Source organism: Mus musculus, chromosome 6 (assembly GCF_000001635.26).
Source record: "Mus musculus strain C57BL/6J chromosome 6, GRCm38.p6 C57BL/6J".
Classification (NCBI taxonomy): domain Eukaryota; kingdom Metazoa; phylum Chordata; class Mammalia; order Rodentia; family Muridae; genus Mus; species Mus musculus.
In genome coordinates, this window is record NC_000072.6 from 137,967,166 (window position 1) to 138,111,344 (window position 144,179).

At 42.8% G+C, this 144,179-nt stretch overlaps 1 protein-coding gene across 3 annotated transcripts; it reads right to left on the reverse strand.

The window, feature by feature from the left end:
- Nucleotides 1-16,420: 16,420 nt before the first annotated feature.
- Slc15a5 (solute carrier family 15, member 5) lies at nt 16,421-112,751 on the reverse strand. 3 transcript variants are annotated; one of them, NM_177787.4, is made up of 9 exons: nt 112,412-112,751; nt 105,688-105,910; nt 88,457-88,626; nt 76,215-76,435; nt 69,730-69,916; nt 50,757-50,939; nt 44,910-45,029; nt 20,208-20,316; nt 16,425-17,332 (listed from the first exon to the last, which is right to left on the reverse strand). In NM_177787.4, the coding sequence occupies exons 1-9, from the start codon at nt 112,749-112,751 to the stop codon at nt 17,185-17,187; spliced, it is 1,701 nt and encodes a 566-aa protein (NP_808455.2). In that variant the 3' UTR covers nt 16,425-17,184. The 3 variants fall into 3 exon arrangements, with proteins under 3 accessions (XP_017177096.1, NP_808455.2, XP_017177097.1); XM_017321607.1 differs by lacking the exon at nt 112,412-112,751 and having other exon boundaries at nt 16,421-17,301; nt 105,688-106,037; XM_017321608.1 differs by lacking the exons at nt 16,425-17,332; nt 20,208-20,316; nt 44,910-45,029; nt 112,412-112,751 and adding an exon at nt 50,220-50,555 and having other exon boundaries at nt 105,688-106,035.
- Nucleotides 112,752-144,179: the final 31,428 nt, after the last annotated feature.

The window sequence follows — 144,179 nt, forward strand, 5'->3', positions numbered from 1 at the left end:
GTTGCCCTCCAGGAGAGTCCAGTTCTGGAAGAGCGCATACTAGGTACCCAAGCTTGCTCTAACAGCAAGTCTTGTGATCAAAAGAATGTTAAACACACAATGGTGTCCATTATATTGATCCGATTCCCATGGACATCTCCTCAGGACCTGAGAGCACCTGGCGACCTGGCTTTGTTGTTTGCATGGCGAATTAGAGCACACAATGAGAGGACAGGAAAGGTTGGTTTCAGTGAACCCAGAGATTCAGAACACAGAATCCCAAAGGTTCTGGCAGTGTCACAGTGTCTGAGGAAGTCGAGATACAGAGGGGTTCCTCACAAGAGTATTTGATGGTGGTGGATTTGTGTTTTTTGGGGGAGCTATAGGAAGCGTGGCAGCTGTGGTTTATGATAGAGTTCCAGGTACTTGCTGTCATTGTGCTCAGCGGGATCCTCCTGGGGAGAGCTTTAGGGAGTGTTATGAGTGCATTCCACATAGAATGGAAAAGATGACTCTGACTGAGTGAGGGATCACAGTGTGAGAGGTCGAATAGTGGAGCTTTCTGTGTCCAACCCAAGACCGCAAAACGAGATAGAGGAGAGATTGCACACAGGACGTCTGAGTACAACCGAGGTGAGCCAGTGACAGGGGAAGTACTGCAGTGGCTGAATCCACTCTTATATAAAAGACAGAAATGGAAGTGGTCTGTGTGTGGTGGGGGAGGATGAGTTGGTGGTAAGCTCTGGATGACAAGAACCAAGGAACAGGGAGAATGCCCTCCCATGCTTCCTAGTAGAGTATCTTGGGGCAAAACTACTGCATAGACTGTAACTTCCTGGAAAAGAGCCAGGGCATCATCAGGTGAGCTCTACCTATTCAGTGGCCTAATCTGAAATGGAAAAATCACCAACCTGAGACCTATGACTTTCCAGCTCCCACTAGGACCTTGGAAGTGATTTAAAACAGTTATTTGATTTTCGTCCTCATCTACTCCACTTTTGGTAACTGTATGTCAACATTTCCCTGGAGGACTCTTTAGTCCCAGATTTCTATTTCTGTCTAAAGTTCCCATGGAGTTGGCCAGCTTTAGAGGTGTAGAGTATCACACAGTTAGATAATGTGGCTAATTAGAAAACTACTTTGCTTTGACCACAGCATTTTTTTCCCTCAGAAATGAGCACACACATTATTTGAAGAGATGCATAGAGTCACTTGTTGGAATTTCTTCAAAAGATGTTCCACCCAGCTACTTCTTCTTGCTGGTTTTATGTAGTCATCCATTGATCATGAAGGAGAACCAAGGCAACATGAAGGAAGGAAAGGTGCTGATCCTGAAGTTGTTGTAAGCTTACCATAGTGTCCAATCATGGAGCAGGATTGGTTTTGTGCAGTTTCACAAAATCCTATCAACACAAGGGTATATGGTTTTGCTATTTCTGTCATGCTTGAAATCTTATTTTTTTTTTGGAATTGTATTTTTTTAAAGAGAATTTCACAGGAAAGTGGAACACACGTTTATACAGGAGTGCATCCAGTATGAAAGTTTGCCAACCCTCACCACCATTTGTATATGGCTTTCAGGATGATCTACGGGCAGAGTTCTCTAGTGAAGCCCACAGAGTGTCCACACAGAGTGTTCACTGTGAGTAAAAAGGAAATCAGTTGTGTCTATGGCTGCCCCAGCCTGGCTGCCCCAGGGTCAGGCTTTTTTTCTGAACCAGAACTTTCTCTGAATGAAGAAAGAAGGTGGTGACCTTCCAAGAAACATAAACATAGTGAACTCTGGTCCTTTGTGTTATTCCTCTGTATTAGTCAGTTTTCAGTCAACTCAAAACGATGCCCCAGAAGGAAAGAGAAGGGGCCGTCCATACTTGCTGTTATTTTTAGTTCCCCCTTATCAGTATATCTGGGTTGGAGTGTTGGTAAAAAGTGCATGTATTGTGAGTGACAGTAAAAACAGCTGGGCAACTGTCTTGTAAGGGTTCCATTGTTTGCACAGTAATGATACACACACACACACACACACACACACACACACACACACACAGTGCACAGTGGCTTAAGCAATAGAAACTTATTTTTGAAAGCATTGGAAATGAGACAGCCCAAGACTAAGGTGCTGGCATGGTTGGTTTCCTCTGCAGCCCCTTCGCTTGGTATGAAGATGGATAGCCTCTTACTGTCTCTCACCCAGTTGTTCTGCTCTGTGTGTGGGTCCTTGACAAGCTCTTTGTGTGCCCATGATTCCTTTTCTTCAGGGAAGGGAGAAACTTGTATAAGGTGCCACTGTAGCCTCTTGCTTTTACCTGTCTAAGGGGTTACAGAGCATGGACGAATAGTGCTCAGGCAGCTGCATTCTGAAAGGCTCACCTCAGCATGGACAGTGGCTTAAACCCCACTGTGTCACTGGAGTTTTCTCGAACAACTTCCAGGCAGTTCCACCAATTGTTTATTGCTTATATCACTTCCGGGAGTAGCCTTGTGAGTCTTACGAGCCAAGAGAGAGAGCATGAAGAAGTCATGGCATAACACCTGCATAATTATTTTGTGCTCAGTATATCATTGTACATTTACAATGAAAGGCCTGTCTCACCCCACAAGTATTATGACATAGCAGCAATTCATTCTCACAGATAAGGCTCCTTCTGTTCGACAAGCAGGAGGATAGCTTATACAATGTGGATGCGTTGGGAAAATGAGTGCTCTATCCTGGGGCAGATGAAATGGCCGGCAGTCTTGTCGCACTACTCAAGAGAGCGCCCAGGTGAAAACTTACCAGCTGTTTATTTCCATGATGTTTCCACTTAAAAAGTTTTGGGCCATGGTTGAACACAGGTAACTGAAATCATGATAAAATGGCATAAGGGTTGAGGAAAGAATTTGTATAAATGTTAGAAGGGATGGGACGCAGCCTGTATTAGTGCTTTGCGGTGGCATAAGCCACAGATCCCATTAATTCAGAGACACTGGATGACTCCCCTAAATTCATGGGGCCATCAAGTGACATGGCTGTGCTGTGGGCACTCCATTACATTCTATGTCCCCATTAGGCTGGCTTAGGGATTTCCTCATGTAGACAGAGAGCACTGTCAGTGCGGTTTCTTAGGATCGACTCTGGCATCGCACCACTGATGGGCAGAATAGCTGGAAAAACTATCTTTACACATCATCTATGAGACCCAGAAAGAATGAGTGTTACCGGAGAATCAGGTATCCACCCTTTCATTTTCACAGAGAGAGCAACAAGGGCTTGGGGGAGTCAGGAATAAACAACTAGAAGCCATAGCTACCAGAGCACAAACACACTCTTTTCTCCTCTACTTTTTTTCCCTACTCACCTCGATTCCTCATAGGACAGAGATGAAGGGTAGAGTTTTGAGTCTTGGGTTGGTTTGCCTGTTTGATTAAAACATCTTCTCTTGGGCTGCCTTTGTGTATTTTTAAAACAAAGAATCATTTGAATAAAATATGCACCAGTATATCAAGGTGCCTGGCTAAGTCCAAGCTAGCAAAGTAAGTGCCGTAGAGGAATTTTTTTTTTCTGGTTAAGAACTTTTAAAAGATGTAACTGATGCAAATAAATTCATTTCTCATTCAGAGGGGGAAAAAAAAAGAAGTCACAAATGCTACAATCTAAACTAAGATCTTGGAGATGTGACTTCAATTACAGTACGTTTGAGGTAATCAATAATTACACAAGGCAACTTCTCTAAGGCAATGATGGGCCTCAGAATCAGATCGGGATCTGAAATTCAGAATACCCCCACCCATCCCCGGAGTTAATTCCATATGCAGGGCATAGAATTTCGTCTAGAGAACTAACAGACGGCAGAAATAACACAATTTCACTTGTGCGATTTTCTAAGCAGGAATCACATACTGAGTGGATGGATATTTTTTATTTATTGAATGTTCTCGGCATTTCTCATTGGTGTCTCCAAGCAGCAGAACTAAGATCAATAGGAAGGCGTATGGTCGCAAGACAAGAATGAAAAATGAGATTAAGAGTAATGCTTGTGAAAATGCAAAGATACAAGTTTGGGAGACAGGCTGTAAGACCCAGGCTCTCTCATGTTCTCTTCTCTTCTTGGGTGAGAGTACTAATGTTGCAACCCCTTTGACAAGACCTGCTGGGGTCTGAAGATGGCTCAGTGGTACAGGGCTAGCTATGTAAACATGAGGACCAGAGTTCATGTTCCCAGCTTCTACATAAGATGGGTATTGTAGCACAAGTCTGAAACTGCAGTGTAGAGTGAGGGGGCAGAGACAGACAGATGCTAGGGCTCACTGGCCAGCCAGCTGAGCTGGTAAACAGAACCTCGTAAATCTACAAGAAACCCTGTTTCAAAACCATAAGACTTGAAGGCTCAGGTGTTAAGGATACTATAGCTTCCATTTTGGAGGATTGAGGCTGTTTCCAACATCCGTGTTGGGCGTCTTATAGCCAACTCTAGGGGCTCTGATGCCTTCTTCTGGTCTCTGTGGGTATCCACATGTGCACATAAATGCACAAGTGCACATTCACACAGGCACACACACACACACTCACTTACTTACACATATACATGCAGATATACAAACAACTGATGAAAATAAATCATTAAAAATAATAAGTTAAGTGATAGGAGACACCTGGGATCAACCTCTGGTGTCCACATATGCATACATAGGCAAATATATCCCCAACATATGTGCACATGTATGTATACTATGCATACACACACATACACACATACAGAGACAGAGAGGGAGAGAGAGAGAGACTTGTTCCAGTACTTGGGAAATATGGCCAGTGAGATGGCTTGGCAGATAAGGGGGTTTGTTGTGCCAGCCTGAGAACCTGAGTTTGATCCTGGAGCCTGCATCAGTTCTTTAAGTAGTGGCTCACATCAGTTATCCCAGCTACACTGGAAGTGGAGATAGGAGAATTGCCCGAATGCCCAAGGGCCAGATAGCTTGGACCCTGTCTTAAAATAAGGTGGAACGAGAGATCCCATCCCTGAGAGCTGTCCTTTCACTTCCACAAGCTCATGGTGGCCTGCACACACATACACACACACACACATACACGCATACGCACACACACACACATGCACGCACACACACATACATACACACACACACACACGCACACACACACATGCACGCACACACACACACACCACTACATTAAAATATGATAAATAAAATGATTAAATAAGTAAATAAATAAATAAATACAACAAAGGGGAGAAACACAAGGCACTATGGGACTGTGGGAGACAGAGACAGTGAGAACCTGAATCTCCACAGGAAAGGAGTTAACTCAGACATGAAGCAGGAGTAATGCTCTGGCTAGAAAGTCATGTGGCTATGTTGTGTTTTAATTTCCTATGGTATATTAATAAAGTCAACTAAACATAGTCTTTTAGAATCATCACTTCAGCAATATATGTATTACAATACAACAACAGTTGCTTTGAATTGTGCTTGTGTGTGTGTGTGTGTGTGTGTGTGTATTCTAATTCTTGGAGATAATGAATGTCTGTGTGTTAAACGTTGGAAACTACTAGACACTGGCAAGTACCCATTTTAGCAGATAAAGCCACAATTCAGGTGAATCTTTCCCTTTCCCCTTCTCTTCTCCATCTTCCCTCCCTCCCTCTCTCATAAATGCTGTCATTTAAACGAAGATGTTTATGATGTGACTTCAGTTACAGAATATTCAGGCAATCAATAACTACCAAAGATTGCGTGTCTAAGGCACAGTCTTGGGCTACAGAGATCCACTGTCCGCCCCTCTCCTCATCCCTTCCTCCCTTTCTCATCTCTCTCCCTTCCTTAAATTCCCTTGTTTCTTTCTTCCCTCCCATCTATCTCCCCCCCTCGACTTCTCTTCCTGATCGCTATAATTAGTGATCAAAAGTAGAAGTCCAGATATAAATTAATGTAATCTCTTCTTTTTTTAATGTGGTCTGTAAAACTGGTGGATATTGGAGGCTCAAGAAGATCTGAATGATGACAACCTTGCAAGCAGCTTTCCAATGTCGGGGAGGGCAGAGAACCAGAGGGACATTTGTATGTGTGTGTGTGTCTGATACGGGGTTGCAATATATCTTGCTTGTATACGACATGTAACCTCATTTAATACAATTCAACTTAACTCACACCCAGAGGTGCCTTTTCCTATACCTATGAATGACAGTTGAAGTCAGTCTGGTTTATTTTTTTTTCCTATTTCTAAACCTAATCAGCTCACAGTTTCTCCTTCTCTGGGGGCTGGTGCAAAGCTTGAGATTTTCACAGTCTCAAGGGAATAGAATAGCCCAGATGGTGGCCAACGCCTGGTCCTTACACGTACTGCCCTGCTTCCTGAGATGTCTGTCTGCCACTGGTTCTTCCGAGCTGCTTCCAGCTGTTGCACCTGACGACCACACCTAGGCGGGGCTGACTGTCCTCTTCCCTTGTTCTTCCTTGGTTCTCATCCTCAGCCTTCTCTTTCAGAGGATTATGATGACCAACTTGACATCATTTATATAGCCCAAAAGGCAGGGAGGCAACCTAATTTTTAAATGGCACATACGTTTTTCAGTTAGTTTCTTAAAAACTTTTTTTTTTTTTTTGCACACATTTAAGTTCCTGGGAGAGTGCTTTGAGATGACCTGAGAGGCAATCAGGTTGATCATCATATGTAAATTTCAAGTTATATAACTAACAACCCACTGCTCACAGTGCAGATTCCTCAGTGACCATTCCACCATGCTTATGTGGAAGCCAGAGGTTATTATTTTTAATGATTTATTTTTTTCAGTTGTTTGTGTATCTGCATGTATATGTGTAAGTGAGTGAGTGCGTGTGTGAGTGTGACTTGGAAAGGAAGAGAGCGCCTCACTCACCACTGCAGGAAAGTCTCCAGTGCACACTCAGCACAGTGAAGACTAGGAATGGCTGAGAAGCCTCTAATGTCCAGCTGGGTCCATTTTTCATGGCTTTCTGAGAACAGCCATACCAAACTTTCAGGACGGAAGTGTTCTGCGTTCTGATGAATTCTCTCCCTCTCTTCTCTCTGCCTTCTGTAATTCTCTACTTCTTTCTTTTAACATTCTCTTCTTAGCTAGAATTGCTTCAATCCAAATACTAGATTAATACAGAAATTATGTAATTTTTTTCACAATTGGCAACTAAGAAATGAGTGAACTCCTTATTCCTAGTTGTTCAAACATTCTTATCCATTTCAGCTAATTCAGTACATAGTGGAGATTTCTCTTTTGTCTCTATTCCTTCCTTCCTTCCTTCCTTCCTTCCTTCCTTCCTTCCTTCCTCTCTCTCTCCTTCTCTCTTTCTCCTTTCTTTCTTCCTTTCTTTCTTTCTTTCTTTCTTTCTTTCTTTCTTTCTTTCTTTCTTTCTTTCTTTCTTTCTTTCTTTCTTTCTTTCTTTCTTTCCTTCCTTCCTTCCTTCCTTCCTTCCTTCCTTCCTTCCTTCCTTCCTTCCTTCTTTCTTTCTTTCTTTCTTTCTTTCTTTCTTTCTTTCTTTCTTTCTCTCTTTTCTTTGTTTCTTTCTTTGTGGTTTTATTTCATCTTTTTTTTATTTTTTGAAATTTTCATACATGCATAAAATGTGTTTTATCAACTGCATCTCCTATTCCTCCCTCTGCCATCTTTCTCTCTAAATTTAGTGCGTCCTTTTTCTAAACACACTGAGCCTACTCAGTGCTGCCAATATGTGTCTGAGAACAGGATCATCTATTGGAGCATGGTAGCCTCTCAGGGACCACATCCCTGAAGAAAATGTTGTCTCTTCTTCCCCCACAGAGTCATCATTACCAATAGTTCCTTAGTTGAGGGTGGACTTGATGATCTCTTGCCCATTTGTGCTAAGATTTTGCCTGGCTTGGTCTTATGTCGGTCTTTCGTATGATGTCATAGCACTGTGAGTTCGTGCAGCTGCACCTGCTCCGTTGTGTCAAGAAAAGTTTTTCCGTTTCTCCGCTGCTTTTGATTCTTCCATCTTAGCTCCCCCTCTCGCGGTGACCCTCGAACCTTGTGAACACAGGGTGTGATACAGTTTTATTTAACAGCAAGTGCTCTGCAGTCACTTGTTTTCTGGATGCTGACCAGTTGTGGGTCTCTGTATCCTCGTATACTGCAAAAAGAAGCATCCCTAACAGGGACTGGGGGGAATTGCTCGTCTTTGAGAAGAACAAACCATTAGAAGTAAATTTTAAATGATGCGTACTTAGCAGAGTAGTAGTAGCAGTTTCTCTTCTAAGGTCTATGATCTCTGCAGCTGTAGGTTCTTGGCCCTGTTAACACTGTCAGACTTGAGATTCACCACTTGGAGTAGGCCTTAAACACACACAGATAGTGGTTACTCCTGTAACATTTGTGCCACTATTGCCACAGTGGGCGTATCTTGCCAGGCCATGTATTTTTGTGTGTGTCTGATTTCTTGGGATTAGCTCTTGACATTAGATCTTCCAGATAGATGCTAAAATTGAATTATGGAGAAGTACTTGTTTTGAACAAAAAACCTGCATATGTTACTAGCACAATGATACCATTTGTAGCACATTAAAGTCAATTTTATTTGGCTAGGACATTGCTTACCCGCTAAAGTGCTGGCCACACAAGCTTGTGGTGTCTTTCTCAGTATTCTCCATCTTGATTTTTGAGACAGTGTCACTCACTGAACCTGGCATTCACTGACTGGTTAAACTGACCAGTCAGCGAGTTTCCAGGAGTGTCCCCCTCTCTGCCTCTTCAGCACTGGGACTAAAGTTGGGCCTTAGCAGACTGTTAAGTTAAAATAGCTGAACTGTTGTTGTTCAGCTCTTTATCGAGCTCCTCTCTCCAGCCAAACTAGAACAGCTCAAAACTATTAGAATTCCTGACAAACAAACAGATCTCAGTTTACTTTTAAAAACTGTTGTTCAGGAGGACAAATGAATCTAACAACTGCTGTTCATTACAGAAGGAAACATGTGAGGTCTTTGAATGCTCTCATTGTTTTAATGAAGAATTCATAGAAGTGTTCAACAGACAATCAAGACCTCACTTGATTCATTGCGTCATGTGAATGGTGTCTTATGGTGAGTGTCTGTGGGATGCTTAACTCCATGCATAATCTAATTATCTGTAGGAAGGCAGGGAAGACCTGTTAATTGTGTATCTGGAGACAATGCAAACTCCATGGGGCTAAGAAATGCTATGATGAACCTACGGAGACTTCGTGTTCTGATAAATGAGGTTTCTGCATCTTTATTTCTTCCAGCCTGAGGATTGGTTGCATTTCTGATATCGAGGCGATTGTTATTTGTGGATGAACTTCTGTTAGGATTAGCATAAATGGGAAAAGCAGGTACTTTTAGTTTTGCTGATTTAATAAGCAAAATAATAATTGATGCATACCCACAAATTACTTGGGAGCAGAGATGATTTCCAGTAAACATTTGCTGGCTGGTGGGGAAGGAAAATAACTACCGGCTAATTTGCATTGAATAGCCTAGTGTCTGGGGGTCTTTGGTGCATGCTAGTATATCTTCCAAGGCTCCAAATAATGTAGAATCTATCCCTCCTGTTTTGCAGATGTGGAGACTGCATCTCTATGATGATAAATAGTTCATCAAAGGTTGCTCAGAGACTACCAGCTGGGGACTTAGTTTACACCCAGTCTTGTCTGAGTTTTAAGCTGAGGTCAGTTTTGATGTCTCAGCACATGTTAGGGGTCTGTGAAAAAGATCAGTGCTTCTCCTCTGAAGGTATAAGGCTCTGAGTATGTGTCTCGTGCTGTACTATACATGTAACAAAGCTTTTCACAATCCCTTTAGAAATCAAACTAAATTAAAAAAAGTAAATCAACCAGACTGTTGACTCTTTCTTCTTCCCTGATGACTTTTGGACATACTTCTTTCACTGGGTTACACTGATTTTCGGAGGTGTTTGAAGTTTACCAGGAAAATACTTGGTGTTTAACTGTGGGAAAAATCCTTAGATTTAGATTTCTTCACTTATAAAATTAAAAAACCTGTTCAGATGTCCCTTAACATTCTCTTGAAATATACATTCTTAATGACTGAAGGTTTTCTATAAACAAAGCTTTGGATATATAACTGTTGGGGCATAGGGCATCGCTTGCTTTCCTAGGGACACATCCAGTTCATTGTGTGAACTCCCTCTCCTGTAACGCTCAGCTCTTTACCCTCCTGTGTTTATCTAGTTAGGCAGCACTGATATCACTCAGCCTCCTAAGGCTGGAGACGCTCCTTGACTTCCCTCCCTGTGTCACCCACACATTCGAGCAGTGCAGCCTCATGAGTAAGTGTGCCCTCTTTCAGCGTTCACCCCGTGAGATGTGGCTGTCCTTGGGAAAGTAACAACGTCTTTGTGTCTCAAGGTTTCAGGTATATAATATGTGGTTAAGAACAATTCCAAGGTGAAAGAGTTATTGTAAAAGTTGTAACGAACAATTTTGCTTGTTTGCTTTTCAACTTTGAATTCCTAGTTTGTGTCTCTCCTTGTCTCCACGCTAGGCATCATCACCGTTAACCAGGTCCTTGGTGGCCCAGGCTTATATTGCCAGTGATTACCTAACTAGGCTCTCTAATGGCTGCGTAGTTTCTATCCGAGTCTCCATTACATTTCTGACCAAGTGATTGCTTTGAAACAGAAGTGTCTCCTACTACTCTGGTCTGGAGAGCTGTGATCTGGGCTCAGCGTATGAGCTGCCATGTTCACGGGAAGCTGTGACCTCTGCTTCCCACCTGTGTGTTCTGATCTTGCTGCTTCCTAAGTTTACCTGGAATGTGTCTGCCCCCAGCCTTTTGCTCATCTAGGTCTGGGGTGCTGTGCCAACTATTGGCTTCTTTGGGCCACACTGGGTGATGAAGAATCATCTCTGGGCATACATCATTCTAGCAGATACTTAACCTGAAGCCTAAAATCCCATAGCAGTGGTTTTTTTTTCATTTTTTATTAGGTATTTAGCTCATTTACATTTCCAATGCTATACCAAAAGTCCCCCATACCCACCCACCCCCACTCCCCTACCCACCCACTCCCCCTTTTTGGCCCTGGCATTCCCCTGTACTGGGGCATATAAAGTTTGCAAGTCCAATGGGCCTCTCTTTCCAGTGATGGCCGACTAGGCCATCTTTTGATACATATGCAGCTAGAGTCAAGAGCTCTGGGGTACTGGTTAGTTCATAATGTTGTTCCACCTATAGGGTTGCAGATCCCTTTAGCTCCTTGGGTACTTTCTCTAGCTCCTCCATTGGGAGCCCAGTGATCCATCCATGTGTGAGCATCCACTTCTATGTTTGCTAGGCCCCAGCATAGTCTCCCATGAGACAGCTATATCTGGGTCCTTTCAGCAAAATCTTGCTAGTGTATGCAATGGTGTCAGCGTTTGGAAGCTGATTATGGGGTGGATCCCTGGATATGGCAGTCTCTACATGGTCCATTCTTTCATCTCAGCTCCAAACTTTGTCTCTGTAACTCCTTCCAAGGATGTTTTGTTCCCACTTCTAAGGGGGGGCATAGTGTCCACACTTCAGTCTTCATTTTTCTTGAGTTTCATGTGTTTAGGAAATTGTATCTTATATCTTGGGTATCCTAGGTTTTGGGCTAATATCCACTTATCTGTGAGTACATATTGTGTGAGTTCCTTTGTGAATGTGTTACCTCACTCAGGATGATGCCCTCCAGGTCCATCCATTTGGCTAGGAATTTCATAAATCATAGCAGTGGTTTTATTCCAATGAAGCATTTTAGAATCTTGCTATTTCAGGAAGAGGAAGAGTTTGTTGTCTTTCTTTGAATTGAGGTGGAATCCCATGACTGTCCTAAGCGGAATACAGTGTAGGAATGCTGTGTGGCCTTAGGGCACAAGCAAACTGGGTTTTCTATCTGGTATATTTCTTTCTTGAGATGGTTGTAGATCTCAGGTCATAAGCTCTCATAAAACTTGAAATTGTACATATTGTGTATATGGACAAGATGAAGAGTCTCACTGGCAGAGTGTCCTAGCGATATCCAGTGTCAACTGTTGGTTGAGATTCATTCATTTGGTCTATCTGCTATCTATCTATCTATCTATCCATCTATCTATCTATCTATCTATCTATCTATCTATCTATCTATCTATCTATCTACATCATCTAGCATCTATTAATCTAATATCTATCATCTATATATAATCATCTATGTGTAATCTATGTATGTATTTATCATCTATCATCTACTATATATCTATTATCTACCTATAATCTATCATCTATCTATCTATCTATCTATCTATCTATCTATCTATCTATCCACTTACCTACCTATTATCTATTTATCTACCTGCTTACCTACTAACATTTATCTATTATCTACCTATCTTCATGTTTCTCCGTTACTATCTCTAACTCTATATATGTTCACAACCATCTCTGCCTTAATGGACCGCATATCTTCTGTGGTCTCAAGGTCACATGTGCAGCCTGAAGGCACTACAATGGACAATTTGTCTCTGCTCATGAAGAAGAGAGCCTTTGGGAAACTCTCCCCTTGATAAATTCATTAAAGTGAAGATAAACCTATTATTTAGCTTGAATTAGAAGAGGAAGCTTGGTGAAGAGAATCCCTTTGAGTTTTTCCACTGGCTTGTGAACTTCCTGGCCAGTTAAATCCCAAATGTCTTTGTTCTTCTAAACCTGGCCTCTGCGTTGCATATGGCAATCTGGGCCAGCCGTCTGGGATGTGACTCTGGTTTCAAGAACAGTGTTCAAGCTTCTAGCACTCGCTGTCATTGTGGGAAGCAGACTGTTGTCGGAGTGTTATTATTAATGAGAATTACTGCTGGACAGCTTGAACTGGAAGATAATTTATTCCCCGCGAACTTCTAATTGCGGCAAAGTGGTTCATTCACCGCCACGGCACTTGTTCCTGCCTCTCACGGCAGTGAAATCAGGCAGAGCCCAGGCTGCGGGTGAAACAAAAGGCTGGTTTCTGGAGACACAGTGAATTGGGTCAAGAAGGTTTAATTAATGTAAGAGACGCTTGAGGAATGAAGCAAAGCCATCTGGTGTGCACAGGGAACTGCCATAAATTCATAACAATCAAGGTGCCTACTATGTGCAGGGCACACTACCAAAACTGAAATGCCTGCTTCTGAGTGATCATCCCCTGCCCTCGAGTTTGAAGCCTGTCTTCTCCTCTCTGGCATTTCAGGGAGAGATGTGCTTCCCTGGTGTCTTAAATTCAGGTGTTTTCTTATTCTAGGCTTTACTTTACTATGGATCCTGTTTGGGACACGAAACTGTCATGATGATATGTGTGTTTCTTGTGTACTCTATTGGATGGTAAAAGGTGGCCTTGCTTTAGCCAAATCCTTACCTCCCGTGGACTCCATTACAGAATTGTTGCCTTGCCTTTCGCTTAAGTGCCATTAAATGGGTTCCTGATTTGCCGTTACCATGGTAATAGACGCTTGTCATAGGCTGTGGACTCACTGCTGTGTTTATGTAAGTTTGGCCACTTGTGGTTTCGTAAGCCTGAGAACAGCCTGAGTTCCATCCGAGAGATGGAATAGCAGCCAAGAGGTGGGTTCCAATGCAGCAGTGATGGCTGCTAGATGTGTATTGGGGGCTGGAGGCTCAGCAATTAAGAATGTACATCCTGCTCCTAGAGAGCCGGTTAGTTCCTTGCACCCAGGTGAGACAGCTCACAGTCTCTTGTTGGAAGACTTCCCTGAGACTATCTAAAAGCCTAGGGTCACTCTGATTGCTAAGTAAGCAAACATACTAAGAAATGGGACAGCACTGTGCAAGTCTCACCAGAATCTTCACAATTACCCATCATTCAAAGTGCCTTTCTTTAAGGCTGTTCAGAACCAGCGTAGTACTAACATCCAGATGGTTTTAATGACAGAGCTGAAAGGACACTTCTGAGTGAGGTCCCTGCTCCCACTGTGGTCCCAAGAATCTTTCAGTGGGGTGCACCTGACTATAGGGTCCACACGAGGGCAGTGTAAGGATCCATAGTACGTTCTGACAGAGGAAAATGTTTTGTCACAATCTCTGCCCCTGATGTGATTATTCTTCTCCTTCTTGTTCGAATTTGACAGTGGAGAGTGCTTCACCCACGTGGGCTGAGCTAATGTTGGTGATATCAAGTGTTGTTTGTGAAGGCAGCCCCTGCCACCCTTAAGAACAACAGTATAGTTGTCTGCGGAAATGACTGTTTCTGAAACTCTGCTCAAAATTTGTTTTTATTTATTCATTTATATGTATGTGTGTATGTATGTATGTATGCATATGTGATATTTGTTTGTGTGTGTGTGTCTGTGTGGTGTGCATGTACACTTGTGTACTCTGTTAAATAATAAAAATACTTTAAAAGTTAATGCGGGTGGTATACGCTTGTGTTTGTGTCTGCGCATGCCCATGCACACAGAGCAAGAGGAGGAGGATGCTGGAAGTCTTGTCTTATCATTCTCCCATGTATTCCCTTGAGACAGAGTCTCTCACTGAAGCTGAAGCTTACCTACCTAGTCAGCTATGCTGGCGGGACAAGCAGGGAACACCCTGATCTGCTTGTCTCCGCCCATCAACGCTGAGCATGTGTGGTCAGGCCAAACGTTTTTCTTTTGGGTTCTGGGAGTCATACTCATATTCTCACAGTATGTGCTCTTACCTATTGATCATTCTCCAGAGTTCCACAAAGTGCTGGGAATTCCAGGTTGGTAATGATGGGATGAATGCCAGAATTCAGAGTATCAAAGTGGGGATACTACAGACAAGGAAGTCAGCCAAGTAGAGAGATATAATAAGGGGAAATGGCCAAAGAGCCTGGGAGAAAAATCTACCCTCTTCCAGATCCTAGTTATTATTTTTTTTTCTTCAGACACTGTGGTTGTTGTTTTCCTGTTAAGAAACAAGGCAATATGTTGGGAAAACTTTATTGTTAAACTTGTATAATGAAAACACATGTAAAGATTGTTTGTGTATAGGCACAATGTCTGAATTAGGGCTTCACCGAATTCTTGTCAGGGAAAAAGAGAAAGATGTCTCTGTCATTAGCTGACAGAACCAGCTGGGGTCAGACCTGTGGGCTCATGGGTCACAGAAAACATTTTCCAAGCCCTCCATTCAAGTTTCAGTCTTGAACAGAAATCCAGCGTAAGGGGGCTTTTTAGGGAAGACTGGCTTCTGTCCGCCGCCTTTCAGCCGCTTTGTGAGCTGGAGAGAGTGAGCGGCTGGGAGAGGCCCTCGGAGGAAGCGGCTGGAACCTATGATATGCTGCAGGGACACAGGACTTCGCTGCCAGTGAGCACATTATGAGAGAAATACAGTACGGAACGCAGCGGGTTTCTGCAAACAAGGCATCCCTTTAAGTTAATTGGTGTTATATAGAAGCTGAAACGCTCCGCTTATTTACAAAGCTCCAGATTTATGTAAAGCAAAACCAATTACACTTAATGCCTAAACTACTCCAGGTGCTCAGAGATAATGTCGCCAGGCACTAGAGAAGAAACTGCCGTGTGAATGCACCCTGTTCCCAACCGAAGCGTCTGTAGTTACTGCAATTTAGCTAATCACAAGTGTCAACGCCAACCTGCGAGTTCTCAGCTCTTCTGCTGCTTGCTTTGGGTCAATTTTATAATTTCTGATGTTCTTTCATCGCAAAGGAAGAGCGAGAGTGTAATGAACACCTTTTTTTTCCCTCCCCATTACAATGTAGAAATTAAGGAGATGAAGGGACATTTGGGGAAGGGCCAAAGTCGTCCCGGTCCTTTTCTAACAGCCAGAGCACGCTGTGGCTTTTCATTTACACCAAGATGAGGCGTTTGGAACTTTCTTGATCTTCGGGATGTTCATTATGAGACCAATGCGCTAGATACTGCATTAATGAGGCTCCTTTGGGGTGTTCATTAAGCCCAAAACTGCAAGCTTGGCATTTAACCTTTCACAGCGAGGAAAGTTGTAAGAGCAGCAGGCTCAGCCCCACTGTTTTGCCAGGGAATTGTGCAAAACAACGAATAAGTTGTGGGGAAGAATTTCTGCCTATAGAGCTGACTTTATAAACTTGTCCTCCAAACAAAGGAACACATAGCAAGTAGCTGGAATAAGAAAAACGCCTGGGGTTTGACTGCGCTTAGAGCATTTAAAAATGCACATTGTAACCTAATCAAGTTACAATTGGCTACATTTCTTACTCCATGGCTCTAAACATTGGACAGATCAGCAAGAGAGGCATTCAATCACAGTCTCTTGGAATGAACAGTTAAAAAAAATGCTCTTGCCCAATCTAGCCTGGTTCTGGAGAGGAAGTCAAGGAAGGGTGCTGGGAGAACCTTTAAAGTCTGGGCGGCAGTATGGAAGAACTTAGGGTAGCGTCAACAAGACATGCAGTTTGGGGAGAAGACAGAGTCGCCTAAAATAGGAGGCTGAAAACCAAACTTTGTCACATACTGAGGCAAATTGTGATAAAGAGATGACAGGACATTAACTTTATTCAATAATAATAATAATAATAACAACAACAACAATAATAATAATAATAATAATTGTATGGCCTAGAGAGGCATCTGTCTGTATTTCCACTTCTTTGATCATCCTCTGCTACATAGTTAAGTTTGAGGGCAGCCTGGGCTCTATGAGATCTTGTCCCAAACCTGATAAGACCAAATAAAACCAAACCAAACGACCTCTATTTTAGTAACATTGCTTTTAAATTCTGAAGAAAGTTTCTTAATCAAGATATATTTTAGTAGAATGCCAAGGTCAAATATAGCAGAATTCTATACACATTTATTATCTAAACATCATATTACTTATGGTTTATAATACCTAGAATGCAATAAAGCCTTAGTGAATATACAGAAAGAAGAAGTAGAAGCATATTGTTTCTTAGCTTCTAATGACATTAAAATTATAAATAAATCTTTCATATCACCTTCAACTGCTGAACCACTGTAATGATTATACAATATGATTGACACGCTAACATGGAAAATGATTGTTTCCGGTCACAGAGTAATCACCAAGACTTTAAAATCGCTTTATTAGTTCAAGAGCATAATATATCATTAAAAGTCATCATAGTTTATTGGAAGGATCATAATTATTCATTGTAAATAAAGTACACTCTTCTTTATGTTGACTTTCCCAGTGAAACGTATGAAGTATTCGATTGAAGAAGAAAATAGTGGATAACGGGTCTCACAAGAGAATCAAATCCAGTTTCAGAGGGCTGTCTCCCAAAGATCAATACTTGAAGATGCTCCCTGTGTACTGCCATAAAACTTCAGAGACTTCTCAGTGAGGAGAAGAGTTTCTTCACAACGATTTCCACGGATGCGCTGGGCATTAAAATGATTTAGATTACAATATCTGAGAGAGAGAGAGAGAGAGAGAGAGAGAGAGAGAGAGAGAGAGAGAGAGAAAGAAAGCTTTCCTTAGGAGCAGATGTAGATGACTTGATAAATCACGGGCTTCCCTCCCTTGCTTGCCTACCTTTTATGATGGGATCGTAGATACTGGCACCGGAGAGATGATTATTTAAGAGGCTCACCCGGGCAGTCTTTGTACAAGGACAGGAGAGTGCTACCTAGGGCAGAGTAAGGCTCCCCTAAGGCCCTTTAGATGGTGCTCTCTTATTAAGACGAGGTCGTGCCGTGTGGCCCAAGCTCTCTCAGGACTCGATATGTAGTCTAGGCTTGTTTGAACTGGGGGGGATTCTCTGGTTCTAGCCTCTTAATTGATGGGCTTGTAGGATAAGTACACACCATCACGGCCAGCAGGATGGTGCTCTCCTATGAACACCGGTGAGTCTGTTCTGTACTGTCAGCGAAAGAAACCCGGAAATTGTATTGGCTGTGGATCCCATGGCTGCTTGGACCGTGATTTATCTGATAAAAGCTTATCAGATGTGTTATCAATAGTACTGTACTATACTGTATCAGACATCCCATGATGTTGGTGCTAAGATCATTGTTAAAGAGAGAATACTTGGCCACATTTTAAAAATGTTTACCCATTAAAAAATGTCTACTCCAATGTCTTCTCAGACCATGCTACCCTGAGAGGGAGGGATTGTTCCCGTTTTACAGACTAGAAAACTAAAGTTCGAATGTAAATCAATGTCCTTATGGCATACAAAGGACTCAGACAGTACTAGACCTTCTTCCAAACCAAACCTGCTCTGGTGCTTAGTCCCTTGACTTTGCTTGCTCTCACCCCTGTTGTGGTCATTTTTATTCTTGACCACTTCCTTTCCACCCACCCTAAGCTCTTGCTCAATAACCGCAGATCTTCGACTATTTTAGATTGGACACTGATCTTGAATCCCTTTGTACTAATGAAGTTCCTTGGTTCAGTTCGTCTCTTTGGTGCCTGGAACGGTGCTTAACAGGTTGGCTGACTGCATGCATGCATAAGGAGCTGATGAATTTGGATTCCAAGTAAGACTTACTTGAACTCAATCATACTTATAGTCCACTAGACCTAGTCTTGACATAAGTATAAGAGAAGAATAAAGCAGAAGAGAGTGGGTGTGTAAGGCCAAATTGGTAGGCACATTTAGTATTGCTAGTATTCTTGTGTATTTACTCAACTTCAAGCAACCTTGGGATACAGTAAGAGATGAAGACACCAACGCCTAGCTAGGTTAAGGGGTGTGCTTGTGCTTATACTGTCTACTTATACATGATGGAACAGAGCTCGCCAGCTTGGACTCTGAAGATAGCCTTTGTGAAGGACATAGGCTAATTCTTACAGAAAGATCATAACGTAATAACTGGAGAGCTTATAGCAAGGCGGTGGTGCCGCACACATTTAATTCCAGCACTTGGGAAGCAGAGGCAGGCAGATCTCTGTGAGTTCGAGGCCAGCCTGATCAGAGTGAGTTCCAGGACAGCCACAGCCACAGCCACAGAGAAAAAACAAAATGAAACAAAACATTTTCTTTACCAAAAAAAGAGAGACAGACTGTACAGGGGCTTTGGGGAAAAGAGTCAGGGGCTGGAAGGAAAAGAGCACACGTCTTCAACTTCTGTTTTCATGGCTGAATCTGTTTGCTACAAAGCTGAGGAAATCCCCGTTGGACATCCTGAAAGACTCTCTGATTTTCTAGTTTCATTCACAATCTAAGGGCCTGGCATTTAGAGAGATTACAGATTGTTGGAGAGACGCAGGATTTGTATGCTGCTAAGGGTAAGAGAGACTCATATTGAAGGGACTACTTGAGTTTTAGGTCTGGTACTTATCCATTCCTACTTTCTGAGATTCAGTATTTCCCATAATGGTGCAGCAGCTCATAGATATCAGGGCCATAGGATAACACTGAGCACAAGTTAAGTTCTGACTCAACAAGCTTTGGGTTTGCCACACCCATCTGTCACCTGGATGCTGACCCAAAAGACAGAAGCATACAAGACTGGTTTGGGCAAGGGAGAGGTGGCAGTGAGTGGGTCGATCTGTGGGTAAACGCATTGGGTAAATGGAGCCAGGTGAGGGCAATAAAACTAATTCCTGTGATGTAGCTCACATGGAGAGTCGATCTTTCAGAGTTCCATCCCTTAAAACCAGCTGTTGATACACTGTTGTGATTGACATGCACAAAGACTGTGACAGTTAGACAGTTTGCTCTCCGCATATAGCTAGTGTAGGTCAGAAAGAGAGAAGAGAAAGGCAAGGCGATGGTACACAAGCACCCGACTCATGGAGCTTCTCTGGCAAACAGGCATTGAGTGAATGAAAACCGTTTCCATGATCAGAGTCTTTTGCACTGGCAAATTGTAAGACACGTGAGGTTGTGCACAAGGAAGATGACATTACATTATTTTGACAACTTAGGTCAGTGTCCAAGGGATTGTCATCTATTGACCTTGAAATGGCCACTGCTGATGTAAAGGATTGAATGGGACCCAAATCTCTTTGGGTCATTAAAGTCTCAGCCGTTTGTTTAATGATACCTGTTGTTAATGGTACTGACTTATCCTGTAACTCTAAGGTAGTATTATAATAGACAAAGAATACCACTTTGGCATCATAGCATGCTTTAGAATGGAATAAAGCACTCATTTGGTGTGAGAATAGGTGGAAAAGGGCAGTCTAAGGTGAAGTTTTTGTTCAGAATAATCCATTACATTTCTGCAGGATGCTAGTTTGTCTCATCATGGCGAATGGGATTGTGTTTGCTCACTCACGAGTGAGTCTCAGACCTGTATTTCAGAGTCAGAAGTCGTTCCTCTTCCCACACACTCACCTCCATGAAGCCCTCCAGAGTCCCAGGATGTTGAGCAGCATCAAGGATGCCAGCACGAAGAAGAAGTTCTCTAGATTGCCTTTGTCTAATGTGTTTGGAAACCAATTGCCTGTTTGGAGCAAAGGTGCGATTGTCACTCAGCTGCAGAGTCGCAAGTTTCTGTGAGTATTTTATTATCCCGCAGGTCTTAGAACATTGTGCACCTTGGTAATGTTACCAGTGTGAGGAAGCTCATTATCTATCATTCGGGAATTAATGGAAAAATGATAAGCAACACACCCCAACACGGCAGGCTTAAAAAGTAACAAAACATTTCCCTGGGTTGGAAGGGTAATCTTGATCGTGGCAGTAATTCATCTCATCTGTTCTGGTCTCATTTATTCTTGGGGCTCTGTGTTTAGTTCTGTGCGTAGCATATGGAGTAAATACTTATTGACGACTGAACACTGTTTTCTATGAGATTGTCTTCTGCATATTCTAATCGTAAGACCTGTGTACACGAAGCCTATTACCCATTTTAACAAATGAAGTGAATCTAGGGATCTCTTAAGATCCTGTCACTGAATCTGTTGGAAAGATAACACTATTTTTTTTAATTGATGCGGAGATCTCTTTGAACCTGATAAATAACTATTACAGTAGCACAAATACCCAATAGAGAGTCTTTATTTTCTTATATTGCCAATCTGAGTATTTATGATGGTACACAGGATTCTAGGTAATTAATTTGCTGCTAGGTTTTGACTTTGTTTGTGGTCTTTGCTATTTTTTCCTCTTTCTATCTCCAAGTCAGTCTATTCACTGTAAGCCTTTTGCATGTGTGTTTATGTGCGTACATTACTGTGTGTTGAGTATAAACATATGCATGCAGAGCACCTGTGATATGGTCATGGGACAACATTGAGAGTCAGTCTTTAGGTCCCTTCCAGCCTTATTCAAAAGAGGATCTTATTGGCCTGGAACTCTGCCATGTGGGCTAGCCTAGCCTAAGAGCTTCTAAGGAGTCTGCTTGTCTCGTCCTGCCATCTCACTGTTTCTGGGATAATTGGCATATACTGCCACCATGTCTGCCTTCTGGTATGAGCCCTAGAACCCCAAACTTCAAGTCCTCACAGTTCCAGGGCAAGCATTTCACCAGCTGAGCCATCTACCCAGCCCTCCTCAATGGATTTTGACACATTGCTATTCAGCATACTATATAAATACAATATACATGTTATATATATGTTATATATATGTTACAATAAATGTAACACCCAATTTTACCAGGTGATTCTTTAAAACCAGGAATAAAGTCTAGTATGGTGGAATTAAAGGGAAATCTATTTTTGCAGGAAAATCTATGCAACCACAGTTCTGAGTGGCTAGAAAGCTGATACTGTTTGGAGTTAGAGAATAGGAGCCCAGCCTCATGAAGGTTGGAATGCCAGGGTGTGGACATTTCTCTGTCCCCTTAGGGACATGGCATCTAAGGTGTTAGTGAGGACAGTCTGGGATTCCAGCAATCCATCTCTGTGCTGAAAACCTTGATGATCAGCACTGGGCTCTGCACATAGTCTAGGATGCTTCTGGAACTAGAAGGTATCTCCTGGCCTTTTCCTGGTGAGTATATGCTTTCAAGTTAGATTTGAATCAAGCTTTCTGCTTTAGGCTGACATCCTAGGTAAGGTGGTTAGGATTAGTTGTATCACTTTCCCCCCCTCTCTCCCCCCTCTCTCCTTTATTTCCTCTCTTACTCTCCCTCTCTCTTACTCTCCTCTCTCTTCTTTTCCCTCTCTCTCTTTCACTCCTTTCTAACAGAGACTCTCTTACAAAAAATATCCTGGTTGTTTGCTTGTTTGTATGTTTGTTTTTGTTTTCTGGTTTTCTTTGGCTCTTACAATCCTTTTTACCCTCTCTTTTCACAATGTTTCCTGAGGCTTAGGTGTAAGGGTTATGTTATAAATTTATTAATTAGGTCTGGGATCCCCACAGTTGGCTCTTTGCATTTTGACCAGCTGTGGCTTTCAGTTTTCTGAAAAAAAAAAACCAAACAAACAAATAAACAGGGGAGGGAGGGAGGACATATAGCTGAGAGCTGGGGAGGAGGGGATGGACCTGGGAAGAGTTTCAGGAAGGAAAGAGGGGTGGATATGGCCAAAATGTGATGTGTGAGATTCTCAAAAAATTAGTACAAATAAATGTAAAACGATAAACCACCACAGAGGGGTTTGATCACTAATACAATTGATAGAAAAAAAAAACAATAAAGCTGTCCCCCTATGCTCGTGTCCCAATCACAGAATTAGCTTGTGTCTATTACCTTCTCAAACCCCATGAGTAAAAGTTGATGTTGATAGGGTGCACACCTGAAGTCCAAGTACTTATGGGGCAGAGGCAGCAGGCTCACCGGGAGTCTGAGTTAAGTCTGTACTACAGTGAAAGGTGCTGTCTTAAAAGAAAAACAAAAAAAAACAAAAAACAAAAAACAAAAACTTCATTGAGTTTAGAGCTGTTTTACAGGTTCTGTCTTCTGATTTCATTAAATAATTCTTCTTCCTCTTCTTCTCCTCCTTCTCCTTCTTCATCTGCTTCTCCTTCTTCTTCATCATCATCTAGATTGTGTGTATGTGTGGGTGTTTTGCATATATGTGTATCTGAGTGCCTTGTGCATGCAGTACTCTAGAATGCCAGAAGAGGGCATTGGAACCCCTGGAACTGGAGTTAGAAACAGTTGTGAGCTACTCTGTGGGTTTTGGAATCAAAGCTGGATCCTCTGGAGGAGCAGCCAGTGCTATTAACCACTGAGACATCTCTCCAGTCTTTCTCCAACTTATTAATTTATGTGCCATTATAAAGGAAATGCCTGATTCCATTGCTGTTCTGACATGATAATGCCTTCATATGACTATGAGAGGTTGCACTGAGCACTTTCCCGTGTGTCTAGGAATGAGTACTATAGCCCAATTTCTCTCTTTTCAGTATTTCTGTGCCTGTGCCTGTGTCTGTGTCTGTCTGTGCCTGTGCCTGTGCCTGTGCCTGTGCCTGTGTGTCTGTGTCTGTCTTCCTATGTTCCCCAGCTTCTCTAATTCTGTCTCTCTGTTTCTCTGTATCTCTGCCTGTCTCCATCTCTGTTTCTCTGTCTCTGTCTGTCTTGTCTTGGTCTATCTCTGTCCTTGTCTGTCTGTCTGTCTGTCTGTCTATCTGTCTGTCTCTGTCTCTCTCTCTCTCCATGTATAGGGCCTAAATACTCAGCTGTACTTAAGTGGTGGACTTGGAGTGTAGGTCAAGAAAAGGTGAGCTAACATCTCACTGATTTTCAGAAGACCTAAGCTACCCCACTAAGCCCATTCAAATAGTGCCATTTTCTTTTTCTCTTGAATTAATATCCCAATCATATTTCCATCCTTTCCATTTCACCCCGGCACTTCATGTGTCGTGCCATTATACCATTCTATCATCAGTTTGCTCTGGCTGGAGGAGTGCACGGAGCACATGAAGCCTGAGAATTAACATGACATTTAATTCCTCTTGGAGCATGAATTTCGGCCCATAATAAGTAATTGAAAAGACTATCTTTATATTATAACAAAGTCAAATGAGGGAGAAGAATATAAATTTTGAAATATCTTTAGAGGTAAAACATCATATTTCTAAGAGATTTTGCAATTACAGCAAATACCAGCCGTTCAGGAGACAGAACCAAGTCTCCTGGGCAGGGCAACACACTTCTACCTGTCACTGGGGACACAGCGGGCATGGATGGAAATCACTGCGGGACAGTATATAGGAATGTGGGGGACACAGAAGAGAGGACACATTACCAAGATGTCAGAGGAAATAAGTGGAGATGTCAAGCCATTCCATAAACCTGTAAATGGGGTTCACTTAAAAAATACCAGGTTGCTGCACTGCTTATTCTAATTCCTAATTATTTTCTATCTACCTATCTATCTGTCTGTCTGTCTATCTATCTATCTATCTATCTATCTATCTATCTATCTATCTATCTATCAATTTTGAGGTTCTCACAAAGTTTCTGGGCTAGCCTTGAACTCACTGTGCAGCCCACACAGTCCTTGAATGCGTAGTCCTGCCTTGTCCTCCTTGAGTAGCTGGCTCTAGAAACTTGCATCCTCAGGCCTTGTTCTGTATTTTCTGCTTACATGTTTTAAGCACCTGTCTTTTAAAAATAATGCTGAGCTACACACGAGCCCCACCTACGGGTTCTGATTTAACACTCCGGATAAAGGTGACTTTTGTGGTTAGCACCACCATAAACAGAACCCTTGCCTGGATTGGCAGTTTGCGACAGAATCAAGCCTCAGGTTGGACCATCTTCCTAAGAGCTACAGGTCGGTTTATTAATGCTTGTTTTTCAATAGTGGGGGTGAGGCACATTGGATGTAGAAAAGTGTACAAAGTGCCTGGATTTAAGGCAGACTTTTGAAGTCAAATATCATGTATTATTGAATACCATTTGTGATTGAGCAAACACGTGGAAGGCTTAAGCTTCAATTCCTCCACTCGAGAACAATGACAGCAATACCTCCCTCAGTGCGCTCTGACAAGAATCAAAGAGCCAATGGGTAGAAAGAATTGGGTACTAAAAGGCCCTCCTTCCATAAGTATCAGGCTGTCACCTCCCCGCCCCCTTGAGGAGAGAACTCTCAGACAGAAGCCAGGTACCTTGCACTAGATTTGGGCCTCGTTTCCTGTCAGTTATTTCTTCATGTTCTGTGTGCCCTATTTTTTTTTTTTATCATTATCTCAGGACCCGCTGTAAAATGTTCCATTTACCATCGCCAGTTGACTCAGCTCTTAGCACTATAACTTTATTTTAGTAGCTTATAAACTTTTATTGTTGTAATTCACATTTGGGCCATTTTTCATCTGCCATTTCTAGGGGCTGATTGAAGTCAGGGGCATCCTCGTCAAGGGAGACAAAGTGAAGACTTTAGGAGGGCGCTGAGGAAATGTCTCAGGCATGCAGCGTAGGAGAGCGGGAAGTGAACAGGAAGAAGACTGCCACAGGACTCTGGGGGCTTCTCATAACGTGGTACTCGGGAATGCTCACAGAGAACCTCGGTACTTGCTTTAGTAACATGTCAAGTTGGTCAGTAGGGACCGTTCCACTCCTGAGCTAAGAGGATTTTCAAATCATTTGTTGGCATTGTTCAGCATCTCCCTAAAGAACACTTGCTAACCTCAGTTTATTTGTTCATTGAAACCAATTTTAGAGAAAATTTGGGGTACCAGGAAGCAGTCACTCCAAGTTGCTTGCGCACGCCTGTAACCCCAGCACTTGGGAGGCAGAGGCAGGCGGATTTCTGAGTTTGAGGCCAACCTAGTCTACAGAGTGAGTTCCAGGACTGCACAGAGAAACCCTGCCTCAAAAAACCAAGAGAGAGGGGGGGGAGGGGGGAGGGGGAGGTGGAGAGGGAGAGAGAGGTTTCTAAATTAGTGAAGAAAATGGCAGCTATTCTGGAGTATTAGACTTCCTATGTACTTGTTACAATGTTGCTATTTTTCTGAAGTTATCACCTTACTTTCAGAGACAAAGAGACTACAGACTCCTGCAGACAGTTCCTCTGCAGGATGATTTCTGGAGGCTCTGGGCAGGAAAGAGACCCACCACACAGCAGACAGCTCCCATTCTGTGCTTACAGAGTACATCATTGGTAGTCCTTGTAGATGTCAGATGCAGCTACTACCATTAGCACTAAGCACGGGGCTTGAAGAGAGCTGCAATGGCTGCGTTGGAAATAACTTGCTTCAGATTCTCCTCCAAGCACCTCATTGGAAAAAGGCCCCTCCCCAAATTCTGGGACTAATTTTCAAGGCAAACGAGGTTCTTGGAATAATTCTCAGCAAAAATGAAGCTTGGAAATTTGAATGAGAAGCATGTAGGTTGACATACTTGGCACTCCAAACAGCAACACTACTCATAAGACAAAAACAAAACTATTCCTCTCGAGTCACAGGCTCTGCATCATAAGAACCAACATGTCCTCTTCTGCCTTGTCTTTGGGTTTCAAAGGCTCCAAAGGCTGACCCACACATTTTCTGGCTCTTGTTAGACATCTGCACCCACAGGGAAAGCATAAACACTCACACGACTGGCTTTCTGATGAGACAAACGAGCTACATTCTGCCATAGCCTCATCCCAACAGACTTCACATTCCCGCCAAAGATCAAGGCGACTCCAAGAAACCAACCTTATCCACCACTGTATCCAACCCAGAGGTCACCATGCCTATTTGCTGCCACTAATCCTCACCCACAGTCTTAGCTGGTTTAAGCTATTTCAGAGCACAACTCCTACCTCCACATGGTCTTGCTGTATCTGACAAGTTGTGTCCCCTCTCCCAGGTTGAGAGAACAAGAAAACAAATCATTGCTGCTGTTACCCACAGGCTCAGTGTCAAGTGCTTGTTTTAGCCATGCATTCTATTTTGGGAACAGTGGGAAGTCGCTTCAACAATGGGATAAGTAGAAGGTATAGAGTGAACTTCAACTGCAGCGATCAAGGCCACTTTGATATATATGTTATTCTCTCACATAAGTATTGAATTATCAGTGCCCCCTTCCCCTCCCTCCCTCCCTCCCTCCCTCCCTCCCTCCCTCCCTCCCTCCCTCCGTCCCTTCTCCCTTCCTTCCTTCTTCTCTGTGCTGGTTGATTTCTGCCAACTTGATACAAACTAGATTCACCTGTCTAGAGGGAAAGTCAACTGAGGAACTGTTTCTTGTGGGTTTGGTTCACTACTTTCTTAATCACTAATGGTTGTAAGAGGACCCAGCCCACTGGTGACATCTTTGGACTGCTTGTCCTGGACTGTATAGGAAAAGTACAGAGCAAACCATGGCAAGTCAGTAAGCATAGCGCCTCCATACTCCCTGCTTCAGTGCCTGTGCCCAGGTCCTGCTATGGCTTTATCTCATCAATGGAGGTTGGCCTGAGAGCAGAGGTAAACCCCTCCCTCCCATAAGCTGTGTTTGGTCACTGGTTTGTCTCAGCAATGGCGAAGGAAACTAAGATTCTTCCCTTTCTTCCTCTCCCCCCTCCTCTTCCTTCTTATTTTTGGAACAAGGAGTTGTCCTCATGGATAGACCACAACTGTGCTAGTCAGTACTGAGTTGTCTTTTTCTGAGCTACACTGGGAAGACCAAACCCGTGATCCACAGAACAAGAATGAATGGAGCACATAAAGGGTATATGACATCCAGGAAGTGCCACACCCTGAAGTATGAGTTCTTGCTTGCCCAGATCTCCATACATGCTTCAATCTACAGACTACAGCCCCCCTTCTGATCAGGATGGGGTCTGGGAACTCATGAATGGTGCATATAAGGTCTTCCTTCATCTTAGCATCCACATTCTTGGAGTAGCTTGGGTTTTAATGGGGTTGCTTTAACTGTAGATTCGAGCAAAAATGTTCTTACATATGCTCAGCTGGCAAAATGCCTGTCTTTATAAATCTCTTCTTTTGAGTATGAGTAAATAGGAATAAAAAAAAAAGGAGGGCCAATATGGGTATCAGAAACATGGCTACAATACGTATATGACTGTTGCTTGCTAGAGACAGAAGGCAAGAGCTTAAAATGAAAATAATGGGAGTAAAAAGAGGAAGCCATTACAAAACAAACAAACAAACAAACAAACAAACAACAACAAAGCCCCCAAAACAAAAACAAAAACAAAAACAAAAAAAAACAAAGAAGAAAAACTGATGGGAGGTAAAGGATGAATTCAAAGTGAAAAAAATCACACAGAGGGACCTGGAGAGGATTATTTACACTGATTAATAAAAAGAGGATTATTTACACTAATAAAAAGCACAGTGTGGGCTGGGAGAAGAGTCAGGGGGTAAAACACTTGCAGGGTAAGCACCGTAACGACAGTGCCCAGCACCCATGTAAAGCTGGGTGTCACCAAACAAAGGAACCAACCATGCAAGATTAACATTGGGGAATGAAGAGAACAACACGAAGAAGCTAGAAGGGGTTTGATGAAGGTTAGAACAAGAAGCTGATGTGGAAAAATATGTGGGTTTAATAGTTCTAAAAGCTGATGACTGATGAATGAGAACACAGCAAGCTCGAGAAGACTGGCAACCCTGGCAGGACCTGAAACAGGGATACAGAAAGCAGAGGGATGCTCAGCGGTACCCAAGGGTCCTCTGTTGATGTCAGAACTCGTGTGGAGACAAGACGATGACTTTAGAAAATCTTATTTGCCAAAATTGAATCAAGAGGAAATGAGGATTGTTAATGGCCAACAGGAATGAGACAGTCACAAAGAACAATATTCAAGAGAGACACTAGAATCTACATCAAAATTTCAATGATGTTTCTCACAAAGATGGGGAAAAATAATGTCCTAAAATTAGCATGGAATGACAGAAGACCTCCAGTAGCTAATCCGATCGTGAGTGCAAAGAAGGCTGCATTCATTACAACACCTGATTCAAAGCATGCTACAAAGCTATAGTAAGCAAAACAGAATGGCACCGCCCTGTAAGGAGATACAGAAGCTGCAAGACCAGTGGAACAGAATGGAGGAAGAAATAAATCTACACATTTACAATCAAAGAGGTTAAATCAGGTCAAGAAGTTAAACAGTAGTTATAAATTGAATAGATGAAAATATAGAAGAGAAACTCCACGAAACACTTAACAACAAAAATAAACATTTTGCTTGTTTTACTTTAACAAAATGAAGTGAAAATATGCAAACTAGAAGAACAAAACTCCAAATAATATATCAGATAAGGAACTGATATTCAGAATATATAAGAAACTAAAACTATCAACTAAAGAGAAAATAGCATGTTTGAAAACAAAGGACCCAAGGAAACATTTTTCCCTAAAGACACAACAGCCAACAGATATTTACTAATTACTAATTACAACAGTAATTTCCTAAATTAATAATTACCAGAGAAGTAAATATTAAAGGCAAAATTGTGTGTCGCTTCTCATCCACAAGAAAGACTGGATGAAAAACAAGGGTGATCACACATGCTGGTGGGACCCAAGGAATGAGGACTCGCACACTATGGGTGGGAATGTAAGTTACTGAAATGGACAGCACCATGAAGCTCATTGAAACGCACATATTACCATTCCTGTGTGCCAACTAGGAACTGAAATCAGTATGTTGAAGAGATGTCTGCATTCTCCTGTTCCTATACTAATCCAAACAGTGATTATGATTTCTAAGACATAAAATTCACCAAATTATGCATAATGTATGAAAGAGCTAGGAAATGGATCCCCGATGAAGTATCATTCAGCCTTTAAAAAAGGAGAAAACTCCATTATTTGCACCAATCGGGGTGAATCTGAAGGGCACTGTACCAAGTACAATAAGCAAAGGACCACGAGATACATAGTGGACAAACTCACTTACAGATAAAAGCCTACCATGCAAAATCAAGTTGTCAAGGGAGAGCGTCAAGAACAACATGGTGGTTAGCAAAGGTTTGGGGGGAAAGGGAAGGCAGGGAAAGGGAAGATGTTGGTCACGAGGGAAGGATTCCAGTTTGGAAGGGTAAGTCACAGAGACGATTGATTGCATGGCTTGATGCTGTAGTTAATAGTAATGGATTCTATGGTTCGAAATTATTCACTGTGTAGATTTGCACTGCTCTGGCCCAAAGATAGAAGCACATCAGAGATTGGGCCTGTTGACTGGCTTGACTTGAACTTCCTACCATGTCAGCGTGTCATAGAGCCTCATCCTACTCCACAGGCGTACACGTTATTCACTGCCAATCTGAGGCGGGCATTAGCGTCCTCATGCGCGTCCTCCCTGTGGTGGGAGAACTCAAGCTTTTCCCTGGACTCATCCGGAACACCACAGGAGGGTCATGGTGCTGTCAAGTGCTGTTTACTCTATGTTGTTTACGTGTGATTTCATGCTGGAGGTTTATTAATTAGGTGTGTAACAGTGATGGATCATAAGGTGATAGCAAGAGCTGCTCAGGAATTATTGAACACAATTTAATGTGTTTTGTATAAATGCTGGAAGAAAGATTATGTAGGACGACACTTACAACTTTATAAGCTCACAAGCACACTTAAGAGGAAAATGTGACAGATCCGTATTTATAGCGAGGCAAAGTGTGAAAGTCTTCTGGTGGCTTTGTTACTCTGGAAAAATGACATAAAATAAAAATGTGAAAACGGGAAATAGGGACAAAACATTTTATCTACCCAGGGGCTAGGGAGATGGCTCCGTGTCAAAGCTCGTACGGCGGAATCCTGGTGGTCAATAGTGAACCAGGCAAAAAGATGAAGATGGTGGTGCACAATGGTTATCCCTGCATTTCCAGAGACCAGAGGCAGAGACAGGAGAAGCAGCTGGAAGCTCCCAGGTCAGATAGCCTGGAGTACGTATGCTGCACTGCGGTAGAAAAGCACAAGAGGCTCTGTCTCAACAAGGTGGAAGGCTTGGACCACCTCCGAGCAGTTGTCTTCTGACCTCTGTGAGCCCATGCATCATGAGCCACCGTGCGCAGCCGCAAACTGTCACGTGCCCCACCCCGCCAGCCACCACCTGCACCTCTGCACTCATCTGTCTCTTTTCCCATTGCACACTGTTCTAAAATTGTAAAACATCACATTTGTTTGAAGATGGGATTATTCTCGCTGCAAAGCTAGTTGGCGATTGATTGACATACCTTAAACTTACTAAGAAAATTTGAGAAATTTTGAACAGATGTGAACAAAAGCCATCTCTGTGTGGATCGGTAGCCATCTTTCAGCAAGGTTGTAATGAGAGAGAATGAGTTTATGGCAAGAAAAAAGAAAAAAAAAGTTCTTATAGTTTATTTAACGTGAAATGTTTAGTGCACATATAAAGTAAACAAAATATTGCTAAAGGGAATTAACAAATGTTGAACAGACTAAAATGTTCCAAGAGCCAAGGGTTTATCTTAATGGTACAGTGCCGGCCCAGCATTCTATAAGGCCCTGCATTTGGTCCTCAGTGACTCAACAGATTTCTTTTAAAAGTAGCTTTATTCCACGTTAGTGGAACATATTTTTCCTAAAGTTTAACTGTACTTATTTTGTTTAAGTAAAAGGGTCTGGGTAAAAGATGAAGAATGGCTGACTGGGGAAAATAGATAAGATAATTCTAAAATTTATCTCTAAGTAAAATCACAAAGCACATAGAACCAATAAATCAAGAATAACAATAAATCAAAGATGATTAGAAACATTGGACATGAAATCTATGTTATAACATCCCAACAACTAAAAGAAAAGTTCTGGGAAGCTCAGAATGAGAGGTGGCCACGAGAAGCCAGACCACCGATACCCTGAAGCAGCTCCTAACATCACCTAGGAAGTGAGTGGCCACACTGTATCACATGTAATTTAATTAAATTAATGTGTCTTAGAGTGGTGGGATTGCTTAACCAGCTTTTCCTAACATATATTGAATAACACAGTAAATGTTGGTTATTTTAAGCAAATTACATATTTCCTTAGAAATGCAAATGTCGCTCATGTGGGTGAGAACGTTAAAAGTAATGTTCAACCACAGGAGTGCGAGATGGCTCAGAGGGTAAATGTTCCAACGTGCGAGTCTGGCCACCAGAATGCTAGCGTTCCAGCTGAGAAGCCCATGTAAAAAACCCATGTATGTTGCTGTACATCTACAATCCTGGCTCTACCACAGGTGAGGATGGAGACCAAGGCAGGAGAGTCTCCTGGAGGTTGGTAGGCTGTCTAGCTTGGCGTGTGTAACAGGACAGGCAGAGAGACACTGTCCCGAACAGCGTGGAAGGTGAGAAGGGCATAGAAGGTGATGGCCTCCACATGCACTTGTGTACACTAAGAAGAAAGCGTTCAGCCGTGAAAATTCCACAGGCAAAGACGAATGCAGCAATAATAATTGTCATGGAAAGTGCTCAATGGCTATGAGCATGTAGGTCAGTGGACCAGCGAAACAAACATCTCCGAAAGCGAAACATGCAGTTGAAACTAGAAAAACCTTAGTGACGAATATGACTGAAGGATCATATGCATAAGTAATATAAAGAAAAGAGTTATGCTTCTCTTTGTAGTTATCTCAGGAGAGCAGCAGAAAATGAAAGAGGAAAAATGAACAAAGAACCTGACTCAAAGCTTTGTGACAAAGAAATACAGTATTGATGCTCCAAGGATATTAAAGCTTTCAACCGCACAACCCAAAGAGTATGAAGAAACAATGGAGATCAATCTTTTGCTAGTTGCATAGGCAAAAGTAAGAATATGATGCCCAAGTGAGATTAATAGCGAGAGGCAAGTTCTAGGTTTGGGATTTAAGTGGAACACCTATGTGGATTGCTATGAAGAGATTTATTAAAAGACTTATTAATGCCATCGAGGGAAAGACAGACATCAACAAGACGAGGCCTCTGAGGAGGGACCGGGTGCACAGGGCAGAGGAGGTATCCCTCTCTATGTGGTTTACGGGAAGGGGAATTCTGTGCCCTTTGATTGGTAGCTGGTTCTCAATACCTACTTGTGCTCGGGCTGTCTGCTGGCCTGGGGCCTGGGTCAGAGTCAGCTCTGAGGTTGGAGAGAACAAGAACCTGCCTGGACCGAGAAGTCAATAGAAAAACTTTACAAGATGGTGTGGCCCTAGGTGAGAATGGGGGTCTTCCCATGCCATCAAGATCAATCGACACAGCCGTTTGAGGCTGTCTCACGTCTGTGAAGTCTAAGACCTTCAGCCTCACTCATGAATACTTCCACTTCTAGGAGTCCATTCTTATGAGATAGTAAGAGATGTTGTTAAGGCACACACAAACAAGCTCACCTTGGTGACATTTGTGACACTGAAAACCCAGTGCCGGTCTAAGCATTCTGCAAGAAAGGAAAGGTATGCACACCACACACCATGAATCCCACCCTAACAGTTGTTAAATACGGGCTTTTAAAATATTTTCTTTCATTTTTTTGCAACTGCAACTGCCAATAACACAAACACTCGCAGTTTTATTTACGGGAAAGAGAAAAGAAAGGACTGGACATGCCTGTGTTGTGATTTATAGCGAGTCTCTAGAATCCTATTCTCCAACTATCTATACACACATAATCTTCAGGACCTACTCATGTGCACAAGTAGGAAACTATTAGAAGAAAATTCATGTGAATAATTTGTCCATCAACTTTAGATTTGAAAATTACGCTTAATGTGTGTGGGGGGAGGAGACCCTCAGAGACCAGAAGATGTTGTCAGATCCTCTGGAGCTGGAGTCATAGGCAGTCAGGACATGGGTGTTGGGAATTAAAGTCAGGACTTCTGGAAGAGTAGCAAGTGTGCTTACCCACTGAGCCATCCTGGCCGCTTTGCTGTACACCATCTTCTCAAACCCAGCTGCCTACCTACATTATAAGTGGACTTAGTTATTCATATACTATGTTTACAGCGGAACACTGGAAAAATTGAACTTGACAAAACCACTTGTGATTAATCAAATGATCTAGTGCTGGGTTTTTGCCACCTGCACCTCTGCATTGGCAGGTCATTAGCAGACTTGAAGCTGCACCTTGAAACGTGTATGTGAATTATAAAACTGCCCTGTTGTTTATAACCTGTAGTAGCCCCGGTATCCCCTCCCAAGCCATGAAGAGAACAAGATGGATCCAAGGTCTACAGTACCTAGCTCCAGTGAGGCATAACTCCAAGGGAACCACAAAATACCTCAAAGGTACATGGTGAAATTTTTATATGCGACCTCCTATTCCTTTAGATTGTAAACCCATCTCTGTCCTTTCTGGGGACATTGCTATGATCCCCCTTGTATTAGTTCCTAGTTCATTTGGAAGGCAAAAGAACTGAAAGTTTTGATGGACATCTTTCGGAATGTCTTCAAAAGGCAGTTGGATCCTGACCGATTATTTCTTTTAGACTTCATTATTATTTTTAAAAAGTTATTTGATAGGACTGGAGAGTGAGCAGGTGTCTATGACTGTTGAGATAAGTTGAAATGGGTGTATACCCTGATGTATTTTAGGTACACTTTCCCCTTCCACTCACCCCCCCATGTGTGTGTGTGTGTGTGTGTGTGTGTGTGTGTGTTTAAGAAGCACACAGTTAAAGAGATGCACAATCCATTCTCCAAGGTGTACCAGCTTCTGCACCCTGGGAAATAAACCCAGGGCAGAGAAGAGAGCTTTGGAACTGGTAGTCCCCCCATGGCTATACGATCCTGGTAACTCATGTGTTTTCTGAGCTCATTTTCTTCTTATATATGTGGGGGCTACAAATATCTGCCCCCAAAGGCTTGTGTAGATTTAGTGAAATAATATCTTTGTGGAATGCATACAGCAAGGCCTGCCTATAACTGACACTTAATAAATGTTAATTTCTTTCCTTTCTCCTTTCAGTAACCTGATTTAAATGCTTCATTTGAGATTCATAGCTCGCCTACCTGAGTTAATTTTTAAAACACATTAATTTTCATGATACCTGAAGGAAATAATACCTAACAACTGTATTCTAACTTTGACTTTTCTATCATTTTTTTCATACTTATCTAATAGAAACTCAAATTATTATTTCCTTTAATTTACTGACAAGGAAACAGAGGCACAGAAGGGCTGAGCTGTTTGCCTAAAGTCAAATAAAGGAGACAGAATCAATATTTGTTGAGTGAACAGATGAGCTGAAATCGGCCTCAGACCCATGCTCGGCTCAACCCCGCTCTCTACTCGCCCTGCATTTCGGCTTCAATTTGCATTTCCAGTTCTTGGGAATTGTGGATTAAAATGAAGTCGAGTTGCTGTTTCTGGGAAGGGACACCGCGTCTTTGAGAACGGTTAGAGAAATCATGACGCATTGTTCACCTGAACAGGCAAGGAGAAGGGCCTGGATGGTGTTTGACATAACTTGCTCTCTTATAAGGGCGGGTTCATTCTTATGAAGAGCGTCGGGAGGGAAAACCCATCAAGATAGTGTGTTCTCTTGATGATTTCAATGAATTATCATGGAAATGAGTTTCAGAAGAGAGGTAATGCTTTGTGATAATAGCCCGATAATGCCATTAGCTATGAACTGTAATTGTAATAGCATTAGTCAAATGAATATATCTGATATTAATTTGAGTGTCATATATTTCTGTAAGGTTCTTCTTGTTAATTAAACAGCCTGGGCATTATTAATTCACCATCTATCCAGTCCCTGCACACAGTAGGCACCCAATATGTATTTGCAGAGTGAATTCATAAATCAATCCTTAAGTGGAGTTACTAAAAATAATAAAATGCTAAATTTAAGTGCTTTCACGGGTAGAACAAAATTTAATTTTTAAAGATTTCTTTATATTATTTTTAATTACGTGTCTGTATATGGGTATTTGCCCATGAATGCAGAGCCATCAGATACCCGAAGACTGGAGTTATATTCAGTTGCCAGCAACCTGATCTCACAGTTGGGATTGAACCTTGGTCCCCTGTAAGAGCAGTACATGTTCTTAGCCTCTGAGCCATTTTCCTCCTTTGTTCCAGATGATGAGTTTGCTTTGTCTAGTGGATGCTCATTTGGTTTGTCTAGCAGATGCTCATTTGTGAAGTCTTTCCTTCCTTCACAACTAAAGTCACTGAGAGTATTCTTTACAATTTTTAAATGTTTCCAAGAAAGGTCTTTCTCCTCTTTCAAATATTTAGAAGCAAAACTATTTCTTCACATTAATAGGAGTATAGAGAGTCTGCCCTTTCAGCCCGTGCCTGCTGTCGGTGGCTTGCTGCACATTTCATAAAGAAGATGGGGTGGTGCCTGCTGGCATTCTTGCCTGCCTTCTCCATCCTTTCCTGAGCCTTCTTTGTGGGAAGAAGTCCAGCTCTAGGTGTTGGGGCCTGGCTGGGTCTCCGTTCCCTCCTCCTTGGAGCTTCAGCGCCGTTGAATCCCTCCTTTCTCCTGTAACGTTTTCCTTCTCTGCCTACATTGGCTGTTCTCAGCAGTCACACACAGTCAAAGAGTGAAAGCAGCAAGAGCTGGTACGTAAGACTCCCTCAGAAACAAGGACTTCTCAGTTGAGCTTTGGGACTGGGAGTCTTCTACTTTAGGGTAAGTATGTCTTCAATTTTGTATGGATCACGCTTTGCATATTTATGTCCCCAGTAGTGTACGGGGACATACACTAAACAATTTATTCACTTTGTATCTGAGATTAAAATTTAATTGCACACTCGGTGTTTTGATTTGCTGAGTCTGACAACCTCGCCCACACACCCTTCCAGCTGTCACTCATCTTCCAAATCGTCTCAGCCCGAAGTCCTTCAAAAGAGCACCTTTGTGTCCATGCTTACCTAGGCACGCTGCAGCCCTCTTCAGTCTGGTTCTCACCCCCATCCTGAGACGGCTCCTACGGGTGCTATGAGAGACCTTAGTGTAGCCCCGGAATGTCAAGTTCTTAGGCAGCTTTTCATCCTGCTAGCTTTCACACTAGCATTTGAAGACATGACACACTTGAAATAACCTCTTAGGTTTAGTGAAAGGAATATACATATATCCACACATGTCCACGTTCACCACATACCTATCTATATCATACACATACACGTACACACATATAGATGCATACTTAGGTGTTCATGTGCACATATATGCACACACATGCACATGCACACATACACACACACATGCATACATACATGCACACACACATGCACATGCACAATGCTACCCCTAGCACACTAACACACCAGGGAGGGCTGTTTATCCTCTGCTTTCTTCCACAGACTCCCTTATCTCATCGCCTTCTTGAATACTTCAAATCTAAACTCCGAGCCTCAGGATTCTTCCCCCCTCATTTTTAATATTCACACTTGGTAATTTCATTCAGTCTTATGGCTTGAAATTTTATTTTTGTGCCAAACATTTTTGTATTTCCATACCTAGTCAAAGTCTTTCTGTTTTAAGTGTTGGCTGTTTCTATCTAGATGACATTCCACTACACCAAACGTAATGTGTTAAGTGTTGCAGCATATTTTTCTTCCAAGTCTTTCCCATTTAGTAAACAGTCTTTTCCCATCCAGTGAGTTCTCAGGCAGCTGGTGTTTCCGTAATTCCATCGCCTTCCTCCTGTATCTACTGATTTTCAAAACCATCCCAAAGCGGTGTTGGTTCCATCTCAGAAGCAGGGCTGCATCTCAGGCCTATTTCTCTGCTTCGTTAATATCCTTATTTGCCTGGATTATTTTGTATCCTTTTCCTTCTGAATGTATCTTTTTTTTCTCCGGTTCAAAATCATACTACACCCACAGAAGTCTTTAAATACCAGTAGAGGTGTCATTCACCCAGTGTCTTTTGATGTAGTACATTTAGGCTGTCAGTCAAAGGTCCCAAATGATTGGACCTCTGTATCACTCCACAATGTTATGTCAGTCTCTCCATTGCTGCATATTTTCAGCTTTCTGGAATCTTATGGGCTCCTTTCATGCAGCCAATGATTCTCTAGTCCTAGGCCCTGCTATAGGAACTGTTTACCAGGACTAGATCAGGGCTTCACTCACCAAGAAGAAAACTGCGTGCTCTTCTAGTCTTGGCTTTAGAACCATTTCCAGGCTCTCTTCCCTGAAGATTCACATTTCTCTGACTCTACCCTGCTCTGTGTATTTGCCTTGCCGAAGAGGTGTCATCTCTGATATGAATCCAAGTCACCTGGGTGACTAAAGTGACTGCTTCATGTCACCTTATTCACAGCAGCATCTGAGACTCAGGTAGAATGTGAGAACTGAGTTTTTGCATCATGGATGCTTTCTTTCCTAAAGAATTATTGAAATACTCTAGCAAATGGCAAGTAACATACACCTCACTCACCTGGAAAACTTTGGAACCTCGTTCCAACTACAGCAATCTTAATGACAGAAGTCATTATCTTTGTTTGTATACAACACGTGTGTCTGCTACTTGGGAATCATGTTACTGTTTTCCTAGAGTTCTCACAAAAGTCTTGGAAGGAAAGTCATTTTAAAGCAATGGCTCAAGCTCAGAAAAAAAAAAAAGAAAAAAAAAAGAAAAAAAGAAAGAAAAGGAAGAAAAAATAAAGCAAAAGTTAAGCCCATAGAGATGACTCAGTGGTAAGAACTTGTCGTACAAGCGTGAGGCCCTGAGTTTGAATCTCAAGAACACACTGAAAATCCAGGCACAGCCGAACTTGTCTGTTTCCCCAGGGCACTTACGCGGCGATGGGACTTGGAGACAGAACTGCAGGAAACTAACATGGTAAACACAGCAGGGATCAACAAAGGGACCCTGCTCCACCCAAACACGATGGAAGATGAGGACTGGCGCCTGAGGTTGTCCTTGGACTTCTATATGCATGCACACCCCCCACCCCCCCCCCACACCATGACACAAAATAAAACAACAAAAAAAGCATATTATACTCCCTTATATTCCCTTTCCTATATTTTGTGAGCCAATAGCAGTGGTTGGTGACTGTCTATGCCAGTTGGGTAATTTGGGCTCCTCCTTGGTACTGCTATGAACTCAAACATCCCTGGGTAGCATGATGGATTTGGGTGGGATCTAAGGTTGAGAGTGGAGAGCCAATTGCACCCGAATTTCCTAACATTGTCCTATCGGGAGGACCCTGTGCCTCCTTTTGACTGAGGAGCAGAAGGCTTGACCACTCAGACATGGGCCTGACCACAGATGGCTTCGGGAGCAGCAGGCTATGTGTTCTCCACTTTGGGGTCTATGAATCTATGATCTTAAAACACATACATAATCAAAAGCCCAGTTATAGACCTGAATTGGAAGAAACACATTTCTAAGAAAAAGACACGGACCCAGGAAATTCGGCTGAATACTTTTCCACCCAGAAAAAGTCTTTTCTCCTTTCAAGCTCCCTGTAACTGCAAATCCCTCTTTCCAGAGCGACTCCGTGATTCATGGTGACATGGCTGTCAGTGCCCTCAATTCTTGTAGATATTTAAATGAGAATTTAAAAAGATCTCATTTTTAATTTAAAATGGTCTTGATTTGAATTAAACAGCCAAATTCTTTGTACTTTTCCTTGAAACTGGAGGAGGTGAGAGCGAGGGGACAGGGGGACTCAGCTTGACCTCTTCATCTTGCCCAATTTCTCCATTTCTTTCGGGCATTTTCCATCACCTGTAACTCATCTGTAACTGAGATGTCATTTCCTCCTGAATTTCTATTTTGTTATTTTTGTCAAAAGGTGAGTTTGGAGTCAGGAGTTTGAGGAAATTGATCTTGCTCCTAATGGGATGGAGTTGACATAGGCGGTTTGACTGACTTTCCACTGCCTTACATTAGCATCGCTGCTTTTAGAGAAACCTTTCCTGAAGTGATTAGTGTAGGAGGACGGGTTTAGTCTCGTCTTCTCCTTTAAAACGCTCTGAGTGAGCGATCCCAGAAGGATCAGATTTCTCACTTGTACTGGAAATGTCACTCTAACAGCTATCTCGCTGCACAGTTGCGTTTTGAGAAACCCTTTGAATTTACCGCGTTCACACCATTTCTCCACCACTGTGCTAAAAATGACTAATGTAGCTCGGAGCCAGGAGACTATGATAGCTGATCTACCCCGCCCTCCCCGCCCCCCCCAGCCCTCACGACTGATAGGGATTCCATAAGGTTGAGAATGCCGTAAATGGCCCTGTGGAACCGGAGGCAGTGTCAGCTCTCTAACGCGGATCACCACGTTATTCTGGTCAATCTCATCCCACAAAGCCATCTGAGCACGAGACTGACTTGGCTTACCTAGTGTTCAGAGAACGCACTGTTACAGCGTGTGACGGTTTTGTATTTGAAACTAAACCCTGGCGTTGGAATTTCGAAATGCTTCATTTAATTTTATCCTATAGCCATCTCTGAGGAAAGCGAAAAGCATTGCCCATTTTTAATTAAGAGGGAACAGTCTTTCGAGGGATAATGATTTACCTAAAGTGATATTTGTGGTCAAAGAGCCATTTCCTTTGGGGGACACTAATTAGTCACTGTAAGCCAGCATAGGATCACAACACCATATCACTTAAACGAAACTCATTTCCTTTCTTGAATTATATCATGATGGGTAAGGGGGTTGTCACAAACAGGAATGTAAAACATGACAAGACCTCCATTTGATGTCATTTAGAGAGGGAAGGGGACGTGGGTGGGATGAGCATAATTAGGTGAACTGGGAAATGATTAGACCCACAAGGGGAGGATTGAGTTGGTTGTCATTAACTTGCCATGAAGTTTGTGGGAATTATCCACGAGGCTCTATTTTCAGGTCTGTCCAATTCAACAATTGTATCAATTACCTGGGAGAAGTCGAGGGACTTGCTTACTAAACCCACAGACAACACAGGAAAGATCAGCCATTCACCATTCACTGGGTGACAGACTCGAGTTCCAAAAATGTCTATTTTTCAGTATGATGGGTTGACACTTATTAAAAAGAAGGATAACATCCTATATTTAATTAGGGGGAAAAACCCAGATGAGTGGAGCTTAATGGAGAGCAACTGCCAAAACAAGGAAAAAGAGTGTTAGGCTTTAATTGACCAGTAGTGTGATGTAAATGTGGGGAACTCAACACATGCTCTATGTGCCGGTGGACATAGGCAGACAGAGAAGACAGATGAACGTCCTGCGTGTGTCTCGTTTGATGTTGTGCTTAAATTTGAAAAGGGAGTTTTAAAGATATTGACAAATGGTTGTTTAACAGATGCTGAGTGACAGGGGAGGAACAGGTGCTATGGATCGGGAGAGAAGAGGAGGAGATGGCTTTTCTATACCACAGAAGGGGATGGTGACTGAAATGTTTACTGAGCAGTAGCTGTGGGTATTAGTGACTCACTATCAGAACAACATAATGAATTGTTTGTTATGATGGCGATGACGACAATGATGATGACGATAGATACAGGACAGGAAAAATGCCTCTCTCTATTCAGATGGAGGCGGTCTGACCAGTCCTTCAGCGTATCATGGTTTCTCTGAATACTCATCAACATACATGATAAGAAGTCAGGTTTAGTCTGTGAAATATACTTATCAACAGAAGGCAAGCAGAGTTCATCTCCACGGAGAGATGTCTCCTGAATACGAAGGGGGTGACTCAGTTTCTGGTTTTGGCACAAGGTTAGACTCTATGCTATGCGAGGCATCTCCCAACTGAAAGATTCTAATTCTTGGGATGTGATTTGATGCTATACAGTTTTATCGTGAGCAGAAAAGGAGAGCTTTGGAAAGAAGAAAGTGAGTTAGCTAATTGCCATTTTAAACAGTATGTGTTTAGAGAGGGTCTGACCTCAGAGCCCAATTTGGAAAGTGTCACTGGTAACCTATCTTTTAAGGTCACCAAAACCTTGCCCATTATATAAACGGTGCTTTCCCATTTTTTACTCTGTCTAGGATGGGATGAATATTATCTCATGTTCACACTGACAGACAGAGGTTACATAGTAGGAATTAAAGATGTCATTATAAAGTCTTTATGCTTGGGGACTTCCTTCTACATTGCTTAGTATGGTAAATGATTTGGGCATGCTGAGGGAATCAGGTCTCTTTCAGATACAAGCTGAGATGCCTGGAGCACTTTTTTTCTACTTTAATTATAGTATTTAAAAAACAAGGATAATGCTACAGCCTACATGGAAGTTTTGTAATAAATCTGACAATGAAAATAAAAACTTCTACTATACTACGCAGACTATCAATGACAATTTAGATTTTCAATGAAATCTTTCTGCAGGGAAAAAGACATTAAATGAACAAAAGGGCAGCTTACAGCCTGGGAGGAGGTCTTTGGCTGCTATGCATCTGACAGAGGGTTAATATTGAGAATGTGTGAAGAATTAAAAAAGAAAAAACTAAACGGGAAGACAATTCAATTAAAACTGGCCTAATGAAATGAACAGTTTGCAAAAGATGAATTACACATGACTGAGAGACACGTGAAGAGACATTTAACCTCAGCAGCCACTGGAGAAGTACAAACTTAAACTATGCTGAGAGTCCATCTGTCACCCTCATCAGAAACCAACCATGTAGATTGTATGCTTGGGGATGTGGCTGTCTTAGTTACTGTTTTATTGCTGTGAAGAGACACAAGGACCAAGGCAAGCCTTGGGAGAGGGGTAAGGGGGGAAGAGAGAGAGAGAGAGAGAGAGAGAGAGAGAGATAGCACCACTCCCTGATGACTAGTAATTCAAATACATGAGTCTACGGGTGCCATGCTTATTCAAGCCACTAGAGTGAGCAACAAGAACTCCTGTACACTGCTAGTGGGAAGATAAATGGTCCCACTTACAGTGGAGATCAGTATGGAGGTTTCTCAAAAAAAAAAAAAAAAAAAAAGAAATAGATCAACCATGTGACCTAGGTATATCACCCCTGCGTATTTGCCCAAAGGACCCCAAGCCATCACGCCACAGAGACACTTGCTCATCAATGTTTATGTAGTCTCACAATAACTAAACTATGTAAACAAGCTAGGTGTGCAACAGGGGATTGCATAGTTCTGCATACAGTGGTATGCTCCCCAGCCATACAGAAGAATGGAGCTATGCCACCTGCATGGAAATGTTTGCAGCTGATGAACATCATATTAAGCAAATCAAGATTACTAAACAAATAATATCCCTTCGAATGCCCAAAGGGGAAGGGGAATGGGCAAGAAAGGCAGTGTAGGGGCACCAGGGCTGGCAGAGTGCTTGCCTGGTGGGCAGGAGGCCATGGGCTCAGTCCCTGATACTACCTAACTTGGGCATGGTGCTGAACAGCTGCAATCTCAGTGCACAGGATGCTGAAGAAGGCTTCTCCTGGTTAGTCTGACAACGTTAGTTTGGCTGCATGGGAGCACTCATCGGCTCCAATGGAGTTCACTGCTCTGTTAAGGTAGTCTTTTGTGATGCTGCTCTGTGAGGCTCCGTTTGGCTGGCTTGTGAAGATTGTTTGGGTTTTGTTTGTTTGTTTGTTTGTTTGTTTTGGTTTTGTTGTTTTTATTGATTTTTTTCTTCTATGTCCCACCTTCTGTTCACTGAGTCTCCTTTGATAGCAGTGATTAAATGAACTTGAGTTTAGTGCTATCTCCAAAGATGTGGATAAAATGCAGGAATTTGGAGGACAATATAGGAAGTTTGATCTAACTCTGGATAAGACGCCTAATGCAGCAAAGACAGTTTCAATTTATATAAGACATGGGCTGCTTAATATTTGACTTTGTAGTTCTTCTAGCGTATGTCAGATGAGATCTGATTATAGTCACTCTCTTTGTGCATTAATCTAGATATTTACTTATCCTGTGTGTCTGTCTTAGTGCCACGTTGAGACTGTTCCATTCTCACCCTCTGACGGATGCGATCCAGGGTCGGAATTTTGGTTGCCAGGGTTGGCAGCAAGCCCCTTCACCCACAGGGCCATCTCAACACCCTTGTAGAAATCTTTTAAACTTTCAGAATTATTTTCAATAAGTAACATAAAATAAGGAAACATATTTAGCACTCGAAGTGTTTTAGTTTGCAGGTTTAGGTGAGACTTAAGGTCATTTATAAAATCTTGACAAGACATACTTTATCATGGGGAAACGGACCATCAGAGGGTAAACACTGTACCTTCTGGAGTTAAATGCTATTGGTTTGGATTTGAGTTTCTTGGGAATCACAACACTGTACACCATTCTTTGTGACATGGGTCTTGAGACATAGTTAGTGTCCCATACAGGCTTTTGCTCAACTTTCTCAGATATTTAAAGGGTGTCCTTGTCACCCAAACAAGTAAAACTAGTAGATTTTTCTAAACCTACTATATGTATTGTTCTTCATGACAGTGTCTCCCTGAATTACTGGGAATTTTCTAGAATCTTGGGGAGTGCTTATTTTGCTGGTGCTGGTACCCCAATACTCCATAGAGTGCTTGGAACACTTAAGTGTTTGAATGGAGACTGTGTTTGAACTCGTCATTGAGGGGGTTATTTTCTGTATAGTTCAAAAGCAGGTACATTGAATCTGTCTGTTTAAGAGATCACACAAATCATTCCTTCCTTTACATTATTTGAAGGGTCCAACCAAAAACGTGTTTGAAAGTAGAAAAGAGTAAGTGCATGGCATTTTCCTTAAAGTAAGAAAACGCCCATTAAGACAAACTCTAAGGAATATCGACATTTTAAGCTAATATTTTAAGATTGGCAGACTTAAAAATGGTAAAGGCACTTCTCTGTTACCATTAACTACGACTTCCATGTTGCCCGCTCTTTCCACTCACAGGCCAACTTAAAACTAGAGTATTTTAACATTTGCATCCGAATTTTCCATATTTTAGCTACCTCATGATTTCTCCTCAGTTGTATGGAAAACATTTGGGGTCAATCAAGAGCCAAGTCGGCCATGGGGGTGCCCTGCAACCCTACAGATATGCAGGTGCTAACTCTTTACTACATTGTCTGCAAAAGCTACCAGCCATTGTTGAATATGGCCTCACTGTGAAATCTAATGCAAATGTGATGACCCGTTAGCTTCAAAATGCACTTTCAAAGACAGCCAACACTGTCTCATGGGAAGTGACATTCTGTAATTACCTCCTCCTATCAAAAGAAAAACAATTCCCAGAAATTAATGAATATAGCAAGAGTCTACTTCATATCTTAATTCTATCTTAATTGCCAAAGTGGATCAATTAAAAATAAAAAGACTTTATGGTTTTGCCTCCTAGCTCTCTGGTCTTCAGCTCAATGTATATAAGCATAGGATGAGAGGGCACTTACCTTCCGAGATGAGATAAAGCAACTTAATCAGCATTGCCCCTGCGAAACAGGCAGATCCATGGGACAGTGTCAAAAAAGCCATGGAAGCGCCTGGGATGACTCTGTGAGTTACCATGGAGACTGGGAGAACAAGAGGCCAGAATTTAGGACTTCACGTAAATCGCTTTTATAGACCATGTCCCAATGCATAATACAGACCATGCATCAAATTTACCAATGAGCAAAATCCCCGGGTTGGACATTTTTAAGGTTAGTGCACAGTCAGGTTATGATGTAATTCACAGGTAATGTCAGAGAATAAAACAGGAGAGGAGGAAGCCCCATGGAGCCACCAGGATTGCTTGGTAGTTGAGCGCTGTTAGGTCATCACCGACTTTCAGCCATATTTGAATACTTCTGACACATTTGTATCATCAAGGTGCTACTTGTTCTGGGTATCACCCCTGTCATGAAATCTCTGCCTGGGACTCCATGGCCTGTAGAAAACTTGAATTTATTGTAGGATATTTGCACAAGGGTTCTGGAGTTAAGTAAGAGTGCTCTAAGACCTTGATGTGTTGGCCCCGTGAACATATACAAGTTAATTGATCAGCATCTTCCTCTTTGAAGTGGGAATATTCCCACTACTCATGCACAGGGAGATGTGGTGGTACCTGACGGGCTACCTTTAAAGTGATGAGTTTAATGCCGACTTGCATGTATTAAGTAAGCCTAATTACCTTCATTTTTCCTTTTTAATATTTTTATTAATTGTACGAGAATTTCGTATAATGCATAACTCCTTCCAGATACACACCACTTACTTACCCGCCCACTCCTCCAACTTCATATTTTCCTTTTTTTGTTTTTTAGTAACTTGTGGATTCCAGTTTGTGTTCTCCACATACCCCTGCATGTAGTGCCATCCGTCGGAACATGGTTTTTCCACCCAGAACCACACCTTTAAAGAAGACTGATTCTCCATTTCCCAGAAGCCATCCTCTGTTAGGGTTGGGGACTTAGACCTATGAATTCCTTCCCATTCCATGCTAGAATGTTGACATATTCGATCATGAGCAGGTTTTGTGCAGGCTGCCATAGCTGCCGTGAGTTCACGGGAGCAGGGGTCCTGTCGCATCTAGAAGATTCTTCCTCTCTGGCCCTCCTCAACTTCCGGCTCCTACAGTCTTTCCACCTCCTCCTTAGCAGTGGTCCCTGAGCCCTGGGAAGGATGTGAGGTCGATGTTTCATCCGTGGCAGAGCGCCCCCACTGGTTGATGCTCCTTTCTGCACTTTGACCAGTTGTGAGCTTTTGTGTTAAGGTTATCTTTTTTTTGTTTTTTTTTATTACATATTTTCCTCAATTACATTTCCAATGCTATCGCAATGGAAGGAGTTACAGAGACAAAGTTTGGAGCTGAGACGAAAGGATAGACTATCTAGAGACTGCCATATCCAGGGATCTACCCCATAATCAGCTTCCAAACGCTGACACCATTGAATACACTAGCAAGATTTTATCGAAAGGACCCAGATGTAGCTGTCTCTTGTGAGACTATGCCGGGGCCTAGCAAACACAGAAGTGGATGCTCACAGTCAGCTATTGGATGGATCACAGGGCTCCCAATGGAGGAGCTAGAGAAAGTACCCAAGGAGCTAAAGGGATATGCAACCCTATAGGTGGAACAACATTATGAACTAACCAGTACTCCGGGGCTCTTGACTTTAGCTGCATATGTATCAAAAGATGGCCTAGTCGGCCATCACTGGAAAGAGAGGCCTATTGGACTCGCAAACTGTATATGCCCCAGTACAGGGGAACGCCAGGGCCAAAAAAAATGGGAATGGGTGGGTAGGGAAGTGGTGGGGAGGTTATGGGGGACTTTTGGGATAGCATTGGAAATGTAATTGAGGAAAATATGTAATAAAAAAGGTTATCTTTTAAATATGTAAACATATTTATAAAGATCATAAACAATATTTATCCTTCCGTGCGAGGCACTGTAGAAAACCACTTATATACATTGCCCATGTCTTGGTTAGCCTACATTGTCAATATACCACAGGCTAAAGTCATCTGTGAGGAGGGGCCTCAACTGAGGAATTACCTAAACCAGATTGGCCAGTAAGGGATACTTGATTTTTTTTTTGTACTTTCCTTAGAAAAGCTCTGTATTTGTCCAGCACAGCACCCCACACCCCCAATGACGTTATCATGATTAATGTGTGTCAGTGGGCACGGGCGCCACAGCACCCAGGTTCAGCTCAGAGGACAGCTTTCTGGGCTGAGTTCGTTCCTCTTCACTTTAGCTTCCAGAGGTTGAGCTCAGGGTTGACAAGGCGTGTTCACCTGCAGAGTCACCCTCCAGCTCTGGTCCAGCCCTTCAGATGAACTTACCAATAGACAATACACACCAATCAATGCTCTTTCCCACAACTGCACAACATTTCTGGATTATTTTCTATGTGTCTCCCACGTGTCTTTATTTCTTCATCCAATAAACAATTAGGGGAGTCCCTATCTACGCTCCAAGAAAGCAACTGGAAGGTGGGCATGAGATGGGAAATGGTGTCCCTTCCTTCTCTGATTTAAGCTCCAGAAGGGGGACCAGCAGAATGTGCAGAGTTACACACACCCTCACCTGAGCAAACACTGGCTGGGGATGAAGACAGTGTGGGTAAATAACATATTGCAAAGAAGGGCAGCTAATATTGGTGGCCAGGCTCTCCAGATGTTCTGTACAGCACAAGTCACCAACAGGATCCTGCTGCCAAGCCTTCTAGGACTTTCAGGAAGGTTCGCATGTGTGTATGAAGCTCTGGAAAGAATTGATTTCAGTTGCCATGGATTTGTCTTCTGCCTCCTGCTCACCATCAATACTGGGAGACAAATCCTGGAAGGATAAGTGGGCTGAGTCCTTTCCCTGGGAAGAAGCAGGACGCAGGAGACCATGATTACTCGGCTACTTAATTATTAATCCGGTGCTTTTCTCTTGCTAGAGCTTCTGGTGCAGTGTATAATTCATGAGTGCACTTTGCCAGCTCTCTGCCTGCTGGTTAATCTTTCTTTGGTGTCGTTTTAGTCATTTTTTTGAAAGCCTCCAGTTCCCTTTTATAGGACTTAGCTTCCCAAGCCTTCAGATCTCCAAATCTCCGGTGCCTCATCGCCTGTTCTCATCCTGTTCAACTTTAGTGCTCATCGACTTACGCTTTCAGGCTCCAAGATGCTTCTTGTAGCCCGTGATGGTGCAGATACAATCAACAAGTCGGCCACTACTCTAAAATAACCACTATGCTAGGGAGACCCAGTAAACGAAATATTCAAAGTGTGTACAGAAACTGGTCTTTTTTGCCAACATGAGCTAAAATTGTGCCTCTGGAGAGCAGCAGGCTATGGTTTGCGATGAAACTTGCAGCATGTGTGGGCTCCGTAGCATATGGAGACATAACCACCTTCCTGAGGCACCTGCGACTGGGAAGTCATCACCGGAATTCTTCATTTTTCACTCCAGCTTTTCTGGAGCAGTTGAAAACGTGTTTGTTGTGTTTGATGAGAAGCAGTTTAGAACTTATGAAAGACCACAACCCCCAAAATGGAGCTTACTCCATTAGGCCTGTAGAGCATCAGCCTGTCCTTATCCCTGAAGTCTTCATCCCAGAATCTCATGATATCACATTATCCTAGACTTCTCTTGAATGTTGTCACCTGTCAGTCATGTTCTTTATCCTCTAAATTGACAGACTCTTCTCTCCCTCATGGTCTCCAGGACCACTTGCATTAGCCTTTGGCTGCTTTACGATTATATAGATCATCCTTTGATCCACCCAAATCTTGGTTTCTTTGTCCATTTCCCAATGATGTCTTTCATGAACTATTAATGTCCAATTTATTTACATCATAGTCACCATCTAGGGACAGGAGAGCTGCGGTGGCAAAGTGTCCAGGCCAGCACCCATGTACACCAAGTTGTATTAAAGCATGAAGTATCCTTCATGATACATTGGCTATGGCTTGGTGTCTACCACAATAAGTAGTTGAACAACTAACACAGAGACTGGACTGCAAACTCTATCTATTGGCCACTTTACAAAAGGTTTCCTGACCATGGCCTGACTTAGTAACTGTGGCTGCCCTCTAATCTCCTCTGTGCTCCTCCCACCTTCTGTCTTTCCTGCTTTCTTTCCAGTCCTCAACAACAAAAAAGCTGTAAGTTCCACAATTACACTGTCTTGATAGGTTTCTGTCTTGACTTCTTTTTTGTGCTTCTGTTGTTGTTGGTGACTGGAAAGTTTCTAGGAGGATAAGTCAGCTGGAGAAGATACTGCTACCATTAAAACCAGGTTTGAAAGTTTTCATCTCGTTGAGCTGGCTAGGAATTTTTGCCATGTAGTCATTCACTGCTTTCTTGGATTTCATCTATTTTCAAGGACTTGTCTCTAGAGACAACATTGGGCTGACCACAGATGCCAATTTGGCCACGTTGATTCAAGTGTCTTGTGTATTCTTAGCTGGACTGCACAATGGTATTCCCCTCACAAAACCTACTAAATGGTTAATATAGAGTAAGTAAATGAAATTTTTTTTACAGAATGGAAAAGAACTGTGAATATGTTTCATGGCTATGATTAGATAAATTCCATTAATTTACTTAAATTTTTGAGTTAACTGCTCTGGTTTCATATATGTGCATAGTGTGTGTGTGTGTGTGTGCGCGCGTGTGTGTATACATTTATTAAATATATACATAGAGAAGTTTGGAATAACACAGAGTATAGTAGACTTGTTAAAGGTTTTAGGCAAAAATGAATTAATTAGAATTTTAATTTAGGATATTTGTGCATAAAATTGTGGGAAACAGGTAACATTGGATATGTGAAGGTAGTTACAGGGACTGGAGAGATGGCCCAGTGGTTAAGAGCACTAGTAGTTCTCTAGAGGACCCAGGTTTGATTCCTGTACCTCATGGTGGCTCACAGCTATTTGTAACCTTGGTTCTAAGGGATCAGATGCCCTCTTCTGGCACCCAAAGGCACTGCATGCACAGTGCATATATGTAAGCAAACATACATGAAAATCATAATACATATATTTTCTTTAGTTAAAACATGTGAAAATATTCTCAGTAAAGTGTAATGAAGATTGACTTGCATGTAGCTATCACTTTGTGAGGAGCCATGAGGAAGACCAAGACTCAAGATGAGCTTCCCAGGTCATGTTGGTCAGTGCTCAGACACACAAACACATGCATGCCTACATTGCTGGAAGTTCTCAAAATATTGTGGTGCAGTATAAAGCAGCTAGTCTAATCAATGTAAGCAATTGAGATAATCTAGAAACTTCTGATATTTAATAAACATAATTTGAACACGTCTTATGATAGATGGGTGATTACACTTAATCTAGGGTAATTTAATTTGAAGACATCGAGTTATTAGGTAAATTACATCAAATTCTCATCTCATTTGCATGTTTATATACTCTCAAAGTCCATGAACCACATCTGGGTGGGCGCATTTGTGAGTGTGCCTGAGTTAGAGGCAGGGAGGGATTGTGGAGGGTGAATTTTCACAAAGCGGGCTGTAGTTCATGGTCTTCCAGATTCATTTCTGTCTACTTCTCTCTGACCCAAAGGTCTTGGCTTTAATCAGGTTAGCGAGTTCCTTTTCCTATATCCAGACAGAATTAATAGTTGGTTATAGATAGAAGAACAAAGACAATTGAGACATTGTTTTAAGTGAGGAGGAGGACAGATTTCTTGGGCATCTTTGGGAATGCAGGCCAGGGGTAGTGCTCCAGGGGTAGTGCTCCTTGGGTAGTGCTCCTTGGGTAGTGCTAACCTCGAATTATTCACTGATAGCAATACTCACCAGCAGGGTTTACCAGGACTTCAGATACTCCAAGCAGCACATACTGTGGAACCAGACAGACACAGGCCATGGAGGAAACAGAGAAAAGTTTGCCTGAAGGAGACTGCTCCCGGGCAAGTTTTCTGTATATTTCTAGGAAGCCAGCCATTGCCACAGAGGATGCTGCACAAATGTTACCAGCAACTGCAGGAGAAAACAAAAGGAAAAGAGAGCTTGGACACACAGAGACGCACCCTAACGCAGTTTAACACATGCTAACACACACCAGGTAGACACAAACATTCCTTATACCTCGACCTCCTGGTTGTTTCTTGAACTGAAGGGCTGAGGTCACTCTGTTCAATCCACTCCTTCCTGGGCCTTATGCTTGCTGCTTAAGCTTATTGTCATTTTCCTGAGCTATAAGGCCCAGGAATCATGCTAGCTTTGTAGGGAAGTTGTGAGGTTTACATAAACTATTGTCCTGTTAGCATTATAAAGACTCCTGGTCACAAATAGTGAAGATTTCAGTAGACACTGCAATATATTTTAACTTTAAATCCACACATAAAATTCGAGTTAAAAGTAACTTCCCACTATTTATTATGAAACAAGGTTTCGTACTGTATCCCATGCTGGCATCAAATTTGTGGAAACTCCGGCCTCAGTATCCAGGAATGCAGAACCATAGATCAGTTTCAAAGGATGTTTCTTACCTTTGTACCTAAGAGGGAACTGAAGGGAAACTGCTAATGCAAAAGGTAGAGAAGAGGTGGGAGGGTGGCTTAGCAGTGGCCATGAACATGATGGCCCCAGGATCCCATGAAAAGCAGAACGTGTGTAAGTGGGTCTCTGTTTTTAACCACAAAGGACAGGTGATGAGGGACTGGAGATGACTCTATATTTACATAAGGTGACCTTGGACTTAGGGTGGAGGGATGAGAATGAAAATTAAGATTCTGGACAGCAAGCCCCTCCATCACTCATGCCTTACTGTGGACAGCAAGCCCCTCCATCACTCATGCCTTACTCCGAGTATTAGGGGTTTGCTGAACGCAAGACATAGAATGAGTTTTCTCTCCATAGTAGGATACACCCTCCACTCTCCATCCCCTGTTTTTTTTGGGGGGTGAAGATTCCCACAATTCAATGAAATTTAATAAGTCTCATCTGTGTATATACACACTTTATCCACAGTACTGTGTGCCAGTAGTTTTACTCCACTCAGTCATAAATTCTAAATGATTAGGTCAAAAACCAGAAGGTAAAGGAGCAATGGAAGAAACAAAACTCAACCAATCAACCATGAGCCAAGCAAATGACCAACTAACCAACCAACCAACCAACCAACCAACCAACCAACCAACCAACCAACCAACCAACCAACCAACCAATTAGCCAACCAGTTTCCTAAGCACATAGCCAACTAAGCAATCCATCAACTGACCAACCAACCAAGTAGACAAAAAAATGTCAAGATTATAGACATTTGAAGAAAGATTTTTGAGATACATACTGAATTGTTTTAGGAATGTTTAACATCTGGTCAACAGGAATTCAAAAATGAAATATGGAAAAAATAGAAATATGAGGTTTTGTTTTGTTTTTGTTTTTGTTTGTTTTGTTTTTGGTTTTGTTTTGTTTTTTGTTTGTTTTTTGTTTTTTCGGTTTTTTAAATAGACACAAGCTAGTTTTTTTTTTTTTTTCAGAAAGTGGTAGACCTGGGAATAGTCAGCGCTAAACAGGGCATCTCTATCAGCCCCCTAGCCCTAAGGGATCTGTAAACTCTGAGACAGAAAGGATGTATGGGCCAGAGGAATCCCGGGGTTCGGGGGGGGGGGAGCACAGGGAAACAAAGCCTTCGACAGCAACATGATCAAAGCCCCTATGATCTCACAGAGATGGAGGTAGCACGCACAAGCCCCACACGGGTCTGCACAGGGTGTGTATATTATGGCTTCTAGTTTAGTGTTTTTATGATATTCCTGAGTGTGTGAATGAGTAGATCTTTGATTTTTTTTGTGCCTTCTCTTTGGCTCTTTTCTTCTGTTTTTTTGTCTTGTCTGGTGTGATGGATTTTACCATATTATATTTTATTTTGTTTTATTTTATTATTGTCCCTTAGAAGCCTGGTATTTTTTTCTTTCTAATAAAATCCAGAAAGGGGAATGGATCCAGACAGAAGGAGAGATGGAGAGAGCTTGGGAGGAGTAGGGAAGACCACAATCAAGATAGATTATGTGAGAAAAAAACCACTCTATTTTTAATAAAAGAAAAAAGAAGTGATAATAGACTTTTTTTTTTTTAAATTTCGATTGAATTTGCCTGGATCTACCGCACAACGGTTGAAAAGTGCTTTACCAAGATGCAATAATATGTAATTGTTAAGACATCTTAGAAATGAATGTAGACCTAATTTCTCATTGTAATTTGCAGTTTGAAGACATTGCTCAGTGGTAGAATACATGCTTAGTATGTATGTGGTCCTCATTCAGACACATCACAGAGAGGTGCTTGTTGGGATGGGTTCTAATGTTATTTGTGTTAATTTGGCTCCTGACATCACATGGAACCCGCAAGTCTGCGCTGAGGGTCCCTGCCTCCAGTTGGCTCTGACTGGGAAATAGAGTTGCCAGCAGCCAATGGCTGGACAGGAAAACAGAGGCGAGACGTTTAGGATTCCTAGGGCAAGAAAAGCAGGAGAGAGGGAATAAAGATTCTGCCATGAGGAGGGCGTAAGAGATGGACCACTGAGGGAAGGTGCGGGAGGAATAGATGGCTGAAATGTAGGTTTCAGAGGGGAAAGTGACTCTCGCAGGGTCCAGGGCAGCAAAGATTAAATATAGATATAGTAATGGAATCATCCAGAGATATCGGAGGGGAGCGTGTGTTAGCCACGGGGAGGTTTGGAAGTACCCAGGCACTGCATTGCTTAGGCATATTTAAAAAAAGCTGGCGTAAGAATTGAGAATCCAGAGCTCTTGGGCAGGTGTAGAGGAGGCACATGCACCTGCTGGGAGCATAGAGAGGGCTTAATGATACCTCTACAGGTGGTTGTTCTAGAATTTGACTTCTAGGAGTGTCTTCTGGGATACCTTTCATGTTCAGGAATCTAGACAAAAATCACATAACTAGCTACTGAGTATCCCTTGGTCTGTAGGCGTACCACCCAGACCTCACCTCATGTTAGAGGCTCAGCAGGGTTGTTATTCCTTGGGTGGGAGACCACCACTTGTTCTGTCAAAAGGTTTGCAATTTCTCTGAGAAAGTTTGTAGTGTGTCTGCCAGTTTGTTAGACCAGGTCTGCGGTTTGGGTTTTCTGTAATGGCCAGTAATAAACACACACTTCCTGCAAGCCAAAAGGCAAAATTGAGAAAACTCAAGCATGTGTGTAACAAGCAGGGGGAAAAATATTTTTACAATCTTTTAATGAATCATATTCAAAGTAAAAATCTGTGAGGGAATTGTGTAGCTTCACTCAGCTGGGGCTCAAAGTTAACATTTCTTATGATCAAATAACTTCAAATGTTCATGTGCACAAGTATCTCTCAGCTTCCACGTATAAAGGCAGATGTGGGACCAGATGTGGCCCAGGGCTACAGTGAGTTGCTTGCTTGGCAGTTAGTGTTTGCTGGTTTTGGGTTTTTATTTTTGGCTTGATAACAAATGATGGGTTTTCATCAGGACAAGTCTACTGCTACACAGATCTGCATGGAATCTTAGAAAGCCGCCCTGGACCCTCCTCTGCCCTTGGCTGCCTGTACTGTTGATGTCACTGAGAGCTTGTTAGCTATGGAGCCCCGCAGGCACACACCTAACAACAGAAGCAGAACTGCACTAAAACCATACCCTCAGATGGTGCCTGTCCACCGTAAACCCTGAGGCGCTCCTCATTAGCATAGAACAATACCCGATTGATCTGGCTCAATCCAACCAAGGGTCCTGTTCCAGACAAATTTGGGCAAAAGACACATATAATTCAATATCATATAATGTTTTGAATGGTCTACTTTTCAGAAGCAAAATGCCTGTGATAAGATCATTTATAAAGAGTGGGGATTTATTTTCTCAGTCTTACAGGTTAGGAAGTCCACCATCATGGATCAGCAAGCCCACTTGCTTGGTGCGGGCTCCTGTTTGGTCCAAGGTGGTGCCTCAAATGTTAATTACATCCTCTGAAGAGGATGTATTCTGTGATGTCACAGAATATAAGTCAGAGGGCAAACGGGACAAAGTTCTTCCATTAGGTCCTTTTATTTTATTGGATATTTTCTTTATTTACATTTCAAATGTTATCCTCTTTCCCGCCCCCTCAAGTCCCCATCCCATCCCCCTCTTCCTGCTTCTGTGAGGGTGTTTACCCACCCACTCCTGCCTCCCTGTCCTCGAATTCCCCTACACTGGGGCATCGAGCCTTCACAGGACCAAGGGCTTCTCCTCCCATTGATGCCCAACAAGGCCATCTTCTGCTAATTATGGAGCTGGAGCCATGGGTTCCTCTATGTGTACTCTCTAGTTGGTGGTTTAGTCCCTGGGAGCTCTGGGGGATCTGGTTTGTTGATATTGTTGTTCTTCTTGGGGTTGCCAACCCATTCAGTCCTCAAATCCTTTCCCTAAGCCCTCCCTGGGGACCCCACTGGGTCCTTTTTTTAAGGGCATGGAATTCCATTCATGTCCCAGTTACTGCTCACCATCCAAACATCCCAATACTGTCCCATTGGGGATTAAATGTCATTGTGACTTGCAGGGAGGATGAGCCCATTTGAACTATAACACATGTTACGTAGATGATCTGGGACAGAGTTGATTGTCCATGAAGGATCTAAAAGCCTGTGTTTGCTGCTTCAGCCTCAGCCAGTGAAAACAATGACTTTAAAAATTCAAAGCTTGATTCCAATCTGAGTTTGATCTACTCCACTAAATTTTGTTTTTTTAAAAACCTGGGCGAGATCACAACATAACCAGAGCCCAGTGCCATTGATCAGAACGCGCACGCTTTATAGTTCCTGTAGATCTATATTTACAAGATTGAGCACAGGGTTTCGGAGGAGATAGCAGATAATATATATTTTAATATTGCTTGTGTGACTGTGGACAAACCTATAAGCATATCAAAGTTCTCATAATTTATGTTATTATCTCACCAGGTGGCACTTTCAGAATTAGGGCACAATGAAATAAAAGAAAGTTGGAATTCATTCCAGAACGAATCCTTCATTTAATGTCATATATTGAAGCAAAAATCTAATAATAAATTATGGACATATTAATATTAAGGTATTGGTTAATAAACTTATCCACTAGGAAGACTATAAAGTGTCCGTGGGTAGTTTAATGTGTGTGTCTGATGTTACGTGCTCTTCCATAGCTGTAAAATTCTCTTGGAAGGTTAGTACATTTTCCTCAGATCCTTCACTTAGCAGGTTTCCAGAACAGAATAGGAACTTGGCAATGACGCCATTATCATGTGCTTGCTGCCTTTCGGGAACAGACTTCCCACTGTTAAAACAGTGTGTTCTGGGGCTAGAGAGACTGCTCAGCACTTTGCCGTGTTCCTGGATCTTACAGATGAACAGGGTTTGATTCCCAGCACCGACATGGTGGCACACAGCCATCCATTCCAGGGCATCTGATATCCTCTTCTGACCTCCAAGGGTGTTGTTGCATGCATGTGATATACAAAATTAAACTCTCAAACCGTTGCTTGTGCTTTTATACTTTGATTGGCTTTACTCTCGCTTGCTTCTGTGTTTGCGTGGCACCGCCCTCCACTGCGTGGGTTCGCTTCGTGGCACCGCCCTCTGCTGCGTGGGTTATCCTTAGACCACCGATCTCGTTCCAGAAAATGGTCCTCTGTCTCTTTGAATTTCTGAACGTGAAGCATACCACTTATTTAACAAGATCAGGCCCCAGCTTGATCTCTATGAAATATGAACTATCGCTTCAGATGGTCCTTCTACTTCACCCCACACTTAATGCTGATTTTATGTTAGCATTAAGACCTGAGGGTATTAAAGTGCCTTTGATAAACAAATGAACAACCAAGAAGACAATTAACCACTGCAGATAACTATAAAAGACTCCTTTACCTGCTGGCACAGTTTGTTCTATTATTTATTTTCAGAGAGCATATCGTATTTTCCTTGTGAGAAATTGTCGGTTTGAAAACCTCATGGAGGAACTTGAGACTGCGGTACATAGGGAAGCAGGCTACCCGGGCTTGATCTGGGGCACAAACCCCTTCCACTCCACTCGAGCCCCGGGCTACCTTGCCAGCTGAGTCGCCTGACACCCGCAAGGGCCCACACGGGACTCCCCACGGGACCCTAAGACCTCTGGTGAGTGGACCACAGTGCCTGCCCCAATCCAATCGCGCGGAACTCGAGACTGCGGTACATAGGGAAGCAGGCTACCCGGGCCTGATCTGGGGCACAAGCCCCTTCAGCTCCACTCGAGCCCCGGGCTACCTTGCCAGCAGAGTCTTGCCCAACACCCGCAAGGGCCCACACGGGACTCCCCACGGGACCCTAAGACCTCTGGTGAGTGGACCACAGTGCCTGCCCCAATCCAATCGCGCGGAACTCGAGACTGCGGTACATAGGGAAGCAGGCTACCCGGGCCTGATCTGGGGCACAAGTCCCTTCCGCTCGACTCGAGACTCGAGCCCCGGGCTACCTTGCCAGCAGAGTCTTGCCCAACACCCGCAAGGGCCCACACGGGACTCCCCACGGGACCCTAAGACCTCTAGTGAGTGGACCACAGTGCCTGCCCCAATCCAATCGCGCGGAACTTGAGACTGCGGTACATAGGGAAGCAGGCTACCCGGGCCTGATCTAGGGCACAAGTCCCTTCCGCTCGACTCGAGATTCGAGCCCCGGGCTACCTTGCCAGCAGAGTCTTGCCCAACACCCGCAAGGGCCCACACAGGATTCCACACGTGATCCTAAGACCTCTAGTGAGTGGAACACAACTTCTGCCAGGAGTCTGGTTCGAACACCAGATATCTGGGTACCTGCCTTGCAAGAAGAGAGCTTGCCTGCAGAGAATACTCTGCCCACTGAAACTAAGGAGAGTGCTACCCTCCAGGTCTGCTCATAGAGGCTAACAGAGTCACCTGAAGAACAAGCTCTTAACAGTGACAACTAAAACAGCTAGCTTCAGAGATTACCAGATGGCGAAAGGCAAACGTAAGAATCCTACTAACAGAAATCAAGACCACTCACCATCATCAGAACGCAGCACTCCCACCCCACCTAGTCCTGGGCACCCCAACACAACCGAAAATCTAGACCCAGATTTAAAAACATTTCTCATGATGATGATAGAGGACATCAAGAAGGACTTTCATAAGTCACTTAAAGAATTACAGGAGAGCACTGCTAAAGAGTTACAGGCTCTTAAAGAAAAGCAGGAAAACACAGCCAAACAGGTGATGGAAATGAACAAAACCATACTAGAACTAAAAGGGGAAGTAGACACAATAAAGAAAACCCAAAGCGAGGCAACGCTGGAGATAGAAACCCTAGGAAAGAGATCTGGAACCATAGATGCGAGCATCAGCAACAGAATACAAGAAATGGAAGAGAGAATCTCAGGTGCAGAAGATTCCATAGAGAACATCGACACAACAGTCAAAGAAAATACAAAATGCAAAAGGATCCTAACTCAAAACATCCAGGTAATCCAGGACACAATGAGAAGACCAAACCTACGGATAATAGGAATTGATGAGAATGAAGATTTTCAACTTAAAGGGCCAGCTAATATCTTCAACAAAATAATAGAAGAAAACTTCCCAAACATAAAAAAAGAGATGCCCATGATCATACAAGAAGCATACAGAACTCCAAATAGACTGGACCAGAAAAGAAATTCCTCCCGACACATAATAATCAGAACAACAAATGCACTAAATAAAGATAGAATATTAAAAGCAGTAAGGGAGAAAGGTCAAGTAACATATAAAGGCAGGCCTATCAGAATTACACCAGACTTTTCACCAGAGACTATGAAAGCCAGAAGAGCCTGGACAGATGTTATACAGACACTAAGAGAACACAAATGCCAGCCCAGGCTACTATACCCGGCCAAACTCTCAATTACCATAGATGGAGAAACCAAAGTATTCCATGACAAAACCAAGTTCACACAATATCTTTCCACGAATCCAGCCCTTCAAAGAATAATAACAGAAAAGAAGCAATACAAGGACGGAAATCACGCCCTAGAACAACCAAGAAAGTAATCATTCAACAAACCAAAAAGAAGACAGCCACAAGAACAGAATGCCAACTCTAACAACAAAAATAAAAGGGAGCAACAATTACTTTTCCTTAATATCTCTTAATATCAATGGACTCAATTCCCCAATAAAAAGACATAGACTAACAGACTGGCTACACAAACAGGACCCAACATTCTGCTGCTTACAGGAAACCCATCTCAGGGAAAAAGACAGACACTACCTCAGAGTGAAAGGCTGGAAAACAATTTTCCAAGCAAATGGACTGAAGAAACAAGCTGGAGTAGCCATTTTAATATCGGATAAAATCGACTTCCAACCCAAAGTTATCAAAAAAAACAAGGAGGGACACTTCATACTCATCAAAGGTAAAATCCTCCAAGAGGAACTCTCAATTCTGAATATCTACGCACCAAATGCAAGGGCAGCCACATTCATTAGAGACACTTTAGTAAAGCTCAAAGCACACATTGCACCTCACACAATAATAGTGGGAGACTTCAACACACCACTTTCTTCAAAGGACAGATCGTGGAAACAGAAACTAAACAGGGACACAGTGAAACTAACAGAAGTTATGAAACAAATGGACCTGACAGATATCTACAGAACATTTTATCCTAAAACAAAAGGATATACCTTCTTCTCAGCACCTCACGGGACCTTCTCCAAAATTGACCATATAATTGGTCACAAAACAGGCCTCAATAGATACAAAAATATTGAAATTGTCCCATGTATCCTATCAGACCACCATGGCCTAAGACTGATCTTCAATAACAACATAAATAATGGAAAGCCAACATTCACGTGGAAACTGAATAACACTCTTCTCAATGATACCTTGGTCAAGGAAGGAATAAAGAAAGAAATTAAAGACTTTTTAGAGTTTAATGAAAATGAAGCCACAACGTACCCAAACCTATGGGACACAATGAAAGCATTTCTAAGAGGGAAACTCATAGCGCTGAGTGCCTCCAAGAAGAAACGGGAGACAGCACATACTAGCAGCTTGACAACACATCTAAAAGCCCTAGAAAAAAAGGAAGCAAATTCACCCAAGAGGAGTAGACGGCAGGAAATAATCAAACTCAGGGGTGAAATCAACCAAGTGGAAACAAGAAGAACTATTCAAAGAATTAACCAAACGAGGAGTTGGTTCTTTGAGAAAATCAACAAGATAGATAAACCCTTAGCTAGACTCACTAAAGGGCACAGGGACAAAATCCTAATTAACAAAATCAGAAATGAAAAGGGAGACATAACAACAGATCCTGAAGAAATCCAAAACACCATCAGATCCTTCTACAAAAGGCTATACTCAACAAAACTGGAAAACCTGGACGAAATGGACAAATTTTTGGACAGATACCAGGTACCAAAGTTGAATCAGGATCAAGTTGACCATCTAAACAGTCCCATATCACCTAAAGAAATAGAAGCAGTTATTAATAGTCTCCCAACCAAAAAAAGCCCAGGACCAGATGGGTTTAGTGCAGAGTTCTACCAGACCTTCAAAGAAGAACTAATTCCAATTCTGCATAAACTATTTCACAAAATAGAAGTAGAAGGTACTCTACCCAACTCATTTTATGAAGCCACTATTACTCTGATACCTAAACCACAGAAAGACCCAACAAAGATAGAGAACTTCAGACCAATTTCTCTTATGAATATCGATGCAAAAATCCTCAATAAAATTCTCGCTAACCGAATCCAAGAACACATTAAAGCAATCATCCATCCTGACCAAGTAGGTTTTATTCCAGGGATGCAGGGATGGTTTAATATACGAAAATCCATCAATGTAATCCATTATATAAACAAACTCAAAGACAAAAACCACATGATCATCTCGTTAGATGCAGAAAAAGCATTTGACAAGATCCAACACCCATTCATGATAAAAGTTTTGGAAAGATCAGGAATTCAAGGCCCATACCTAAACATGATAAAAGCAATCTACAGCAAACCAGTAGCCAACATCAAAGTAAATGGAGAGAAGCTGGAAGCAATCCCACTAAAATCAGGGACTAGACAAGGCTGCCCACTTTCTCCCTACCTTTTCAACATAGTACTTGAAGTATTAGCCAGAGCAATTCGACAACAAAAGGAGATCAAGGGGATACAAATTGGAAAAGAGGAAGTCAAAATATCACTTTTTGCAGATGATATGATAGTATATATAAGTGACCCTAAAAATTCTACCAGAGAACTCCTAAACCTGATAAACAGCTTCGGTGAAGTAGCTGGATATAAAATAAACTCAAACAAGTCAATGGCCTTTCTCTATACAAAGAATAAACAGGCTGAGAAAGAAATTAGGGAAACAACACCCTTCTCAATAGTCACAAATAATATAAAATATCTTGGCGTGACTCTAACTAAGGAAGTGAAAGATCTGTATGATAAAAACTTCAAATCTCTGAAGAAAGAAATTAAGGAAGATCTCAGAAGATGGAAAGATCTCCCATGCTCATGGATTGGCAGGATCAACATTGTAAAAATGGCTATCTTGCCAAAAGCAATCTACAGATTCAATGCAATCCCCATCAAAATTCCAACTCAATTCTTCAACGAATTGGAAGGAGCAATTTGCAAATTTGTCTGGAATAACAAAAAACCTAGGATAGCAAAAAGTCTTCTCAAGGATAAAAGAACTTCTGGCGGAATCACCATGCCAGACCTAAAGCTTTACTACAGAGCAATTGTGATAAAAACTGCATGGTACTGGTATAGAGACAGACAAGTAGACCAATGGAATAGAATTGAAGACCCAGAAATGAACCCACACACCTATGGTCACTTGATCTTCGACAAGGGAGCTAAAACCATCCAGTGGAAGAAAGACAGCATTTTCAACAATTGGTGCTGGCACAACTGGTTGTTATCGTGTAGAAGAATGCGAATCGATCCATACTTATCTCCTTGTACTAAGGTCAAATCTAAGTGGATCAAGGAACTTCACATAAAACCAGAGACACTGAAACTTATAGAGGAGAAAGTGGGGAAAAGCCTTGAAGATATGGGCACAGGGGAAAAATTCCTGAACAGAACAGCAATGGCTTGTGCTGTAAGATCGAGAATTGACAAATGGGACCTAATGAAACTCCAAAGTTTCTGCAAGGCAAAAGACACCGTCAATAAGACAAAAAGACCACCAACAGATTGGGAAAGGATCTTTACCTATCCTAAATCAGATAGGGGACTAATATCCAACATATATAAAGAACTCAAGAAGGTGGACTTCAGAAAATCAAATAACCCCATTAAAAAATGGGGCTCAGAACTGAACAAAGAATTCTCACCTGAGCAATACCGAATGGCAGAGAAGCACTTGAAAAAATGTTCAACATCCTTAATCATCAGGGAAATGCAAATCAAAACAACCCTGAGATTCCACCTCACACCAGTCAGAATGGCTAAGATCAAAAATTCAGGTGACAGCAGATGCTGGCGAGGATGTGGAGAAAGAGGAACACTCCTCCATTGTTGGTGGGAGTGCAGGCTTGTACAACCACTCTGGAAATCAGTCTGGCGGTTCCTCAGAAAACTGGACATCGTACTACCGGAGGATCCAGCAATACCTCTCCTGGGCATATATCCAGAAGATGCCCCAACAGGTAAGAAGGACACATGCTCCACTATGTTCATAGCAGCCTTATTTATAATAGCCAGAAGCTGGAAAGAACCTAGATGCCCCTCAACAGAGGAATGGATACAGAAAATGTGGTACATCTACACAATGGAGTACTACTCAGCTATTAAAAAGAATGAATTTATGAAATTCCTAGCCAAATGGATGGACCTGGAGGGCATCATCCTGAGTGAGGTAACACATTCACAAAGAAACTCACACAATATGTATTCACTGATAAGTGGATATTAGCCCCAAACCTAGGATACCCAAGATATAAGATATAATTTGCTAAACACATGAAACTCAAGAAGAATGAAGACTGAAGTGTGGACACTATGCCCCTCCTTAGATTTGGGAACAAAACATCCATGGAAGGAGTTACAGAGACGGAGTTTGGAGCTGAGATGAAAGGATGGACCATGTAGAGACTGCCATATCCAGGGATCCACCCCATAATCAGCATCCAAACGCTGACACCATTGCATACACTAGCAAGATTTTATTGAAAGGACGCAGATGTAGCTGTCTCTTGTGAGACTATGCCGGGGCCCAGCAAACACAGAAGTGGATGCTCACAGTCAGCTAATGGATGGATCATAGGGCTCCCAATGGAGGAGCTAGAGAAAGTAGCCAAGGAGCTAAAGGGATCTGCAACCCTATAGGTGGAACAACATTATGAGCTAACCAGTACCCCGGAGCTCTTGACTCTAGCTGCATATATATCAAAAGATGGCCTAGTCGGCCATCACTGGAAAGAGAGGCCCATTGGACTTGCAAACTTTATATGCCCCAGTACAGGGGAACACCAGGGCCAAAAAGGGGGAGTGGGTGGGCAGGGGAGTGGGGGTGGGTGGATATGGGGGACTTTTGGTATAGCATTGGAAATGTAAATGAGTTAAATACCTAATAAAAAATGGAAAAAAAGAAAAAAAATAAATATGGCTGTTATGAAAAAAAAAAAAAAAAAAAAAAAAAAAAAAAAAAAAAGAATTCTCACCTGAGGAATACCGAATGGCAGAGAAGCACTTGAAAAAATGTTCAACATCCTTAATCATCAGGGAAATGCAAATCAAAACAACCCTGAGATTCCACCTCACACCAGTCAGAATGGCTAAGATCAAAAATTCAGGTGACAGCAGATGCTGGCGAGGATGTGGAGAAAGAGGAACACTCCTCCATTGTTGGTGGGAGTGCAGGCTTGTACAACCACTCTGGAAATCAGTCTGGCGGTTCCTCAGAAAACTGGACATAGTACTACCGGAGGATCCAGCAATACCTCTCCTGGGCATATATCCAGAAGATGCCCCAACAGGTAAGAAGGACACATGCTCCACTATGTTCATAGCAGCCTTATTTATAATAGCCAGAAGCTGGAAAGAACCTAGATGCCCCTCAACAGAGGAATGGATACAGAAAATGTGGTACATCTACACAATGGAGTACTACTCAGCTATTAAAAAGAATGAATTTATGAAATTCCTAGCCAAATGGATGGACCTGGAGGGCATCATCCTGAGTGAGGTAACACATTCACAAAGAAACTCACACAATATGTATTCACTGATAAGTGGATATTAGCCCCAAACCTAGGATACCCAAGATATAAGATATAATTTGCTAAACACATGAAACTCAAGAAGAATGAAGACTGAAGTGTGGACACTATGCCCCTTCTTAGATTTGGGAACAAAACACCCATGGAAGGAGTTACAGAGACGGAGTTTGGAGCTGAGATGAAAGGATGGACCATGTAGAGACTGCCATATCCAGGGATCCACCCCATAATCAGCATCCAAACGCTGACACCATTGCATACACTAGCAAGATTTTATTGAAAGGACGCAGATGTAGCTGTCTCTTGTGAGACTATGCCGGGGCCCAGCAAACACAGAAGTGGATGCTCACAGTCAGCTAATGGATGGATCATAGGGCTCCCAATGGAGGAGCTAGAGAAAGTAGCCAAGGAGCTAAAGGGATCTGCAACCCTATAGGTGGAACAACATTATGAGCTAACCAGTACCCCGGAGCTCTTGACTCTAGCTGCATATATATCAAAAGATGGCCTAGTCGGCCATCACTGGAAAGAGAGGCCCATTGGACTTGCAAACTTTATATGCCCCAGTACAGGGAAACACCAGGGCCAAAAAGGGGGAGTGGGTGGGCAGGGGAGTGGGGGTGGGTGGATATGGGGGACTTTTGGTATAGCATTGGAAATGTAAATGAGTTAAATACCTAATAAAAAATGGAAAAAAAAAAAAGAAAACCTCATGGAAAACAGTAATCCCAACCAGGCATAGCCTCCCTTGCTTGTATTCCCAGTGGTCGTGGTTGAGGCAGGAGGACTGTCATAAGTCACAAGTTCAAGGACATTCAGGACTATAATAGCATGTACTTGTTTAAAAGTGGAAGAGAGAAAGGACGGGGGTAAAGCAATCTTGTCAGAGCTAACCCTATTTCAGTTAAAGTGGCTGGAGCCAGGACTTTGATTTTAGGTTGACCATACTTCCCTTTCCAACCCAATGGGATCATCATGTGACAACCACTTACCAGACTACTGGAAGGCACTACTAATGCATAAAGGGACCAATGCTTTGCTGAACTGTATTACAACCAACTCTCGGTATAGTCAGAATTTTCAGGTTTATTTTAAAGTAGATCTTACTTTATCATTTGAATATATTTTTGTCTGACTACATTTTAACTTAAATGGTGCCTCAGCGCCAAGAGAATTCCATGGTCAGGCTTTGTATGGGACTTGTCAGTAATGCTAATTAAGCTCATTTTAATCAGATGAATACTAGGATGTGTCAGCCCTTGCTACTGAATGGAGCAGGTTTCAGAAACGGAATCTATGTAATCGGTGCAAGGGAAAGAAATACTCATAGTGTGACCAACTTCGCATCGTGAAAGTCTGAGTCAAAAGTATCACTAGGTATGACAGGTGGTATTTATTACCAGCTTTAGAATTTTGGTAAAGTAAGGTTGATGTTTAAATAGATGCATCTATGCATATAGAATATTAGGGAATTTAACCTAGAAATACTATGAGCATGTCAAGGCTTTGTCTGGCATAGCTCTGGGAGGTGTAGAGGTGTTTTATTTCTTATTTGTTTGTTTGCCTGTTTGTTTTCCTGCTGCTGTTGTTTGTTTGTCTTGATGGTGTCTCATGTATCCCCAAGTTGGCCTCAAGCTCACTCTGTAGCTGAAGATGACCTTGAACTATTCATCTTCCTTACACCCTTTGAGTGCTAGGACTGTCAGCACGTAGAAGCATGCCTGGCTCATAATGTGCTTAGGACCAACACAGGGGCTTTGTGCATGCCAGACAAGCTCTCTACCCACTGAGCCACATCCCCAACCACAAGAAATATTTTTAATGACTGACATACTTTGTGATTTTATTCCATGATGAATTCAACAGTTTATATCGCAAACTGAAAAGCCTTCTCATTGCAATGTTTGTGTGCTAGATAACGCAAACGGTTTATTAAATTTCAAGTTTGACCAGTTAGGTGAGATCTCCCCATCTCTCAGGAGTCCGAGCTGTGATTCTGCCTCTCAGACACTGTCATTGTCTTAGCCACGCACTTGGATTGAATGTGACAGTTCCTAAAGGGGAAGCAACTTAGTATTGTCAGTCGAGGGACACTGTAAGAAACAGCTACCTACTACTGCAGCGAGAGGAGCCATTGGATAATGTTCACTGTCAACTCTACATCTGGAATCTTATTGGAAACGGATCTCTGGGCATGACTGAGAGGGAAATCCTAGAGCCAGCCTATTCTAGTTCCGTTATGTTGCTGTGAAAAACAACATACCAAAGCAACTGGGTGGAGGGAAGGGCTCACACGGCTGACGTGCCACGTCACAGGTTTTCACTGTGGGAGGTTGGAACCTGAAGCAGAAATCTTGGGGACATGGTGCTTGCTGATTCAGCCTAAGGGAGGTTCTGCCCACAGTTGACTGCACTTTCCTGCATCAATCAGTAGTCAAGACAAAACTCCCTTATAGACATGCCAGAAGGCAGATGTGACCAGGCAATTCCTCAACAGAGCCTTCTCTTGTATGGTTCAAGCTGTGCCATGATGGCAGTTGGAGCTAACTAGGGCACACTCCTCCACCGTGGGCTGGAGCCCCAGGCTGAGTAAGAAGAAAGTAAGCTGAGTGCCAGCATCGAGAGAGTTTCACCAGGACATGAAAGCCAAATCAAGGGTACTTTCTGATAGCAATTTGCATAATTGAGTGCATCTAATACTAAAATTTCCTCTCCCGGTTACTGTGTGATGCAGAGTGACTCTCCTGTACCCTCCTGTCACTGAACCGTCTTCCTTCCAGTGGTCTGCATCCCTCCAGATGTGGGCCTAAGTAATCCTTTCTTCCTATGAACTGCTTTGGTCAGATATTTTGTCACACACTCAAGGAACTTCACTAGTACAGGAACATTTCATCTACTTTCCTCTGCTAATTGAAAACAGTAGTGAAGATTCCAAATTAATGCAGATAATTTAACATCTACAATGTGACAGCCACATATAGCTGAACAATGGAATAATATTAATAATTGTAATGATCACAATAATAATAATAATGGTATAATGACCACCGAATTAGAACACCTGAATTCAGATGACACTATTGTGATGAGCTTTGAAGTATTAAATTATGGTTTATTATGCATCTAAATGTATTATATACATGATGATACCATGATCAAACTAGGAATTCATAAATACATGCCCATTCATAATTTATATACCTGTATACTTCACTCATATATTTGGGCATTTGAGCCTTTAAAGGGAAAGGAAATTTTATTATTAGATGCACTCAATTATGCAAATTGCTATCAGAAAGTACTCTTGGTTTGGCTTTCATGTCCTGGTGAAACTTGTTAATCTTCCATAATCATAACCAGAATATGGAAACCCACCCAAATATCTAGTTTAAAAGATGCATATTATTATATGTTTATATTCCCATAGCGAAACATTATGCAAATAAATGAAAAAGTATGCAAATGAATGAATGAATGGAGTCTGGCTTAGAAACAACTAAATTCACTATTCTGTACCCAGTGGGGCAAAGCTTCATTTCCTTTGAAGTGAGTCTAGCTTTCTTTTCTCCTGCCCACTAGGTCTTGTTACTCATGTGGCAGGGGAATAATTTAGTTCATCAACAACATCAAATAATGTGCTAGATAACCATGCCACCTCCATCTATGAGCGCATACCTTGCGGAATGGCCATGATTTCAATTACGTCATAGAGAAAGTTGCGCAAATTTATCCTGAACTTAATTAAGAGACTTTATTCTAAGGAAGGATTTCTGATTAAGCTGTTGTAGCTGGGTTGTTTGTCTGTTTCCCTACAGGACAGATTTAGAATTTTTATGCATAAATTTAGTACCTCTGCCTTGGAAGTTTCATGGTACTTGCATAAAACTGCTAAGTTTTTTTTTTTTTTTGACATTTTGTAACATAATGGATCCATGCCAGAGGCTCTTGATTCTGTTTCAATAGTGATCCCGCAAAAGTCAAACGTACAAAGTCCTATGCGCTTTTATTTGTGTCTTCAAAGTTCAGAGGAGAATCCAGAACAACCTCTAAATAATACTTAGACTTCTGCAATAGAAGACCTAGGAAGCATGTTAACGTTCATAGATTGTAAAAAAAAAATTATCAGGATTTGTATTTTGCTAAATGCTATTACAATACTAACATGCCTACCTGTTGCGAAATAAGTTCTGGAAACTTGTGAACTGTAAGTCTCTGTCAGCGAGGATGGCCATAGAAACTATGATGATGTTAGTCACCTTGAGTTCTAACCAAGACCAAACACCTTGGTGTGACAGAATTGTGCCCATGGGTTTGAAGAAACACACAGGAAGTTGTGCTTCCTATACAGAAAACATCAGGAAGCTTGTGTGGCCAGAAGACCGCAGCCTCTGATCTTTAAGGAGAGACACAACAGGTCAACTAGCCAGAAAAGATCATGTCTCAGCTATCACCTGTGATCTTCTTTGTTTGCCTTGTGTGATGTTTCCCCAGAGTTTCCAGTTCGGATCATTCATTCATTCATTCATTCATTCATTCATTCATTCATTCATTCATTCATTTATTTGCCGATCGGTGGACAGTGGTGTGCCTTGCAAATGGCCCATGATCACTAACATCTCCGCGAGGCTTCCACTGAGTATCAGTGCTTTGTTCTGAGGCACCTGTGTTTTTCTGCTGCATGCTTTCAAGTCTTATATAACAAGGTGCTATTCTTCTCAAAGAAACCCAAAACCAGCAAAGTGCAGACAGGAGAGCTCAGGGGTGTGTGTTTCAAAGCCACGCGGTAGCACTTGAGTGGCCAAGAATGCCCAGGCTACCTTCTCTGCTGCACTGGCCCTGTGGTTCCCTGACAGTGCCTTACTAAATGTGGCTGGGAGCGCAGACCCATCAGAATGGACTATGCCACCTTTTCTCCATTAACCAGATGATTTTATTTTATGGCTTAATGCCCGTGTCCTAAGGAAGCTATCTTAAATTGTTTCACTTTGAAAAACCTTTGAAAATCATCACTATATTCCTTACCATCTGAAGAATTGCTATACAGGGCCTGTGAATTAGAGAATTAATTTTTCCCTTTCAGAGTCAGAGACAGAACCCGAGGCTTTATTCATGTTCGGCAAGTGCTTTAGGGTCATATCTCCATGCTCACACTACTAATTTTTAATAAATTTTGTTACTGGTTCAGAAATTAAGACTATTAATTCTTGAGACTCACTAAGTATCTTCTTGGTTTAAGAACACGTTAGGGACAAATTGAGGAGTGAGGCCTGCCCTCCAGAAGGAAAGTCCATTTAGTGGTGCTTGGAGCTTCACTGACTTCTGAAGAGGCCGAAAAGGACGGATTAAAGAGATCATGTCGATGCTTGATTCAGGGACCTGGATGCTACCACTCATAAATATATCTTTTTTTGAAAATTGGAAACATGCATTCCTACTTAGGAGCATGTAGTTAGTTTAACAGTCTTTGTGTGTGTGTGTGTGTGCATGTGTGTGTGTGTGTGTATGTGCATGTGTGCTGTTTTTAAGTTGCAAACAATTCCCTCAGAGTCCTACTTACTCATGCACGCTGACAGGAATGGTCCATCTCTCTTAGAGGGAAGTAGACAGTTGCTGAAGTAATCCATAAAGGGAGGGAGAATTAATAACGGCAGAAGGCTGATGGCGTTCATTAGCGCAATCGGCAGAGAAAATCCACCCCAGTTCCGGTTGGAATTCATGGTCTGAAGATAATATCCTGAAGGAATCTGCATGTGAGGAAGAGGGGAGTTAGACACTGGGGCAGCGGCTTAACTTTAAAGGGACTGTGCACTGTCAGATGCCGCCCCACTCCTGCACACTCTGTGACAGGCGACACAGATATCATTTGCTTTTTCAAGACCCAACTATGAGCTGACAGAGGACCTGTGGCCGCAGACACACTGCTCAGGCCACCGCCACTGTCACCGATTCAGAGCACTTGGTTCTGACTTCAATTCACATTCATACGTTTCTCAGAATTTGTTGTCAGAGCCACAGGTACAGAGTCAAGTTGCTTAAATCCATAAGACGCAAACTGACAATGCTCGCATGCACATTCAAGCAAAAACAACCAGAGCATAGGAAGGTTGTCTGTTTTCACTCCAATGATGCAAACAGGAGGGGCTCGCCTAGAATTTCTAGGTGACAACTAGTTTGATGACAAAGCAGTTTTTTTTTGTTTTTGTTTTTTGTTTTGGTTTGTTTTGGTTTTTTTGAGGAGGGACTGATAGAGAGACAGGTTACTTGCTGAGGGAAGTCTCCAGGAGCTTCCCACATGGGTTTTGTTTCTAACCTCAACTAAGCAACAAGAAGAAAAACAAGACCAAAATTTCAGTGTTTGTGGCTCGCTTTTAACTGTTTTTATTTAACCCTTTATTTTATGTGTATGGGTTTTATGTGCATGCAGTACCCATGGGGGCCAGCAGAGGGCATAGGATCCCTCTGGATTCTGGTTGTGACGCACCACGCTGGTGCTAGAAGTTTTACCTAGGTCCCCTGCAAGAGCAGCCAGCGCTCTTTACAGCCGAAGCATCTCTTTTCAGCCCTATGGCTTACTTTTAAGCTGACTCTGGTGTGCTAATAGTTGTTTCCATGCAAAAATGTCCTGTCCCCTAAAGAGTATGTGCTTGGATACTTGGTCCCAGAACGTGGTATTGTTTGGGAGGTTGTGACCCCCTGAAAAGTGGGACCCTAACTGGAAAGAGTAGGGGAACACTTTGAGGTTTGGCATTCTGTCTTTATTTCCTGTTTGCTCTAAGTGTTCTGACTACAGATGCAATGTGACCAACTGCTTCATGTCTTCTATGTCATAACTCTATGGAACTTCTTGAACTGGGAGCCAAAATTAACCCTTCTCCTTTAAGTGGTTTGTGTTGGGTAGTTTGTTACATCGATGGGAAAGGTGGCTGATACACTAGCCAACCTCTACAGAACCTGTGGGGAACAGGTCTCTATATTAACTCAAAGGATGACAGAATTTTAAGATTTCCTTTGTTCCATCTCACAGTCTCAATGGGATTTTTTTTTCAACACAAGGACTTTTTCATATTTAAGGAAATCTTTATGCTAACTAAATCCACAACACTAACTTCTGGTCTCTTCCTGTATGGCAAGCCTCTGGTGGGTCAACATATCAGAACCAAGACAGGCATATCACACAGGACAGGGACATTGCTTCATGCGTCTAAATGCCCTTAGTGGTACATAAGATGTCTTTGAGCCCCAGGAGACAACAAAACCACAGAGCCAAGACCCACATGTCTCTTGCTTGAGGAATGCATTTTACAAACTGCTTTTCGTACCATACTAAAGTCGAAGTGGGAGCCCTGCATCCCCATCATCCCGGGAGAGCCACTTTGCTCCAGCACCCATCATGGCTGCTCACCGACTGCTTCTCTCCAGTTAGGAGGTTGCAAGGTATGACAACAGAGTCTGCAGCTGTTAACAGCTGTTAATGATAAAAGGCATTTCTTGCCATGTCATCTGCTCAGACATAGGGCTGAACCACGTTTTCATATAGCCCCTCTTGTCTACATAGAACACATCCTGCTGATCGTTTATCTCCAAGTCTTTTATGTAATACCTTGGATAATGAACAAGGGTTGCTTTGATGGAGAACAGAGGGCAAGAGTGAAGGGTGAGTTAGCTATTTCTGCTCTGCTTCCACAAAATTATCACACACACACACACACAGACACACACCCCACACACACCCCAGAGGGAAAATGAACAATGGATCGGGTGTTTAAAAAGTGCTGGCAGTTGAATAAGTTCAAGTGTGAGCCCAGCATCAGAGCAGGTTTCCGGTACCAATTTCAAATGAGAATTATTGTTAATCGGAATAAAGTTATGATCGGCATGAATCATAGACACTGAAACCTGTTAACTTAATAATGTTGCAAATGTGTCATTAATCTTTAGCGAAGCAATATTAATATATCGCCTGATCCAGGGAAGGGCCGTGGCGCCTTGAAAGCTTGAAGTCAGTCCTGCTTCTGCCTCAAGTTCTGAAATCCTCCCTGCTTTAAAACTTTAAATCCTTTTATTTCACGCAGGCCTCTGAGTATTCGGCAGTAATTGCTGTCAATAGAGATTCATTTTCACCTTTGAGAGGCCCTAATGTCAAACGGCAACCTTGTCGGCCTTAATATCAACATATTTTAAATATATGGCCCAGACCTGAAGGTCAATTATTGCTACTAAATCTAAAACGTGGAATTCTGGGATGTTTTATTCCTGGCACGTTGATTTCCTTTTGTATTAATGATTATTTCATCTGGCAGCAAAAATCTAGCCTCAACCTGTCCTGGAGGGGATTTCCTTGGTCAACCTGGAGAAGTATGCTCTAACGTTCTCTTTTAATTTCCAGCAAAACACCACTTATATAATTTTGGTCCCTATGGAGTTTATATCAAGGATATTTAGTCAAGTGTGTGTGCGTGTGGGTGGGGGTGGGGTTGTGGACAATGGCGAAGAGTTTTGGTATCGGCCTTGAGTGTGGGCAGCCATGCTAATCAGTTCACAGTTACTTAATCTTCTATTCACTGGGACGTTAGACATATATTTATTTTAAAGACAAGGTCTCAAAGTACAGCCAGGTATCCAGGCTAGCCTTGAGCTCACTCTGCAGCCCAGAGTGGCCCTGAACTCACCATAATCCTCCTGCTTCAGTCTCCCTAATGCACTGTGGTTATACACATGTGTCATTGCACTCAGGTTCTGAGCCTCTGACTTGTGACAATCACAGTGGCTGTGCACTCTTTCTGTGAGGATTTGAGTAGCTATTCAGAAGCCAAGTTGGTGAGCTGGCTCAGCTGAAGCCTACATGGTGGCAAGGGACAACTGACTCCTGTGTGGTGTCTTTGACCTCCAAACACAGCCATCTCCCCGCATCAGATAAATGTAGATATTTGGAAGTCATCTTTAAGAAGCAATGGTGAACAATAGATACTCAATAAATACTTAGGGTTTTTTTTTTCCATTAAACTGGGCAAGTATTCCCTTAGAACTTAGCTTACCAACTTTTTCCTTTCTTGTGCAGCCCATTCATTTCCTGAAAATAACATCTCACCCATGGAAAAGATAGCTAACTGGCACATGTGTACGTGTGTGTGTGTGTGTGTGTGTGTGTGTGTGTGTGTGTGTGAGTATGTGTGTGTATGTGTGAGTATGTGTGAGTATGTGCGTGTGTGTGTGAGTATGTGTGTGCATGTGGTGTGTGTATGTATATGTCTGTGTATGTATATATGGGTGTGTAAGAGTGTGTATATATGTGTGTGTATGTGTGTGGTGTGCATCTGTGTGTATATATGTCTTTGGTGTGTGTGTATATATGGGTGTGTGAGAATGTGTGTATATGTATGTGTGTGTGAGTATGTGTCTGTGTGTGGTTTGTGTGTATATATGTGTGTGTGTGGGGGTGTCTGTGTCTGTCTGTGAGTGTGTATATGGGTGTGTAAGAATGTGTGTATGTGTGGGGTGTGTGTGTGTGTGGAGAGAGAGAGAGAGAGAGAGAGAGAGAGAGAGAGAGAGAGAAAGAGAAAGAGTAAGAGAAAGAAAGAAAAGGAGATGAGCAGTCGATGGGAAGATGGGAGGGCTCAGAGGCAGATGGGAGGGAACAAGAGCAGGGAATGTGAGGTCTGACTGTATATATAATTAATATATAATATATAATAAATATATTCACAGAAAAAGTTCACACTGAGTGGAGAGAAATCACTTCACCAGAAAGACAAGGAATTTATAATGTGCTCTCTTAGCACACAACGGTTTAAGAGTAGCTATGGATTGATTAGTAACTTGGTCTATAGCTACTAATTTGATCATCATTATTTTCTCAGACCTAGGGGCCTTTCTAACAATGCCCACGACAATGGAGAAGGCTCTGCTGAGTCTTGTTTTGGGGCCTGCTCCTATGTGGTCAGGAGGACTCCCGATCTGCATAGATTTCACGCATTGTTGGGACCAGGAGGTAGGAAACCTTTCTGTAAGGGATCAAGTGATGAGGATGTCCATACAGGGGTTCCTTGATAGCTTTTCAGTTCTTCCACCTTTAAATATGAGCAGCCACAGTCACGAAAAACCAACAGGCATGGCAGTGTTCTGATAAAACTTTACTTGTGGACAGAAAATTTTAGCTTCCATATAATCTTTAAGCAGCACAAACTACTCTTGTTTTTCCTCCAATGGTGCAAAATATTAAAACCTGAACTTGCTCTACACACCAAGATGAAAATAGAACCAAGAAATGTCTGAGGATAGAGGCACTTGCCACACAAATCTAGTGACCTGGGTTCAATCCCTAGAGCCCAGATAAAGGTGGAAGAAGAAAACTGACTTCCGCTGTCCTCTGACTTCAGTAAGAGTACCAAGCAGTGTTGTATCCCTTCCCACACCATGCACTTGTGCACATGCAATAATAATACATATTTTAAAGATAGCTCATGGACTGAGCCTGAGCCTGGCTTAGAGGCAGCAGTTTGCTGGGTCTTTATTATTATTATTATTATTATTATTATTATTATTATTATTATTATTTAATTTTTTACTTTTCTCTTGCTGTAGTGAGACACCAGGAGCAGAAGTTATTTTAGACAGAAAAGGTTTACTTTAACTTAGGACTCTGGGGGCACTGTCTGTAACAGTGGGCAAGGGCTAAGAATCCTGGCATGGCGACAGGAGCAGGAAGCTGGCTGACCACAGTTCACCCACACACAGGAAACATGGAGAACAAACAGAATGGAGTAAGGCTTTGAACCCTCAAAACCTGCCTCCAGTGATGTAATTCTTCCAGCAAGGCTCTGACTCTGCAGACACTGTCACCTCCCGTGGACCAAATGATCGAACACATGAGGGACTTTTCTTCTTCACCTCTTCAGCCGGGGTTTACAGGAGCAGGCATGGCCTGTTTTGAGAGCCACAGGTCTCTTGCATTTTCTCTCTCATGGATGTTTGCTGACAGGTCACCTTAGCCTCCCATCTCTAAGTCATTTAACTTTCTGCGCACATCTCTTCTTTAGCACACGAAGCTGGGGTTAGGCAAACTCATTTTCTCCACCTCCATCACTCTGTGATCAAGGCGCACAACTCACTCATTAGCTTTCTAAGTAATAAGTTGCGGTTGGGGTAGCCATCAAGAAAGTCCTAAGTTTGTTCAAAGACTTTTATAACCGTCTCCTTCGGCTCCATAAATAACTTAGTCTTTGAGCATAGTTACATTAATTTGTTTAAAACCACATATATCTACAAAAGACACTCTGGGCTTAGTGTTTTCTCTTTGATTTCCTCCCGGCGTAAGGACTGAATCCCGGAAGACTAGTATGTGAGCAGGAAGAGAATCATGTCCTCTTTAGTACTCGCACTTGAAGAGTTACTGAAGGTGGACTCGCACTTGGCTCCTTAGGGATGCTTTCTAAAGGTTTAATGAAGGGGGGAGGTGAAATCTGTCCCTTGGGGATTGCCTCTGGGTCTGGGATTGTCATGAAGACTCTAAACCTTAGGGCTGTGTTCTCTGAGACACTTGCCCACATCTTTAGCCAGCCTTGGACAGTCCTGCAGAACTGGTCCTGTCAGGGGTCCCTGAGACTCCGCTGAGCTCTTAAAACCAGGGGCTGCATTGCTCAAAAGGTACTGCAAAGGTGGTTGGAAGTGCCTGCTGGATGGCTGTGGTTTGAGTGTGGAATGTCTCCTCCAAACCCTCCTCTGTTGGGACACTTCGTCTCCAGGTGGAGGCGCTGTTGGGGCAGGTTGTGGAATCTTAACAGGTAGAGCCTTGATGGCACACATGGGTTTCCCAGAGCCAGCCTTACTTCCTTTCTGTGGACAGTGCAGGACCATGTCCCTCAGGCTGTTGCTCCTTTCATACTTCCACAGACCGTATCCCCTCAAACTGTAAGCCCAAACAGACCTCTCTTCCTCAAGTCGCTTTTGTCTGGTATTTTATGCCGGTAAAAAAATGACTACTACAAAATGAAAATACACAAAGTTGCCATGCCGTTGTTGGTGTGTGTTGGCCGTCATCCTTACCTGCAGGAGGCACGTTCTGTACAGGATCTGGAAGCTGAAGAGAGGCAAAAGGGCAGAGATGTTTCTTGTGTCTTCCTCTTGGAGTTCACTGTGGTGTCCACCTTGTTTTTCCATGGCATGGTCTAACCAACTCGATCCATCTCGCCCAAAGTGGCAGTATGGCAGGCAGCGTGTTTTCAGGGCCCTAACAAACGCCCTGGCGATCGTCAGGAGGGAGCAACCTGCAAAGCATTGGAGATAGCATATGTTAGCACAGAAATGGCTTTTCAGCCCTCTTAGACATGAAGCAAGAACTGGCTCCCAAGGACAAAGGTAGTAAAAGCGGCTTAGAAGGCTTCCGCTCCTGAGGGGTTGGATTAAAAGGAGCTGCTGACAGGATAGCTCCAGATGACCAGCCCAGGGTGGCGCCTGACAGCTGATGTAAAAAAAAAGAAAAAGGTAAGATCAATGGTGACACGTTAGAAACGGAGATGTGTGACAAAATACGGCACCCGCGCAGAGAATTTCAGAGTCTCTTAGAAGTCTCTAACTTCGCTCATTAATGAATAAGAGAACCTTGCCTTTCTTTCACATCTTTTACTCAGGAACCAGAGCTATTCTGTAAAATATAAATAATCCTCGTTTTACTTGTCAGGTAGCAGTTGGGTTTTTTATTTTGACACTGAGATAAAGGCAAACGTGTTCTTTTCTTTGATTTCACGCCTGAATTTCAGACTAAAATCAAATGTCGAACTCTTTATAAACATCTTTATGAATGTTGACAATGTTACTAAAACTTTGGGCTGTATGAGTTGGCTTTTCCAGGAGTTTCCTCCTGGTGGACATAGAGGACATCACAGAAATGTTGTGTTGGCTCAGATGTAAGCATCTGCCCAGTCATAGTTATGTGAACATCACCTGTGCCTCTTCTAGGTTTAGACTAGACATTTTCTTTGTCTCTCTTAGGCGTTCCTGCACCTGTGAGAAGGACGACACCCTTGGTGTGTAGCCCAGCTACGCAGTCTTGATTGGGACACTTTTTCATAGTACTCCCTTTGACCAGACAAATCCTTCCACAAATTACAGACACCGAGTTTGGTACGATACACATGAAAACATTTGAGTTTCTCTCAGGAAGTCATCTAGAGACACTTCAAATAACAATGAGTGTCATTTTATTGTGCCTAAATTTTCCATAAGAAAATTCTAGATAGGATGAATGCTAGGCAAAAAAAAAATATCATTTAAATGTGACCAGTTATTGATTGTTATATTTAAATAAGGAGTACTTATCAACATTTCTTTCTATGGTTATAAAGTCGGTGCTATTGATTCCCTCTGATCTTTTCCGTAAGAGTTGTAATAGGCTGATTATGTCAGCCTTTGATTAATTGAGGAGCTGGGGGCCTGGTAATTGAATATGCACCCTTTCACCTCAGGTCACTGAATCAAATCCAGCCTGAATTGGTAGTGACCAAGAATGATTATACTTGTGGCTCTCTGGTGGCCTCTGTGAAGTATCTTTAGGTCATGTGCAGGGGATAATTGCTGAGGGGCTCAGATCCGTCTCAACTCTTGCTGTTCCCAAGCACTGAGGAAGGTCCATGATTGGTGAAGCTGAGAAGACAGAAGCACGTGGTGGCCACCCTTGTGTTCCTTAGAGAAGGAGTGATAGAGAAAGGGTTTCATTACCATAGCAGGAGCTGTGCAGTCACGAGGCATTCCTAGCTACTTTTGTGAGTTACCTGGTTTAAGTCAAACAAGAACTGGATGTGTGATGATGAAGTCTAGAAGTTGGACATAGGCAGGCCTGGGCTAGGTGATGTAACCTTGACATATTCTTATATTCTTGTTTGTGTTGCTCTTCAGCTCAGACTCTGTCTGCTTGTGCTGGCTGGTTTTGTGTCAACCTGAAACAGGCTAGAGTCATCTGGCAAGAAGAAACCTCAACTGAGCTAATGCCCCTAACAGACTGACATGTGGAACATTTCTTGATTGAAGGATGTGGGAGGGTCCAGTTTGCTGTGGGTGGTATCACCCCTGGGCTTGTCATCCCAAGTGCTATAAGAAAACAAGCTAAGAAAAGCACCGGGAGCAAGCTAGAAAGCAGCACTCCTCCATGGTTGGTCTTTTCTCCATTTCCTACCTCCAGGTTCCTGCCTCCTGAGTTCTCTCAGCAATGGAGTGTTATGACAACCTGGAAGCCAAGGCAAACCACTTCCTCCTCATTTTGCTGTTGGCGATGGTGTTATTTCACAAGAATAGGGACTGTAACTACAACACTGTTCAACTCTTGGAGGAAAAACAGTGCTATGTAGATAGCAGAGTTATGATTTACTCTGATCCAAATCACTCTGGGTTTATCATTAAACAGCAATTATTTATAGGAGACTTAGTCAGTAGTTCCTAAAGGTACTTCCTTTACTTTATTTCATATTTAAAATTCAGGGTCTTGTATTAATATCTGCATTAAACACACTATGGCTTTACTATAAACCAGACATGTTTTGTTAAGAGAGAAAAGTTGAATTTGCTTCTAATACATGCTACACACTTGCACTCTTCATAGACAATTAAGTATTACTACAATGTTATTCCTAAAGAAAATTAGCTTAGATTGGTGCTTATTAAACTGTTAAAAATCATTTTGGTCATGGAGGAGAGATGGCTTTGTGGTTATGAGCAATCACTGTTTTTCCAGAGGGCCTGAGTTAGGTTTACAGCACTCACAGGTGACTCAGAACTGCCTGTGACTCCCATTCCAGAGAATTTGATGCCCTCTTTAGCCTCTGAGGGCACCTGCACACATGTGCATATATCCTGTCCCTACACATATATAGACAAAATTAAAAATAAATTAATCTTTAACAAGTCAGTTAAAAAAAAATCCACCCAGACGCCCATAATTCCAGGCACTTCAAAGGTAGAAGCAGGATTATGAGACCCTATTTTAGAAAACAGAGGAAAAACTCAAGTATGATTGTCAACATGTTTGTGAAATACACTAAAAAAATTAAATATAAAAAGACATAAAAAAGGTATATCCTGGTAGCTTATTATTAGTTCTATGAGACATCAAATGTAACTTTTCATAATTTTCTACACATGCCTTCTTATGTACCCATTTTATTGTACAGCAGTAATAATCCTCAGGCCAGCTGCACTGTTCTGTGGGCCAGGTTGTAAGGTATTTGGGAAAATAAGTTCAGTGGAAAAAAAACTGTATCTGACACAGTGAAACAAACTAAGAAAACCAAGTGGCCAAAACCACAGCAAATGAACAAATGACAGTGATTTCTAAACATCCTACTGACACAGGAAAGTGTTCAGTGCATGCCCAAGTCGTGAGGATATGATCACAGATTCAACATATTGGTTGTGAGCCAGGGGCTGTCTTTGTATCCGGCATCACCAGCATCATGACAGGGGGCAAGGCTTACAAATCCTCAAGCCCTCTTTGCGGTCTTGGAGGCACCGTAGGCAGGACAGTCCCTGCTGATGTATCTGCGATGAGAATGCAGTGGAGAGAACGCGCTTCACTGCTACTGCGGGTGGTGTGCTGAGGTTCCCCGAGGTGTACACGCTGACGAATGATGGCTGGGAGTCACTAACACGACCTGGAGGACACAGGCCAGGCAGAGCATGAAGTAGATGTGAGCTGGGATGGCATGAGCAGCAGTGAGGGCTCTGAGGTAGGAGGAACTGACGAGAAGAAGCTGGTGAGAAGGTAAGGACCAAGGTTTTGCTAGAGACCAGACTACACAGAGCATGGGAGCCGTGTACAGTCCCTCCAGGAGTGTTGGGAGCCACCAAGAGGTTGTAAGCAGACGAGAGATCGCATACAGTGTATGTTAACGGGAAGCTACTCTAGAACCTTAGAACATGCAGCCCTGAAAGGGATGTGTTCATCAGATCCCTCCCTCCCGAGCTCAGGGAGATGGAAGAGACAGAGCAGATGGAGAACACCAGGCAAACAGGCCCTTTAAGTCAAACTGAGCGAGAGACTCATGGACCCACAGAGACTGGGGCAGCATGCACCTGGCTTGCCTGGGGTGGCAGCCATCCTCTAGGCTTCTATTATGGCTTCTGTGTGTGTGCGCACAGAAGTGGATCTCTGATTTGTAGGATCTCTGATTTGTAGGCCTTCCTTTGGGCATTAATTAATTTAGTCTTCTCTGGTGTCAATGTGATAGCTTTCATTTTATCTTATTATATTTTATTTTGTTATATTAAAAAAATGAATGAATTGGGAAGAAAAGGCTACTCTGGGGCCTGTTTGTGACTAAGTCAGAAAAGGCTCACTCACCTGATGTGTATGAGGATTTGAGTTTGGTTCTTAGAACTGAAGAATAAACAGAAAAATGAACAGTAACCCATGAACCCAATGGCTGATTGACTTCAGAGGATGTGATAGGAAACTGGGAGCTGGACAGTAGAGAGTGGTGTTGCAGTCAGGACTGTGGCAGCAGCAAAGAGACACAGATAAAATGGACTATGTTCTCAACAATCAGCAGAATATTCTGATGTCTGAAGGGAAGGCACGGGAGAAGAGAGTAGACTGGAAGGTGGGCACATTTCCTTTTAAACAGCTGCGTGTTGGTGATGTCACGAAGGAGAGAAGAGATTGTCATGAGCTGGGCATGGTGGTGCATGCCTTTCATTCCAGCACTGAGAGGCACATCGAGCTGAATCTCTGTGAGTTCAAGACCACTCTAGTAGATATAGTGAGTTCCAGGTCAGCCAAGGCTACATGAGATGAGAGAGTAAGAGACAGAGAAAGACAGAGACACAAAGAAAGACTAGAGAGAGAGAGAGAGAGAGAGAGAGAGAGAGAGAGAGAGAGAGAGGGAGGAAGGGAGAGGTACATTTATAGCTCAGGGAACTGGGAGTTGAGCTGGGGTCACATTTGACACATGCTGGGTAACTAAGTCCAAAAGTTAAATGAAAAGTGACAATGTGCTTTTTAAGGCTGGGAGAGAGGCCTATGTGTACCACTCACGTCACGGGCCTGGGAATGCTGGAAGAGAGAGACAGGCATCAAGAAGAGACATAGTTCTTGAAAGGAATCCTGAGTTTCTGTTATCATCAGGTTATCACAGTGGGGAAACGATTAGGAGGATTGAAGAGGAGAACCAAAGGCAGGGTGTGCTGTAGATATAAGACAGGGTGTGATGTATGTATAAAACAGGGATATCCTGTAGATATAAGACAGGGTGTACTGTAGATATAAGACAGGGTGTGCTGTAGATATAAAACAGGGTGTAATGTATGTATAAAAGAGGGATGTACTGTAGATATAAGACAGGGTGTGCTGTAGATATAAGACAGGGATGTACTGTAGATATAAGACAGGGTGTGCTGTAGGTATAAGATAGAAAAGTATTGTAGATATAAGACAGGATGTGCTATATGTATAAGACATGGATTTACTCTAGATATAAGACATGGATATGCTGTAGGTATAAGACAGAGATGTACTGTAAGAATAGGACAGGGATGTACTATAGATATAAGACAGGGTGTGCTGTAGATATAAAACAAGGTGTGCTGTAGATATAAGACAGGGTGTGTTGTAGATATAAGACAGGGTATAATGTAGGCATAAGGCAGGGTGTGCAGTAGGTAGGAATAGAGCAAGACAGAGCCCTAAACCAATGGGCTGGGCCACCTCAAGAGGCCATTCTGTAAAAGAAGCCATGAGACATGTGCCTGCCAGGGCCATGGCAGCTGACCCCATCACTGTGTTTCTCCCTGTTGAAATCACCTGCACATACATGCTATACCATCTTTATGGATGAATCCATTAGGCTTAAAAAAAAAAGCTTTCATCTACTCTCCAAATAATTGTGTGTTGTGGAGACTCAGTCTTTAAAGAAAATTCCACTGACATTATAAGTCTCAGATTATTTTTGCGCACCCAGAGGAGAAAGGGGATATTGAGGCAGGGGGTGGGGGACAAGACACACTCATACAACACACACACACACACACACACACACACACACACACACACACATACACACACACACACACACACCAGTTCACAATGAAAATTCAGCTGAGATGTAGAGTTCTGGCTCAAAGGCTCAGGACACACACAGCAGGCATTCACTTCTAAAATAAAACAGATGAGCCATTTTAAATGTTTTATTGCAAAATCCAAGGATTGCAGCTATTACTATTGAAAAAAACCTTTTAGGAAGCCATTTTTCTATTCTTTGTACCTCTAAGTCCTTGGCTCTGATGTTCTGCTCCTCTGACCTTGATCTAATCATGAATATCTATGGTACTTAATTATAATAATAAAAAATCCGCCTACATTGCACTCTCCATGGTAGAGGCATATTTTTTTTCTCCTTTGGTCACCTGCCAGTTCTCAAAATTATAGCAGTGGGAAGAAATGCAAATGAAGGGCGTGCTTGACAGCTAAACATAATGGAATGCATGGTCTACATTTGAAAAGTTACCTTAAGATAAAAGGTAGCATAGAGAAAAAAAATCCCTTCTTTAAGGTCACCTATGGCTTTGAATTATAGCTTAGAGAGATTTCCAATTTAGTCATCAGAGAGGAAGAAGCCAAAATAAGGATTATATCCTTTGCTGGGGGGAAAAGATAGAGCTTCACTTCACAATCATTGGGTGATCCAGCAAAGCAGAAACCACAAACAAAACCATCAAATGAAGAAACAAAGCGCCCACTCCCATGCAGCCATGGTGTGGAGCGACATTCATGAAAAACCACAGAGTATCTTCTAGGCTAATTGTATTCTTGCAGCTTATAAGTTTGTTTTCTTATTAATAATAAGCAAAAGGAATCACCTTGACATAGGATAAAATATGAAAATTTCGGGCTCCATCAAGAATTGCAGTTGATGCTATGGGTCTATAAGACTTGAAGGAAAGTATTTCATTATTCAGATAAACATGTTTTTCAAATAGGGTGGTGGTAAGTTACTGGACATATGCTGAATTGTTCTGAAAATGTTTAACTAAGCCGTTGGATATATGTGTACTTGTTTGAGTTAGAATCATCCTGTAAACAGGCTGGCCAAGAATTTGAAATCTTGGGATAGCAAATATGTTCCATGTTAGTGTCTGTCTGTCTATCTATCTATCTATCTATCTATCTATCTATCTATCTATCTATCTATCTACCTACCTACCTACCTACCTACCTACCTACCTACCTACCTACCTATCTATCTACCTATCTATCTATCTATCTATCTATCTATCTATCTATCTATCTATCTATCTATCTATCTATTTACCTACCTACCTACCTACCTACCTATCATTTATCTATCTATCTCTTCTCTCTCTCTCTCTCTCTCTCTCTCTCTCTCTCTCTCTCTGTCATAGTGCATGAAGGTTGAACCCAGGGTCCGGTATATTGAGAGTGCTTGCTACTCTTGCATAGGATATGCATTCTGTTCCTAGCCATGGTTAGCCCAGCAGCATCTCTAACTTCAGCTACAGAGGATCCGATGCCCTCATCCAACCTCTGTTGGTGTCTGCACACATGTGTGCACACACTCACATTGACCAAAACACGAATGTGAACTTGGATACTGTACTGGCTGGTTTTGTGTGTCAACTTGACACAAGCTGGAGTTATCACAGAGAAAAGAGCCTCCCTTGAGGAAATGCCTCCATGAGATCCAGCTGTAAGGCATTTTCTCAATTAGTGATCAAGGGGAAGGGCCCACTCTGGGTGGTGCCGTCCCTGGGATGGTAGTCTCAGGTTCTATAAGAAAGCAAGCTGAGCAAGCCAGGGGAAGCAAGCCAGTAAGTAACATCCCTCCATGGCCTCTGCATCAGCTCCTGCTTCCTGACCTGCTTGAGTTCCAGTCCTGACTTCTTTTGGTGATGAACATCAATATGAAGTATAAGCTGAATAAACCCTATTCTCCCTAACTTGCTTCTTGGTCATGATGTTTGTGCAGGAATACAAACCTTGACTAAGTTAAGGAGGCAGTAGTAGGCACCACAGCACAGTCAAAAATGATACATATTGAGAAATAAATTTGCCCAAGCAGGTGAAAGTGAAGTTTACTAGAAAATGCAAAAAATTTTTTAAAAAAATCGATGGAAGAGAATGAGTGTCGTGAAGCACTTCAGTGATCCCACCACTCGGGAAGTGGAGGCAGGAGGAGCAGGACTTCAGGGTCGTCTTTGGCTTCATAATTGAGCCATGACCATTTTGGATTACATGAGATCTTGTTCCAGAAAAGTAAAAGTAAGTAAATAAATTGAAGAAGATTCTAATAAATGGGAAAAAACCCAATGGTTGCTAGTTGGAAGTCTTAGTATTGTTAAAACATTAACTCAATCCAAAGAGATCACAGCAACACTGTGTGTGTGTGTGTGTGTGTGTGTGTGTGTGTGTGTGTGTGTATGCATGTGTGGGTGTGCCCTCCCCCAACATACAGAAGAGCAAAAAATATATCCTTAAACATATCTTGGATCTCATGTACCCTTGAATAGTCAAAATAGTCTGGAGAAAGAAAAATAGATTTGATGCCCAATATTCTCTGATTTTAAAGCACACTACAAAGCAACAGGGATAGAGAACGCACAGTTCTGGAATAAGAACGGAAATTAAGTTCCTGAACCAGATAGTCAGTGAATGATCTTCAACAGGAGGCAAATATTCCACAGAAGGAAAGTGAGTAGGAAAGATGAATATCCAGATGCAGAAGACGAATCTGCACATTTACCTCATGCTAGACACAAAATATTAAACTAAAATAGATTAAAGACTCAAAGCCATCAAAGACTCAGAGAAATCAGGAAAATAAAACTCTTCGAGACCTTGTACTTTGTTTTGTTTTCTTGGATGTGACATCCAAGGCACAGCTAATAAAATTGAGAGAGAGAGAGAGAGAGAGAGAGAGAGAGAGAGAGAGAGAGAGAGTAGGGTAAATGTATAAACTGCATATCAAAGGAAACAGGCAAAAGGGCAAAGTGTGGAACAGAAGGAACTGACTGTAACTTACATAGCCAATACAAGGAAGGTCAATATTCAGGATATAACAGACCTCTACACGTTCACAATGACTAGAACCAAATGTCCAGATTTTAAAAACAGACAGAGGACTTGAAAAGATAACTTATCAAACAGTCCATAAAAGTGGCTGACAAACATCAACAAGATTTTATGATTGATCCTTTGGGAAACGGTGATTGAGATTGTGATGAGACGTCAGCTCACATTCACCTGTGCAGCCACAATCAATGGCAAAAGAAGAAGCTAAACGCTGGCAGAACCTGGCGAGCATGAGAGTGGTGCCTGGCACAGGGATGGGCGTGCAGGAGAGGCAGGCATCGAGGGAAGCAGCAGGAAATGGTCTTAGGCAGTAAAAGAGGAGGAGATGTACTTCTGGGCACGTGGTCCCAAGGGTCAGGACTCTGAAGGTGCCTGCACACCTCTGTTTGTAACAGCAGCCTTTATGCACATAATGGGTGTACGCAGTTTAACTGTCCAGTAACAGACGAGTGGATAGAAAGAAAAGAAATGTTGTTTGCGTCACATGCCTGCAATCCAGGCGCTTGTGTTTGGATGCTGGTGGATGGGGATTGGGTTCAAGGTCACTCTGCACTGCATAGTGAATTCTCAGCCAGCCTGGGCTATGTGAGGGCCTGCCTTAAAATCACCAATAATGATGTGTTCTATACACCGGAGTATTATACAGCCTTAAAAATGAAGAAAATGGGGGTCAGAGAGATGGCTCGGTGGTTAAGAGCACTGACTGTTTTCCAGAGGACATGGGTCCAATTCCCAGCACCCGAAAGGCAGCTCACAAGTATCTGTAACTCCAACATCTGACACCCTCACGCAGACATACGTGCAGGCAAAATACCAATGCACATAGGATAAAAATAAATTATTTTTAAAAAAGTTTTTAAAAAAGAAAAAAATAAGATGTCATATGCTATCACGTATGTGAAACAGGAGGGTATTTATTTAAAGGGAATAAATCAAAAGGGAAGGAAGACTGTCCATAATACCAAAGCCACACGTACAAAATTAAAGACATATAGGTATATATTAAAGTTAAAACCACACAAGGAGAAGTTAAAGTAAACTAAAGCCCAGAAATGAAACAGAAAGTAGAAAGTCAGTTCCTATGATCTTTAAGGAGAGATGGAGGGAATTTGTGGACACAGAAATTCCGTGTTTGGAGAAGAAAGATGAGTATGGAAATCCGTTTTGCTGAACTCACAGGGACGTGGTGTGAATATTCATCTGAGTATCAGTACAGACCTGAGTTTCTTCCCTTACAGGGGAAATTACATGTAGGTAAAAGAAGTCAGTAGAACTATGGCCACGGTAGGCAAGACCTCACACGTCCTAATTGAAGTAAATAACATAGTCCGTCACTTCTGTTCCTTCGGAGAGTTGGTTGATATCAGGATGATGGGAAAGACTGGCCGGAAGGTACTAAGTTGCAGTTAGATACATTCTGGAAGGTCTGGTGCTGTTATAAAGCAGAGTGACTGTGCAGAACAGCAGGGCATCGTGTGCTTTATTTGTTTTGTTTTGTTTTGTTTTGTTGTGTTGTGTTGCGACAGGGTCTCACGTACCTCAATCTGGCCTCAGCCTTGTTTAAGTAGCTGACACTGGCTTTGAGCCTTTGATTTTTCTGCCTTCTAAACGATGGAATTACAGGTATGTACTACAATCCAGTACAAGTTCAAGTATTTTCAAAAGCTTTTAAAAAGGATTTTGAATGCTGTCTTAGCCATAATGAGATAATATGGGTTTAACCCAATTTAAACATTACAGATGATATATGTTTATGTATATTGAAACATCATGATACCCCAATACTATGCATGTTTTATACTTTTATGTATCCATTAAAAATACATTCAGAAGCTGAGAGATGGTTTAGAGACTAACAACACTTCCTGCTTTTGCAGAGAACCATAGTTCAGAGTTCCCAGCTTTCACATCAGCCTGTAAGACTACCAACAAAGGGATCTGATATCTAATGCCCTCTACTGGCCAGGTCTGGCAACTGCACTCACTAAGTACCGGAGTCTGTCTCTGTCTCTGTCTCTGTCTCTGTCTCTGTCTCTGTCTCTGTCTCTGTCTCTGTCTCTGTCTCTGTCTCTCTCTCTCTCTCTCTCTCTCTCTCTCTCTCTCAATCAAATGTAACTTAAAAACCTTTCAAATAAACAAATTTATGGTTCAGGCCTACTGCCACATGCCTGTAACCCCAGTACTCAGGAGCGGGAGGTATGAGGATCCTGAGTTTAAGATTAATGTGACATACCCAGAGAAGTCGAGGCTAAACTGCTCTACACAATGAGGTCTTGTCTGAGAAAACAAAACAGGAATGAGAAATGTGGACACCAACCCGGTCTCAAAACCCTCTACCTACCATCTGTCCTGCCTGCAAGATGTGCTGGGGCAGTGGTGGCCCAGAGCTTGTGGGAGCGGCCAACCAATGTTTGGTTTATCTGCTGTCTGGGTGGCCAGGAACTGGAGACTAGATAACCCAGAGACCTGAGAAAAAATGAAATAATTGCTAATAATGTTCTACTGTGCACATAGATAGGCAAGTGCCTTGTTCACTGGTCATCAGCGAAGCCTCCTCTGGCAGAAGTTGGGGGAAGGGTGCAGAGACCCACAGCCAGACGTTAAGTCTCCTCAGGTCCTTCCCTCCGTGATTTGGAGAGGGGGAACCCGGAAGGAAGGACTGTAGGACTCAGATGGGATGAATGGAGGACACCAGAAGAACAGTCAAATCAACTCGTCAGGGCTCACGTGGGTTCACGAAGACGGAAACTGCGCGCACAGGGTTGTCAGGGATCTGCACCAGGCCCTCTGTATATACGCTATGGCTGTTAGCTTGCTCTTATCGTGGGACTCCTAACAGTGGGAGCAGGTATGTCTCCCATCTTTTGCCTGCTTCTACCTATAAACAATGATGACGCTGGGAAGTTTATTTCTAAGTATCAGACTTAAGTATTCACATAGTGTGTAATGTGTATTATTGTATCATGTATGTAAATGTTTGTCGTGCCATAGATGAATGAAATTCTAGAACAGTTGTGATTTGTGCTTGCCAGAGTGGGACAGAGAAGCCGTGGAAGTGGGTGAGTGTCTGAGAGCTGGGGTCCCCACTCTTGGGGGAAATAAAGGCCGACGTTGTCTGGCTCTGCTCTTCTCCGCTGTACTAAACTGCAGACTCCTGCAGTTCTGAGAGTTCAAAGACGTCGCAGGGAATTTAAGAAGGGGGTGAGGGACTCACGGTTCTCTGGCCGATAGATCAGGTCGCAGTGCTTCAGGTAAAGAGTCACCAGGGCGGTGAACACGGACAGAGAAGGAAGCAGGATGCCAAGGGCCCCGGACCCCAAGGGCTGGATGCTTGAGATTCCCAGAAAGACAACAGCTGCATTCAGGTTCGCGGACCAGGAGGCCCTGGGGCACAGAGAGAGAAAGGAAAATCCCAGCGGTCATTGTACACAACACCTCGAGTAAAGCTGTGGGCATCTGATTTCAATCAGAATCGGTGCCAGGTGTCACTCGTCTCCCACACAAAGCATCCTCATTGTTTCACAAGCCTAGGAGCACTGCCTTCCTGTTACATTCGTTCCTTGTCCCCATTTCTGTTTCTGCTTAGAATAGATGCAGGGAGAGAGTGGATCCCCCATGAACCTGGAAAGTGCCTATCATTTGAGAACAAAAAGAAAAAAAAAACCTCTAAGTACAGAAAGACTCTAAAACTTCGGGATTGCCCTGTTTAAACCCAGGTTAGGCATTTAGTCAAAGTAAAGAGAGAGGTTTGAACAAAACCTCCTTCTACCTACCCTGGAGTTTGCAAATTATTTCTGGGAAAATATTCTCACCTCCCAACCGTTCACGGGATCTGCATTTAGCATCAGATTTTAAGGGTTTAGAATCTGATGTTATAACCCTAACCATGTCAAGCTAAAAATCTGCTGTTGAGACATGATATGATGCAATATGATATGATACAATACAATTTAGTCACAGATATTCCCCTCATTTATGAAGTTGTATTATGTGAGCATTTATGTTTCAGTTGTGCAAATTCTAATGTTGTTCCTTGGCTTAGGGACATGTGTCTGTGTGGAAGTGTGATCTATGGGAGTTCCTCCTGGCATGCCTGCCATGACATCCGGGTGACTTTTTTCTTCCTCCCCCTCCCTTCCCACTCCTCCCACTCTTCTGCCCTTCTTTTCTCTCTGCTTCTCCTTCCTACTCCATTTCCCCTTCCTCCTCCTCCCAGCTTCCAGCCACCTTCCCTCCACGAACCTCTACACTTCCTGTACCCCCTTCAGCCACATCCCCTGAGAGAGACTTCCTTCATACACCCCCTTCCACCCTTACCACAAATTCACACCCTCTATCCATCCCTTCAAACACACCCGTCCACACACGTCCACCATCTCCCACCCACACTCCTCCCATCACCTGCAGTCAGCAATCCCCACAACCTCTACTCCACAGCCTCTCTTCTCCTCTGTCTGTCTTCTAACATACCCGTTCTCTCTTCACAGAACTTCCTTACTGCTACTACTGTCAGCAAACCACCTCTTCCTGCCCACTGCCCTTCATGTATTTCCTACACCCATCATTCTCCTTCACAAACTCCTTTGCCCTCTAGTGAAACCCCACATCCACAATCCCTCTAGCCTTCCATCTGCCACTCTCTCCACCCACCGCATCTGTCCCCAGAACTGCTATCCACGTATGGTTCTACCATCCATCCAACGTCCAGCCTCCTCTCCATGCCCTGTCCTTCCACCCAAACCCCTTCCTACTCTCTACCACACTCACCCATGCCTCTTTCCTCTACCCTCTCTACTGTTCACCTGTCATCCACGTGCACATGTGCATCCCTCAATACTCTTCCACACGCTGTCATCAGCACCTCCTTCCACACACATATGCCACTCTCTATCCACCATCGACATAATGCAATATCCGTTTACCTGATCCAACCACTCAAATCCACATCCACCCACCGCCCACCTGCATCCATCTTTTTAATAGGCTATCTATCCTCAGTTCACCTCCACCAATTCTTCATGCACTCAGTCTATCCCTATCCACTTCAACGACCCCAACCCCACCTTATCCACCCTCATCTGCTCATATCCACTCCCTATCCACCTCCTTTCCTATTCATCTATCCCTATCCACTGAGACCCACCATCCATACAGCTTCTACCCACCACACTCATGCACTACCCACCAGCACCCACTCCCCATCTACCTCTCATTGGCTTCACAGCATACCCCTGTACATCCTCATCTACACCATCCAATGTCTCATCCAGCCACTGTTGCCGTGTGTGCACCCTCCTAATTACCTCCATTCACTCTTCTAATCCACAGTCCCATTGGTTCCTCCACCTACCTCCATCTTACTTTACCCCCATCCACTCCCATCTCCTCCCTCCTCCCCTATTCACCTCTCCCTCATCCTGTCCCATCAGGTCACTCCTCCTTACTGCCAATTAGGGTCCATTATATAAACATTTATTCTTTTTTGTTTGTTTTGTTTTGTTTTTTGAGACAGTGTTTCTCTGTGTAGACCAGGCAGTCCTTGAACTCAGAAATCTGCCTGCCTCTGCTTCCAAGTGCTGGGATGAAAGGTGTGCACCACCACTGCCCGGCAACATTTATTCTTCATTCATCCCATTATCTGTTAATTGACATTTTTTCCCAGCTCATAGCTATTACAAACACTGATGTTCAGATGTTTGTACAGATATGGGCATTCACTTCTTGTAGGTAAAAGTCTAGGAATGAAATGCCCAAGGTTTATGGTTTATGTTTACCTAATAGAAGAAACTTACAAGTGGGTTCTGAGACCCTGTGTTTTATGTTGTGATCACATTTGCAAATGCTCTAATCCATTTACACCATGGCCAACACTGAGGATGGTAGATTTGTATCAGTGTCTCATCGTGGGTAATGGTGGGTTACCTTCCTCTAATGGGTTCTGGCTTTCCATATCTTCTTTGATAAAGCTTTTGTGCAAACATGTCTTCCCCTTAAAGAGAAAGTTGTTGCTGGGAAGATGATCTTGTAGGTAATGTGATTGTTCTGCAAACATGGGACCTAGTTCAGGTTCCAGCTCCCATGTAAAAAGCCCAGCACAGCAAATCACTGTAAAACCAGTACTGAGAGGCAAAGAGTGGAGGGTCCATGGGGCTTGACTGGCCAGCCGATGTTGCCAATTCATAAACACTGTTTAGTAGGGAGCCTTGCTTCAAAAGTCACGTGGAAAATGATAGGAAAAGACACCCAACATTGACCTTTCACTTTCACACACTTATATATGAGTGTGCACCCACACACACAGCACACACACACACACACACACGCACACAAATTTAAAAGGTTGCTTTTCCCCCTTAATATTGCATTTAAAATCTTTATATGTCTGTAAATGAATTCTTTATCAGTTGGGTAGTTTTACAGTCTTTTCCTTTCAGCCTGGGACTTGTCTTTTAATTGTCTTACCATAGTCTGGATGGCACCCACTTGCTAGGTTTATTGTCTTTTACAGGTCAAGCTTCCAATGTGGTTCCTACAAATTCTTTGCCAAACACGAGTTCACAGAGTTTTCTCCTACTTATTCTTCAGGAAAGAAACCTGGAACTTGGAGAATTGAGGTGAGCCATCTGGCTGGATGTAGCTGTGCCACAGGCCCAGGAGGCAAAGCCATTTGTCACCGTGCAGCCTACAAGCAGGAACTGGGTTCAGTGATCTTTTGGTGTCTCGTTCCCGGACTCTGCAGTTACCAGTTTTATGACACTATTATTTCCTTATTCATCCTGGCTTTGACATTTGATCAACGTGTTTCATCTATCATTAATTATAAATATTGTCCTTCTTCTTTGAAATGGTGGTCAGAAGACATGAATTGGAGCTAAACTTTGGTAATCATTCACACCCCACCTGACCTTACACGTCCTGGAATTCAGGGTAATTTTAAAAATAAGATCATGTCTTTTAGACAAAGATTATTTTAAAGAGTTTAGTTTAAAAAAGTTAGCTATATGGTGCTAAGTAAGTGTCTCTGCTCCATTTTTCCTCCAATCCTTATTTAGGAAATGAGAACTGTGGCTGAGGCCTGACGGTCTGGAGGGAAGGGATACAATGTCCAGAGATGTAGGATATTCTCCAGGGCTTGGTTGACCATGGGAATTTATTAGGGTTTTATTCGCAGATAGCCAGGGGGGTAATCTTTGGGGTGGGGGAGTGAGCATGGAATTGATCATGTCTGACTTTAAATAAGAAGGAAGTAAATGACCATAGTGTTGGCTCCATGATTTTAGAAAAGGCAGGACACTGAGTCACAGCCATTGTGATAGTCTGTACCACAGGTAAGCAAGAGCTGGCCAGGGCGCCACAGGTACAAGATGTATGAGTGGGAAGGGGGTGTACTGGCTAGTTTTGTGTCAACTTGACACAGCTGGAGTTATCACAGAGAAAGGAGCTTCAGTTGAGGAAATGCCTCCATGAGATCCAACTGTAAGGCATTTTCTCAATTAGTGATCAAGGGGGAAAGGCCCCTTGTGGGTGGGACCATCTCTGGGCTGGTAGTCTTGGGTTCTATAAGAGAGCAGGCTAAGCAAGCCAGGTGAGGCAAGCCAGTAAAGAACATCCCTCCATGGCCTCTGCATCAGCTCTTGCTTCCTGACCTGCTTGAGTTCCAATCCTGACTTCCATTGGTGATGAACAGCAGTATGGAAGTGTAAGCCAAATAAACCCTTTCCTCCCCAACTTGCTTCTTGGTCATGATGTTTTGTCCAGGAATAGAAACCCTGACTAAGACAGGGGGTATACCTCGGGCTGGCATTGTCTCTGTCTATGATTTTTTTTATAATCTCCCTTGGCTTGTCCTGTCTTGCTCTTTAAGTTCACCTCAGGTCTCTTCAGTGCTCTGACATACTCTACTTATTCTGGCTTCTGTACTTCCAAAGAATACAGCCATTTCACCTGTGACAGTTCAGCTTCTCATGTGTAGATTGTCATGCCTCTCACAGTCACCATTTTATTCTGCATCTTTGCTTCTCTATCCTTCCAGTCCTAGTACAGAACTAGACCCACAACAAAAGAGCAATACATAAGACATTGACATATAAGAAAAATGTAGGCCATTAGACTTCTAATGACTGACACAGGGGAGAAGGGCTGGAGGAATGGAAATACGACCATGATAACCAAATTGGGTTAATGGAACCCATGACTGAGAACTTATTTGTCATAATACAGGTAAGGTGCCAAGTTAGCATTTTCTAGGAAAACCAGGTAGAGTCCCTAGGTTAAGCCTGGGGTTAACCTTCCATGCTGTGACAAGCTGTCCTCCTGAACTGTGGCTATAGCAACAGAGAGGTGGGAGCCAAAAGCAACATTTAGTTACTTTTACTTCCTAGGTCGCCTTCCCCTCTCAAAGATAAGCAGACACTATTGAGAAAATGCAAGACCTTCAGCCGCTCTTCAGTGTATCACAAGCCGATAAACACCCAACTGCTCCAAAGAGGGTCAAGAAAGATGAAACAGAATACTCCTCGATTTAAATCTTGGGAAAGCTAGCTCGGAAACCCAAAGAATGGGAGTGCTGAGTTATCTATGTGCGGGAGGGGATTTCACGCAAAGCACTAAATGTAGTTTAGCAAATGCCACCCCACCTATTTGATTGTGTAATTTTCTGAAAGAATTACTTAGCACAGACACACTCTAAGTTTGTCTTTGCTCTTCCATGAACAGGACAAGCCACAGATAATTAAGGGTGAAATTATGTATGTATCACGGGTAAAAAAAATAAAGAAAAACCTACAGTCTTAGAGCTTACCATTAAGACTCATTTCATCTCAGAGTTCACCAGTAAATTGAATGTATAAAGCACCTCTCACACTGAAAGTCAGAGAGCAAAGCACCAAAGCAAAACAAATACCGTGATTAAGGGAAATTGAAAGCCACGGCAGGAACACAATTCTTTAGTCCACGTTTAAGTCTAGGAGTGGAACTGCAAATAACTGGAACCATGCGGGCGATTTAAAAAAAAATGTTATGGTCCTCGGATTTCTCATCTCAAATCTCGGCCATCATTTTGGCTTTGTTTTAAACATTTTCTTAATTTATTCCATGGTACCTTGAAAATCATACCCCTGCTTTGCCATTTCTTAGATGGACAGATTTACTTTAAGTGATTTTTGACAGAAATAACCAGAAGTGGTCTTTGCTAACCTGTGAAGCTATTATGCACGTGAGAAGGAGATCTCCTGGAAGTTTCCAGTCTTCCTAACGTGAGGGACCCCAGAGAGAACAATGTACTCTGCCCTGACAGACATAAAGATGACTTTGTAGATTTGTGACTGTTGAATGGGACAGGGCATGCAGGAGGGTCACTGAAACACATGGACACTGATTTCATGGTGGGTGGTACTGTTCTAGCATAATCCTGAGCCTCCTGAAACACTTGAAAGAATATTATGGCAAGTGAGTTTTGGAAAAGCAAGGAATAAACAGAAATGCTATAGTTCTTCCTTGTTGCCTGGCATTGGTTTCCCAGCAGAGATGCTGAGAGATGCTGAGAGGAGATGCTGAGAGATGCTAAGAGATGCTGAGAGGAGATGCTGAGAGATGCTGAGAGGAGATGCTGAGAGATGCTGAGAGGAGATGCTGAGAGGAGATGCTGAGAGATGCTGAGAGATGCTGAGAGGAGATGCTGAGAGATGCTGAGAGGAGATGCTGAGAGATGCTGAGAGGAGATGCCGAGAGATGCTGAGAGATGCTGAGAGGAGATGCTGAGAGATGCTGAGAGATCCTGAGAGATGCTGAGAGATGCTGAGAGGAGATGCTGAGAGATGCTGAGAGATCCTGAGAGATGCTGAGAGGAGATGCTGAGAGATCCTGAGAGATGCTGAGAGATGCTGAGAGGAGATGCTGAGAGGAGATGCTGAGAGATGCTGAGAGGAGATGCCGAGAGATGCCGAGAGATGCTGAGAGATGCTGAGAGGAGATGCTGAGAGATCCTGAGAGATGCTGAGAGATGCTGAGAGGAGATGCTGAGAGGAGATGCTGAGAGATGCTGAGAGATGCTGACTGTTTTCTGGATGAGTCAGCACCAAGGGTCAGGTAGAAGTTGTAGATGCAATTGATGAACAGCAGCTTCCCCTTCCCCGGATCTCTGGTGCTGCTCTCTATTTTATCCCCCTCCATTTTCCCTCCTTGCCCCCTCTTTTCCCAATACCTAGTTCTTCTTTTGGGAATCTCTAATGTGGGATGTTTGGGGGTCAGGATTGATAATTACTGTTTGTAAAGGGCAGTAGGGGATTTCAGCAAGATTTCAAGTGTAGTTCAGAGTCACCTCATCCTTGGTACATAGCCAAGGCAGTCCTTGAACTCCTGATCTTTCTACCACTTTCATATATATTATATATGAGATTAATTTGTAATAATTCACTTATAAATAGTCATTTTTATCTGCCACAAAATGTACATAGCTCCCCCAAATGATACAGATAAAACCTGCTTTTTTGCTTATTTATTTATTGGCTTCTTTGAAACAAGATCTCTACATGCCTAAGCTGGCCTCTAAGTTATCATGTAGCTGAGGAGAGCCTTCAACCCTGTAGTGGCTATTCCTGGTTGTCAACTTGACTATATTTGGAATGAACTACAATCCAGAATTGGAAGGCTCACCACTGACCCTTATCTGGAGGCTTGGAAATCCTTATCTGGATCTTGGTATGGAGATCTTGAGCCATAGTGGCTATGGATTCCAGAAGATTGAATCTCGGAGTTTGAGGAACACACCTTTAATCTGGACTCCACCTTCTGCTGGAGACAATATAAGGACATTGGAAGAAGGGAGTCTAGCTCTTGCTCCTGCTCCTTCGCCTGCTTGCTACGTGAGAATGAGTAACTGCTAGATCCTTGGACTTCCATTCACAGCTGCGACTGAACCATTGTTGGGAATTGGGCTGCCAACTGTAAGTCATCAATAAATTCCTTTACTATCTAGAGACTGTCCATAAGTTCTGTGACTCTAGAGAACTCTGACTAATACAGAAGTTGGTACCAGGAGTGGTTCTAGAGTAACAGAAGTACAAGGATGAATCTTTTAAAATACTGGAATTGGCTTGTTGATCCACCAGCACTTTCAACTATTGAAACCTCTCCAGATTCTCTCCCTCCTGGGAGCTCAGAGAATTTTGAAGACCCATGGTTGAAACTATATTCTGAACTTAAAGAAGCTAATGCCCTTGATTTTCTTAATGAATTAGGTGATTCAGTGCACAAAGCTTTCTACAAGATGGGGAAAAAATCGGAAAATGATTTTACTGGCTGGCTGCTCTTAGTATCTGTGGAAAAAATGATGAATGAAAGGAAGGAGTTGTGTGATAAAATCGAAAGGCTCCAGACACAAGTAAACGATCTAAAAGTTGCTAAGTGTGTCCTTGAGGAGAATCTTCTCTCTTGTAGCAATAGAGCTCAAGTTGCAGAAAATCAAACAGAAACTCTCATTGTAAGGTTGGCTGAACTACAGCGAAAATTCAAGTCTCAGCCTCAGAGTGTGTCGACAGTTAAAGTAAGGGCTCTAATTGGCAAAGAATGGGATCCTACAACATGGGACGGGGATGTGTGGGAAGACCATGTTGAAGCTGAGAATTTTGAATCCTCAGATTCTCAAGGGTTTGCCCCACCTGAGGAAGTAGTACCCTCAGCCCCACCCCTTGAAATAATGCCTTCCCCACATGAGGAAATTAATTTTGCAGAGTCTGATAAACCAGCAAGGACTTTCACTACTGATGTTTCTCAAGGCCCACCAATAGTTTCTTCTAGACCTGTAACCAGACTCAAAGCAAAACAGGCTCCTAGAGGGGAGGTAGAAAGTGTAGTCCATGAGGAAATTCGCTACACTACTAAGGAGCTTAATGAGTTTGCTAATTCATTCAAGCAGAAACCTGGTGAATATGTGTGGGAATGGATTTTAAGGGTGTGGGATAAGGGTGGAAGGAACATAAAACTAGAGCAGGCTGAGTTTATTGACATGGGTCCTCTGAGTAGAGATTCTAGGTTTAATACGGAAGCTCGCATAGTTAAAAAAGGTGTCAAAAGTTTGTTTGAATGGTTGGCTGAGGTGTTTATCAAAAGATGGCCTACTGGAAATGATTTGGAGATGCCTGATATTCCGTGGCTTAGTGTTGATGAAGGGATTTTAAGACTTAGGGAAATTGCAATGCTAGAGTGGATATATTGTGTAAAGCATAATTGTCCACAATGGGAAGGTCCAGAAGATATGCCTTTCACTAGCTCTATAAGACGCAAATTGGTGAGAGGGGCACCAGCACATTTGAAGGGTTTTGTTCTTTCCCTTTTCCTTGTGCCATCTTAGCATTGGAGATGCTTCTGCTCAATTAGATGAATTGAATTCACTGGGTTTAGTTGGATTCCGAGGTAACAAGGGCCAGGTGGCAGCATTGAATCGCTGGAGACAAGGTGATTCTAGTTATTATAATGGACAGCGTAGACAAAAGAATGTTTATAATAACATACCCAGTAATGGTCAGCACAGGAGAGGTGAAATTTATAATGGCATGACTCGGTTGGACCTTTGGTACTGGCTAACCAATCATGGTGTTTCCAGGAATGAAATACATAGGAAGCCTACTGCATATTTGTTTGATCTGTATAAGCAGAAAAATTCTCAAACAAATGAAAGAAAGGCTACATTAGATCGTGGTAAACAGCCAAATGAAAGAAAGGCTACATTAGATCATGGTAAACAGCAATCTCGGCCAGTGAATCAATTTCCAGACTTGAGACAGTTTGCAGATCCAGAACCCCTTGAATGAAGGGGTGGCCAGGTTCCGCTGAGGAAGGATCTTGATAAGACACTCAAAGGTTTTGCTGTTACCCTTTCTCCAGTTCTTCCCCAGAGGGACCTACGGCCTTTTACAAGGGTAACTGTACACTGGGGAAAAGGAAATAATCAGACTTTTTGGGGTCTGCTGGATACTGGTTCTGAGTTGACACTGATCCCAGGGGATCCCAAGAAACATTGTGGCCCTCCAGTTAAAGTAGGGGCTTATGGAGGGCAGGTGATTAATGGAGTTTTGACTGATGTCCGACTCACAGTAGGTCCAGTAGGTCCCCGGACACATCCTGTGGTGATTTCCCCAGTTCCAGAATGTATAATTGGGATAGATATACTCAGAAATTGGCAGAATTCTCATATTGGTTCCCTGAACTGTAGAGTGAGGGCTATTATGGTTGGAAAGGCCAAATGGAAGCCTTTAGAGTTGCCTCTGCCAAAGAAAATAGTGAATCAAAAACAGTATCGTATTCCTGGAGGAATTGCAGAAATTACTGCCACTATCAAGGACTTGAAAGATGCAGGGGTGGTGGTTCCCACCACATCTCCGTTTAACTCTCCTATCTGGCCAGTGCAGAAAACAGATGGATCATGGAGAATGACAGTTGATTATCGAAAACTAAATCAGGTAGTAACTCCAATTGCAGCTGCTGTACCAGACGTAGTTTCGTTACTTGAGCAAATTAACACATCTCCTGGCACCTGGTATGCGGCTATTGATCTGGCAAATGCCTTCTTCTCAGTACCTGTCCATAAGGACCACCAGAAGCAATTTGCTTTCAGTTGGCAAGGCCAACAGTATACCTTCACAGTTTTGCCTCAAGGATATATTAACTCTCCTGCCCTGTGTCATAATTTAGTTAGAAGGGATCTTGATCGTTTGGATCTTCCACAAAATATCACATTGGTGCACTATATTGATGACATTATGCTGATTGGACCAAGTGAGCAGGAAGTAGCAACCACTTTGGACTCATTGGTAACACATATGCGTATCAGAGGATGGGAAATAAATCCAACCAAAATTCAAGGACCATCTACCTCAGTGAAATTCTTAGGAGTCCAGTGGTGTGGGGCATGCAGAGATATTCCTTCTAAGGTGAAAGATAAGTTATTGCACCTGGCCCCTCCTACAACCAAGAAAGAAGCACAACGTTTAGTGGGTCTATTTGGATTCTGGAGACAACACATCCCTCACTTGGGTGTGTTACTTAGGCCTATTTACCAAGTGACTCGGAAAGCTGCTAGCTTTGTGTGGGGCCTGGAACAGGAGAAGGCCCTTCAACAGGTCCAGGCTGCTGTGCAGGCTGCTCTACCACTTGGACCATATGACCCAGCAGACCCGATGGTACTTGAGGTGTCTGTGGCTGATAGAGATGCTGTTTGGAGCCTCTGGCAGGCCCCTGTAGGTGAATCACAGAAAAGGCCTTTGGGATTTTGGAGCAAAGCTCTACCATCATCTGCAGACAACTATTCTCCCTTTGAAAAACAGCTCTTGGCCTGCTATTGGGCCTTAGTGGAAACTGAACGTTTGACAATAGGACACCAAGTTACTATGCGGCCTGAACTACCCATCATGAGCTGGGTACTATCAGATACTGCAAGTCATAAAGTGGGACGCGCACAGCAGCAGTCTATTATCAAATGGAAGTGGTATATACGTGATCGGGCCAGAGCAGGTCCTGAAGGCACAAGCAAGTTACATGAAGAAGTTGCTCAAATGCCTATGGTTTCTACTCCTGTTACAATGCCATCTGCTGCCAAGCATGCGCCTATAGCCTCATGGGGTGTTCCCTATGATCAACTGACTGAAGAGGAGAAGACTAGAGCCTGGTTTACTGATGGCTCTGCACGTTATGCAGGCACCACCCAGAAGTGGATAGCTGCAGCATTACAACCCCTTTCTGGGACAACCTTGAAAGACACAGGTGAAGGAAAATCTTCACAGTGGGCAGAACTTCGGGCAGTACACATGGTATTACAGTTTGTTTGCAAGAAGAAATGGCCAGATGTACGATTATTCACTGACTCATGGGCTGTAGCCAATGGATTGGCTGGATGGTCAGGGACTTGGAAAGATCACAATTGGAAAATTGGTGAGAAAGACATCTGGGGAAGAAGTATGTGGATAGATCTCTCCAAATGGGCAAAGGATGTGAAGATATTTGTGTCCCATGTAAATGCTCACCAAAAGGTGACTTCAGCCGAGGATGAGTTCAATAATCAAGTGGATAAGATGACCCGTTCTGTGGACAATCAGCCTCTCTCCCCAGCCATCCCTGTCATTGCTCAATGGGCACATGAACAAAGTGGCCACGGTGGTCGAGATGGAGGTTATGCTTGGGCTCAGCAACACGGGCTTCCACTCACCAAGGCTGACCTGGCTACAGCTGCTGCTGATTGCCAGATCTGCCAACAGCAGAAACCAACACTGAGCCCCAGATATGGCACCATTCCTCGAGGTGACCAGCCAGCAACCTGGTGGCAGGTTGACTACATTGGACCACTTCCTTCATGGAAAGGACAGCGTTTTGTTCTTACTGGAGTAGATACTTATTCTGGTTATGGATTTGCCTTTCCTGCACGTAATGCCTCTGCTAAAACCACCATTCATGGACTGATAGAATGCCTTATCTATCGTCATGGAATTCCACACAGTATTGCTTCTGACCAAGGAACTCATTTCACAGCCAGAGAAGTACGACAGTGGGCCCACGATCATGGAATTCACTGGTCTTACCACGTTCCCCACCATCCTGAAGCAGCTGGTCTGATAGAAAGATGGAATGGCCTTTTGAAGACGCAGTTACAGCGCCAATTAGGTGGTAACAGCTTGGAAGGCTGGGGTAGAGTTCTTCAGATGCAGTATATGCTTTGAATCAGCGCTCGATATATGGTACAGTTTCACCCATAGCCAGGATTCATGGGTCCAGGAATCAAGGGGTGGAAAAGGGAATAATTCCACTTACTATCACTCCTAGTGACCCTCTAGGAAAATTTTTGCTTCCTGTCCCCATAACTCTAGGTTCTGCTGGCCTAGAAGTTTTGGCTCCAGAGAGGGGAGTGCTCCTACCAGGAGCTACAACAAACATTCCACTGAACTGGAAGCTCAGACTTCCCCCTGGTCATTTTGGGCTTCTTATGCCCTTAAACCAACAGGCTAAAAAAGGAATAACAGTGTTAGGAGGGGTGATAGATCCAGATTACCATGGCGAAATTGGATTACCTCTTCACAATGGTGGTAAGCAAGATTATGTCTGGAGTGTAGGAGACCCCTTAGGGCGTCTCTTAGTACTACCATGTCCTGTGATTAAAGTCAATGGGAAACTACAACAGCCTAATCCAAGCAGGATGACAAAGGACGCAGACCCATCAGGAATGAAGGTATGGGTCAATCCTCCAGGAAAAGAGCCAAGACCTGCTGAGGTGCTGGCTGAAGGAGAAGGAAATACAGAATGGGTAGTAGAGGAAGGTAGTTATAAATACCAATTAAGGCCACGTAACCAGTTGCAGAAACGAGGATTATAAAGTAATATGAATGCCCATTGTAAATTTACTAATGCGTTTGCGATTGTACGAGGGATAGTTATATCATGTTAGGCGTATTTACAACCTTGTTATTGTTTCATGTGAACATGAGATATTATTTGTGTCAAGTTGACAAGGGGTGGATTGTAGTGGCTATTCCTGGTTGTCAACTTGACTATATTTGGAATGAACTACAATCCAGAATTGGAAGGCTCACCACTGACCCTTATCTGGAGGCTTGGAAATCCTTATCTGGATCTTGGTATGGAGATCTTGAGCCATAGTGGCTATGGATTCCAGAAGATTGAATCTCGGAGTTTGAGGAACACACCTTTAATCTGGACTCCACCTTCTGCTGGAGACAATATAAGGACATTGGAAGAAGGGAGTCTAGCTCTTGCTCCTGCTCCTTCGCCTGCTTGCTACGTGAGAATGAGTAACTGCTAGATCCTTGGACTTCCATTCACAGCTGCGACTGAACCATTGTTGGGAATTGGGCTGCCGACTGTAAGTCATCAATAAATTCCTTTACTATCTAGAGACTGTCCATAAGTTCTGTGACTCTAGAGAACCCTGACTAATACAAACCCCTAGACAAGCACCCACCAGTGGTTCTCAACTCCATTCTGTTGGCTTGAAAATGCAGAAAACAATTTCCCTTCCTTGTGCCCTTTGTCAAACTGATATAACCAAGAGCCCTGGGGTCCAGGAACTGGGATATTTCCAAAGAATACTTTGATAGCTTTAATGTGCATCTAAAGCTGAAACTCATTATCCTCAGGGTTCAGGATATCTAGTAGAACAAACACTTCTTAAAATGAAGACTCTACATTGAGTCCATGTTCAACCCAGAGCATTTCTGTCTGGGATAAACATCGTGTAGGGTCAATGTAGGTGCACATTTCTGAAACTTGGGGGATGGCATAAATTCATCTATGTCGCCTTCAAGGACTCGGTGATTGACTTGGGATTTGATTCTGTCTAATTCACTGCAGGAATCCTTAAACATCACACCGTGAAATAGAGACAGAATGTAAATTATCAAGTAAAATAAGTAGAGAAAATGTGAAGAGCGATTTGAAGCTGACGGTGGCAGGCTTTAAAATTATGGCCATGAACAGATTTAATTTTCCACCATTCTTTGGCTTCCAGGAGAAAAAAAAAACGCTCAGGTGTACTTATGTTATCTCCAGTGTGCTGGCTCAGAACTTTGTGCCTCAGAACCCAGAAGTCCCTGAAAATAGATGGGTTCTGATCTGGTTCCATACATACACCAGGATGCTGGCAGATCTCTCTCGGAGAACTTTAGCTTTATACTTCCCGTGAGGTACAGCGTAGCGGAAGACTCTGTTCCAGATGGCACTGTTGGCTAGGAGTGGGTTTCTCCACAACGTTTGGCAACCTTACTCGGAATCGATGTTTTCAATTGCTAAAACTTCCAGTCTATACTGCTTACCAGGATCACTGGGAAGCTTCGGGTGGTATGGAGCAATGGCACATCTCATTGAAGGTCTCACAGCTATGAGCATCTGACATCTGTGCAGAAGGCAAGGCGAAATGCACACTTCAGCTCTTAGAGACTTAAGAGGGTGTTGTCTTTGGAAAGGTGTTGTTGACGCTGATCACTTTTTTTCACGTTTGCAATGTTTGGGATTTTATTTTTCCTTTGTGGCACTGGTAATTGAACCCGGAGGCCTCATTAACACTGGGGGTTCCATTCTACCCTTGAACTATAACCTCTGTCCATCCATTAGGGGATTTTTGGATTTGGGGAAAACAATTGAATTAACAGACAGTCCATTTTAACCACGGCTGCCTATCAAATGGGTTTTCTTTCCTAGCTGGAGGATAAGGATTTTTAGCTGTAACTTGTTCGTTGTTCAATAATAATAACAGCTATTAAGATTAAAGTGCCAATGATAAGCTAGGATAGTCTGTGCATAAGCAACAGGGGTCTCTCTGAGGTATTCCCGAAATGTGACTGGGAAACTCAGGTCTCTGTAAGCTACTAACCTTGCTGGAAACCATAGCCCTCCCAAGTGACAGTCCTCATTTCTCCCAGCAAGTTGGCTGTCCACCAGTAGAGTGTCTGTCCACCTCGCCACCAACCCACTCAGAATGTTCTAGAACATTTTTGTCTTTTTCTCTATAAACTGTATAATGTAGATGATGACTAAATGTGTGCTGTAGTTTGGTATTTAAAGCAAAAAGGCAAGCAAGCCCAAACAATGAAGTCCAGCCTTGGGTGAGCCCAGCAGGCCGGGTTTAGTCACATCGAGGAGTAAGAGTGAGTGAGCTTCGTCTTTTTTCTAGACGCTCGTGTCTTCAGGCTCCAGACACACCACTTGATTAGTCTCATCAGAGATTTTAATGAAATTAAACAATAATAAAAAGTACTTGCTAAATGTGTTGTTCCCGAATCTGGCCTGGCTCCTCCTAGCCCCCCAAATTCATTGTTTCCGAGTCCCCATCCTTTTACCCAAACCTCTAACGAACAAGTCCACTGGGAGTCCTCTCTGTTTCCCAAAGAAAGTAGTTCATTCATATAATGTCCCCTTTGTCATCAACACCGAGAAATGTCACTTTGATTAAACACAACCCTGAATGACTAAAACCACAGTACAATAAAGTCTCTGGAGCTATCTTTCAGAACAACTGATCGCTCTCCAGTCTTAATCCTCCGGAGTCTTATTTAATCAAAATGATGTTGCTAATTAAGGATTAAAACTTCTGAATAGAATGAAAAAGGATTTCTTTCTCCTTCGGGCAGGTCAAGGAGGCAAAATTTCCTATGAGGGAGTGAGCGTCCTATCTTCCTTTGATAAACTGCAGCCTTCCCTGACATTAGGACCTAATCCAAAATAGGCTTCAGTGTTTTGTAATACTAATATGGAGGGGTGGGGGAGGGGGAGGAGGAAGAATTCACTTGGATACTTGCATACATGTAGATAACATTGACTCTAAACATTTTTCTTTAGTGCAGTTTTTAAAAACCTGCAAGTGGTTTGCCTCCATGTGTGTTTGAACCTTGTGCCTGCATGGTCCTTCCCTCCAGAGGAGGGTGTCAGACGCCCTGAAGTGGAGTCACTGGTGGCTTTTAGACAAGCCTGGGTGTCAGTAGCAACTGGGCTTGAATTCTTCAGAAGAGCAGCAAGTGCTTTCAACCACTGAGTCATCTCTCCAGTTCCTCATTTAATGTTTTAAGATTATTATTTTTCAACATTTTTGTCTGGGTGCTGATGTCTGCCACGGTTTATTGTGAAATAACAGTGGTGGAGAGATAGCTATGCTTGACAATGTTGGGAACCTGATTCACACACACACACACACACACACACACACACACACACACACACACACACACACGTCAACACAACGCTTCCATGTTTGCTTTCAGTTGTTATGAAAAGTGTATGGACTAATTAACTTCAAAAGAGGACAGTGTGGTTTCATAGCTCCCAGGATTTCAGCCACCAAACACAGTTGAGAAAGTACTGGTGCAGCCTTCAGACAGGAATAAAGAACCTGGTCAAGGTCAGTGGCTTGTGGTAGGAGCAGTGAGACTTCCCCCAGGCCTACTTGGCTCAGGGTCAAATTCTATTCATTGGGACAAAGCACTGTGTGTCTTCTTACTTGGAGAATGAAGTCATCAGTTTTTATTAGGAGGTTGTCAATCTTGGTTTATAGCTGATCATGATTTATTCTGGATTTATTTTATTGTTTATTTGTGTGTGTGTGTGTGTGTGTGTGTGTGCTTATGTCTGAATGCCTGTATGTTCACATACCTGTGTGTGTCTGTAGAGGCCAGAAGAGGTCACTGGATCACCTGGAGCTATAGTTATAAGCAGCTGTGAATCACTTGAGCAGGGTTCTGGGAACCAAATTACCAAATTACAGTTTTCTGGGAGAGCACCAAGTGTTCACCATATCTCTGACCTTGACCATGACTATTGACTGACCCATCATCACAGATGTCACCACACTGCCACTGACCCAGCCCAACTAATGATAAAGGCCAAACAGTGAGAAAACCCAAACCAGGACCCAATGTTGTCACTCTGTCTTCTATCCTATCAAATGTCACTTACCAGTTACAAAATGGCATTGGCTTCTTTGATTCCCGTTCCTGACTGCCACACATATCTGGCGGACAGACGACAGCCCTTATTCCTCCTGTGCCCAGGCAGAGAGTCAGCAGTGCTACATGAAACAACCCAGCCTGTTCCTCCACAGACGTGTTGTTAAACACAGGATAAGCGCCTCTGTAGAAATTCTCCGCTGGAAAAGCCAGCATGGATAACAAGGCAGTGCCTGTTGGTAGAGAGAAAAGGAGACTGCTTGCAGCACAGATGTAGACTCGCCGGAGCGTATCGTAAATAAGCCCTTTACTCTGGAAGGTTCATGGCTGTATGGGTGTCTTACCAGCATACTTAAAGCTGATCTTTGCAATTTCAGGGATGGCTTGAATTTCCTAAGTGGCTCAGTGGCTCAGAGCATGCTCTGCTCTCGTGAGAGGGATCAAGTTCAGTTCTGTGGTGTGGCTGTCAGATGCCCTCTTTTGGCCTTTGTGGCTTCACTCCCGTACACATAATTGAAAATTAAATACCAAACTTGCAAATTCTTTGGTTCATTTGTAATTGGCTCATATATAAAATTTTATTAAAGAATTCTCTTTATTGCATGTTTTAACTGCACCAAAGTTCTGGGTTTTGTTTTACCCCCCGCTTCCAGTTTAAACCATCTTTCCTCTAAGAATGTATAAAGAAATTATGGCAATTTTTTAACAACATTAAAATAATTCAGAATTGTTTTATGTGAAAATTAAGCCATTTGTTGTGGCAGAGTATACCTGTAATACTGGCTCTCAGGAGGAGGGAAAGGTCAAGAGTTTAAGGACATCCTTTGGGCATGTATGCCCTTGCTTCTCGATTTTCTCACACAGCTTCCTGGAGCCTTCCTGGCACACACAGAGAGAAGAGAACCTGGGGCAGGGGCAGGAGTGTGTCCTGGGTCATGCAGACCAGTCAGGAGGACATAGGACACAGAGTGACAGGGAAGCTTGGGTACCATCTCCACTTTTACCTTGTGGTCCCTGGTTTGGTGACTCTGCTCTTCCAATGGAAATCGCTGAGCAGCCCCCCTTCTTTGCTAAGTTGTCCATTTGTTGCCAAGCATCTTCATATGATATATTGTTTCCTTTTGAAACTAACCTTGGGGTGTCAGTTGGTACAGCTCACCTTTTTCCTGTCCTTTTGTCCCTCCCTCCTTCCCGCTTTCTCTTCCTCCTTTCCTCCTTTCCTCTCTCTCTCCCTTCCTCCCTCCATCCCCTTCCTTCATTCTCCTTTTCCCTTTCTTCCTTCTGTCCTCCCTTCCTGTGTTACTAGGGCAGACTCTACTATATGTTAGGCATGCTCTTTGTCACGGAGCTACATCCTAAACATTATTAATTATTATTATTTAGTCCATTTGAATACTTTTGTTCTGTTCAATTACTCTGACATTACCATTTTTGGTATGAAATTTTGCAAAGTTGTTATGGGGGTTAGTTCCTCAATGACACATGAAGTTCTACAGAAATACAGATTGGGTACCTCATTTAACATCTTCTCTATATGGCTTTACCAGGTGACCAATGTATGCATTTGATTATTGTGAGCGCCCGTCTCGCCAGCAAGAACAACGCCACAATAGGATCCTTCTGCACATGTTTATTGGGAGAGCATTGATTGCATAGGCGAAAGACCCTGAGCCCAGAAATGGTGCTGCTTATATAGGCCTAGGAGTGATGTGTCCATACCTGATTGGTTATGCTACCAATACCTCATTAATATGCGTCAGGCCAGGCAGTGACTTGGCAAAAAAAAACTCTTATGCACATGTGCACATTGGTTGTTTACCCATAATCATGGGCAGTGGCCAGTGGTAGCCAGCGCCATCTTGTAATGGCGTTTGTGGCTTCCCACAGATTATCATTCAGCAGTGGGTTGACTGTTTGTGAGAGTGAACCCTTTAAATTATTGGCTTTGACATTCTTTCTTTCAAGGTCAGCCAGATGTGACTCAATATGTTTCTCTAATATTTGATCTTCTTGCCCAGAAGTTTGATGTGAGGTTTGGCAATACCAAGTTATCCAAGAGCATGCTCAGTTCATCTGGTCCACACAGTAACCACCTACAATCTACTTCCAGACCACATGGTACCCCTATATAAGTAACAAAGATGTTCTACTTGCAGCCTTTGGGAAAATGTCACAACACTCTGATTTCATTAGAGCAAGATTTTACTTCTACAGTAAAACTGATATGTGATAAAATGCAAATAAATCTGCAATGCATTTGATAAGATTTTATCTCTTTGATGTGAGGCATGTGTCCTGCATACGTTGTCTGCCTATATCTGTAAGCCCCTTGAAGAGAGGTGTTGCCATATTTTATTGGAGGTCGTGGGGGAACAACTCAGGAGTGAGTGGTTATGTCAGAAAGGCAGACATACAGAAAGCAGTTGCATAGCAGAAAGGTAAGTGTATTTATTGCTTGTAGAGACCAGGGTATTTTTGTGGGGGTTATCTCTCAGGTGCCAGCCACTTTGATTTTAGAGATGGGGCCTCTCAGTGACCTGTTGCTTGTCAAGTAGGCTAGTGATGTGTAGTGGTTTCCTCTGAATTTGAACATTCTTTCCGGGAAAGAGAGGTCAGGAGATCTAGGAGGTAACCTAAATTCTCATGTCCAGGGAAAGATGAAATTTTGAAGATTCACCCAGTCCCCTCTCCAGAGTCATAGAGGCAATAAACAGGAGTTGAGGGAGGAGATGGACCACCCACGATGCAGAGAGGGGAGTCTATGACCCTGGAGCTGTCGGAAAGACATGGGAAGAGCTCTGGTAACATTGGCTTCAAGTCCTCGAACATGTTGGAGATGGTTCTGTGATGGTGGCGCTCATATTTTGAGTCATCCCCACGCCTATAAATAATCCTTCACCCACATCCCCCTTAGTAACCCCAACAAAAATTCACTGGTTCACAAAATTGAATTTTGATGTAACTATTACTTTAGTTTGTCATAGATTCTCTACCTGGAATAAGTAAGTGTGTGTGTGGCAGAGGGTTAGTGTTTCCTAAGAGAGGTCTCTTACACAATAGCAGGCAGCCTTTCTTCATCTCCCAGTGTTGCTAAACTTGAGTACCACCACATCACCAATTTGGACATTGATTCTGGGGATGAACTCAGCTCTTAATGCTCCCATGACAGACATTACTGACTGAGCCATCTCCCTCCCCAGCCCATGCATCCGCAACCATCTAGGTCTGATAACAGCATAGCTAAACTCAGAAACTAACAATAAACATGGGTCTTGACAAAACAGCAGGAGCAAGAGACTTCACAAATCTCAGGTACAGAGTGAATATTTGAAGGAGTTTACTGTTTCAGGCAGAGAGGAAAATAAATAGGAGAGGAAAAAGTAGGGATATAGCCAGGCTCTCATTGTCATTGGAGGTGAGCACAGACCCTTCCAGAGGAACTCACTTCATATACATTGTAAAGGTTCTGATATGATAAATTTGGACTTATTTTTAGATAATAGAAACAATATGGATACAACATGAAGCAATATGTATTCATTCTTTTTCAGGAAGTTGTATTGGTAAACTGGCATGTGGGCTGGAACTGGACAAAGGGCTGGTAGCTCAGTAGGTAGGCCATGGTCAAGAAGAACACTATTTCAGGCAGAGGCTGGACTTTAGTTGGAATCTCTAATATTTAGTAATGGCTTGCAGTGTTATGGCAGTTGTGAGTGGAAAGTTCAGGGTATGACTTATAGTAAGAAAACAAAGCCAAGCTCAGCACCACGGGAGGCTCAGGTAAGATGACTGTAGTTTCAAGGCCTGATAGAACTACACAGTGGCTTTCTATCCTGAGTGAGGTAACCCAATCACAAAAGAACTTACACAATATGTACTCACTGATAAGTGGATATTAGCCCAGAAACTTAGAATACCCAAGATACAAGATACAATTTGCTAAACACATGAAACTCAAGAAGAATGAAGACCAAAGTGTGGAACCTTTGCCCCTTCTTAGAACTGGGAACAAAACACCCATGGAAAGAGTTACAGAGACAAAATTTGGAGCTGAGATGAAAGGATGGACCATGTAGAGACTGCCATATCTGGGGAGCCATCCCATAATCAGCTTCCAAACACTGACACCATTGCATACACTAGCAAGATTTTGCTGAAAGGACCCAGATATAGCTGTCTCTTGTGAGACTATTCCTGGGCCTAACAAACACAGAAGTGGATGCTCACAGTCAGCTATTGGATGGATCAGAGGGCCCCCAATGGAGGAGCTAGAGAAAGTAACCAAGGAGCTAAAGGAATATGCAACCCTATAAGTGGAACAACAATATGAACTAACCAGTACCCTGGAGCTCGTGTCTCTAGCTGCACATGTATCAGAAGATGGCCTAGTTGGCCATCAGTGGAAAGAGAGGCCCATTGGTCCTGCAAACTTTATATGCCTCAGTATGGGGGAACGCCAGGGCCAAGAAGTAGGAGTGGGTGGTTGGGGGAGTAGGTGGGGGAGCATGTGGGGGACTTTTGGGATAGCATTGGAAATGTAAATGAAATAAATATCAAAAACAAAAACCAAAAAACTAAGACAGTCCAGGCTGCTTAGAAAGATCCTGTCTCAAAATAAGAAGGTAAAATGGAAGACCATGTAGCTCAGGGGTGTAGGGTTTGTGTAGCATGTAGCCTGGCTTCAATACTCTGTGTGCGTGTGTGTGTGTGTGTGTGTGTGTGTGTGTGTGTGTGTGTGTGTGTGAGAGAGAGAGAGAGAGAGAGAGAGAGAGAGAAGAAAGCCATCTAACACACTAAGAACAAGGACACATGGGGAGGCAATCTAGTTCCTTTTGCTTGGAAAAATTCCAAAGTCCAGATCTCCCTTTTCGATCCCAGAGTGGTGCCTTACCCAGTTCAGGGTTATAGAAATCACAACACTAAACAAGAAAATGACCTAATGCTTGTCGTGTGGTGTGCTGTCCAGTCAAGGAGAATTCTTCTTTCCTTATCTTGCTTACTCTTTCTCCTTATCAGAGTGTTCCCTGACACACAATAGCAGCCTGCTAGGGCCGACTCACCCAGGTCTACTTGTCTCACACTCACTGCCACTGTCAGGGAACCACTTCACCTGGAGACTCTCCCTGCACAGTACCTGCCCAGGCTCTTCTGCTCACAGCCTTGGAGGTTACCTCAAGTCCTTCATCACATTAATGCTTTTCTGGAAATGGTTGCCACGGTATCATGTCTTGAACATTACTCTTGCTTAAACCACCATGCCGAGACTTTAGCATCTCCATTTAAGCAGTCTTGGTGGCCATGTGTGCTGTTTGTTGAGGTCAATGATTCACAGCTGTTACTTCCATCCTCCCCTTGGCAGCTGCTTGTCTAGGAAGGATGACTGAAGGGTTGATTCAGCATAAAGTTGTTCAGAGCCAGGAAGACAGGAGAGTGGGTAAAAGTGCTTGTCATGTGACCTGATAATCCTGAAGCCCTGTAAAATGCTGGGTGTGGTAGCACACATCTGTAGTTCCTGTACTAGTAGGTTAAGATAGGAAGGAGGCAGAGGTGGGAGAACTGGCTGGAAGCTCACAGGCAACTTCTCTGGAATAGGTGTCTTATTAGCAGAAAGAAGAGAGGCTGTCTTAGTCAGGGTTTCTATTCCTGAACAAACATCATGACCAAGAAGCAAGTTGGGTAGGAAAGGATTTATTCAGCTTACACTTCCACACTGCTATTCACCACCAAAGGAAGTCAGGACTCAAGCAGGTCAGGAAGTAGGAGCCGATGCAGAGGCCATGGAGGGATGTTACTCACTGGCTTGCTTCCCCTGGCTTGCTCAGCTTGCTTTCTTATAGAACCCAGGACTATCAGCTTAAGGATGGCACTACCCACAATGGGCCCTCCTGACTTGTTCACTAATTGAGAACATGCCTTACAGCTGGATCTCATGGAGGCATTTCCTCAAGGGTCCCTTTCCTGTGATAACTCCAGCTTGTGTCAAGTTGACACAAAACCAGCCAGTACAGGGACTCTGCCTCAAACAATATGTAAGATAAAAAATCTACAAATCTACTTCTAAAAGCTGTCCTCTCACCTACACACACACACACACACACACACACACACACACACACACACACACACACTCACACTGGTAGATTATCAACCAGCTTGCTCTTTATGCCTCGTCAAGCATTTCCAAGCTTCTGTTCATTGTTCTTTGTATAAACAATCATACTGTCCTGTCTGAATTCACTTATTTTTAAATCATATCACTTGATCTTAAAATCCAGAAAACATATCTTTATATGAACTCTAATTACCATATGATTGATTATAAAAGCCAAACACTTCTTAGTTTATTCTACGTGAACTTCCACAACCTTTTCAGCATATTTCTTCCAGTTGTGAAGCAAATGAATTCCGTGTTTCATAGAGGATCTACCACAAATTTGAGTTAAAGCACAAAGAGGGAGGCAGGGGGCATTGCGAGGTGTATAGGACACTGACATACAAAGATATACTTAGCATAAAATATAGTAATCGCAATGCTCTAAGTATTAAAAATCCTGGAAAACTCAATATACACACCTACTAACAGCCTAAATAATACAAAGAATGAAATAAATTGAAATGACATATCTTATTGTATTTTATGCTAAGGACAGGGTGGGAGCAAAATTAAAAATTCTTAACAAAAATGTATGTATCTCTGTGCCCTCCCCCAAATACTGTCATTAGGGGACACTCACCTAGGAAATGTAGAGATAAGGCTATGTACATCAGTTTGTTCCTTCCGAAGTACTCATCCGCAAGCCATCCCATGAACACAGGGGTAAGGACTGAGGTTCCAATAAAGCCCAAGTTGAGCATGGCTGCCTGGTGGTTGTAGGAGCCAAGCCTCCCTGTGCAAAAGGGGATCATGTTGCAGACGACTTCGAAGAAAGTGAACCTCTCACACAGCTCCACCAGAAGCAAGCAGATTCCAACTCGAAAACATCCATAAGGGCCCACTGTCTTCCACTGCTCAGGGCCACCATGTAAGACTAAGGGTGTTTTTTCATCATTTATGATGAAGTCTGTAATGGGCATGACTGCTTTTCCTAGACTATCACTTATGTGAGTTGCTTGGACCTAGTGTCTTTTTTTTTTAACCCTATTCCTCTAATGGAAAAAAAAAAGACGGCTGCTTAGAATTTCACATCTCCATGCTAGAATTTCTTGAGCTTTTTTGCACATGAATGCTATTTTTTGATGATCTGGAAGCCCAAGAGAGAAGACCTGAGCATTTAAACACTCAAAGCTCAGCACAGCCACATCTGATTTGTTTGTTTCATTACTTAGAGACCAAATTAGACGCTTCATCCAAAATTATATTGAATCACGTGACTCCAGTTGCATACGTAAGGAAGCTCGTCTGCCTCATGCAGATAAAGGTTTAAATATGGAGGCTCAAGAAGCAGTTTTTCAGGGGCATTTGAGCACTAGATCAAGAAATAATTTGAGTCTAATAATTTCTGATATTTTAATTAAAGAAGCCAGAACAGAGCCAAGAGATAAAGCACAGAAGGAAATCTGTTTTGAGGGGGCCGGGTACCTTATCATGATTACATTTCTTGTTATTTTTGGTTGGGATTCTGATAAGAAAGTTAATTAAGAAACAAAAGTGCTAGTACATTCAGGTAACAAGCAGAGTTTACAAGGAAGTAATTTAAACTCACTAATGAAAGGAGAAAATATTGAATAAACTCTGCTTCCTTTAGGTTGACCCCACACTTGTCGAAGAGCCTCTCCAAGGAAATGAGATTCAGAAAGCACCATTTGACTCACTGGCTTGTAATCAGCAGCCAGGAACACAGCAACCAGCTTACATGTGCTTCGGGGAACCTTGAGTTGAGCATTATTCTGACCCTGCAATAGTAGTGAGCATTGCATGCTGGAAAGCAAGAGGGCACCAATCAGGTTCACAAAGGCAGCGATGGATGAGAACGGCTCACCATTTGGGGGTTTAGCTACCTGGAGACAGGAAGACAAGTGGATGGAACGACTGGGTCAGGTAGTAAAATGTTAACAAGCAAGATTTATTTTCATGTTGGAGTATAAAATCAAGGATTGATCAAGGCTGTGGACTTTGGTTCTTATCACTTGTCACATTGGGAAAGAGTGAAATGTTTTGATGTGACCTCTGATTACAGTCTCCATGGACAGGTTGATGTTCTGATCTGCCCAGCTTCTGTCCCTTGCTTGGCTGTAATAGCTACTGTGGGTTGAACATGAATGCCCCCCATGGGCTTACGTGTTGAATACTCAGCACCTGTGGTAAGATTCTACAACCTTTAGGAGTCCGAGCCTCGCTGGAGGAAGTGGATTGTTGGGGCTCTGAGGAGACATTGGGGTGTTGTTTTCTCTCTGCTTTCTCTATGCAGGTGCAGCTTATCCAATCATCTTCCTGCTCACACCACTGTGCATTCCCAGTCTGTTGCCAAGTCTCACCCTCCATGATGAACTCTGCCCTCCAGCCCTGCAAACCAACATAAACCATTTCCCCTTCAGCTTCCTTTTATCAGGTTATTTCATCACAGTAATGGGAGAGAAACTAATACTATGTCCTATGTTGGTTTGTGTACAATGGTCACACAGTGTGTCACTTGAACTTGGGCACTTTCCTGAGATAACAGTGATGTTCTCTTCTATGGAGTTATTCTTGGAAAATGGATATACATGAAGCCTGCCAGGGGCACAGTCCTGCCTGTGATGGAGAATGACTCCCATTTGTTACAGGAGGTCTCTGTGAGCTTGACAACCACAGAATCCCTGTACAAAAGAAGAACTGGGTCTACTTACTGTAAGCAGGTCACTGTGGACATTCATGAAGGCTATATATAGTCCAGGGTCTTCCTGTACTTAATTGTCTATTCTTCCTGGCCTCTGTGATGCAAACTTCTCTGCCCCCTCCCCCCTCACACCATTGGTTGGTGGGATGGCTCACTGCCTTGCAGGCCTGGTGGGCTGAGTTTAATTCCTAGAACTCAGATAAAACTCCCACAAAAGCATCAAAAGTCCTCTGACCTCTGAAGGTGTACCCTGGTATGCATAACTACACACCTGCTTCATACACACATTCTCATTCTCTCTCTCTCTCTCTCTCTCTCTCTCTCTCTCTCTCTCTCTCCCTTTCTCTCTCCCTCCCTCTCCTTCTCCTTCTCCCTCTTTCTGTCTCTGTCTCTAATGATTATGATGATTAAGAGATGATGATGATATACAACGTTTTAAAATTCATGGGTGTTATGACTCAAGAATCTACATATGGAATCTAAATCACCCAGATAGCAGGACACCAAAGAACTAGCCACATGGCCCAGGTGAAAAACTAATGCCTCCTGGCTCCTACCCTGATGAATTTACCCTTCTGTAAAAGATCCAGGTCATTCCAAACATCAGGAGTTTGATTAGTTAAAAAACATTGTGGTTTCTGGGGTTTGCAGAGACTACAGCATGTTACTCTTACTGCTGGCCAGGAAGCTTCTGTCTCTTGTGTTTTCCTCACATGTGAGGAGCCACTCACTGGGGGATATAATCAGCCTCCCAACATGGTGTCTCAGTGGTGTCCTTTCTGAAGCAGAGCATTCTTCTACTCTTTGGCCTGGGCCTCTGGTGAGGTTGTTGGAAGATTTTGTCCCAAGATCAGACCATGGGTGGTGGGAACTTTTGCTTTGGAAAAAAATTCCTCCATGGGAACAACAAAGGTTGTCTGCTTCAACAAGCTCCCAAGAGGGCAAAGAGAACAACTTCCTCTGAAATGAGGCTTTCTGGAATCTTGGTACAAAAAGCAAGACTGCTGATGATAGTATTGGGTTGAAGACAAAGGACATTTGTAAAATTGGGTGTTAAGTGAGGGCCGTACTCCTACCTTTTTGTTGGGAGGCTGCTACACTGGCTGTCTATAAAGCCAGTCTTGGACAGTCAGAGAGGAAGCTTAGCATAGGGATGACTGAGGAAATGCCATGGGTGTCACACAAAAATGCCCTTGTTATTGCTTGTGCCTACATATCTGTATTTTCCAGCTACTCTAAGCAGTGGATCTTTGGGGAATGTGGAGCAACTTTCCAGAAAGTTTGCACAGAAGACAAACCAGGATGCTAGAGAATACTAAGTCTAACTGTTGTAATGAAAACACCTTCATATGTGTGCCCTCCCTGCCACTGCTCCCCCTTACTTATTCACCTATCATATCTCTCTCCCTCCCCCCTCTCTCTGTCTCTCTCTTTCTCTATCTCTCATATGTATGTACCTATCATATATCTATCATCTATTATCTATCAATCTATTTTATGTATATGAGTATTTTTCCTACATGTATTTGCACTATGTGCATTTTTATTGCTAATGGAGCCCCAAAGTGAGGATTAGATTAGATCCCCTAGGACTAGAGTTAAAGATGGTTGAGAGCTTTATTGTGGGTCTTGGGAATAAAACCCCATGTCCTGTGAAAGCACAGAAAGTGCTCTTAACCACTGAGACTTCTCTCCAGCTATTCCTACCAATTCTCAGTTCCAAGCAAACTCAAATGACAAGAGTCAGGTGCTCTTGAGAGTGGTGCTTAGCAGGTATTTTGCATGTCATCATCTTTATGGATAAAACTCTTCAAGAACACTGGAGACATGACTCAGTGTATAAGGGATCCTTACCACACAGTTCTGGAAACCAGGTTTGGGTCTTTGGAGCCTGTGTAGAAGCTGTAAGGCAGAGAGCAATGGTCAATGATCAAAGTTGCCTTCTGACCTCCATATGCATGGGATAACATGGTCACCTGTACAAGCCAATATCTATATATATACACAGAAATACACGTGTGGGTGAAGACTTGTACATTTTAAGAAGAAATCACTGTTAGCCTTTAATAGTTTCATTAATAGTCACAGCTGTATGAACCACAGCTGTGCATCTCCTGAGTCCTGCAAGATCCTCTCCATTTTTATGCACTTCACATGCACACGCATGCACAGCCACCTGTACACACACACACACACATGCATGCACACACATGTGCATACATGCACACTTGCACACACAGTCACCTCTATACACATACACATGCACACTCACACATGCACACCTACCTGTACACACACACTCACACACGCTTGTACACTAGCACATGACAAGAAGCAGATTTTTAAAAGTGTCTGTAAAAATGGTAGCAAGAATGAATACAGACATTCTACAATGAACCTAGTGGATGTCGTACACATGAAAGTTTTATACCTGACACTAAAGAAGAAAATTCAAGCAAGACCAAACTCTAAAGAAACCAAAAAAAAAAAAGATCCTCTCCGTTTTTAATTTTTCTTATTTTATGACTAAGAGTTTTATGCAATGCATATTGCACTTTCCCAAATCTTCCTAGCTTCACCCCTCTTCTCTCTTGAATCAACTTTGTGCCCTCCCCAGCTTTTACTTTTTTTTTTTAAAACAAAACCCCAAAACACTGCTAATTACAATTCTACTGCCCATATACTACCCTTGGGTTTGTGGCCATCAACTAGAGCATGGTTGGCCTACCAGGACCCACATACTGTAGACTTCTCAGCTCTAAATGGGGCGTTATATCATACCCTCCCCTTCCCAAGACTCGGCGATCGTTGAAGAAGAGGGCGTGGAAAGAGTTTAAGAGCCAGAGACGGTGGATGACTTGACAGAAGCGGTGTTTTCTGGACACAGCAGGACAGCTGAACACAAGTTCACAGTAATTGTGGTGACGTGCACAAGGCCTGCACATGCTCAAGGCAGACAAAACCTCAGTACGGAGAGGAGAGCAGAGCACCAAGTCCCACCCCTAACCGAGGAGCTCTGGGCAATTGGGAGTGGCTGGGGAGGGATAATCTACCCTTTTCTATTCTTAAGGTATGGTGCACAATTCTATATTTTAATGCATTTCATATTATTATGCATTTGTCTGTATGCCTTTTGTTGTCGTTGTTGTTAACCATGAGTTCTTTGAAATTTGAGATAGTTTCATGCTTATCTCTGCCCATCCTGTGCTTTGGACAGACCCTGGGTTTTAGCAGCTATGTCAGTATGGTTTAGTGCCTTATAGTGACAGCACCATGTGACGTAACCAGACACTTGGACATTTAGCATACTGCTGGACTGGTGTTTCAATCTGTAGTCCAATCTACTTAGTAGCCTGGGGCAGTAGGATTATAAATTCTGTCTGTGCTTCAGAATGAGCACTTCAGAATGCCATGTTACACCAACATGGGCAACATAGTGAGAGTCTTGTCTCAAAATAACAAGAATGTTAAGGAGATAGATCAGAGGTGGAGTGCCCACCTAACATGTGTGAGTTCAATCCTTAGGAAATAACCCTCAAAAGAAGAAGGAGGAGGAGAAAGAGGAGAAGGAAGAGACAGAAAAGGAGAAGGAGGAGGAGCAAGAAGAGGAAAAGGAGGAGGAGGAGCAGGGGGAGGAGGAGGAGGTGGAGAAGTTGTAGAAGAGGACAATGGAGAGCCTAGAAAGATGGATCTGCAGAAAAAAATAAGTTTTGCTCTTAGAAGGACCCAACTTTGGTAGCCAGCACCCATGTATGGTGGCTCACAACAGCCATAACTCCAGCTCCAAGGGATCTAGTGCCTTATAGATCTGAAGGCACCTACACTCTCATGTACATACCTATACATAGTCACAGTTTCAGCCACAGCCACAGCCACAGCCACAGCCACAGACACAGCCACAGCCACAGACACAGCCACAGACACAGACACAGCCACAGCCACAGCCTCAGACACAGCCTCATACGCAGACACAGACACAGACACAGACACAGACACAGACACAGCCTCAGACACAGACACAGACACAGACACAGACACAGCCTCAGACACAGACACAGACACACACACACCCTCAGCCTCAGCCACAGACACAGCCTCAGCCTCAGCCACAGCCACAGACACAGACACAGACACAGACACAGACACAGACACAGACACAGACACAGACACAGACACAGACACAGACACAGACACAGACACACCCTCAGCCTCAGCCACAGACACAGGCACAGGCACAGGCACAGGCACAGGCACAGGCACAGGCACAGGCACAGGCACAGGCACAGGCACAGGCACAGGCACAGACATAGCCTCAGCCACAGCCACACCCTCAGCCTCAGCCACAGCCACAGACACAGCCACACCCTCAGCCACAGCCACAGCCACAGCCACAGCCACAGCCACAGCCACAGGCACAGGCACAGACACAGCCTCAGCCACAGCCACACCCTCAGCCTCAGCCACAGCCACAGCCATAGCTACAGCCTCAGCCATACCCTCAGCCTTAGCCCAAACCCAGCCCCAGGCCCAGCCTCAGCCATAGACACAGCCTCAGCCACAGCCAAAGCCACAACCACAACCACAGCCACAGCCACAGCCACAGCCACAGCCACAGCCACAGCCACAGTCACAGCCACAGTCACAGCGTCAGCCATAGACACAGCCACAGCCTCTCAGCCATATTCTTTAAAAAGTCTTGAAAGAGCTGGGTGTGGTGGCACACACCTTTAGTCCCAGCACTCGGGAGGCAGAGGCAGGTGGATTTCTGAAGTTTGAGGACAGCCTGGTCTACAGAGTGAGTTCCAGGACATCCAGGGCTACACAGAGAAACCCTGTCTTGAAAAACCAACCCCCCCAAAAAAAAAAGTCTTGAAAGAATATTTAAACTCTTGTTTAAGGAATTGCTTAGGTGAGATTGGCCTGAGGGCATGTCTGGGACAGTGTGTCCTGAGTATTACTTGATCCAGGAGTGTCCAGCCAATTTTGGGCAGTACCAACCCTCAGGAATGTGGTTCTGGGCTACATATCAAAGTTAGCTAAATAACTGCCTCTGTGTGTGTGTGTGTGTGTGTGTGTGTGTGTGTGTGTGTGTGTAAGAGAGAGAGAGAGAGGGAAGGAGAGAGAGAGAGAGAGAGAGAGAGAGAGAGAGAGAGAGAGAGAGTCAAAGAATAAATCAGAAAACCCAACAGATTATAATCCAGATTGCATCAGCAAGCAAGCCAGCCAGTAGTGTTCCTCCTGGCTCTCTGCTTCAAGTTTCTGCTTAAAGTTCCTGCCCCAACTTCCCTCAAGGATGGACTAAACTGGAAGTATAAGCCAGATAAATTATTCCTTCCCTTAAGCTGCTGTTGGCCAAAGGTTTTTGTCACAGCAAAGTAAATAAAACTGGGACAGTGGGCAGTGTTGGATCTAAACAAATTGAATGAATTAAAACCCTCTTTCTACAATAAAATCCATGTCCCTTTGCTGTGAGTCCACTTTTTGTTTCAACAGCCTCTATTCCAACAAGACAGGGTAAAAGTCTATCACAGAACCTTGCCATTTGACTTAAAAAATAAAAATTGTAGTTAACCCACCAAACTCAGAAATAGTCAAATGTGCAAGTTTGGGGAAAGCTGGTTTTAGATTGTTGTGCACTGGCAGCTATAATCTGAGCTACAAAACCTCACTTCACAGGGCACTCTGCTTCCTGCCGTGAGTAGAGACTGCGGACTTGATGGTATTTAAGACTCACTATCTGAATCTAATTTCTCCTGCTAAATGCTGGGAATTTATAAGAAATATATCTTTTCCCACAGTCGTGATAGACCCATCTGCCTATAAATTCTACTCTTCATATTCATAAACTAAGCACAGGGCGTAAGTAAGATTTAACTATTTTTTTTTAAAAAATGCAATTATCATAGTTCTGTCTAGATGACTATCTTTTCAATACTGTCCCCGTGGGTACAGTCGTAAGCAGAGGAAGAGATATTACTTCTCTATCTTCCTGGAGGCCAGAGTTAAAAAAAATATTCCTGGCTTTTCAAAATATATAGAGAATAAAGAATAGAAAATTTAAAAATATACTGTTATAAATAGCTCTTTGATCCAGGTTTTATTGTTTCTTTAAACTCTGAAAATTTTATTCCAGGGTCTTTATTGAAATACACGTAATTACCTAAGCTTTGTGGTTTTTCATACTTACAGGGCCCCTGCATTATAGCACCTGTGTGGCAGCGTTATAATTCAGAGGTAATTGAACAGCAATTATTTTTCACGACACATGTACATTTTTATATCAGATTGTTGGCAGATATTCTTCCGACAATGTCGTCCTCACTAATGAGAAAATTAGAACGGAGAGTGAGGCGTCTCTCGCTAACTCCTTGCCTAGCTCCTGACACAGATTTCAGAAATAGACTTTTGTACTGGAAAGCCACGTGCACGAATGGACGCAGTGTCTTCTCTACAGCTGGAGGACTATGGGAGCAATAGAGAGCTGTTTCACAGGCCTGGTAAGGCTCTGCGTTTCTGGCCCCTGTGATGGATTTCACAGCAAGTTTGCATAGAGTTTTACGTGTATGTTTATATCATAAAATTCTAAAAGAGCTTTAAGTCCTGTCCTTCCACCACACATGTGTTGGAGCCATTTAGCATGGGAGATATGGGCCTACTGCATCTGCCTAGCAGGATGCTTAGCATTATTGGTATGTACATATTTCTAGGGCTGACCACTGGAGGGACAGCTTGTTTGAAAACTCGTTCTTCTTCTTTCTGGAACCATGGACCACCTGGGGCTCTTCCAGGGATGGGGTCATGTAGAACATGCCCTGTTCATGTTGGCATCTCAACTGGTCTTTTCATTATGCTGGTCTTGTTCAGGCAACCATACTGTTGAGACTTCATGGCACGTTTACCCTGTCAAGTAGACACCACCTAGCAACAAGTGTCTGGAGCATCTTGCTCTCACAGTCTTCCTGATTTCTCTCTCATGACTTTTCCTGAGCCTTAGTTGTAAGCTTCTTTTTGTAATACACTAATACAGAGATCTACAACTGGTCGAAATGCAGAATTAAAGCTTTTCATAGTTACTTTTTATAAAATAGATTCTCAAGCAACTTACATAATAATTTGGTATAAGACGAGACAGCATAAGGCTGGCATGTATACACCATAAACCTAGGTAACAAATTCCTCAATTTAGACCATTTAGAAGGAATAAAAATTCAACACACAGAGAACATCTGCTCTGTGTCAGGAACTCTGCCAGATAGTAAGAAGTTAACTTTCCAACTCATTTTAGATATGCCATATATGCACAAATAGTTGTGATAAGATTACCTTCAGGGCTGGGGATGTAGCTCAGTTGGTAGAGGGATTACCTAGTATATACAAAGCCCACGCTTCCATTCCCAGTGTCACATAAACTGGGTGTGGTAGTGCTTTGGAAATGTATGCAAGAGGCTCGGAAGAGGCTTTGTGCTGAGACCCTTTGAGTGACAATCGAGGAAAAAGAAAGAGATACCTTAAACTTTCACATCTGAGGAGGAGGAGGAGATGCAGCTGGGCTAGAAAACCAGGCACAGTTGACCTTTGCACATGGTAGAAGGCACGACAGGAGTAGCTGTCGCCACACAGGGCAGGGGACAGGGGTGGTTAGGAGGGAGTGAGAAAGGGAAACCGGAACCGGAAGGGGAGGGGTTTTGCTATTTAAGACAGAAAGCAGAGTTGCTTGTGGGGGAGAGTAGAGGAAATAAAAATGCTCTGGTTGGAATGGTTTGAAAGGGCCAAGGATGCAGTGCTTCGTGTTGGCGAGATGGAAGTGTAGTGGTTTGATTTACACACTGATAACCATGCTTCCAATATCTTTCACAAGGAGCTGTTTCCCTGATAGCCCATAATGTGCTGAAGGAGTTTTCAAAGAGCTCAGGACTGGAGAAGGATAAGTTCTGAGACTGAGGACACAGTCAGGTGATGTTTTACCGGAGCCAAAAGAAAGTGAGCGTCTCATGTGAGGAAGGTTAAGCCAGGGATCCCACTTACAGCAACATGAAGATTTAAACCTAGAAGCTGATAATCGTGGGATGCTAGGCTGGCTCTGTGTCTGGAAATGGCCAGGTGAGAATTTCCCTCTCGTTTTTATTGACCGGAGTAAGGAAGAAATGAGTGGGTTTCTGAAGCCCCTTACCCATTAATTTCTTCTTAAGGGGGCTTTAGAAATAGAGTTAACAGTTCAAACTAAAAGAGAAAAATGGCAGAAATAACGGGGATGGACTTGAGACCCAGAAATGCTAAAACCAGAAAGATAAAAGTTCCATACCCATAGATGTTGTTGCATAAATATGACAGCTCATTGAGACGAGGCTAGAAGGATTTACAAATGCTAACTTCCTTTTCCTGCCGCCTCTCTCTCAGCCCACATAGATTCCTGGGAGGGATGTTTAACATGGTTGGAGGATTTAGAAGAAAAAGCAGACCATGGTTGGGTATTTAGTTTGATTTTGGATGTTCTACTCCAAGTTTCCAATAGGGAAATGAAATAGTGATAGATATCTTGGCCTGGGGCACGAGAATATGAATGGTAATGATCTTCATCTGGGAATCATTAATATCCAGATGATCATTAAAGCCAGTGGAACAGTTGAGGTCATCTTGGAAAAGTGTGTGCAATCAGACAAGAATTCTATCAGACAAAACCCTACAGCAGACCACAAGTTCTGGACCAGATTTCGGTATTCCTTAGCCTTTGTGACAGTTTGAATAAGAATGGCCTCCAAAAAGCTCATACATGGGAATGCTTGGTCACAGTGAGGGGTGGTGCTCGAAAGGGTGGGGAGATGTGGCCTTGCTTTGTAGTTTTGTTGTAAGAAGTGTGTTACTGCAGTGGGCTTTGGGTTCTCAAAGGCCTAATCCAGGCCCGTGTCTTTCTCTTCCTGATGCCTGTGGAACCAAATGTGGAATTCTCAGCTACTTCTGCAGCTCCATGTCTGCCTGTGCACCGCCATGCTTTCTACAGTGAGAGAAGGGGTCTACACCTCTGAAACCATTAGCCAGCCCCAATTAAGTGATTTGCTTTATGAGAGCCACTGTGTTGGTGGCGTCTTTTCACCACAGTGGAAGAGTGACTAAGACACTCTTCTACACTCTGAGGGAGTTATAGCTAATAATATCCATGGTTTTATGATTTGGATGGGAAGTACCCTCACAAGGTCATGTGTTAAGAGGTTGCTCCCTAGCTCAAGGTGCTGAGATGTGATTGGATCATAGATAGATATGTTAACCTCACAAACCCTATGGATATTCACAGGGGAAGAGATTGCTAGGAGTTGGGCCTTAGCTGGAAGAGGTAGGGTCATAGGAAGTGACAAGGTATAGTTTGTCTCTGCTCCTTTCCTCTTTCTTGTGTCTCTAGTCTGCCCTGAGGTTGGCAGTCCTTTATGTCACATGTTTCTAGTCTCCCAGTATTTTCCTTCCTCTCAGTCTAAAGCAATGGAGCCAGTTGTCTATGGAAACCTCTAAAATCAAGTGGCAAAATAAACCTCTCCTTGTTGTGTGGGTTTAAATAAGAAATGCCCCCCTCCCCACTGGCACATGCATTTGGCCGCATCTCTCCAAGTACATATTACCATTTGTAGAAGTTATAGAAGCTTTAGAAGGTGAAGCATGGTAGGAGGAAGTGCATCAGAGAGGATGAGCTTTGATGAGCCTCATCCCATTTCCTATTCTATATTCTTACTTCCTGTATGTATAAAAATGTGGCTTGCTATCTTCTTGTTCTGGTCACCATTCCCTTTCCACTGTGATAGACTCCAGTTACTCTGGAACTGTGAGTCCAAATTAATCCTTTCTCTTCTAAGTTGATTTTTGTCGGGGCATTTTTTTTTTCATAGCTATAGGAAAGTAACTATTATGATCCTTTAGGTTGTTTTCATAAAAATATAGTTACAGTAATGAAATGCTGATTCAGACACAGGGTAAATAGGTAACTAGTGGAAAACAACCTCTCTAATATGATGCAAATACTGGTACTTCTTTTACTAAAGAGCATCATGGGCGTAGGGCCATAGCTCAGTGGATAAAATGCTTGTCTTGTAAGCTTGAGAGTCGGAGTTGCCCCCAGAACCCATGTAAAGAAAAGTCAGATATAGTTGCATGGTTTTGAAATCCAGGCACTTGAGACAGAGACAGGAAGATTCTGAGGGCTTTCTGGTCAACCAACCTAGCCTGTCAAGCAAGCTCCAGGCCAGTGGGGAATAGCAAGCAAGGTAGAGGATGATCAAGAGTGACAGCTGAGCTCTGTCACCCTACAGAGGTGCATACACACAAGACACCAAAGAACTCTACTGCTTCTAAAATTTAGAGGAGCTTATATGGTTAATTTCTCTTTAAGGTTTATTTATTTATTTGTGTTTGTGTGTATGTGTGTGTGTATGCTTCTGAGTAAACACCAAATACCACATGTTGTGTGACTGCCCATAGAGGTGAAAAGAAAGGGCTGAGTCCCCTGGTGTTTGAGTTATAGGAGATTGTGAGGTACAAAAACTGGGTGTCAGAACCCAGCTCTGTCCTCTGGAAGAGTAGCAAGCCATCTCTCTGGCCCATTTAATTATTTTTGAGGCATGGTTTCTTTGTGCAGTTTGGGCTGTCCTAGAACTAGCTCTGTAGACCAGGCTGGGCTCTGCCTCCTGAGTGCCAGCATTAAAGGTGTGTGCCTCCACCACCCGGCTTTGTTTAGTTCTCTATTTGCTGTAGTTTTATTTTTCTGATATGAAAGCAGCTGTAATTGGGCTGACTGACTCCCGTCAGTTCACCTTCTAGTTTCCAGATACTTCCTTTAAAAAAATTAAAAGAAAGAACACTTGGTTGCTTATTTGCAGGCATATCCAGTTAATATGTTAAAAAAAAAACTACTCTGCCCTCACTTCAGTCATTTCTGCTGAGACAAATCAGTACCTATTTCCCAAGAATCTCTTCGGCTGTGCTGACGTCTCCATTTAACACCCCGAGCGCACTTATCATTTAGCTGTTGCATTCCTCACATTTGTGACTCATTTTCTGTGTCAATTCATGTGGTTGATATTATAAAAATCATTTTAAACCTAGTTTAACTTTTCTTCTTTTACGTTCGGCTTATTCATAATTTTATGAGCTATAAATTTTATTGCATTGTGAATTGCCTTTCCCATCTACAGATAACTACGAAGAAGTCCTTGGAGGAATTGCTTAGAATAGGATTTTAAAAGAAAAAGAAGAAAGAAGGGAAGAAAAAGGACTTCCGTTGAAACTTGGTACATGTTAGGCTATGATGTATCCTTGAGTAGGAAATGACCAAGAAAAAAAGAACTGGCCTTGTCTTCTGGCCTTGGTTATTCACTCCAGTCAAACATGTAGATTATATTTGCATCATATAAAATGAATATAAATCTAGTACGGTTGCGAAGCTTACTAAAACAATCACTCTATTAATTCACATATAACCCTTCTTGGTCTAAAGATTTTCATTGGCGTGAATTATCAAGATCACTGTCAACAAGGTTGAAAATAATGAGAAAAATGTTCGTTTTTATTTTTCTTAGGAAATGCTGACTTACACTTGATGTGGATTAAATCAGGACTTACTAAGGTCATACAGAGTATTCATTGAATGTTGTGAGTGCCAGAGTTATGTTTGAGGCAAATCATGCTGATTGCTTTAATTTGGGGCTTGTGATTATTGCCAAAGCTTAAGTGATATGAGCCAAAGTTCAAATGACACGGAAGATAATCTACAATGACTTGAGTGTAAGTTCTCATTTTACTTTTTTTTGTTTTGTTTTTTTAAGACAGGGTTTCTCTGTATAGCCATGGCTGTCCTGGAACTCACACTGTAGACCAGGCTGGCCTCGAACTCAGAAATCCATCTGCCTCTGCCTCCCAAGTGCTGGGAATAAAGGCATGCGCCACCATGCCCAGCTTCCTCATTTTACTTTTTTACTGTTGCTTTTCTAGGTATTTATCATAAATATAATTTTATTTTATGTGTTTGCATATGGTTTGAGCCTCTCATCTTTTTTTCTCAAAATGTGTAGCTATGTCCTTGGAGAGTCTGTGGCAGTGCCATGTGAGACAACAGGGGAAGACGAGGAATTTGGATTTGAATTCTCTTGGATTCATACCTCACCCTTGAGTGGCAGCTACACCACCAATGCACACACGTCACTCTGCATTGTGTGATAAGGCAGTCTACCTGCAATCTAGGTCTAATGGGGTCGTCTCCTTCTCATTTCCTGCTGTTCAGAATGCCTCACTCCCAGGTATCTATATGCCTAGCTTCCTTTTATACTTTCTACCAAGTCTTTATTGAGAGACGACTTTCTCAGTTTGCTTTACACTGAATTTCTTTAAAATAGCCCACCACATCACCACTTACTGCTCAAGGATGACTAATTTCCCTTAGCTTGCAGGTAGTCTTCTTATTTTAATTTTGAAAATTCCACACCTATGACCTTTGTTGAATGCTATCTCTTAGTGGTCTCAATGATTCTACCCATCTTCTATCCATTTATCCATCTACTCATCCATACATTCACCTACACAATGTGCTCTGACATTTCTCTCTCTCTCTCTCTCTCTCTCTCTCTCTCTCTCTCTCTCTCGTTCTTTCTCTCCCTATCCATCCAACTATCTCTCCACCCAACTATCTGTCTGTCCGTCTCTCTCTCCATCCATCCACCCATTTATCTATCTATCCATCCAACTATCTATCTCTCCACCCAACTATCTATCTGTCTGCCTGTCTGTCCATCTCTCTTTCTCTCTCTACATCCATCCACCTATTTATCTATCTATCAATCCAACTATCTATCTCTCCATCCAACTATCTATCTATCTATCTATCATCTATCTATCTATCTATCTATCTATCTATCTATCTATCTATCTATCTATCTATCTATCATCCACCCACCCCCTTTATTTAACTGAACTGAATTACATTCCACAGCAATATACTTTTGTTTTGTTTTTCTTATATTCCCCTATCCCCACAGCAGCACTCCTAAGGTGCACAAATAAATCTCAACGAGTATTTGTTAAATGAATGAAAAAAATCTATATGTCAGGGCAGATTAGTAAAAATGAGAATAGAAAGGCCATGTTGACATTGTCCCGTCTGTCCAAATAGCTGCCAAAATTATGTCTTGATCCTTATCGTCTTCACATGCTCACAGGTAACCTGCGTGAGTCAGAGATTCTAAACGGCAGGAAATGCAATGTCTTAAACACACACGCAGTTTGGACTGAAAATTGAGATTTAGGTAATGAAAATGCTGATTCGTATCAGAATGGTCCTTCAGGCTGATCAGATTGGATGGGCTCTTCCAGTCCAGTTTCTGGCTGTTGAAGATGTTGACAGAAACGCAAGCAACAGGAAATGATGGGCCTGAACGTGTGTTGGAACTGGTATGGCAGCTGGCTTCACATGGGGGCACAGCACAGGGAGCACCTACTGAAAGGCGGTTGGCAAAACTGTGCTCAGCATTTCTCCTTAGAGCACACAGGTACAGTTATCAAGTGGAAAAGCCAGCACCAGCAAAGAATTACAGCAGACTGGAAAGGTTATTAAACGGCATCAAATTGAGGAAGTGAAGATGCTAGACTAAGGAAGTTACATGATTTCTTGGAATCATTTATACAGTGCTTGTCACTTGTCTTTCTGTCATGATTACAGTTGCATGTTCATGTTTGTTTATTATTGTTGTTATTGTTGTAGTGTGTGTCCTGTATCTCCCTCAATCACTCAACACCATATTTTCTGAGACAGTGTCTCTCACTGAAACTAGAACTCAGCAATCCTCCCAGGCTGGCTGGATAACAAGCCTCAGAGACCTTTCTGTTTCAGCTGTGCTGGTGATAGGATTACAGGCATGTGCCACCATGTCTGATGGTTTCTACTTGTGTGCTGGGGATCATAGTAGCTCAGTCAATGGCAGGTGATGTGTGCTTCCTCTGACTTTCCATAGCACTGTGGTAGGTCTTAGGTACCTCATTATGATCTATGCGTATGTTGTGGTCCTTCTCCTGTTTTTCATGTATGACCTAAGCCTTCCTCATTGGATAGATAGCATCTAGGAAGGGCCTTGGTAATAAAGCACTGTTGACTGAGGGGCTTCTGTGATCTTGAATGCCTGTGTAGGGGACCAGCATTACAGCTACAGGCACACTCATCTCAAATAGGAAAACTTGCACTTCCCTACTTCAACGCACTTCTCAGCTATAATGAAAATTTCCATACAGTGCCAAGGCCCTGCACCTGAGCACCCATGCTAAAACCCTTTTTAAAAAAAATTCCCCTTGGATCATGCTAGTGGACTCTTGGCTGCTGTCCCAGCACACATAATTAGCAGACTTCAGTCCAAGTCAACATTGGATCAAATAAGTACATAACTCTGGTTTTCGTGTCATCAAAGTTAGAGATAGAAAATAATTATTAGTTTCACATTGAGTCTGCTCCTCTTGGGAGTTGGGGCAAAATTGTTCCCTTCGGGCATTTCATCCGCTGACTTTAAGTGAAGAACCAACAGGTTCCCTACTATTTCCTCTGGGAGATCCTTCCGCTGTCAAATAGAAGTGATTTTTAGAAAAAAGGAGAAGAAAAATCTTCCTTCAGTTTATATTAGGTTTTCCTTATAGTCTGCCTAGCTGAATTCTGAAGTGTCTACAAATGCCGGAGTGTATTCTGTAGAGGAAAGGGACATTTTCCTTTGTGACAACCCTTGAAGACATAGTCTTTCTAATGACTCATTTAATACTAATCATTTGGAAATGAGTAACTTTTTCTTCACACAATCTAAGTTGGCTTAACATCTTTAATGCAAGTCTTTTTTTACGTGTGTGTGTGTGTGTGTGTGAGTGTAATTTTCTACCCAAGTTAATGTGTACCCGTCAAGCTGACTATATAGGTATCAGGTCCAAACAAATGATTCCTGGGGTCTGGGAGTGAATTACGATATTGATCTATTAAGTAGACTTGAAATGTTTGTTTGGATTTGGCAGTCACTTGCAATCTGCAGCATCCCAGCCGAAGGCTTTGCCTCGGAATGATGTCAGAAGAGAAAGCACAGTGTGTTGCATGGCTAGTTACTGTTATTCAAGAGCAGTCCCCAGTGGCTCTCATACCCAGTTCACTAGCTGGGTTGATGTCAGTATTCTTCATTAAGATAACCCTCAAAGTTCAACTGGCCTGGCCTGAAGATATGTTTTCCTTAGTCTCCTCAGAGCAGAGTCAACATGCATGTGGGCATGGTGGGGGGATTTTTAGCACAAAGGAAAGAAAGAAGGTTTGCTAAGAATTGAAGTCAATTAGACTGTAATTCAAAACCTAATCTCTGGATTTCTACATGTGAAATATCCAAAATGTTTCTTGGGATCTCCAAATCTCTGATCTCTCATTTATTGATGGGAAGGAGTCATGTGATACTCACATGGCTGTTGCAGGGGGACTAACTGGTGTGACATGTAGTATGTCTTGGTGCACTGTACACACTCAGTAAAATCCATACACATTTGTTTCTATTTTTACCAAGAAGACTACTGTACAAATCAATGTGGGCAGATTGGAAATATATGTGAACACGTAAGGTAAATGTAATATGCTTTTTATGGAGATAGGAAATCAAATTACATTTAATTATCGATAAATTACTATGAATGACGTTAAATAGGAAGTTCCACACAAGTCCTATCTACATCTGCTGCTACTAATACTGTTGCTTATTAATTTGTTAAACCCTTTCAACAGCCTCCTCTTGACCTGTCAAGCTCTTTAGACTTTTTTCTTCAACATACATAACTATATTCTCGAATATTACTTGAGGCACCTCAATTGTGCCTGCTGTGGGAAGAATATGCAAATGTGGCATACTAGAACCTCATTTCAGGCATTCTTAGGCTTTTGCCTTCCCTCTTGCTTGCAGTTAATTGATCAACAACATTAATTAAGCTCTCAGAGCAACCAAAGCACATGCGTGTAGAAGGGATGTAAGTGTTGAGCAAAAGGCTGCCAAAGTGTAAGGCCATCTCCTGGACCCAGTCTCTCAAACTCCCATCATGCTCCAGGATGCTCTCTTCTCCCAGTGTAAGAAACTATTTCTTTTAGGTAAATACACATGCTTACATAAGCACACTGTATTATCTTTTTGTAATAGAAACCACTCTGAAAACAATTTATTTGTCTAGCAAGAAGGGTATGTTTAAATAAATTACCATATAAATCATAAATTATCCAAGCTGCGTTTTGGGATCTCGGAAGCTTCCTTATTTGCTGTATACTACTTTCTATCCCTCTTTGTTGTGCAAGCAGTCAAAGGCAACTGAGTCTCAGGATTTAGGATGGAGATCTGGTAGAAGGTGTGGGCAGGAAGGTCCAGTGCACACAACCTGGTGTAAATTAGGCCTGCAAAAAGTCAGGCCGACCAAGTCCTGTGGGAAACCCAGGGAGGAAGTGTCTTCTGCACCGATGTCTTCTAGAGCTGAATACAAAAGCAGTCCTCATAACCCTGATGTGTTTCAAGCCCTGTTGCAATTCTGGGCTAAGGAGCCTTCCCTCTTCACTCATTTGTTCTTTAAAAAACAAACACTTTTTTTTTTATCCATTCCTCTGTTGAGGGGCATCTGGGTTCTTTCCAGCTTCTGGCTATTATAAATAAGGCTGCTATGAACATAGTGGAGCATGTGTCTTTCTTACCAGTTGGAACATCTTCTGTATATATGCCCAGGAGAGGTATTGTGTGATCCTCAGGTAGTAGTATGTCCAATTTTCTGAGGAACTGCCAGACTGATTTCCAGAGTGGTTGTACAAGCTTGCAATCCCACCAACAATGGAGGAGTGTTCCTCTTTCTCCACATCCTCGCCAGCATCTGCTGTCACCTGAATTTTTGATCTTAGCCATTCTGACTGGTGTGAGATGGAATCTCAGGGTTGTTTTGAGAGGAATGGATAAAAAAAATGTGGTACATTTACACAATGGAGTACTACTCAGCTATTAAAAAGAATGAATTTATGAAATTCCTAGGCAAATGGATGGACCTGGAGGGCATCATCCTGAGTGAGGTAACCCAATCACAAAAGAACTCACATGATATGTTCTCACTGATAAGTGGATATTAGCCCAGAAACTTAGAATACCCAAGATATAAGATACAATTTGCAAAACACATGAAACTCAAGAAGAATGAAGACCAAAGTGTGGACACTTTGCCCCTTCTAGGAATTGGGAACAAAACACCCATGGAAGGAGTTACAGAGACAAAGTTTGGAGCTGAGACAAAAGGATGGACCATCTAGAGACTGCCATATCCAGGGATCCATCCCATAATCAGCCTCCAAACGCTGACACCATTGCATACATTAGCAAGATTTTGCTGAAAGGACCCTGATATAGCTGTCTCTTGTGAGGCTATGCTGGGGCCTAACAAACACAGAAGTGGATGCTCACAGTCAGCTATTGGATGGATCACAGGGCCCCCAATGGAGGAGCTAGAGAAAGTACCCAAGGTGCTAAAGGGAACTGCAACCCTATAGGTGGAACAACATTATGAACTAACCAGTACCCCAGATCTCTTGTCTCTAGCTGCATATGTATCAAAAGATGGCCTAGTCAGCCATCACTGGAAAGAGAGGCCCTTTGGTCATGCAAACTTTATATGCCCCAGTACAGGGGAACACCAGGGCCAAAAAGTGGGAATGGGTAGGTAGGGGGGTGGGGGGGGAGGGTATGGGGGACTTTTGGGATAGCATTGGAAATGTAAATTAGGAAAATACCTAATTAAAAATATTTAAAAAGAAAAACAACAACAACAACAAAATAAACAAAGACTATCAGCTTAGTGTCATCTTTGTGTTTATATTTTTGAAACATCCTAATTCTGATTTTACAATATGTTTTTAATTGAGATAAGATGGCATCGTTCTCTCTTCTCCTCCTTCCAGCCTCTCCCTCTTGGCTCCCTCTCTCTAACCTCCCATAATCCCCTGCACTCATGATGACAGCCCTCTTTTTTCTCTGCTCACTGCTGTACATACATGTAAGTCTTGGATCAACCCTATACAAGAGATCAAAAGCTAATCAGTATTATCTTTCAGGGGTGTCTCCATGTAACCTAGGCTACCTTTAAACTCATGGTAATCGATCCTCCATCCTTAGCCTCCCACACCCTCCAGGATTACAGGAGTGTCCCAGCACAGCAAGAGGGCAAAGTTAACTCTGGTTGAAGGTCATGGTTCCTGCACACACAGGCGGGCTCTTGTACCTTTAAAAGAAGGATCACAGCAGTATGGATTTGATTCCTTTTTCATACATTTGCATTAATATCCATGAAGCCCTTCTCGAGATTATGCAAAATTAAATATCATTAACTAATTAGCACTCTCTCTGTCAACTTTATTCGAGCTTGTGATGCAAAGCGTGAAAGTGGCTGAATCACATAAGTATATAAATCAGCCAGGGTTTATCCTTCCTTAGAGGAGATGCACAGGGGAAGTGTCCAGACCCTCATACACAAAGAGGAAAGTCAGCTATAGATTTCTTGACGTTTGAAATAGGAAGCATGGCCATTTCATCTCTGATCCTCCCACAACCCCACCCTTGTGCTCCATGCATTAAGTACCCTGTCATACAGAGCATCAAATACACCGAGGCTTGAAGCACAGAGTTCAACCAAAATTCCGTATCGCGTTTTCTTCACAATTACAGTCATGTTTTCAGATATGTCCCGATCTCAAAAAACAAGATGCACAATTCAGTGTAGAGCCAGGGAGTTGGAGAATCAGTGGTGGTGGTGGGACTTATTGTGATAGAGCCACAAAAAAAGGGGTGGGGGAGGAAAGGAGAACAGGAATTGCTTGCGACTGTGAGGGAAACAGAGGGTGGGATTGCAGAGGCTGCGTGGCTGCCCACACAGCTACATATGATAATACATAGAGAGAAAATGCAAAACAAGGAAGGCCAACACTTCAGGGGAAAATGAAATTTAACAGGAAGAAATATCTATAAAGGCGTTAGCATTCCTTTTCCCAAATCTGATATTTCTTAGTAGAGATCTCAGCTTGGGGCACAGCACCCTCTGTCCATGTCTCTGTTTTCAGAGTTGAGATTTTGGAAAGAAAAACTTGGAAGAAATTAATAAGCAGCTTGCATGACACCCGCATAAGGAGCACTGTCCAGTCATGGCTAAATTAAGTGAAGTTGATGAATGTATTAACCAGGAAAAGGGTTTAAGAATGTTTAATGGGGAAAAAAAAAGGCTTTTCAGGCTGATGTGGAATCCAGAATGACATCATGCATGGAAAAAAGTAAAATATAAAGCTGGCCATTTTTATGAAAAATCATCAATAGTAAATTCACATTGTAGGGCATCTCTAGGGAGACAGTGAAAGGCACGCGCCTACATGGGTCGGGGTAGGAGGAAGAGGGACATTTCTGTTTTGCAGTTTTCTATTACAGCCTTTCTTCTCAGTGAGGAACAGAAAACTTCACGTTAGTTTAAAAGGACTCATGAACACCCAGAGATGAGATTTTTCTCAGCCTCCCTTGTAGTTAGGCATGGTCACATGAATAAATTCTTGCCAAGGTAATGTGATTAAAGTGTGATATTCTATTTCTTTACAGAAAACAATTTTTAACTCTCCATCCCTTCTTCTGTGTGTTAGAGTCTAGGTGAACTGCTAGTAGTCCAATCTCAACTCTCAGCCCACGGAGGTTATCTAAACTGAATTGAAAAGTTTAGCCTATCATCCCATGGTTTGCTCTTCTGATCCATCCACTAAGCAGATATTTATTGAACATGTATTATATACTGCAATATACATGAAGTATGAGGGGCATGGTGGTAAGCAGGCTGATGTGGTAACAATTCTGATGGAGCATGTTTTTATTCCTAAAATCTCTGCATCTGAACTCACCAATGAACAGGCTCTGTGTCTCTTCCCAGGTTGTGTGTGTGTGTGTGTGTGTGTGTGTGTGTGTGTGTGTGTGTGTGCGTGCATGCATCTGTATATGCATGTGTGTGGGGTTTTACTGCTGTGAACAGACACCATGTTCAATGCAAGTCTTATAAAGGACTATTTAAGTGGGGCTGGATTACAGGGTCAGAGGTTCAGTCCATTGTCATCAGGGCAGGAGCATGGCAGCATCCAGAACTCTGCGTCTTCATCTGAAGGCTGCTAGCAGAATACTGACCTCCAGGCAGCTAGGATGAGGGTCTTAAAGCCCACACCCACAGTGACATATCTACTCCAACAAGGCCACACTCACTGCAACAAGGCCACACCTACTCCAACAAGGCCACACCCACTCCAACAGGGCCACACCTACTCCAATAGGGCCACACCTAGTCGCTGCTGCTCCCTGGGCCAAGCCTATACAGATCCTCACAGATGGATATGCGTTGTGTGTATGTGTGTGAGTAAGCACACAGTGTGTGCGTATGAGTGCATATGTGTACACATGCATGCGAGTCCTAAGGATGATATTTGAATCTTCCTAATTGTGTTTCCTCCTTTTTCAATGAGGGGGGCAAGATCTCTCAGACAAATCCAGAGCTCACTGATGTGGCTAGTTTCCCCACCTGCTTTCTCTTGGGGTCCCCTTTCTCTAAGTTTCACCTTGTAAGGTTTGAATTATAGGCCAACTGCCCTGCATGGTTGGGATTTTTGTTGGTTCTGGGAATGCAGAGTTCCTTCCCTCCTCACACTTGGAAGGACTTAACCACGGAGCCTTTCCCCAACCCAGAATCTTTTTTATTCCGTACTTAACTTGAGTTGAAAGAACACTGCCGAGGGGCACTGATTTCCAGTGGCTCAACCCAATTAAAACAATTCAGACCGAGGTATTTGAAGAGTACTTCTGGGATTTTTTTTTCAAGAGTTTGAAAGTTTGTTCTGATTCCTTAAGAAGGTATTTGATTATCAAGAAGTACATAGCACACAAGTGAGTAAAACTCATCTGAATAAAGAAGAATAAGAAAAAGGAACAGCACTGGAGCCCAGAGGGAGGAAGAAGCGAGACGTGATGAGAGACGTAGGAGGACCTGTCCGGCCTCATTTTCTTTCATGCGCCTTCCCAGTCATCCATACCATTAGATCCACGTGTTGGCTTATGCTGTGATAAACACCATGACCAGAATCACCCTGGGTTGCGTGGAGGTTGGGAGCTCACATTTCTCAATCACACACTATTAGTGAAAGTCTGGGCAGGAACTCACCCGGAGGCAGGAGCCACAGTAAAGGCTACGGAGGAGTATTGTTTACTGGCTTGCTCCTCAAGGCTCGATAAGTCTGCTTTCTCACACAACTCAGGAAGACCAGTCCAAGAATCACAGCACCTACAGTAGACCGGACCCTCCCACAGCAGCCATCAAGAGAATATACTACAGACTTGTCTGTAGGCCGATAGTAGGGAGGCATTTTCTCCCCTGAGATTTCTTCCTCTCAGATAACGCTAGCTTGTGCCGAGATGATATGAAGCATAAATATGTAGCAGTGTATTTATTGCTCTGCTGAGGGGCAGTGAGGTCATTTTCTGTGTAAGGCTGTTAAGAAAAACCTGTGTATGATAATTTCCCTCCCAGGTTAGACTTTCTTTAGGGTATTTAGGCGGTGGTTAGGAGCTGCGTAGCAGCTGCATGGCATCTGTCTCTGCACAACCTTCCTTCCTTAAGTCCAAGCTAAACGCGCCCCCAAAGCTGCGACTCTTTACTGCGACTCTTTAACCAGCAGTGTGCAGTAGGTCGACATATTTCGGCTTTGTTGAGATTGTGACATTGCCATTTAAAATTTCATAAACTAGTTTCCCACCGTGGTTTTTAACTTGTGTCTTCATTTTCTTTTCTGATCACCAGAAGGACAGGCAGCTTTTTACACAAATGGGGTCACTCGAGGTCATCTCTGAGATGTCCCATGTTTTCTACTTTACAAAATCGTATGGGCATGCACGTGTGGGCGTGTAGTATATGCTTGCATGTGTGTGCACGTACAGATGGAGCGGTCAGAAGAGGGGGCCAAGTGTCTGCTCTATCCCTCTCACAGACTCTCCTTTCACTGGAGCTAGGCTGGTGGCCATGTAACCTCAGTATTGCCTCTGTCTCCACGGACCACTGCGCTGGCCAGGACATTATACCTGGCTTTTTACATGAATCTTGTGGATTTGCCCTTGGGTCTTGAGCCTGTGAACCTGACAAGCCACGTCTCCAGCCCCCAAAGGTGCTAGTTTAGTCATGTTTCTGTTGAGTTGCTTCTTGTCTCTAGTTGACTCTATGTAGCATTAATATTAAGACATATGTATAGCAAATGATTCCATTCTTAGATGAGTCTTTTTAACTGTGCATTTTCTGATGAATTCATATTTTCTTTTAAGTAAGGTGTTTCTTAAATAAATGCCAGTTATTATTCCTATTTTATTTATTTATTTTTTCATACAGTATATTTTAATTATATTTCCCCAACTCCTCCAAGATTTTCCCTACCCACCTAACTTTGTTATTTATCTCAGTGTCTCAGAAACAAAAACAACAGCATCAATATAATGAAAATAAAAAGTAACAAAAAGAAAGGCAGGAAGAAAATTAATATTAAAAGCAATTAACAAAACAAAACAAAACAAAACGTACCCATATTCCATGTTGTCTAACTACCTCTGGGCTTGGGCCTACCCTGGAATGTGGTTGCTGTATCTAGTGAAAGTTATTGGACAAAACTGATGGTCTCCCAGCAGGCATCTGTTACAAAGAGCTTCTTTGTTGGAGCTGGGATTTTGTGTTCACTTCCCCTGCACAGTGCTGGGATTTTGTCTGGTTTGAACCTGCGCAGGTCTTGTGCATGCTGACACAGTCTCTGTAACTTCATATGCATAGCAGACCTGTTGTGTCTAAAAGCCCAAGTTAGTTTTCATCTTTTATATGGTGACACAGCTTCACATTATGGGCCTTGGGTTTCAATGTTAAAATTTTCTTTCTGTACTCAGAGGTTTTAAAGGCAGTCTGTATCTTATCCTGCAGTTGCTTAATTTGACCTTTCTTGTGTGCCTTACATCTAAAAGTAGTAACTGATTTTATATGTGATAAGAGTTGAGCATTAGACCTGTTTATTGCCTTGTAGATAAGCAGTTATACTCTCCAGAGCAGAAGAAGGCCATGGAACAGGGACACCAGGGTTAAACTGTCATGAACCTCCACTGGGCTCAATTTCTGCTTCAAATTATTTGTATGAGATTTTTTAGAATTCAACCTTTATCCTTCATTCTGCTTAAGTAATGCCAATAACACACTGATGCATTACAGGACACAAGTATGTGCATGTGTGTGTGTGTGTGTGTGTGTGTGTGTGTGTGTGTGTGAGTGTGTGTGCATGAGTGTGTATGTGTGAATGTGTGTGTGCATGAATGTGTGTAGAGCTCATGTGAGTGTGTGCATAAGGGTGTACATGTGCACTTGTGTGCATGAGTGTGTGTGCATGAGTGTGTATGTGTGAATATGTGTGTGTGTGTGTGTGTGCATGAGTGTGTGTAGAGCTTATGTGAGTGTGTGCATAAGGGTATACATGTGAACTTGTGTGCATGTGTATGTGGAAGCAGAAGGTCAACCTTGGGTGCCATTCAATATGATCTGGGCAGTCACTCGGTTGAGCTTTCTTTTTCCAGATAACCCCAAGTTATGTCAAATTGACAATAACCGCTGAGAATACAGTCCATCTCTGGTCAAGTTGACAAATAAACATATCCTTGTTAAACTACAACTTTTCCTTCTGTGTCTTAATTCCTCATTTTAATATTACAACCTAAAACAGAGTCCAACTTTTGAAAGTCTTCACCTTAAAAGCTGAAGTTCAACTGTGGGCTCCTGTAAAATTAAAAAGAAAAAAAGTTATATACTTTTCATATTAAAAACAAACAAACAAACAAAAAAAACAAAAAAATAGGGTAAGAAAACACTCAGACTCAAGCAGAAACAAAATCCAGCAGTGTAAATTAAATTATATAGACTAATTTTCAAAATCTTGGACTCATTTTCAGGGCTTGAGCGGGGCCATCTCTTCAAATTTGTCATCCAAAGCTCATGAAACCTATCCTGTAGGCTCAAGCCACCTCCTACTTCACACTTGCCACAGTCCTTGGCGGGATGTCTGCCAGGCCAGTGACATCAAACAAAATATCATTTCTTCTTCTGCTTCTGTTCTCCACCAATGGAGATGCTTAGCTATTGTCAGCCTGATCAAAGCTAGAGTCACACAGGAAGAGAGAACCTCAAATGAAGAGCTGCCCAGATGGCAAGTCTATGGACAATTGTATTGTTTGATAACTGAGGTGGGAGGCACTCTGGACCCTGTGGGAAGTACCATTTTTTTAAACAAAGGGATAAGAAAGCTATCTGACAAGTAAGCCAACCACTGGTGTTCCTCCATGGTTCCTGCCTTCATATCCCTCAGTGATGGGCTATTACCTGGAAGTGTGAGAGGAAATAAATCCTTTGCTAATCTAAGTTGCCTTTGGAGAAACTGTTCCATCACAGCAACATACAGGAAATGGAGATTGATGCCAGAAGTGGGGTTTTCTGTGGTGAACATGACCCTATTGCTTAAAGAATTTGTCTATATATTGTATACATTTTGGGAAAAGAAATACCTTTATATGGAAGCAACAAAAAGAACAGTCATGAAAGATTGATTTAAGGAGCAAACAGATCCCTTCTCATTTGCATGAAGTGTGGGGAGGCTAAAGGGTCGACCATCTGGCCCATATTGACTGGTATGGCTCAGCTACATTCTGAAACCTCCCTAAGGGAAAGAGAAGGGTGCTCTGGAGGTAAATACTGAGTGTGAGTTCATTATGTAAATACAGTTGCAAGCCAGATGTTTATAACTGGTGTAAATCTTACTGGCCTGAAGCAATTGTACTATATTTTTGAGCTAGTTTTTATATCTTCAGGGGCTTTGCTATCAAGTTCTAAAATTACTCCCTTTCACCCTAACACTGTAGGGGGAAAGGACATAAACTGTTAGGATGCTCACATGGTGAGGAGATTTTGGTAAAGTGTGTTCACTGAAAACTGGAAAAGAAAAGCAGGGGTTAATCACTCCAGATAATGACTGTCCTCAAAGCCTGGGTAATGATTTTTTTTAAAAAAAAAAGAGGAAAGATTTTGCTTTTTTAGTATTCTTATTGAAGTTCAGAAAGTGAAGAAAGAATACTGGGGAGCCCATTTTCAAAAAGTAAGCAACCTTTCAGCTGCTGGGATCCCATAGAAACCAAAGGGACAGATGTGATGTGAACTTGCTTTTCAGAGGCTAATTTTCACAAGGTGGTATTAAGGTTGAGATGTGGATAATCCCACAGGTTCTCCGGGATCTGTTATTCACTGGCATCTCACTTTTCTGCTTGGGGATTTGGGATCACAATTGCCAACCTGGGAAAACCACACCACTTACATGTGCTTAAGCTGTCGCTAATTAGTTCTTCTGACCCTTCCGTATACCAATAAATGGCCCATTTGCAGAACATTAAAACGAAGTTCTTTCCATTAAAAATGATTTTCTTGCTAGTGAGCATGATCTAGGCTTAATGCACAGCGTTAGTTAGCATGAGGTTGTCCTAATGTAGAGCGGCTGCTTTCCAGTGTGAAGTGATTGGGACCCTAATTAGGCTTCCTGGTTCAGTCAATTAACTGAGAGGAGGACAAGCCGTTCTACAGCGATCTAAACATTGCTTGTATTTTTAGTTTGTTTTTGGTCTATTTCTTTTTGGTTGAAAGAGCTGGAGACTAATGTGAACATGCATAAAGAGCCTTGGAAAATGATGAGCCTAGAGACAGTTTTATATCACCTCATCAGGTCAGTTTAAAAGTTGTATTTGTATATGCAAATCAGCAAATGCAGTAGCCACTTCTTTTGGATTCTAACACACCCCTCATCCTACCCAAAGCACCGTGGGTTCCTTGGTGCACAGAGTAGGTGTCTCATGACTTGTCTAAGGAAAGGCCATATTTCTAAGGATGATTGTTGTTACAGCACCAGGCCTGCTTTGCTCAAGAGAGCCAATCACAGAACATTGGGATAATTAAAAGACAAAAAGCTTAGTCTTGTGGGGACAGAGAACCAGGCTCCACTCCTGCTTCCTGAGGATGGAGGTCTAAGGTTGTTTGTGGGGTAAAGAAAAAGGGTAGTATGAGGCATAGAGAAATGAAGTTACAAGTGAGAGAAAGCAAGACTGGTGTCGGTCTGGGGAATGGTCTCTTGTGGCCCTTCTTAGCAACCATGCTCTGAAAGCCCAGGGTTAGCATATTCTCTGGATGGCACCTTGATTTTCAATATGTGAGTATCTGTCATTGGACACTTGCACAGGTTGGTGGTCTCAAGTCAGTTTGAACCCCATTTGAGTTCTGTAAGCAGTTTAGACAGCCATGATGAATGTGACACAAGACACCTGGAAGTCATTTCCAGCAGACTAATGGGTCGGCTAGGTGACCTCTAATATTCCGGATGAAAGCAAGTACCCAAATGCCAGTATGTCCAGACACTTCTAGATTTCCTTTGGTCCCATGTGAATTTTTATTCCCATGGATTTAAATTCAGCATTCGACATTTCTGAAATATTATTAGTTTTTCTCTCACCCAGTAGAGATAGAATGTGGGGCCTGAGGCGTGGTAGGCAAGTCTACTGTTTACATCACCAGCTCTTGTTTATCTCTTATTTTTATTTTGAGAATGGTTTTCACTAACTTGTCTAAGCTGCCCTTGAACTTATTCTAAAGCCCTGGGGAATCCAGCTATGTGATTGTCCTGCTTCAGCCACCCAAGAAGCTGAGTAGTGTAAGCCTCTACCACCTAGTCTGATGGAACATAGAGAAGATGTGTTAAGTGTGGCTATATTTTTAAATGTTTAATTTATTAGTTTTTATAATATTTCTTTGTGTGTGTGCCTGTGGTGAAAGGTGTGTAAAGAAGAGCAGGATTCTCTGTAGATATGTTAAATCTTCCTGGAATTGGTGTACAAGCCATTGTGAGCTTCCCAACATGAATGCTGGGAACTGAACTTTGTTCCTCTTTGGGAAAAGTATATATTCAGAACCACTGAGGCACTGTTGAGCCCCCAAACCACTGACAATAGATAATTTAAAACTGTGTTAGATCACAACCACCCCAGAAAAATCCAGGGTACGTGTCACTAATGAGGTGCTATCAGGAGGCTGACTAGGAGGTCAGGGAAGATAAAATGTTTTTGAGTTTATGTATAGGGGTTTTATTCATTGAAGTAATATTTATAAAATATCTAAGGGCAAAAGCAACCACATTCTTTGCCAAAATACCAAAAGAATGGTCTCTAGTCCACGTCCTAATATTCTTCCCCTCAGAAACTTCTTGAGCTGGGCAGTCATAAGCTGCATTGTTCTCAGCATCCTGTGTCCCATGCTTCTACAATTATGGCACATTATGTCACTTTGAGTACTATGAAACTTTACGTACTCAGCTGCTTTCCTTATCCAAAGTCCCAAAGTGCACATTCCTCCAAACAAAACACCTGTCAGGCCTATCAAAGCAATACCCCACTCCTGACACCAACTTCTGTCTTAGTGTTTCTATTACTGTGACAAGACACCATGACTACAGTCACTCTTATAAAGAAAAAACAATTCATTGTCATTGGGCTGGCTTCCAGGTTCAGAGGTTTAGTCTATTATTGTCATGATCGGAAGCATGGTAGTAGACAGGCAGACATGATGCTGGAGAAGGAGGAGTAAGTTCTACATTCTACATCTGGATTAGCAGGCAGGGGAGAGAGAGAGAGAGAGAGAGAGAGAGAGAGAGAGAGAGAGAGAGAGAGAGAGAGAGAGAGAGAGAGGGAGAGAGAGAGAGAGAGAGAGAGAGAGAGAGAGAGAGAGAGAGAGAGAGAGAGAGAGAGAGAGAGAGAGATTAGGCTGGCTTGAGCATTTGAAACCTCAAAGCCCACCCTACATGATGCACTTCCTCTGACAGAACTGGACCTACTCCAACAAGGCCACAGGTCCTGATCCTCTCAAATAGTGCCACTTCATAGGCACTCAAAGGAGTAATTGACATTCAAACTCCAAGCTCTGTAAACTTAATACAGACTTGAAGGGTTATTGCTTTCTTGTTCGGCTTGCCCATTCACACTCTGTACAGACAGATGACACAATAGGGCCATTGCACATTTGAAGTTCCCCATGCGGGAGGTGACCAGAAAACACCTGTTTCTGCAGGGTCCACAAGGACCCAGGTGGGCCAGTGGCCTTGTTTGTGGCTGCCATTCAGAACTGGATTTCCACACCAGCAGATTGTCAGGCAAGTAGGACTTACACTAACAGATGGGGGTGATCCTGAGATGTCTGAGGAGCTGTAGTGAAATAAGCATGTTCTGAAGGAAGGGGATTCCTTGTCTTCATTTGAGTTTTTGGTATACTATGGCAACTTTAACAGGCAATTGTAGATATCAGCTTGACCAGATACTTTACAATGACGAGCTGAGCCTCCCCATCCACCAATGAGGGCAGATTTTTGCACAGGGAACTTGGGTAAGTGAAAAAAGAGATATAAATTTCTATATAATCATAGGATCAGTTAAAACAGTTGGATCCCTGTAACATTTTGAACATGAAATACCACCCACAGGTGTGTACACATAAGCATATGTTACTGTTGTCCCCAGCCAGTGGCAATGGTAATGGAACTTTAGGATCTCTGGGGTGAGACAGGCCACTGGAGTCATGTCCACAGACCCTTGCATGCCATGTTCTTCCTGCTGATCTAAGGTGTGAACCTCTATCACTACATGCTTCTCTTGCTCTGGTGTCCTGCTCAAGGTTATAGGGCCAGGTTAGCTGGTCTGAACACTGTGAAACTGTGAGCTAAAAATGTATCTTTCCTCTCAGACCATCCTCTTAGTTAGGTCTTACCTAACTAAGTAACTTAGTCCAGGTCATACCTAACTGATAATCTCTTTATATGTTCCAGAAGATGAAACAGACAGGATCTTGGGAGTGTGGATAAGTAGCTCTCCTCTGAGGAATATGTAAGGATATCCTAATCATACAAAAGAGCCTTTGATTGCTGGTGGGCATGCACATAACTGCACAGCACTGAGTACATTTGACTGGATAAAGTATACGTTTCATCCCACATCAGCCTGTTTCCCTTGCTTCCACATACTGTGTTTATTTTTCATTTCAACTAAACCAAGAAAGTGCTTCCTACATGCTACTCTGTTGTCCTAGCATCCCACCCATATCCTCACACCTCCATGTGTTTCTACTTTCCCAGGGGGACGGTTCTCGGCATCAGTGAAGCAGAAATTTCTGATTTCTTTGTAGACTCAGTTGAGTCAATGTGATGTCTTTCTAGAAATTGTCTTGTGAGAGGATGTTTTTCTCAGACAGACACTTGAGAAGATGTTTTGCTGAGGCAGACATGTGAGAGGGCATATGATGCTTTGCTGGGGTAACCACTTGAGAAGCCACATGATGTTTGGATAGAATATAAATTTAACCCCACAGACAGTGAGAGGAGGCATTGCACTGGTTTGCCTTGTAATGCTTCCCTGGTCTTCCCTGACAATGCTCTTGCGTTGGTTCACCTTGGAACACTTTGCTGATCTTCACCAGTCTTTGTTCGTCATGACTTTGTAGAGAAAACTTCTCCTGATATTCCTGCTGCTTCTTGCTG

Bases quoted from the DNA above. Each gene is read 5' to 3' on its own strand.
- Slc15a5 (NM_177787.4), bottom strand. From the start codon at position 112,751: ATGCCCATTACAGACTTCATCATAAATGATGAAAAAACACCCTTAGTC. The intron at 69,917-76,214 runs GTAAGGATGACG...CCTCACATGCAG, and splicing joins ACAGAACGTGCCTCCTGCAG to ATTCCTTCAGGATATTATCT. The intron at 45,030-50,756 runs GTGAGTATTGCT...TTGTTCTCCCAG, and splicing joins AGTCCTGGTAAACCCTGCTG to TCTCCATGGTAACTCACAGA.